Source organism: Eumetopias jubatus, unplaced genomic scaffold (genome assembly GCF_037043125.1).
Source record: "Eumetopias jubatus isolate StellerSeaLion01/CBP00866 unplaced genomic scaffold, mEumJub1_p1.0 scaffold_10, whole genome shotgun sequence".
NCBI classification, from domain to species: domain Eukaryota; kingdom Metazoa; phylum Chordata; class Mammalia; order Carnivora; family Otariidae; genus Eumetopias; species Eumetopias jubatus.
In genome coordinates, this window is record NW_028274816.1 from 105,029,746 (window position 1) to 105,165,536 (window position 135,791).

General features: G+C 39.7%; 1 protein-coding gene and 2 pseudogenes across 1 annotated transcript; all 3 read left to right on the forward strand.

The window, feature by feature from the left end:
* The first annotated feature begins 6,534 nt into the window (after window positions 1–6,534).
* NPEPPS (aminopeptidase puromycin sensitive) lies at window positions 6,535–104,320 on the forward strand. Its single transcript, XM_028089828.2, has 23 exons — window positions 6,535–6,831; window positions 16,208–16,292; window positions 57,426–57,503; window positions 67,372–67,493; window positions 71,998–72,105; window positions 73,288–73,488; window positions 73,938–74,034; window positions 74,146–74,179; window positions 75,025–75,139; window positions 77,255–77,419; window positions 78,257–78,361; window positions 78,795–78,855; window positions 81,468–81,577; window positions 84,616–84,679; window positions 86,799–86,938; window positions 88,847–88,981; window positions 90,362–90,581; window positions 94,757–94,899; window positions 95,349–95,405; window positions 98,764–98,871; window positions 99,376–99,531; window positions 99,847–99,894; window positions 102,707–104,320. The coding sequence occupies exons 1-23, from the start codon at window positions 6,568–6,570 to the stop codon at window positions 102,857–102,859; spliced, it is 2,769 nt and encodes a 922-aa protein (XP_027945629.1). The 5' UTR covers window positions 6,535–6,567; the 3' UTR covers window positions 102,860–104,320.
* On the forward strand, window positions 46,545–48,990 carry LOC114198381 (ubiquitin-conjugating enzyme E2 variant 1-like; annotated as a pseudogene).
* Window positions 104,321–114,523: 10,203 nt separating the features above from the next.
* LOC114198416 (NADH dehydrogenase [ubiquinone] 1 beta subcomplex subunit 9 pseudogene) lies at window positions 114,524–115,203 on the forward strand (annotated as a pseudogene).
* Window positions 115,204–135,791: the final 20,588 nt, after the last annotated feature.

Here is a 135,791-nt window from a genome sequence, read left to right on the forward strand (position 1 = left end):
ACCAATCCTGATGTACACTCTTTTTGTCAGGGATTTGAAAAGCAAACAGAAATAGAGCCAAGGGTGGAGAAACTGAGGCTGACTGATGCCAAGCTGCTGAGACTTCTAATCTCCTTGGCTACTCCACCGGTCTCATTCAACCTGAGCCCTCACTTATTTTTCTAGATGTGAAGTCAAGACAACAACATTGCTAAGTCAATTCTGGCATGCCAGCTCCAGAACACTGTAGCCTTTAAAGACTTGCGATTCCATGAGAAATGTTGTTGTAGCATTCCAGAGACCCACGCATCAGACACAGACATATGCATTCTTGCCTGCAGGAGAGGGTGTTGGTTTTACTCCCTAACTCATATTCCTGCAGGATTGGTGGCTTAGCCTTCCTAAGAGGACACAGCCAAAGAGGCTCATCTCAATATGAAGACCGCCAACAAAGGGCCTGGGTTTAGTCATGTAGTTGTCAGTCACTCGGGATTGGTAATTAATCCTAGAGTTGTGCTTGGAGAAAAGGAAGTAGAAGTACTGAAAAAAAGCTGAGAGGAGCTAGGAAAGAAGTAAGGTAGGTGGAAATGTATGACTATTTCAACTTCCTGATGGAAAGATACCAAGAGAAATAAAACTCTTTCAGACTCTGAGGACCTTTTTTTTTTTGGCCATATTTGGATGGACATAATGTCATATTGTCACCTGCAAATATATATACAGTTGACCCTTGAACAACACAGGTTTGAACCATATGGGTCCACTTATACATGGATTTTTTTTCAATAAATACCATACTGTAAGTGTATTTTCTCTTCCTCATGATTTTCTTTTTTTAAAATATTTTATTTATTTACTTGAGAGAGAGAGAGAGAGTGAGCGCACAAGAGAGCAGAGAGGAGGGGCAGAGGGGCAGGGAGAGAATTTCAAACAGACTCCACACAGAGAATGGTGCCCAATGTGGGGCTCAATCTCACGACCCTGAGATCATGACCTGAGCTTGACATCAAGAGTTGGACGCCTAACTGACTGAGCCACCCAGGTGCCCCTCCTTAAGAATTTCTTTCTATCTTTTTTTTTTTAAGATTTTATTTATTTATTTGACAGAGAGATAGAGCCAGAGAGCACAAGTGGAGGGAAAGGCAGAGGAGAGGGAGAAGCAGGCTCCTCACTGAGCAGTGAGCCCCCAGCTCCCTGGGATCATGACCTGAGCCAAAGACAGATGCTTAACCATCTGAGCCACCCAGGCACCCCTGATTTTCTTAACATTTTCTTTTCTCTAGCTTTACTGCAAGACTACAGTATGTAATACACACAACATGCAAAATACGTGTTAATCCACTATTTGATATCAGTAAGGCTTCCAGTCAACAATAGGCTATTAGTAGTTAAGTTTGGGGGGAGTCAAAAGTTACATGCGGACTTGCAACTCACAGGGGTCTGTGCCTCAAACCCTGCATTGTTCAAGGATCAGCTGTATTTAGATACATAGGCAGACACATACACATCACCTGTTATATACAGTATCCATCAGTATAGCATACATTTTTTTTAGTATAGTATACATTTTTTAAAAAGATTTTATTTATTTATTTGTCAGGGAGAGAGAAAGAGAGAGAGAGCACAAGCAGGGGGAGTGGCAGGCAGAGGGAGAAGCAGGATCCCCGCTGAGCAGGGAGCCCAATGCGGGGCTCGATCCCGGAACCCCGGGATCATGACCTGAGCCAAAGGCAGATGCTTAACGACTGAGCCACCCAGGCGTCCCTAGTATAGTATACATTTTAAAGCATATGGAATTAATCTGCTTTCCTTTCATGAAAAACACAGGATGGGTAGGCAACATTCCATCTACTCCCCACTTTTCCAATAGTCATTCCAACAGCCATTTTAAGTTACAAAGAGTCAAAGCTGGGATCTCATGGCATCAGCCTTCTATGAATTGCTTTCTAGCTTTTTGTGTCCCTGGTTTTTGGAACCCCCTCACTATCATCTGCAGGTAAGACTCACATTAATGAAATTACAGTTATAATTTCCATGCTTGAAATTGACACTGAAGGCCGTATTTTCTAAGTCAGGGAGGCTATATATTAATAGTTATGCTTAGTTTTGATCTAATATGGTGGGTTTTGTAATGGTCTCCCAAATTCTTCCACCTCTTTCTCTTCCCCTTTCAATGTTCCACAGCCAGGATGTGTTTCCCTCCTCCCTGAATATTTTGGCTTCCTGTCCCAACTCCTTTATATTCTCTTTGCTTCAAAACATCTCTTTCAACGATTTACCTTTTTTCTACATATCTTTTACTCCAACTCTTTATCTAGCACTGCTGCTAGGAAGCCCATTCTGACACTAAGAACATGATAAACTTCTTTTAGAAATTCCTAAACCACAAGTCACACAATTTTTTTCTTTGAGGAAAGCATGCATTATGCATTTAACTGCTTTACAAATGGGGAGAGTGCAGCAGGGAAATTGTAAGACTTGCTCTAGGCCATAGATAAAGTCAGTGGTAGGATGGGGACTGTGTCCTCGGACTCTCAGACTAGTTAGTGCCTAAAAACTAAAGACAAAAGTGCCTAAGTTAGAACGATTTTATTTATCTTTAAAGATTTATTCATTTAAGTAATCTCTACACCCAATGTGGGGCTCCACCTCATGACCCTGAGATCAAGAGTCACATGCTCTACCGACTGAGCCAGGCAGGTGCCCCTAGAATGACTTTAATTAGTTTTTTCTTAACTTTTTATTGAAGTATGTAATTTGCATAGGATTTTTAATTTAGATTTTCAAGGGCTTCGTTAAACAGAGAAACCTAGAAATCTATTAGAAATAAGGCTAGGGGCGCCTGGATGGCTCAGTCGTTAGGCGTCTGCCTTCGGCTCAGGTCATGATCCCAGGGTCCTGGAATCAGGCCCCGCATCGGGCTCCCTGCTCAGCGGGAAGCCTGCTTCTCCCTCTCCCACTCCCCCTGCTTGTGTTCCCTCTCTCACTGTGTCTCTCTGTCAAATAAATAAATAAAATCTTGGAAAAAAAAAAAAGAAATAAGGCTAATGACCTTGAAACATTACTCACTCCGCCCCCGCCCCCGCTCCTTTTTTAAAGACTTACTTGAGAGAATGTGTGCTTGCGCATACGGGGGAGGGGCAGAGGGAGAGACGCTCAAGTAAACTCCAAGCCAAGTTGGGGCTCAATCTCCTGACCCTGCGATAATGACCTGAGCCAGTCCTTAAACTGAGCCACCCAGCCACGCACCGCCCACCCCCTCTCAACTCCTTTTGAAGCATCATGGAGGGAAATGAATTTCCAAGAACCCTTGTGTTCTTCATTTCAATTATTCCAGAGAAGACTGCCTGGAGCATATTTGATTGTTAGCCAGTCTTCTTTATGAGAACTGTATGTACAACCTTCCATTCCCCAATCCCAAGTTGTAGGTAGTAGGACTGGGTTCATTCCTGACTTGCTGCATTGGAACGTCCTGGGCCATGGGACTAGGGATAGGGCCAAGTAAGCTTCTTCCTTTTTTCCTCGGCAGGGTGACATCTACTGCTGTTATGAAGCCTATGCCTTCGGTGATTGTTTTTGTTTTTTTTAAGTAGGCTCCACGACCAATGCAGGGCTTGAACTCACAAGCCCCAGACTGAGAGTCGCATGCTCTACCGACTGAGTCAGGCAGGGCCCCTAGGTTTAATTTTTGTTTTTTAAATCGTTTCTGTGATTTTATTTAAAAAAAAAAAAAAGTTACCTCTAGTCTTAGGTTCACATAATTTCTCTGTGGGACACACATCTTGTACATAAAGTAAAGGCTACATACAGACTGGGTAAAATATTCTCTTGATCAGTTGGTCAGTTGGGTCAATAACAATTGAGATGTACTTTGTTCAGGGCTCAGTTCTGACAGTTATAAAGGAATTAGAAGTACATCTTGAAAAGATATCCATATAAAACAAATTAAAAGTATAATTACAGTGGGGCGCCTGGATGGCTCAGTTGGTTAAGCGTCTGCCTTCGGGTCAGGTCATGATCCCAGGGTCCTGGGGTCGAGCCCCACATTGGGCTCCCTGCTCAGCCGGGAGCCTGCTTCTCCCTCTCCCTCTGCCTGCCACTTCCCCTGCTTGTGCTCGCGCGCGCTCTCTCTCTCTCTATGTCAAATAAATAAAGTTTTTAAAAAGTATAATTACAGAACAAGTACAAATAATCAGCAAAAGCCAGGACTTGAGAGCTGACAGGAAAGGGGTTAGAGGTGAGCAGAGTTAGTCAATGAGGGCTTTCTGGAAAAGGTGAGTTTTGAAGGAAGGGGCATGGGTTTGGCCAAGAGGATAAGGTCTTTCCAGCAATAATGCATGACAATGGTAGAGAAGAGAGAATGAGCAAACTGTAAGGGCCAAATGGTAAACAGGTTAGCCTGCTAAGACTGGAGAATCTATGTTAAAGGGGTAAGAAAAACAAGTCTTAAGTGGTTATAAATCAAATATGCTTTAACAGACAAGAGGGAGCCTTATGGGTGCTTGCATAATGAGAATAACTTTGTAAGAAACTGAGATACAGATGGACTGGAATAAAACAAAACTAGAAAGTTAGAAAAATAGGGAAGATGCTGCAGAATTTTTCAGGAGAGAAAAAAAAAAGGCTGGGTCCTGAGGCCAGCTCTGCCATTTATTAGCTGTATGGCCTTGGGCAAGTCACTTAACCTATGTGTGCCTGTTTTCTCATCTGTAAAATGGGAATAATGGTGTCTGCCTAAAAGAGCTGTTGAAAGGATTAGATGAATTAAAATATGAAAAGTGTCTAGTAAGCCCTCAATACCTTATTATTCAATTAATTAATTCGATTAACATATTATTAAAACTATTCTTAATTATTATTTCTATGACCTAGAAGTGGTCATAGAGATGCCTGCATGTAACAAAAGGCCCATCTCACACCTTAGTTTGAAAGGATTGCAGTTGTTCAGTGTGTCCTAAAAGGTATGCAGGATTCAGAGGGCTAGAGGGGAGGCCCAGTGTCCAAGACAATGACCACTGTTCTCACAGGGCAACTGAGCACTAGAAATGTGGCTAGTCAGAATTGAGATGTGTTATGAATATAAAATACACACTGGAGGGCGCCTGGGTGGCTCAGTTGGTTGGGCGACTGCCTTCGGCTCAGGTCATGATCCTGGAGTCCCTGGATCGAGTCCCGCATCGGGCTCTCTGCTCGGCGGGGAGTCTGCTTCTCCCTCTGACCCTCCCCCCATCTCATGTGCTCTCTCTCTCTCTCTCATTCTCTCTCTCTCAAATAAATAAATAAAAATATTTAAAAAAATAAAAAAATAAAATACACACTGGATTTCAGAGCCTCAGTACGGGAAAAAAACCTCATTTTTTATTTGATTGCATGTTGAAATGATAGTTTGGATATGTTGTATTAAATGAGATGTATCAATTTCACTTGTTTCCTTTTTTTTGACGTTTTACTAGAAAATTTAAAGTTACTTAGTTGGCTTGATTATATTTCTATTGTACAGTGCTGGTCCAGTGTATCATTCAGCATTGAGTTTTGGAAATTCCGGGGTTCTACATGAAAAGGTTCTATAAAGGAATATGGGGATTATGGATAAATCTCTCACCCTCGACACTTTAAAAAATATAAATATGTAACACATATTTATATATAATTCGTATACATTTATGTTAAAATATATATAACCCCAACTTGTGACATATCTGCCGAACTGACTGAACCATGGATAGTTTAAAGAGGCCATAATTGGTAAAGGGTCTTTTAGTTTAAAAAAAGCAGAAATAAAGAGGAAACGGGGAAAAGTTGAAACATACCTTATTTTGAGCATTAAATTATGGAAACAAAAATCTTCCTAACTTCTGAGATCACTCTCAAAGGTCCAGATCGCATTGGTTTAAGTAACCTGGATTATTAAAGGTTTTCTGACAAATTTTTTCATAACCATCTCTCGAAGTTGCTACTTAAAACAGGAATAATTACTGCCAAAGAGCCTCCAGTCAGGGCTCTCTGCTGATCTGGAGCTGAAAATCCAGTTTGGGATTTTGCTCTGAATTGATGTTTTAACATTTTACCCTGACTTGTACCGGCCAATTGCACAGGCTTCAACTTCCAAATACAGCTGGGGGTGGGAGGGGGTCCTCAGACGCCTTCCCTCCGCTTCTCAAACCCTTCTGGGTTCTTTCCGGCTGTCCAGCAGTCTGCTCTCCCCAGTGGCGCCGACAGGTGCAGCGCGGGGAGCCGCCTCCCGCCCCCAGCACGCGCCCGCGACCCCGCACCCTCTCGGCCGGACGGCCGCGCCCTCGCCGCTCCGCCCCCTGTCCCGGCGCGCGCGCGCACACGCCGGCGGGGACGCGCCCGGCCGGCGGGGCCGCGCACGCAGCTGCCGCCGCCACCGCCTCCTTCCCTCCCCGCAGGCCCTCCTCTCCTGCCCTCCCCTCCGCCCCCTTCCCCGTAGGCAGCTAGCCCGCCCGCCCGCCCGCCCGCACCGCCTCCCTCCCGGCCCCGAGCGCTCCGGCTGGGTCTCTCCCCCGCCCCCGCCCCCCCCCAAGGCTCCCCGGTCGTTCTCCTCAGGCGGTCGCCCGCGCTCGGTGGATGTGGCTGGCAGCCGCCGCCCCCTCCCTCGCTCGCCGCCTGCTCTTCCTCGGCCCTCCGCCTCCTCCCCTCCTCCTTCGCCTCCTCAGCCGCTCCTCTCGCCGCCGCCGCCGCCGCCTCCACAGCCTGGGCCTCGCCGCGATGCCGGAGAAGAGGCCCTTCGAGCGGCTGCCTGCCGATGTCTCCCCCATCAACTACAGCCTTTGCCTCAAGCCCGACTTACTGGACTTCACCTTCGAGGGCAAGCTGGAGGCCGCCGCCCAGGTACGGCGACCCTCGGGCGCCGGGGGCGAGCTGCGGGGCTAGCAGTTAGGCCGCGGGCTGGGCTGGGGGCCCGGCCGAGAGGACGGGCGGGCCGGCGGGCCTGGGCGCTGCGGGCCTGGGGTTAGCGAGGCCGGCTCGGGGACCGGCGCGCCCCTCTGGGGCGGCCGTGGGGCGCTCGGGCCGACGTGCTCTGCCCTGCTGGGCTGGGGCCCCGGGCCGCGCTGCGGGGAGCGCCGAGGGAGCTGGCGGGCCCTTCCCGAGCGCCCCCCCAACCCCCCCCCCCAGTCCGGGCGAGCACACCTGTGCGGGGCTTCCCTTCCCCGACCCCCGGCCCTTCCGGGCTTGGTAGTAATCTGGGCGAGGCTGGAGGCTGTTGGGGGAGGCCAGAGGGGTCATCGGAGTCCACACTCTGTCTCAACCTCCTGACTCAGTTCTTTTCTCTGGTTCTCCTTACGCCCCCACGGAGGACACATTGGAAGGGGGCGGTCATCTGGGACTCCGGCCGCCGCGCGTTAGCGAAGAGGGGAGATTCTTGAAGGGGGGAGAGGGTGAGAAGGAGAATGCTAATCCCAGGCAGCCTTGCTGAGTTCTCCCCGCCTGCTCCGGCCCAGGGGCTGGGTTTCCAAGATGATCCGCCCCCTCCCCCTTCCCCTTCCCCTCAAGTGACAGTGCAGCAGTGACTTTGTTCTCTAACCTCTAGAGAAGCTGAAGGAGGACCCCATCTCCGCTTTTCCTCCCATCTTCCTAGGTTTGCAGCCTGTGAAGCAGGTGGATTTATTGTTACAGCGATGGTTGCTTAGCAGTACTCTCCAGAAGCTGCTAGTTTTAGCATACTACTGTTGAAAATATTCCATTACTCTTCATTGCAGTTTTTGGTGAATCATGCTACCCCCCCCAACATTATCTGAAGTATTGTTTGATTTTGGAGACAGTAGTACTGATGCCCTAGGAAGGTCCCGAACAATAGACATTTGTGACATACCATGTATATGATGTATTATGTGGAGTCTGTGATGAAAAATGGGAACTATTTAGTAGTTATTTTTAAAAAAAATGATGGCAAATACATTGTTTCATTTCTTTTTCTGCTGCAGTCAGAGAGGAAAAACCAGTAGGCCTCAACCTTAAAGAACAGGGTGTATATAGCAGTGAAATGAAAGAAATGTATAGTGTTGGAATGAATTGAAAGTTTGAAGTTGTCTTTGAAAGCTGAGTACTCAGATTGAAAATACGTCTGAAAGTGTAGAATTAAAAAGTATACTGTCATATATGGAGTGCTTGTGTGAAAACAGGAGGGCCCTAGGGTCTGGCTGCATCAAAATGCAAAATTTACCCCTTGGAAAGTCAAGTGATTTAAAAAATTTCCATTAAGAATATGAATCAGAATGAGTGTATCTTCGATCTAAATTAGGATTTGAGAGGGTTATTTGGGAGACTGTTTGTTTAAGCCAAGTGACTAGAGTGTTTGATATATATTGGCAGAGGGCAGATGGGAGGGATTGTAAACAGTAGTGTGTCTTGTGACTTGGCAAACGTTCGGGAAGAAGGACCTATGATGAATGAGTTCGCATTATGTGAAAAGACCAAGATGTAAAAAAATCATTTATTTCTTTACCTCATTAGTTGGTGTCACCGGTTCATAATTTTGAGAGAGATCTATTTAGGGAAAACTTTCAGAAAAAAAAATTGTCAATAAAGATTTTTAAGTGATTATTAGGAAGTGATGATTTTACTTAAGTGTTAGGACAGAACAAGATGCAGTGCCATGCTTCTCCTTACCCCTTTTCTCCTTGTTTTTCCAAAGTGATGAGAAATATGTGGAAGGCTGCTTTGGGCCATTGAGGGAGCACGTGGTAATGTACTAGATATTAACAAGGAATTGTTAATTTGGTATAAAGAATTAAATCTTTTTTAGTAACAGGAGCTTTTGAAAGCAGTTCTTTTCAGAAAGTCTTTTCAGGCTAGGTGGCAACACAAATGAAATATGGTAGGATAGTAAATTCTAACAGGTTTTATTAAAGAATGATTGGACTTTTTTAATTGTACACATTGCCATCTTTGTAAGAGTAAAGGAGTTCGTGTTGGTGAAAAGTTAACATTAATAGTAAAAAGCATATATTCGTGTTTTTGAGATCCCTGGATTGGAGCAGTAAGTCTAAATTGTGGCATTAGATGGTATCTTACTGTAGAAATCTAAAAATGTGGACAGGATTGTATCTCTAGAAATCTAGATTTATAATGGTATTGGGTCAGTTTCCTAAGAGTTGGAATCATATTACACAAAGTATACAAGTTGTTTGGTTGCTTTAGTTGCAAAATTTTATGATAAGCCCAGAGTATTTGTACAGGTTACATATTAGAAACTTAGTGGATTTTTAACCTGGTCTGGGGTGTGGACTCCTGGGGAAGGTGAAGAAATTAGTCAGTGTGCACTGACTTTATAAGTAGTTGTCTTTTACGTAAGTATGTGGTCTAGGTCAGCAGGTTTTGCAAAAGTGTTACCATGGGCCTAGAGGAATGGGACGTTGTCACCCCTCCCCTATACCCCCTTTACTTCAGGATATTTGAGAGCAGTGGATTTTTTGCTATTTTGAATTCTGACTAGTAGCTATTTTGAATTCCGACTCTCTTGCTTTGTGGATAATTAATTAAAAAATAGATAAGATGTTTTTGTGAGTGGCTACAGTTCCTTGTTATGAATGTATTGTGGTTTATACAGTAATTGGGCTTTCTCTTATGGAAATATTTAACCTGTGCCAAAGAAATTAACTTCATCCTTCAAGGCCAGAAGTCAGGATATAGTAGACAGTCCCTGGCCTTTGCCAACAAAATATTCACGTTGGTGATGACTAAATTGGCACTTAGAGGAGAGTTACAGATATAGTAGTTTGGCAGGCTAAAACTTGGCACCTAAATGGATGTTATTGTCAACCCTGTGTTATGGTATTTTCTGCCCAAATGCTGCATATTTTCTTCTTTTTTTTTAAAAGATTTATTTATTTATTGGAGAGGGGAGAGTGTAAGTGTGCAGGCGGGGAGGGTTAGAGGGAGAGGGAGAGAGAAACTTGAGCAGATCATCTACACTGAGCATATAGCCCCACATGGGGTCGATCCCATGACCCTGAGATCACAACCTGAGCCAAAACCAAGAGTTGGTGCTTAACTGAATGAGCCACCCAGGTGCCCCTTTCATATTTTCTGTGCGGTCATTTTGGTTGTTTTTTTATTACTTAAAGAAGTGATAATAATTTGTCAGCTTTGTACTAGATCACTAAATGGTCTTAAGAAATTAAATTTGAGAGATTGGTGATAAGAAATTGAACTTGTTCAGATCTTCTATTGTTTCTTGAAAAGTGTGTATGAAGAAACACCTCAATATGAGAAACTTTCATATGTTAAGCTTTATCTACTATCATCTGGCAGTGAATTTTGCAGTGAATTTTCCAGATAAATGAAGCTTACCCTTTGAGGTACTTAGACTTTAAAAAATATTTACTGATTTGGATGGAAATATTCCAAAAATGTATTACTTTTTTAAACTCTAGTTCCTTATAATCTAGGCTTGTTTCTTTCCTTTTTTAAAATATTGGACATCATTTTGGACATCTGTCATTGATACTTAAAACCACAGATTACCCAAAACTATGCACTATAATTTATTAGTTTCATATCTGTTCTTTAAAGTTTTTTGTTTTTCTTACTGTTAGGTTATTACTTCTTGCTGCTTACTGTGCCTTGTTCCTGCCTCTTGTGCAATTTATTCCGTCTTCTATCTTATTGAACTTGATCTGTAGAGGTCTGAGTACCAGAAAAAAGCTTGTGTGATCTTAAAAAAATTTCTAAGTGAGGGTTTGTTGGACTCTTCTGAGTGAAGGGAATGAGCTTTATTGTATGGACTTTGTATCATCTATTCTGGCTTTTGTACAGGCTCTTTTTTTTTTTTTACTTCCTGGTTCTGGATAATTGATATTGTCCAATACAACCTGGACAAATGTGATCTTGAATAGTAAATTATCTATGAAACTTCTCTGAACTTTGCTACATAAGTGAGCCTGTTCTTATTTTAAGGTAGATCCTATTCTAATCTGTATGTGAGTCAGTGGCAAAGGACTGAGTCTTCTGATAGCTCTTTTGTTGTTAACTGAGATTAGTTCTCCAGATCTTGGAGATTCAGTTTTGAACATCATTTAAATATGTAGCTCTTAGTTTGGCCACTTGTAATCACTTTAAAATTTTACTTTAAATTAGGAAATCTTTTAGAAATACAGAAAAGTAACCCACCACCCAGATTTAGCAGATACTAATGTTTTCCCCCATTTGCTTCAGACTGTGCCTGATGTTTTTTGGGAAATAAAATGTCACAGATACCACTAAAGTCCATTTCCATCTCTTTCCACCCCCACTCCCAGAGGTAACTTCTCTCTGGGTAGGTATTATTCCTATATATAGTTTTAAAGTTTTATTGCATATGTAAGTAGCCACAATATTCTGTATGTTTAAAATTTTTACATTAGTGGTACTACGTTTGACTTTCTGCAACTTGCTCTTTTCGATGTCTCTTTTGTTAGAAAACTTGGCTCAATTTGTGTTTACTAATTATTTGCTCCTTGTTGTCTCTAGAAATTACAGCCCTAGTCCACAAAGGCAATGATTATTACAAAATTTTAACGATGAAATTCCTTGTAAGGCAAAATGACTCAGATTCAAATTGATATTTGGAGTTGTCATAATGGAGATTTCCTTTTACTAAAATCTGGGGGCTTTGGCAGTCAGAGAAAAGCCTCTTGGGTCTTCTAGTACCTGTAAGATGTATTCCTAAGTGATCATAATAAAGACTCATTCAGGAAAAAAAAAATCTCATATAGCTGCCTTCCTAACTCATGGGAAACTTCCATTGTAAAATTGTTACAAGTGGTCAAGCTGCCTCTTCCCTAGAGCCATTACTTAGTGTTTGGTTCAGTTGAAGTGCAGTCTGTATGGGGCTCCAAGAAGACTTAACCCTGGGTTTGAAACAAGGAAAGGAAACACTGTTGTTCCATTCTTTAATAGCATCAAAAGGAGAAGTTGAAAATTAGCTTGTTACCACACAATATATATGCCAACTTTAACATTTTGCTTCTATTTTAAGCTTGCATACTGTGAAGATCTTAATGCTGAAATTCCTTTGAATTATTACCTGTATTTTTGGTTGTGGAACACATCACTAACATGATGTTAATATGTGAGAAATCATGTATTGAATCATCAGGTCAGTGCTATTGTGGGGAAAACATCAAAAAGAGCAGTGTTACTGTGTGGTAGTGAAGCGCTTAACTCCATGTAGATATTTTAAATCTGTACATGTATGCTGATATCCAAAGTACTATATAATATAGCACATAGTTTTTAAATTTTGTATCATTCTGATAGACACTTTATAAACTGTTAGGTGAATGCTGTTAGATGATATTCAGAGGAACATCTTTATGATTACAGCACAGTTAATCTTGGTCTCTGTGTATATCTTTTTTTTTTTTTTAAGTAAACTCTATGCCAACTCACAGCCCTGAAATGTAAGAGTTGCTGAGGCAGCCACATTCCCGTGTGTGTGTGTGTCTTAATAACAAAAATCTATTAACTGATTACAGTGAATCACGCACTAAGGACTAAAACAAGCACTTTATATCCTGTTTAAAATGCATGTCTAATCTGAGGCAGAGTATACTGTCAGATTTTTAAAATTTGAGTAGCATTCTATTACTGAGATAAGTATTTTTGTTCCTTTGGTTCCTCCCTCCCACCCTTCCAGAAATGGCAGAATCTTGGGGAAAAAAAAAAGATTAGTAGCTATTCAACAAGCAGCTTAATTCAGTAGTATAAACAGGTGGGTTTTCCCTAAACACAGGAGGTTAGAATGTACTTGTAAATGGATGTTGTAGACTGTGCCTTTCCAGGGTATGCAAACACTTTCACTTAGAATGTTACAATAGTAGTGAGGTGAGTGTCATTTGGCATATGTAGTGTTGTACAGGTATCTTTACATTGGCAGATAAACTGCTTGGCTACCATTAAACTCACTGTAGATGTTGATGGATGAAAATATGATTGCCTAGCTAAAGATGAAGATGTTTAACTAAACTACTGTTATTATCCTGTTGACACAAACTTCAGACTCTGGAAGGTTTTATTCATTTTACTTTTTGGAGACACCTCCCTGCAGTCCACCCCATCCTCATTAAGTGCTTCATTTCTCTCTGTTGCTGAATTTTCTGAAAGTGAATTTATAAATAGGCAAAGGGGTCTTTCTTGATTGTTTGTTCATTCAAATGTAGTGCTATAAATGGCCAGTTGGTACAGAAAAGTTTTAGTGCTGCTTAGGAATGTTCCTGATGAAGTAAACAGTGTGAAGGAATATTACCACTCACAAAATTATTTATTTAAAGATTTTATTTTTAAGTAATCTCTTACCTAACATGGGGCTGGAACTCACAATCCCAAGATCAAGAGTTGCCTGCTCTACCGACTGAGCCAGCCAGGTGCTCCTACCACTTAAAAATTAAAAAAAAAAAAAAAGTTTATTAAATCACATTTTTGTTTAGAAACAGAGAAATTTATGGAAAGGATTTTTTTTTTAAACTAAGCTCTACACCCAGTGTGGGGCTTAAACTAATGTCCCCAAGATCAGGATTCTCACATTCTACCAACTGACCTAGCCAAGTCGCTGAAAAAGATTTTTTTTTTAATGAGCCAAAATAGTTTCATGTTATGGGTTAGTGATTTTAACAGTCTGTTACAGGCTTACTAACATACTATCTGTAATTTAGGTCAGGTAATTTTAGTTTGAGATTAATCATGTTTATTTATTGGTTATTAATAAAATGATTACTCTTTGGTATAGCTTTTTCATATAGATATTATATTACTCCTGTGTCCTTACCTAGTTCTGAGGTCTGTTAGTGATTCAAGGCCCTATTGACCTACATGTGGGTTTTGTTTGGACTGCACAGTGTTTTTGCAGATTTATATTAGTTGCCATCAGTTACAGTTTGGGAGATTGCACATGAAATCTGAAATTTGTGGCGCTTTTTTTTTTTTTTTTTTTAAGTAATCTCTCTGTCCAATGTGGGGCTCGAATTCAGACCCAGAGATCAAGAATGGCATGCACTACCAACTGAGCCAGCCAGGAGCCCTGTGGCTTTTTTTTTTTTTTTTCTTTTTGTAATTGGAAGATCTGTCAATACTAAGTCTGCTTTTCAGTATAGCAATAATTGGTTGGCTCCAAGAAATGGCTACCTCCCCCTTCCTTTATGCATAGCCTTCACCTGGCCTACTCTACTCACCTGCTTGGCTGGCCTCTGTAGACATTTGTGATTTAGGGCATCTGTACTTTTGTTAGTTTATTTATTTCATTTTTAGATTTTATTTATTTATTTGAGAGAGAGAGGGAAAGAGAGAGCTCTTGCATGTCAGCAAGGAGGGGCTGAAAGGGAAGGAGGGGGGAGGGAGAGAGAGAAAGATCTGAAGCCCACTCCACCTTGAGTAGGGAGCCCCATGCAGGGCTCCATTTCACAACCATGAGATCATGACCTGAGCCGAAACCAATAACTGACTGAGCCACCCAGGAGCCCCAGTATTTTTGTTATTTTAAATTTAGACCATTCAAATGAATGGTCTGAAAATGAATTTGAGGTTCTGTTTAAATTCAACAACTATATAAAAGCAGGTCTACAACCAAATTGAAAAGTGGGCAAGGGTTATGAATAAATAATTTACAGAGAAAAAGAATGGCAAAAAAAAAAGAAGAAGAAAGAAACTAAAAAGAGAAGATGCTTAATCAGTGTTACTAGTAATCAGGAAAGTTCTATTTAAAGCAATGGTAGAATACCATTTAATACCCATAAGATTGTCAAAAAATTTTAAGTTTTTTGGAGGATGATGAACATGGGATTTCTTTATTCTTTGCTCACGGGAGTGTTAATTGAAACTACTCTAGAGCATAATTGGGATATTCTTGGTAAAGAAAAATGTGCATAAGAAAACATGGACCAAGATATTTATTATAGTACTATTTTAAATAACAAAATAGTGGAAATAATCTAACTTCCTTTAGAAAGGAAATGGATAAATAACCGTAGTTTATTTATAGAATGGAATACTTCTCTGTAGGAGTTAAAAGTAAATGAATTAGATCTACATCTGTCTGCATTTACCCATCTCAGAAACAATGTTAAAAAAGCAGATGCAAAGGTTATATACACTTTGATACTGTTTGTATAAAATTAAAAACACTGTTTGCTGGGACGCCTGGGTGGTTCACTTGTTTAAGCATCTGCCTTCGGCTCAGGTCATGACCCCAGGGTCCTGGGATCGAGTCCCACATCGGGCTCCTTGCTCAGTGAGGAGCTTGCTTCTCCCTCTCCCTCTGCTGCTCCCCCTGCTTGTGCTCTCTCTCTCTGACAAATAAATAAAAATCGTTAAAAAAAAAAAACATTGTTTGCTGATCTTTTTATAGGTAGCAGAAGTACTATACATATGTGAGAAAGAGCTACATTAGCCTTAGGAGAGTGGTTATCTCCATGTAATGAGGAAGAGGGGATGGGGTTTTCTTTCATTATATCTGTATTTTATTTTGGGGCATCTGAAGCAAGTAAGACAAAATCTTAAAAAGTTTATTTAGTCATTACTGTCTGTTATATCCAAAATGTTACTTTGGTAAGAGAAAAAATTTAGAGTGTCTTACAAAATTTTGACATGGTTTATGATATCACTTTTCTTTCTCTATCCTTAAAGAAGGTCTTATGATGGGTTTGATGTATAGGTTGAAATACATAATTAATTGCAAAATGAGAAGTGTCTCCTAATTAATTTTTTTAAAAGATTTTATTTATTTATTTGAGAGAGAGAATGAGAGATAGAGAGCACGAGAGGGAAGAGGGTCAGAGGGAGAAGCAGACTCCCTGCCGAGTAGGGAGTCCGATGTGGGACTCGATCCCAGGACTCCAGGATCATGACCTGAGCCGGAGGCAGTTGCTTAACCAACTAAGCCACCCAGGCGCCCTCTCCTAATTAATTTTTAATTTGAAAAGTTTTAATTGTTTTAAATAAAAGTTTAAGTGGGAAAAATGCTTTTATTTAGCTCATTGGTCAGATATTTAAATTCTGTAAAATACTTAAGTGTTTATTGTTGCTCTTAATAAAATTTGAAAAATGTGAATTGCCTTGGATTACTTAAAACTACTCATTTATTTTTGCCATTGATGTATAAATACTCAGTCTAGGTTTTAGTGATGCCTGGGTTTAAAAAAATTCCTGGTGACACACATTAGGCCAAGATGAAGATGTACATGTTACTAATCTTGGCTATTTCTGACACTTCTGGTTTTTCTTTTCCCTCTAGGTGAGGCAGGCAACCAATCAGATTGTGATGAATTGTGCTGATATTGACATTATTACAGCTTCATATGCACCAGAGGGAGATGAAGGTAAGAGCTCTTTTCCATTTAATTTGCTGTCTCCCTGTGTGTATGATGTGTGTGTGGTGATATATACATTTTCAGATTAAGATATCAGTGTTTGTTACTTTAGAAATAGGAAACATTTTTAGATATTCATGGGAAATATTTTAATAATCTGTAGTATGAGATAAAGGAAATGCCACATTCTAATTCTACTTCAAACATTAACATATTTTGTAACCCTAGGCAGATTATATTTTCATAAATATAAAATGAATATAATACCATGCCTATAAAGCTGAAGAGTTTTTTTTTTAACATTTATTTATTTATTTGAGAGAGAGCACGCATGAGTGGGAGGGGCAGAGAGAATCCCAAGCAGACTCTGTGCTGACCGTAGAGCCAGACATAGGGCTTGATCCCATCACCCCAAAATCACAACCCGAGCTGAGATCAAGAGTCAGTCGCCCAATCGACCACGCCACCCAGGCGCCCCAAGCTGAAGAGTTATTTTTAAAATAAGTGCTTTGAACATGAAAGATTGGTTCATCAAGGTGGCTTACTTCATATGTGGTTTTCTTAAAGGTTTTTTTTTCCCCCTTTTGGACAATAAATTAAAATTGGGATAATGAATGTTACTCATAATTGAGAGAAAAATACTTGCCTTATGAGATGGAATGTGGAGGTTAGAATCTAGATGACCAAGTTAGTTACAGAGTAAGAATATGTTAAAAAGAAACATTATATAGAATGTGTGGGAACTCAGGGCGCCTGGGTGGCTCAGTGGTTAAGTGTCTGCCTTCGGCTCATGTCATGATCCCAGAGTCCTGGGATCGAGCCCCACATCGGGCTCCCCGCTCTGCGGGAAGCCTGCTTCTCCCTCTCCCGCTCCCCCTGCTTGTGTTCCCTCTCTCCCTGTGTCTCTCTCTGTCAAATAAATAAATAAAATCTTAAAAAAAAAAAAAGAATATGTGGGAACTCAGTTAGCATCTTTAAAATGGGAACTGTTTTAGACCTTGTAATTACAACAAGGATTAAATTGAGTAGTCAATTTTGGCCTGAAATCTTATTCCCACATAAGTTACATTTTAAGAAGTTGTCATGTTTGGCATGAACTCACAAGTGTACTAATACTGGAACTGAGGTGCTCTTTACTTTTGACAGAATGATTTTTTGATTGGTCTCCACTACTCTGAAACTTCCTCTTAGAAAATTTTTTCATTTGATATCAGGGCACCTGGCTGGCTTAGCTAGTAGAGCATACAACTCTTGATGTCAGGGTCGTGAGTTCAAGCCCCACATTATGTGTAGAGCTTACTTAAAAAAAAAAAAAGGAAAGAAAAGAAAAATTTTTTCATTTGATATCAAATAAGTTAGAAATTTGACCTTTTAGTTTACATTTTGTATTGCTCTTTCCTCTCTCCTTTACACTGGAAAGAAGCATAAAGTAACATTTTAAGGCCAGGCAATATTTATTTTATTTCATGAATTTTTCTTATATTATCTTGTCCATAGAAAGACAAAAAAAAAAAGGTAGCAGTTGAGCAGATTATTTCCAAGAAGTACTTATGTTCGATTGTTTATAAATGAGATCAAATTGCTGTGATTTTAAGTTAGAGGAATAGATCCTTCAAATGGACTTTGAGTGCCAACATTAAAAAAAATTGTTTGGTAAATGAAAGAGGGATTATTTAATTTCTTTACCTGTGAAGAAAAATATAAGCACCTTAGCCAAGCCTATCGAGACAAGCTTGCTTTGTTGTAGGCAGGGAACATTTAAATTTGATATAGAGTTTTAAAATGGGGCAGAGTATAGATAGGAAGAGATAGTAAAATACATGTGCATCCTCCAGGTGGCACGGTTTCAGCTCAGGTTTGTTTTTATCTTCCTCTACTAAAATGCCAGGAAAGAATTCAGAGAACTCAAATGCTTTGAGTATGCATAACTGAATGGTGCCAAGCTCATAATAGTCAGAATAGCATTGTTTGTGTTCTGATTAAGAGGGTCAGAAGAGAAATGAAAGCTTAAAGAAGTGAAGGGGATTTGGAGAGAGATTCAGATAAAACATTACTCTTTTTTAGGTACATAAAATATTTTCTTCAAAACTAGCTAAGGGATATTTTTCAATTCATTTCTCCTGCAGCAATGGGAAAAACCTAGAGTCATGTGTAAGCTCCTGTAATTTTAGAGTATAAGAGAATGGGAAATTGTATTAATTGGAATTTTAAGGTTTCAGTCAGAAACAGATTTGGCCTTCCAGACACATACACAGTGTAATTCTATCCTTGGGCATAGTAGCATTTCTTGATTTTTACCTTATAGAAGAGTACAACATGTTGTTTCTTTAGAAATTTCCAGGGCAGTATGGTTTGGCAGGGGAATAATTGAGTTACTAGGAAAGGTACCATTTTTAACTCAGCTAATCTCATCTAGTACAGTACCTATTAATATTTAATTCTGCAAGACCGAGTTACATATGTGTAGCCACTAAATCTTGGTACTTTAAGGTAAAATCAGAAAATCACTCGAAGGCACAAAATTGTTGCATCTTTGTGTAAGTTTTTAATTAATAGAAGAAAAAAAAGCCATCTTGTGGTTTGTGCAGTGACCCAGAAAGACCTATTGGCATGTGTCTCTTTAAACTAAGGCCCTGTCTTTTCAACAGAAATAACTTATTTTAAAACCTAATTGAGATCTTTGTAATATTTTAAAAATGAGAACTCAGTAAGAAAAACGGCTGAAAACTGTTTTTTTACTGTTCTGCACTTCAAGGGTTGGTGAAATCACTAACATTTAAGCCCCAATGCAAGGAGTGCATCTCCCTACACAGTGCAGGGGTTAGTATTGTCTCCAGCTTCCGCAAGAGTGCCTGAACTCAGGTCATGACAGGTAAAGAGACTTTTTAATTTATCATTAAGAAATGGCTTGGGCATAACCACACGGAGAATGATCACTTGACAGTTTCGTACCAACTTTTCCCTTAGTATACTCTGTCAGGTATGTCGGTAGTGTTAGCTGTGTAAGGAAAGAGTTTTCCCTGTTCCATACAGAGTTCTGATACATAGCTTCAGATCCACCACATAACCTTGGCTTATCCATACAAGGCATTGAAATCTTAACACGTTTATTCTTGAAGTAGAGTTACATTTTTCCGAATATGCAGATGAGCGCATGTGTGTTTAATGAGGATGAAACAGCTAGGCAGAAATACTGCCAAATATTAACAATTTTGAGCAAAACTATTAACTTGAGAAAAAGGAATGGTTCCTCACACTTGATCAGAGGCCTTTATCATAAGCTTCAATAAGCCTTTATAAGCCTAGCAGTGATATATATTGTTATGCAGTTAAATGTGGATTAGGAATAACATTAATAAACCACCATCTCTTTGCAAGAATTTTCTGAATTAAATGGTGATTTTAGGGGCGCCTGGGTGGCTCAGTTGTTAAGCGTCTGCCTTCAGCTCGGGTCATGATCCCAGGGTCCTGGGATCGAGTCCCACATGGGGCTCCCTGCTCTGCGGGAAGCCTGCTTCTCCCTCTCCCACTCCCCCTGCTTGTGTTCCCTCTCTTGCTGTGTCTCTCTCTGTCAAATAAATAAAATCTTTAAAAAAATGGTGATTTTAGGGGCACCAGGGTGGCTCAGTCAGTTAAGTGTCTGTCTTCAGCTCAGGTTATGATCCCAGGGTCTTGGTATCGAGCCTCACGTCAGGCTCCTTGCTCAGTGGGGAGCCTCCTTCTCCCTCTGCCTGCTCCCCCTGCTTGTTTGCACACACGCTCTCTCTCTCTGTCAAATAAATAAGTAAAAATCTTTTTAAAAAATGGTGATTCTAGTGCGCCTGTGTGGCTCAGTTGGTTGGGCGACTGCCTTCAGCTCAGATCATGATCCTGGAGTCCCTGGATTGAGTCCCACATCCGGCTCCCTCCTCGGCGGGGAGTCTGTTTCTCCCTCTAACCCTCCCCCCCTCATGTGCTCTCTATCTCTCAAATAAATAAATAAAATCTTAAAAAAAATGGTGATTCTATTTTTCGTACTAATAAACTTTATTTTTCAGAGCAGTTTGGAGTAAAAAGTACAGAGATTTCCCATGTATTCCTTGTCCCACCCACCCCCCTCTTCCCTCATTATCAACATCCTGAACCAGAGTGGTGCGTTTGTTACAGTCAATGAACCTACCTCAGCACCTCATTAAAACTCAAAAGTCCATAGTCTACATTAGGGTTCATTCTTGGTGTTCTACATTCTATGGGTTTTAACAAATATAAAATGACATGTATTCGCCATTACAGTATCACACACAATTGTTTTACTGCTCTAAAAATCCTGTGTTTAGGGGTGCCTGGGTGGCTCAGATGGTTAAGCGTCTGCCTTCAGCTCAGGTCATGATCCCAGGGTTCTGGGATCAAACCCCGCATCTTTCTGTCAAATAAATAAATAAAATCTTAAAAAAAAAATCCTGGAGGCTCCTGGGTGGCTCAGTTGGTTAAGCGGCTGCCTTCGGCTCAGGTCATGATCCCAGGGTCCTGGGATCGAGCCCCACATTGGGCTTCCTGCTCAGTGGGGAGCCTGCTTCTCCCTCTCCTCCCCGCTCAGTGTTCTCACTCGCTATCTCTGTCTCTCGCTTTCAAATAAATAAAATCTTTAAAAAAAAAAAAAATCCTGTGTTTATCCAGCCCTCCTTCCTAACCCCTGGCAACAACTAATCTTTTTCCTGTCTCCATAGTGTTGCCTTTTCTAGAATGTCCTATAGTTGTAGTCAGAGTGCAGTATGTTGCCTTTTCAGGTTGGCTTCTTTCACTTAGCAATGATGCATTCAAGTTTCTTCCATGTCTTTTCATCATTGCTTAGGAGCTCATTTCTTTTTAGCTCTGAATAATATTCCATTTTCCGTATATACCAGTTTATCCATTTACCCACTGAAGGACTCCTTGTTTACTTCCAGGTTTTGGCAGTTATGAGTAAAGGTGCTGTAAATACCCATGTGCAGGTTTTTGTGAGGACATGTTTTCAGCTCCTTTTGGTACATACCAAGGAGCATGGTTGCTGGATGCTATGGTAAGAATGTGTTTAAGGGTGCCTGGCTGGCTCAGTCAGTAGGGCGTCCAACTCTTGATCTTGAGTTCAAGCCCCACATTGGGTATAGAGATTACTTAAAAAAGAGTGTTTAGTTTTGTAAGAAACTGCCAAATTGTCTTCCAAAATAACTATCATTTTGCATTCCTACCAGCAATGAGTGAGGTTCTTGTTGCTTTGTATGCTCCCAAGCATTTGTTAGTGTTTTATTTTGGCTATTTTAATAGGTATCTAGGGGTATGTCATTATTGTTTTAATTTGCAGGTCTCTAATGACATGATGTTGAAACCCTTTCATATGCTTTCTTGTCATCTGCATATCACCTTCAGTGAGATGTCTGTTCAGGTCTTTGACACAATGTTAATTGTTCTTTTTCTTATTGTTGAGTTTTAAGAATTCTTCGTATGTTTTGGATAACAGTCCTTTATCAGATGTATCTTTTTTTTAAAGATTTATTTATTATTTGAGCACAAGCAGGGGGAGAGGCAGAGGGAATCTTCAGGGAGACTCCCTGCTGAGCGCAGAGCCTGACATGGAGCTCAGTTTCTCCACCCATGAGATCATGACCTGAGCCGAAACCAAGAGTCAGACGTTTAATCTAGTGAGCCACCCAGGCACCCCCAGATGTGTCTTTTGCAGATATTTTCTCCCAGTCTGTGACTTGTCTTCTCATCCTTTTGACATTGTCTTTCTCAGAGCAGAATTTTTAAATTTTAATTAAGTCCAGGTTATCATTTATTTCTTTCCTGGATTATACCTTTGGTGTTTTATCTGAAAAGTCATCACCCATACTCAAGGTCAACTAGGTTTTCTCCTGTGTTATCTTCCAGGAGTTTCATTTTACATTTAGGTCTATAATCCATTTTGAGTTAATTTTTGTAAAAGATATAAGGTCTATGTCTGCATTAGTCATTTTTGTATATGGATGTCCAGTTTTTCCAGCATCATATGTTGAAAAGATAGCTCCATTGTATTTCTTTTCCTCCTGTCAAAAATCAGTTGACTATATTTATGTGGGTCTATTTCTATTTCTGTTTTCTGTATCTGTTCCATTGATCATCTTGTCTCGTTTCTCCAATACCACGCTATCTTTTTTTTTTTTTAAGATTTTATTTATTTATTTGACAGAGAGAGACACAGCGAGAGAGGGAACACAAGCAGGGGGAGTGGGAGAGGGAGAAGCAGGCTTCCCGTGGAGCAGGGAGCCCGATGCGGGACTCGATCCCAGGACCCTGGGATCATGACCTGAGCCGAAGGCAGACGCTTAACGACCGAGCCACCCAGGCGCCCCTTCACACTATCTTGATTACTGTAGACTTTATGGTAAGTTTTGAAGTTAGGTAGTGTCAGTCCTCTGACTTTGTTCTTCGTTATTGTGTTGGGTATTCTGGGTTGTTTGCCTCTGCATATAAACTTTATTTTTTTAAAGATTTTTTTTTATTTATTTGACAGACAGCACAAGTAGGCAGAGCAGCAGGCAGAGGGAGAGGGAGAAGCAGGCTCCCCCTGAGTAGGGAGCCCGATGCAGAACTCAGTCCCAGGACCCCAAGATCATGACCTGAGCCAAAGGTAGCCACTTAACCGACTGACCCACCCAGGTGCCCCTGCATATAAACCTTAGAATCAGTTTTTCAGTATCCACAAAATAACTTTATGGGATTTTTATTGGGATTGGGATTAAATCTATAGATCAAGTTGGGAGGAACTGACATCTTGACAATATGGAGTCTGACCGTGAACATGGAACATCTCTCCATTTATTTAGTTCTTTAATATCTATTATGAGTTTTATAGTTTTTCTCATATATATCTTGTATATACAAATACAACATTTGTTGTATTTATACCTAAGTATTTCATTTTTGAATGTGATAATGTAAATGATAAAGTTTTTAATTTTTCTTTTAAGATTTTATTTATTTATTTGACAGGGATACACAGTGAGAGAGGGAACACAAGCAGGGGAATGGGAGAGGGAGAAGCAGGCCTCCCACTGAGCGGGGATCCTGATGCAGGACTCGATTCTAGGACCCTGGGATCATGACCTGAGCTGAAGGCAGATGCTTAATGACTGAGCCACCCAGGCACCCCGTGTTTTTAATTTCAAATACCACTTATTCATGGCTGGTATATAGAAAAGTGATTGACTTATGTATATTAATCTTGTATCCTGCAACCTTACTATAACTGCTTATTACTTCCAGGAATTTTTTGCTGATTCTTTCGAATTTTCTACATGAGCACGTCATCCATGAACAAGGACAGTTTTATTTCTACCATCCCAATATGTATTTCATTTTCTTGTCTTAACTGCATTAGCTAGGGCTTTTCAGTATATTGTTGAAAAGCAGTGGTGAGACATCTTTGCTTTTTCCTCATCTTAGCTAGAAAGCTTGGAATTTCTCACCATTAAGTATGGTATTAGCTGTAGGGTTTTTGTAGATGTTCTGTATCAACTTGAAGAAATTCATCTTTATTCCTACTTTGCTGAGAGATTTTATCATGAATGGGTATTGGATTTTGTCAAATGCTTTTTCTGCATCTTCTGATGATTGTGTGATATTTCTTCTTTAGACTGTTGATGTGATGGAGTACACTGATTGATTTTTGTATTTGAAATTGCCTTGCATACTAGAATAAATCCCACTTCGTCATGGCATATAATTCTTTTTATATATTGTTGGATTCGATTTGCTAATATTGTTGAGGATTTTTGCTTTTATGTTCATCAGAGATATTGGTCTATAGTTTTTTATATGTCTTCTGTTTTGATATTAGGGTAATGCAGGCTTCATAAAATGAGTTAGTGTTCTTTCTGCTTCTGTGCTCTGGAACAGATTTATTTATTTATTTATTTTTAATTTTTTTTTTCTAAAGATTTTATTTATTTATTTGACAGAGAGACAGTGAGAGCAGGAACACAAGCAGGGGGAGTGGGAGAGGGAGAAGCAGGCTTCCCGCTGAGCAGGGAGCCCGATGTGGGACTCCATCCCAGGACCCTGGGATCATGACCTGAGCCAAAGGCAGATAGATGCTTAATGACTGAGCCACCCAGGCGCCCTCTGGAACAGGTTTTAGAGAATGCATATCATTTCTTACTTAAATGTTTGGTAGAATTCACTAGTGAACCTATCTGAACCTGTGCTTTCTGTTTTGGAAGATTATTATTTCAATTTCTTTTTTTTTTAATTTTTATTATTTATTTATTTTTTAAAAAGATTTTGTTTATTTGACAGAGAGGTACATAGTGAGAGGGGAACACAAGCAGGGAGCCCAATGTGGGGCTCGGTCCCAGGACCCTGGGATCATGAGCTGAGCCGAAGGCAGTCACCCAATGACTGACCCACCGAGGCGCCCCTTTTTTTTTTCATTATTTTTAAAGATTTATTTATTTATTTTAGAGAGTGTGCTTGTGAGTCGGTGGGGGAGGGGCCGAGAGAGAATCTAAAGCATACTCTGCACTGAGTGTGGAGCCCAACACAAGGCTTTATCTCACGACTCTGAAATCGTGACCTGAACAAAAACCAGAAGTTGGACACTCAACCAACTGAGGCACCCAGGTGCCCCTGGTTCAATTTCTTTAATAGATATATAGCTATTCAGATTATCTGTTTCTTCTTGTGTGCGTTTTAGTAGATTATGTGTTTCAAGGAATTGGTCCATTTCATTGAGGTTTTTAAATTTGTGGGCAGAGATTAGTTTATAATATTCCTATATTATTTTAAAATGTAATTTAATTTATTCATGGGGGGAGGGGCAGAGGGAGAGGGAGAGAGAGAATCTTTTTTTTTTTTTTAAAGATTTATTTATTTGAGAGAGAGAGAATGAGAGATAGAGAGCACGAGAGGGAAGAGGGTCAGAGGGAGAAGCAGACCCCCCACTGAGCAGGGAGCCCGATGTGGGACTTGATCCCGGGACTCCAGGATCATGACCTGAGCCGAAGGCAGTCGCTTAACCAACTGAGCCACCCAGGTGCCTGAGAGAGAGAATCTTAAGCAGGCTCCATGCCCAGTGCAGAGCACAATGCAGGGTTCATATCATGACCCTGAGATCATGACCTGAGCCAAAATCAAGAATCGGTCGCTTAACTGACTGAGCCACCCAGGCACCCCTCCTGTATTATTTTTCTTAATGTCTATGGGGTCTGTAGTGATGTTCCCTCTTTCAATTCTCTTCTTTTTTTAAGAAAAGATTTATTTATTTTAGCGAGAGAGTGGGGGTGGGAGGGGCGGAGGGGGAGAGAGAGAGACTTCCCAAGCCGACTCCTTGCTGAGCATGGAGCCTAATGTGGGGCTTGATCCCATGACCTGAGCCAAAACCAAGAGGTGCTTAACTGAGCCACCCAGATGCCCCCACTGGTTCAATTCTGATTTTAGTAATTTGTATTTTCTCTCTTTTTCTCTTAACCTGGCTTTTGAGACTTACTGATTTTGTTGATTTTTTTTTTTCAAAGAATCAGCTTTTGGTTTTGTTGATTTTTCTCTACTGATTTTCTATTTTAATACTTTTTTTTAAAAAAGATTTTATTTATTTATTTGACAGAGAGAAAGACAGCAAGAGCAGGAACACAAGCAGGGGGAGTGGGGAAGGGAGAAGCAGGCCTCCCGTGGAGCAGGGAGCCCGGTGCGGGACTCGATCCCAGGACCCTGGGATCATGACCCAAGCCGAAGGCAGATGCTTAACGACTGAGCCACCCAGGCGCCCGCTGATTTTCTGCTTTAAATTTCATTGATTTCTGTTCTATTTTTTTTTAAAGATTTTATTTTTTGAGAGAGAGAGCATGAGTAAGGGAAAGGCTGATGGAGAGGGAGAGGCAGACTTCCCCACTGAGCAGGGAGCCTGATGAGGGGCTCGATCCCAGGACCCTGGGATCATGACCTGAGCCCAAAGCAGCCCCTTAATGGACTGAGCCACCCAGGTGCCCCTCCTCTAATTTTTACTATTTTTCTCCTGCTGCTTATTTTGGATTTAATTTGTTCTTCTTTTTCTGGTTTCCTAAGATGGAAGCTTAGATGGTTTATTTGATTTATTTTTAATTTTTTTTTTTTTTAAGTAAGCTCTATGCCCAGTATGGGGCTAGAACTCAAGCTCTACTGACTGAGCCAGCCAGGCACCCCTAGATGATTGGTTTTAGATCTTCTTTTGTGATACATGGTTTCAGTACTGTAAATTTCCCTCTAAGCACTGCTCTCACTGACTCTCACAAACTTTGTTAAGTTGCATTTTCATTTTCGTTTAGTTAAAAATATTTAAAGATTTCTCTTGAGGTTTCCTCTTTGACCTATGTGCTATTTAGAAGTATTACAATTATGTAATTTCCAAGTATTTGAGGATTTTTCTAGCTATTTTGCTGTTATTGATTTCTAGTTTAATTCCTTTGTGGTCAGAGAACAGACATTTTATGATTTCTATTTTTTTAAATTAGTTAAAGTGTGTCTGTGTCCAAGAATATGGTCTCTCTTGGTGAATGGTCCAAATGAGCTTGAGTAAAATGTGTAACACAAGCTGTTCTTTGATGAAATCGTCTACAGATGTCAATTATATGCAGTTGATTAGTGGTGCTATTGAGTTCAACTATATCCTTGCAGATTTTCTGCTGCTGAATCTGTTTATTTCTGAGAGAAGAGTGTAAAGTCTCCAACTCTAATAGTAGATTCATCTGTTTCTCTTTGCCATTCTATCAGTTTTTGCCTCATGTATTTTGATGCTTTATTGTTAGTTGGATACGCATTAAGAATTGTTATGTCTTGGGTGCCTGGGTGGCTCAGTTGGTTAAGTGACTGCCTTCGACTCAGGTCATGATCCCGGAGTCCCGGGATCGAGTCCCGCATCGGGCTCCCTGCTCAGTGGGGAGTCTGCTTCTCCCTCTGACCCTCTTCCCTCTCGTGGTCTCTATCTCTCATTCTCTCTCTCTCAAATAAATAATCTTTAAAAAAAAAAAAAAGAATTGTTATGTCTTGCTGGAGTATTGCCCCCCTTCTCATTATGTAATGTTCCTTTTAACTTTTCTTGCTTTCAAGTCTGCTCTGTCTGAAATTAATACGGCTCCTCCCACTTTCTTTTGATTAGTTTTAGTATATCTTTTTCTATCCCTTTACTTTTAATCTGAAAAGTTTTTTAGTGGCTGCCCTAGAGTTTAAAATATATATTTATTATTAATCCAGTCACTTTCAAATAATGCCATAGTGCTTCCCAAGTAGTGCAAGTACCTTATAATAACAAAGTATTCCCAGTTCCTTCCTGCCATCCCTTGTTTCATTGCTGTCATTCATTTCACTTATGCATAAGCATGCCCACACATACACAGAAGCCAACATAATTAAAATACATTGTTACTATTCATATTTTGAACAGTTATCTTTTAGATCAATTAAAAATAAAACATTTTTAAATTTTACTTACATTTATTCATTCTCAGATGCTCTTTCTTTATGTAGATCCTAGTTTCTGACCTGTATCATTTTCCTTTTCTCTAAAGAACTTCTTTTAACGTATCTTGCAAAGCATATCTACTTGCAACAAGTTCCCTCAATTTTTGTTTGTCTGACAGAAGTTATTTCTCCCCCCCCTTTTTAAAGATTTTATTTATTTATTAGAGAGAGAGAGAACCTGAGCAGGGGGAGGAGCAGAGGGGGAGGGAGCGGAAAGAATCTTAAACAGATTCTGAGTTGAGCACGGAGCCCCATGCTGGGCTCCATCTTACCTGAGATCATGACCTGAGCTGAAATTGAGAGTTGGACACTTAACAACTGAGCCACCCACGTGCCCCTCTCCCCACTTTTTTTTAAAGACTTAATTTTTTTCAGAGCAGTTTAGGTTCACAGCAAGATTGAGAGGAGAATTCTTTCACTTTTGAAGGATCATTTTGAAGGATACAGAATTCTAGTTAGTTTTTCTTTCTCAGCCCTTTAAATATTTCATTCCATTGTCTTCTTGCTAGCATGGTTTCTGAGAAGTTGAATGTAATCCTTATCTTGCTCTTTGATAGATAAAGTGTTTTTTCCCTCTGGCTTCTTTCAAGACTTTTTCTTTATGTTTGATTTTCTAAAGTTTGAATATGATATGCCTAGGTTTAGGGGTTTTTGGCATTTATCCTGCTTGGTCTTCTCTGAGCTTCCTGGATCTGTGGTTTGGTGTCTGACATTAATTTGGGGAAATTCTCAGCCATCATTGCTCCAAATATTGCTTCTGTTCCTTTCTTTTTCTTGTCCTTCTGATTTCCCATCATGTATATGTTACACTTTTTGTAGTTTTCCCACAGTTCTTGGATATTTTGTTCTGTTTTTTATTTTTTTCAGTTTTGGAGGTTTCTTTTGTCATGTCTGCAAGCTCAGAGATTGTTTCCTCAGCCTTGAGCAGTCTAACAATCAGCCCACGAAAGGCATTCTTCATTTCTGTTATTATGCTTTCAATTTCTATAATTAAAAAAAATTTTTTTTAGAATCTCTCTCTCTACTTACATTATCAATCCATTTTTTTTTTAAGATTTTATTTATTTATTTGACAGAGAGAGAAACAGCGAGAGAGGGAACACAAGCAGGGGGAGTGGGAGAGGGAGAAGTAGGCCTCCCGCCGAGCAGGGAGTCCAGTGCGGGGGCTCGATCCCAGGACCCTGGGATCATGAGCTGAAGGCAGACACTTAACGATGGAGCCACCCAGGCGCCCCTATCAATCCATTCTTGATGTGTCTACTTTTTTCATTTAAACTCTTAGCAAAAAAAAAAAAAGCTCTTAGCATATTAATCATAGTTTAAAAAAAAATCTAGTCTGAGAATTCCAACATTCCTGCCGTTAACTGACTCTGGTTTTGATGCTTGTTTAGTGTCTTCAAATTGCATTTTCTGCCTTTTAATATGCTTTCAGTATTCTTTTGAGAGGCAGACATGAGGTACTGGGTAAAAGGAACTATACTAAAATAAGCCTTTAATAACGCTATGGTAAGGTGAAGGGATAGGGAAAGTATGTATAATTCTCGAAGTCTCAGTCTTTCAGTGTCTCTGGTCTGTGGACTTCACCAGCACTTTCCCGTTTCTCCCTGACTGGTGGGACAGGATGGCTGGTGGAGCTGGAGTTCATTCTTTCCTTTACCCCAAGTAGGTTAGGCTCTGATAAAACCCAGCAGGTTAAGCTCTGGGTTTTATCTTGAACTATTTTTCAAGAAAAATAGTTTCTCTTGAAGGCAGGTTTTGTTAAGAACAGAATGCCCGGGCGCCTGGGTGGCTCAGTTGGTTAAGCGACTGCCTTCTGCTCAGGTCATGATCCTGGAGTTCCGGGATCGAGTCCCGCATCGGGCTCCCTGCTCAGCAGTGAGTCTGCTTCTCCCTCTGACCCTTCCCTCTCTCATGCTCTCTCTATCTCATTCTCTCTCATAAATAAATAAAATCTTTAAAAAAAAAAAAAAAAAGAACAGAATGCCCCAGCATATTTCCAAATACCTCCTTTTCCTCTCCTCCTGCCAGAAGCATGAGGGGATTTTTCTCTGATACTCACTGTTAGGACCTGGTAACTCTCAGAGGTAAAACTCACGAGAGAGAGAGAGAGAGAGAGAGAGAGTGTGTGTGTGTGGCTTGGGGGGGGTCCCCCCATGGCCAGATTCTCCTGGAATTTTTTATTTATTTTTGTAAAAGATTTTTTTTTTTTAAGATTTTATTTATTTGAGAGAGAGAATGAGAGATAGAAAGCACGAGAGGGAAGAGGGTCAGAGGGAGAAGCTGACTCTCTGCTGAGCAGGAAGCCCGATGTGGTACTCGATCCCGGGACTCCAGGATCATGACCTGAGCCGAAGGCAGTCGCTTAACCAACTGAGCCACCCAGGTGCCCTAAAAGATTTTTATTTGACAGAGAGCACATGTGCACACTCACAAGCAGGGGGAAAGGCAGGCAGAGGGAGAAGGAGGAAGACAGAGGGAGAGAGAGAAGCAGACTCCCCGCTGAGCAGGGAGCCCGATGTGGGGACTCGATCCCAGGACCCTAAGATCATGACCTGAGCCAAAGGCAGACGCTTAACTGACTGAGCCACTCAGGTGCCCCAACTCCTGGAATTTTTAACTCTCAGACTTGTGCACACCTGAGCCTCCTACACTTCACCAGTTACAGCACAGATCTTCCTACCCCAGCATTGGTTGCTAGAGGTGGTTTCTGCTTGTGGGATTTTGCTTAAGTTTAAGTTGTGATTCTTTGTATCTGCCAGTCACCAATCCTTTTGGCAGTGGTTTATCCCGTGACCTCCCTCTCTGGCAGATCTAAGGAGAGTTGTTGATTTTTCAGTTTGTTTAGCTTTTTACTTGTTGTTAGGATGGAGTGGCAACTTCTGAGCTTATAATGTGCAAGACCAGAAATTCTCCTGGTGATTTTCTTTTTATTTCCAATATAAAAGGTTGTGTTTTAAAAATATACAAGCCAGGGGCGCCTGGGTGGCTCAGATAGTGAAGCGTCTGCCTTCGGGTCCTGGGATCGAACCCCGCATCGGGCTTCTTGCTCGGCGGGAAGCCTGCTTCCCCCTCTCCTTCTGCTGCTCACCCTGCTTGTGCTCTTTTGCTCTCTCTGTCAAATGAATAAATAAACTCTTTTAAAATATATATATACAAGCCATCTGTGCCTTTTTGTGGGCATATGCTTTCATTTCTTTGGGTAGATACCTGGGAATACAATGGCTGCATCATATGGTAAATGGAGAATTTTTAAAGAAACTGCCAGTTTTCCAAAGTGGTTGTACTATTTTATAGTCTCATTAACTGTGTATGAGAGTTCCAAGTGCTTCATAGTCTTGTTATTTTTAAGTGCTAACACTTTTTAATTTTAACTATTTAAGTGATTATGTAGTGGTATCTTCTTATGGTTTTAATTTACATTTCCCTAATAGCTAATGATGTCAAACATCTTTTTATGCCCTTATTTACCATCCTTATATCTTCTTTGGTGAACTATCTATCAGACCTTTGCCTTTTGTCTGGGGGGTTTGTTTATCTTCTTACTGAATTTTAAGAGTTCTATATATATTCCAAAATACAAGCCTTTGTTGGACAGATGTTTTGCAAATACTCTCTCCCAGTCTTGTGGCTTGCCTTTTCATTTTTGTTAGTGTTTTTTGATGAGTATCAGTTTATAATTTCAGTGAGTTCCAATTTATGCACATCTGTATATATGTATGTAAACTCTGCTCTGAATGTGGGGCTCAAACACAACCCTGAGATCAAAAGTCACATGTTCTACTGACTGAGCCAGCCAGGCACCTTGATGAATTCTATTTGATTGAATTTTTCTTTTATAGACATATATTTTTTAAAGATTTTATTTATTTGTCAGAGAGAGAGAGAGAGAGTACAAGCAGGGGGAGGCGCAGGCAGAGGGAGAAGCAGGCTCCCTGCTGAGCAAGGAGCCTGATGAGGGACTCAGTCCCAGGACTCTGGGATCATGATCTGAGCCAAAGGCAGACACTTAACCAACTGAGCCGCCCAGGCATCCCTAGTCATATTTTTTTGTGACCTGTTTAAGATGTTAAAAAATTTAAGAACACTAGGTTGTTTTCTGCGTTTTCTTCTAGAAGTTTTATAATTTAAATTTTTATAGTTAGGTCTTTGATCCATTTTGAGTTAAATTTTGTATATGGTATGAGATATAATGGTAGAGGTTCTGTCTGTTTCTTAATTTATTTACTGGTATACAGCTGTTCACTTTTTCTAGCACCATGTGTTAGAAAGATTACTCTTTCCCTATTGAATTTCTGCACTCTCTGTTCTGTTCCATTTTAAGTCTTGAAATTAGGTAATATAAGTCCTCTATCTGTTCTTTTTAAAGATGATTTTGGCTATAATAGGTCCCTTTAATTTTCATACGAATTTTAGAATCAGCTTGTCAAGTCCTACAATAAAACCTGTGGGTACTGTTATAGGTATTGCATTGACTACATTGGGGAGAGCAATATTGAACCTTTTCATTCATAAAGAATATATATTTTTCCACTTATTCAAATCTTTCTTAATTTCTCTCAGATTGTAGGAGTTTTTACTTTAAGTCATTCTAGAGAAGAATTAATTCTGTGCTTTTTTAGGGGGAGAGGACAGACAGAATACAGCCAGATCAGTTTTTTTTTAAATTGTGGTAAAATGCACATAACATATAATTTACCATCTTAACCATTTATAATTGTACAGTTCATTGGTACACATTCACATTATTGATCAACTGTCACTACCATCCATCTCCAGAACTCTTTATCTTGCAAAACAAAACTCTGTACCCATTAAAAATAAATAATTCTCCCCATCCCTCTGCCCCTGGTAACCACCATTGTCCTTTTTGTTTCTATGAATTTGACTATTCTAGGTACCTCATTTAAGTGGAGTCATACAGTATTTGCCATTTTATAATTGATTTGTTTCATTTAGCATAATGTTCAAGACCATCCATGTTATAGCATATTTTAGAATTTCTTTCTCTTTTAAGGCTGGATAATATTCCACTCTATGTATATACCACATTTTATTTTTCCATTTATATGTCAGTGAACACGTGGGTTACTTCCACCTTTTTTTTTAAAGAAGAGAGCACAGTGGGCAGGGGCAGAGGGAGAAAGAGAGACAGAGAGAGAGAATTTCAAGCAGACTCTGCTGAGCACGGAGCCCGACACAGGGCTCAATCTCACGACCCTGAGATCACAACTGAAATGAAACCAAGAGTTGGACACTTAACCAGTTGCACCACAGTGCACCAAGGCACTCCCGGTTGCTTCCACCTTTTAACTGTTGTGAATAATGCTGCCATCAACATGGGTGTACAAATATCTCCTTGAGACTATTTCAGTTCATTTGGATATATACCCAAAATGGAATGGCTGGATCACATGGTAATTTTATTTTTAATTTTTTGAAGAATCAACATACTGTTTTCTGTAGCAGCTGCACCATTTTACATTCCCACCAATTGTACAGAAGGGTTCCAGTTTCTCCACATCTTTGCTATAACTTACTTTCTTCTTCTGATAGTGGCTATCCTAATAGGTATCAAGTGGTATCTCATTGTGGTTTTGATTTGTATTTCTCTATTGATTAGTGATTTTTTTCATGGGCTTATTGGCCATTTGTATATCTTAGGAGAAATGTCTAAGTCCTTTGTCCATTTTTTATAAAGATTTATTTATTTTAGAGAGAGCGAGAGCACACACCTGTGTGCACGCAGGGGTGGGGAGAGGGAGAGAGAGGAGAGAAACAGACTCCCTCCTGAGCATGGAGCTTAATGTGGGGCTTGATCCTAGGACCCTGAAATCATGACCTGGCTGAAATCAAGAGGCAGACATTTAACTGACTGAGCCACCCACGTGCCCCATGGTCCGTATTTTAATTGAGTTTTTTACTTTTTTATTGTTGAGTGTAGGAGTTCTCAATATATTCTGGATATTAACCCCTTATCAGATATATTATGCAGGTATTTTCTTCCATTCTGTAGGTTGCCTTTTTACTCCGTTGATTGTGTCTTAATGTGCAAGTTTTTAATTTTGATGTTCAGTTTGTCCATTTTTTCTTTTGTTGCCTGTGCTTTTGATATAATATTCAAGGAATCATTGCCAAATCCAATGTCATAAAACTTTTGCATTGTCTTCTAAGAGTTTTGTAGTGGTAGTTCTCATATTTAGGTCTTTGATACATTTTGAGTTCATTTTTTTAATTAAGTTTTTATTTTTAATTCCAGGATAGTTAACATACAGTGTTATAGGGAGCCTGGCTGGCTCAGTCCAAAGAGCATGCAACTCTTGATCTCAGAGTTGTGAGTTCGAGCCCCATGTTGGGTGTAGAGATTCAAAAAAAAAACAAGTAGGGGAGGGGGAACCTCCTTACAGTGTTATATTAGTTTCAGATATACAATATAGTAATTCAACAAGTCCAACTTTATTCCTTTGCATGTGGATATCCAGTTTTCCCAGCACTGTCTCTTTTTTAAAGATTGCCCTTTCTCTATGGAACAATCTTATTAGCACCTTTGTTGAAAATCATTTGACCATTTATGCAAGAGTTTATTTCTGGGTTCTCCGTTTTATTCCATTGGTCTGTATGTCTGTCTTTATGCCAGTACCACACTTTTTTTTGATTATTGTACCTTTGTAACCAGGAAATGTGAAACTTCTAACTTTGTTCTTTTTTTCAAGATTGTTTTGGCTCTTAAGGGACTTTTGAGATTCTATATGAACTTTTGGTGGACTTCTAAGTTTCTGCAAAAAGCATTGTTGGGCTTTTGAGAGGCACTGTACTGAATCTATAGATTGCTTGAATATTATGAACTTTTTTAAGTTTTTAAATTTTTGTAAAGATTTTATTTATTTATTAGAGAGCATGAGTGGGGTGAGGGGCAGAGGGAGAGAATGTCAAGCAGACTCCTCGCTGGGCATGAAGCCTGACTCAGGGCTCAGTCTCACAACCCATGAGATCATGACCTGAGCTGAAACCAAGAGTCAGATGCTCAACTGACTGAGCCACCCAGAAGCCCCAAGTTTTAAAATTTTTTTAGTAATCTCTGCATGCAACATAGGACTCAAACCCACAACCCTGAGATCAGGAGTTGCATGTTCTACTGACTAAGCCAGGCGACCCATGGATATTATGAACATCTTTCTCTTTTTTTTTAAAAGATTTTATTTATTTATTTGAGAGAGAGAATGAGAGATAGAAAGCACAAGAGGGAAGAGGGTCAGAGAGAGAAACAGACTCCCTGCTGAGCAGGGAGCCCGATGTGAGACCCGATCCCGGGACTCCAGGATCATGACCTGAGCCGAAGGCAGTCGCTTAACCAACTGAGCCACCCAGGCGCCCATGAACATCTTAATATTGACTTCTAACCCATAAACAAGGGATGTCTTTCCATTTGTTTCTACTTTAACTTTTTTCAGCAACATTTTTTAGTTTTCAGTGTACAAGTCTTTCACTTTATTGGTTAAATTTGTTCCTGAGTATATTATTTTTGATGTTATTGCAAATGGAATGGTCTTGTTAATTTCCTCTTTAAATTGTTCATTGTTGGCGCGCCTGGGTGGCTCAGTTGTTAAGCATCTGCCTTCGGCTCAGGTCATGATCCCGGGGTCCGGGAATCGAGCCCCACGTTGGGCTCCCTGCTCAGCGGGAAGCCTGCTTCTCCCTCTCCCACTCCCCCTGCTTGTGTTCCCTCTCTCGCTGTTGCTGTCTCTCTCTCTGTCAAATAAATAAAATCTTTAAAAAAAAAAATGTTCATTGTTAGTGTATAGAAATGCAACTGATTTCTGTATGTTGATTTTGTATCCTACAACTTTGCTAAATTCATTTATTAGTTCTAACAGTTTTTTTGTGGAACCTTGAGGTTTTCCTGCATATAAGATCATTTTGTCTGTGAACAGAGATAATTTATTTCTTCCTTTCCAATTTGAATGCTTTTATTACTCTTTCTTGTCTAATTACTCTGGCTAGAACCTCTAGTACTGTGTGATTAGAAGTGGCAAAAGCAGGCATCCTATTTTATTCCTGATCTGAAGGGGAAAGCTTTCATTCTTTCACTAAGTGAGATCATATTGATCCACTTGAATCTGTTTGTTTTTTCCAAGTTGTTCTTATTCCTGGTTTGTAGTTTGGTCAAGGGTGTTTACTAAGGTTTTCCCTTCCCTTCTGGGCCCTGAAATCCAGTATTTAGTTCCCTCCCATCATAAAACTGCTGAAATCTAGGAGTCAGCAAATGTCTTGAAGGAAAATTAAATGAAGAATGTTAGACTTTATCTGTTACTCAGTTTTTCTGGGATGTTGGCCATTTGAATCCTGGCAGCTTTGGTAGCCTGAATTCCAATATTTGTGTCTTCAGCCCCACAAGAGTACTGCAAGCTTTATGACTCTTCTTTCTTCATTGGCCTGTGTGTTCTGGTTAAAGTCAGAAAATGCAGCAAGGGAGTAGAGAACCCATGAATATAGAGCTGAACTTTTTGTGATTACCATTCAAACACTTAAAATTTTTTTAATCTGGTTTTTATAATTGTTCCGATACCACCAGCCAGAAGCAGAAGTCTAGATGCATCATTTAAAAATGTGAAACATAATTGGGGCCTGGCTGGCTCAGTCTATTGAGCATGCAACTCTTGATCTTGGGGTCATGAGTTCAAGTCCCACGTTGGGCATAGAGCTTACTTTAAAAAACAGAAGAAGGTGAAACATAATTCATTATGAGATCTGTAGTAGAAAATGGTATTTCATTCAACTATTTGTAGGTGTGGAGGTTACTGGCCTTAACCCAGATGCACATTATCGTTAGCAAGTATTAAGGTGATGGTTTAATGATCTGAAGATTGTTAATAAAGCTTAAAATGCTTTTGTAAACATTTCATAGGAATGCTCTTTAAAAAGTGAATAATTATAAAACAATTATAGGTTTTCTTCATTACATGGTATTTAATATATTGTTTTATTTTATTTTTTTTAAAGATTTTATTTATTTATTTGACAGAGAGAGACACAGCAAGAGAGGGAACACAAGCAGGGGGAGTGGGAGAGGGAAAGCAGGCTTCCCGCAGAGCAGGGAGCCTGATGGGGGGCTCGATCCCAGGACCCTGGGACCATGACCTGAGCTCAAGGCAGATGCTAAACGACTGAGCCACCCAGGCGCCCCTGTTTTGTTTATTTTTTTTTAATTACAAAAGAAATACATGTTTGTTGTCATAAAATCAAACAATATAGAACATAAGATAAGAAATCCTCTTTTTCCCCTCCCTTCATGGTACCACCTACCCCTGCAGTCCTAGAAGTAGCCTCTGTTAATAATCTGATATGAATTCTTTCATACATGCTAATTTTTCCCTTTAATTGCAGAAGTGAGATTGTGATATACAGTGTTTCGCAACTTCTTTAACCTCATGTGGTATTCACTTTTTTAGACAGTATACACAGATCTGTCTCATAAAGACCTAGTATAAATCTGTCATTATTCAAAGCCATTTCTTTTTCTTTTTCTTTTTTTTTAAGTAAGCTCTACGCCTAGGGTAGGTCTCGAATTCATGACCCTAAGATCAGGAGTCACATGCTGTCCTGACTGAGCCAGCCAGGCACGCCTAAAGCCCGCCCTTCCTCCCTTCTTCCTTTCTTTCAAACATTTAAGTTTATTTATTTTTTTAGTAATCTCTACCCCTAACTTGGGACTCGAACTTATGACCCTGAGACCAAGAGTTGCATGCTCTTCCACTGAGCTAGCCAGGTGTTCCCCTAAAGCCATTTCACATTATCCTTCCTTTTTTTGACTGTTGTGAACAGTAGTGCAAAGGACATCTTTTATGCACCACTGAGAGTGTAGTTATAAATTGCACCAAAAATAAGAGTACTGTTTTAAATTTTTAACATATTAAAATATCTGTTATAGATATTATCAAATACCCTTCCTAAAAAGTTGCATCATTTTACATGTCTTTGCATTAGAAGGAACAAGTGATACTGTTAGTCAACCCTTTTATTCCATTTTAGTACAAGTCAGAGATAAAAAAAAACATGAAGTTTATGGGCGCCTCGGTGGCTTAGTTGGTTAAGCAACTGCCTTTGGCTTGGGTCATGATCCCGGGGTCCTGGGATCGAGTCCCGCATCGGGCTCCCCCTGCCCTGCGGGGAGCCTGCTTCTCCCTCTGCCTCTGCCTGCCACTCTCCCTACTTAATGCGCTCTCTCTCTCTGTCAAATAAATAAATACAATATTTTTTAAAAAATGAAGTTTGTAATTATACATGCATTCTTTCACTTTAGTTGGATTTGAATAATGAAAGATTCTGATAAGGAATAGTCAAGTTTCCATAAGGTTATATACAAATATAAAAGTATATGAGTGTATAATGGTTTTAAAATTTATCTTATTTATATTTAGTAAGTTTTTTTTAAAGGATTTATTTGAGAGAGAATGAGAGAGAATGGGGGAGGGGCAGAGGGAGAGGGAGAGAGAATCCTAGACTGGACTCCTCACTGAGCATGGAGCCTGACTTGGGCTCGAAAGTCTGATGGTTAACCGACTGAGCCATCCAGGCACCCCTGTATTTAGTGAGTTTTTAAACACTAAACAGCTGTAAGGTGATACGGATTGCTTTAGTGACTGTTTTTTTACAAATTTAGATGACTTATCATTTGATTATAGAAGTACATTGGTCTTGGGCGCCTGGGTGGCTCAGTTGGTTAAGCGACTGCCTTCGGCTCAGGTCATGATCCCGGAGTCCTGGGATCGAGTCCCACATCGGGCTCCCCCTTCTCTGTGGGGAGCCTGCTTCTCCCTCTGCCTCTGCCTGCCACTCCCCCTGCTTGTGCTCACTCTTTCTCTGTCTCTCTCTCCCTGTCAAATAAATAAGTAAAATATTAAAAAAAAAAAGTACATTGGTCTTCCTAAGTTAGGTTCCCTAACCTTCAGACCAGGGCCCAATCCTGTGTATCATTTTTCATAATAATAATAATAATAATGTTTAGTAGTAAGGATAAAAATAATGAAGAATTCACTGCCAGGAACTAAGTGCATTACATATCCGTATAGACAACAACCTTAGGTACAGAGAGGTTATGTAACCTACTATAGGTCATAAGACTGGTAATTGATGCAAATTCAGATAGTTTAACTTCTAGGGTCCATTTGCTAATCATCATAGTCTATTCCTTGTTATTAATTTAACCACACCATATTGTAATTACTTGTTTGTACCTATAGTTCTTATTAGAATCTAAGTTCCTTAAGGACCAAGAGCCATGATTCATTCTTTTTCACCTGTGGTGTTTGATGGTATCTGATGTAGAGTAGGTGTTCAGTAAATATTTATTTAGTAAAATAAAGTAAAATCTAAAGAGATGGAGTAAGTTTGTTGTATTTGTTAGGCCTGAATTTCTTCATATGCCTATCCTATTGACTTATGGGTAACAAAGAAAATTACATTATATTTGGATTATTTTGTCATTAATTTGTATTTTATTCTCTTTGAGGACCACAATCAAGGTATTTATTAATTGTAAAGATTCTGTGCAGTGTTTTAAACATTAAGAAAATAAAAATTGTATAAATTATGTAATCTTTAAGTTAAATGGAAAAGAAAAACGGATTCCATAATGTATTATAATATTGTATTGTGCCAGGTTTTTCCCCCCAGTTTTAGTGAGGTATAATTAACAAATAAAAATTATATATATATATTTAAGATAAACAATTTGATGTTTTACTATACCTATACATTGTGAAATAATCATAACAGGCTAGTTAACATATCTATTACCTCACAGTTAATTTTCTTCTTTTTTGCTTTTTTTTTGTGGTGAGAACACTTAAGACTTCTTAGCAAATTTCAAATATACAATACAGTATTGTTAAGGATAGTCACATTGCTATATATTAGATCTCCAAAAGTAATCATCTTGCATAACTGAAACTTTGTATCCTTTGACTAATGTCTCCCTATTTCCCCATCCCCCTACCTCTTGGCAACCACCATTCTGTGAGTGGATATTGTACTTTGGTTATTTTAGATTCCACATACAAGTGATAATTGTGCAGTACTTGTCTTTCTGTGTCTGGCCTATTTCACTTAGCATAATGTCTGCCAGGTTCATCCGTGTTGTCACAAATGGCAGGATTTCCTTTTTTTAAGGCTGAATAATATTCCATTGTGTATATACACATGCATGCAATCCCCCACCCCATTTTCTTATCCACTCATCCAGCAGCAGTTATTTATGGTTGTTTATGTATCTTGGCTATTTTGAATAATGCTGCGGTGAAATGTGGGAGATACTGATTTCATTTCCTTTGTGTTTATATCTAGAAATGAGATTCTGGATCATAAGATAGCTCTATTTTTAATTTTTTGAAGAACCTTCATAACTCTTTTCCATAATGGCTGTACCAGTTACGTTCCTACCAGCTTTATACAAGAGTTCTCTTTTCTCTACATCCTCACCACCACCTGTTTATTATCTTTTGTCTTTTTAATAATATATATGCTGTTCTTTTTTTTTAGAAAGATTTTATTTATTTATTTGACAGAGACAGCGAGAAAGGGAACACAAGCAGGGAGACTGGGAGAGGGAGAAGCAGGCTTCCAACTGAGCAGAGAGCCCGATGTGGGGCTCGATCCCAGGACCCCAGCCAGGATCATGATCTGAGCCGAAAGCAGATGCATAAAGACTGAGCCACCCAGGCGCCCCATATATGCTGTTCTTAAATGCAAAGGTGGTAGTTATTCTCCACATCAGTGCTTCTTAATTTTCTTCCCAAGACATTCATAGAAAATGATTATGTTTTCTTGGTACAATGGAAAGAAGAGGCTCACATGAGGAAGGTGACAGAAGTATCTCATTGTTGAAGTGGTATCTGGCTGACCCAAGGGCCAAGAAAATCAGCATCTTGGTAGACCTGTAATTCATATTTGGAGCTGCCAGAGAACACTGGGAAAACTGCTGTGAATAGTTTCAGTGTATTCGTATTACAAAGGATCTTAGCTACCACATCTCTTTATATCATTTTACTTATTTTTACTTTATATATTTTTTACATAAATAATAATTTTATAAATTTATTACATTTATATATAGTTGACCCTTGAACAATGCAGGGGTTAGGGGCACTGACCTCCTGTGCAGTCGGAAGTCTACATACAACTTGACTCACCCAAAACTTAACTACCAGTAGTATACTGTTTACTGGAAGCCTTACTGATAACATAAAGAGTTGGTTAACACCTATTTTGTACGTTATATGTATTATATACTATATTCCTATAATAAAGTAATCTAGAGAAAAAATGTTATTAAGAAAACCATAAGGTGGGAATGCAGTGTGGTGCAGCCACTGTGAAAAACAGTATGGACATTACTCAAAAAATTAAAAGTAGAGGGGCATCTGGGTGGCTCAGTCGTTAAGCATCTGCCTTCGGCTCAGGTCATGATCCCAGGGTCCTGGGATTGAGTCCTGCTTCAGGGTCCTGGGGTTGAGCCCTGCATCAGGCTCCCTGCTCCCTTCTCCCACTCCTCCTGCTTGTGTTCCCTCTCTCGCTGTGTCTCTCTCTGTCAAATAAATAAATAAAATCTTTTAAAAAATAGAAATAAATAAATCTCTTAAAAAAATTAAAAATAGAGGGGCGCCTGGGTGGCTCAGTTGGCTCAGCATCAGACTCTTGATTTTGGCTCAGCTCATGAGCACTCAGCAGGGAGCCTGCTTGCAATTCTCTTCCTCTCCCTCCCCCTCTGCCCTTCCCCCTGTTGTATACTCTCTCTAAAATAAATAAATAAATCTTTTAAAAATTAAAAATTGAATTACCATATGATCCAGTCATTTCACTACTGGGTATTTACCTAAAGAATATGAAAACACTAATTCAAAAGGATATATGCACCCCTATGTTTATTGCAGCATTATTTACAACAGCCAAATTGTGGAAGCAGCAAAAGTGTCCATCAATAGATGAGTGGATAAAGAAGGTGTTGGTATATATCTACAGTGGAAAATTAGCCATAAGAAAAAAAAAGAATGAATTCTTGCCAATTGCAACATGGATGGAGCTAGAGAGTATAATGCTAAGCAAAATAAGTCAGTCAGAGAAAGACAAATAACATATGATTGTACTCTTACGTAGAACTAAAGAAACAAAATGAACAAAAAGGGAAAAAAAGACAACCAAGAAACAGAGTCTTAACTGTAGAGAACAAACAGATGGTTACCAGAGGGGAGGTGGATGGGGGATGGGGGAAATAGGTAAAGGGGATCAAGAGTACACCTCTCTTGACGAGCACTGGGTAACATATGGCACTGCTGAGTCACTGTATTGTACACCTGAAGCTAATAGAACGCTGTGTGTTAACTGTACTGGAATTAAAATAAAATTGAAAAAGTTAAATTAAAAAAAGAGGGGTGCCTGGGTGGCTCAGTCAGTTAAGCATCTGCCTTCGGCTCAGGTCATGATCCCAGGGTCCTGGGATCAAGCCCCGCATTGGGCTCCTTGCTCAGTGGGAAGCCTGCTTCTCCCTCTGCCACTCCCCCTGCTTGTGTTCCCTCTCTCGCTGTGTCTCTCTGTCAAATAAATAAATAAAATCTTTAAAAAAAATAAAAATTAAAAAAGAAAACCATAAGATGGGATGCCTGGGTGGCTCAGTCGGTTAAGTGTCTGCCTTCAGCTCAGGTCATGATCCCAGGGTCCTGGGATCGAGTCCCGCATTGGGCTCCCTGCTCCACAGGGAGTCTGCTTCTCCCTCTGCCTCTGCATCTCTCTCTCTGTCTCTCATGAAAGGATAAATAAAATCTTTTTTTTTTTTTAAAGATTTTCTTTATTTGAGAGAGAGAGAATGAGAGATAGAGAGCACGAGAGGGAAGAGGGTCAGAGGGAGAAGCAGACTCCCTGCTGAGCAGGGAGCCCGATGTGGGACTCGATCCCGGGACTCCAGGATCATGACCTGAGTCGAAGGCAGTCGCTTAACCAACTGAGCCACCCAGGCAGCCTGGATAAATAAAATCTTAAAAAAGAAAAAGAAAAGGAAGAGAAAATACATTTAGAATACTGTACTGTATTTATAAAAGAAAAAATCCCTGTAGAAATCAACCTGTACAGTTCAAACCTGTGTTGTTCAGGGTCAACTGTATTTTATTTATTTGTGCCTTCTCTTTTTCCCCCCTCAATCCCCAAATCATTGTCAATTTTATTGGTCTTTTCAAAGAACCTACTTTTGATTTTAAGTCCTTAATTGAATGTTTATTTTCTGTTTCCTTAACTTCTGCTCTTTATTATTTCCTTCTATTTTCTTTGAGTTTGTTTTTACTTTTAGTAAAAAAGCAGTTACTAACTTTTTGAGGTGAATAATTGGCTTATTAATTGCTTTTATAGTATATTCATTTAAAAAAATTTTTTTAAATATTTGAGAGAGCATGAGAGAGAGAGAGAGAGAGAGCACAAGCGGGGGGGTGGGAGAGGGAGAAGCAGACTCCCAGCTGAGCAGGGAGCCCAATGTGGGACTTGATCCCAGGACCCCAGGATCATGACCTGAGCTGAAGGTAGACGCTTAATCAACTGAGCCACCCAGGCGCCCCTAGTATATTCATTTAAACCTATAAATTTTCCTCCAAAAAAAAACCACTTTTAGCTCACCCCACACTTTTTCTGGTTTGTTTTGGGGGAAAAACTCCAGGCAGCAACTGTGACTGCTGCTGCTACAGCTCCTCTACCTCCTCTTCTTTTTTTGTATAGCTTTATGAGGGTTTATATAATATTTCACATGTAATAAACTGCATATATTAAAATGTATGATTTGATACTTTTTGACCTGTGAATACAACCAAGATAATGAACATATCCATCACTCCCACAGTGTTTTCTCATGCCCCTTTGGGATCCTCTCTTCCTGTTCTCCCCTGTTTCCAGGCAACCACTGATCTGTTTCCACATTTTTTGATATATAATATCTTTATCATTCAGTTCAAAATATTTTCTGACTTCTGATCCAGGGAATATTTAGATATACCTGGAGCTTTTCTAGTTTAAAGATTTTATTTATTTTATTTGGAGAGAGAGAAAGCAAGCAGGGGGTGAGGCAGAGGGAGAAGAGGAGAGAGAATCTCAGGCAGACTCCACACTGAGCACGAAGCCTGATGTGGGGCATAATCTTAAAACCCTGAAATCATGACCTGATCCAAAATAAGAGTTGGACCCTTAACCGACTGAGCCACCCAGGCGCTCCAGCTGTTGTATTTTCTTAAAATAAGAGAACAGTGAAGTTTGTTGCATTGATTGACTCTTCCTTTCATGAATACTTTATTTATAGCTTGTGATACTGTTTGATAGCATTTTACCCACAGTAGAACTTCTTTCACAATTGGAGTCAGTCCTCTCAAATCCTTTTGTTGCTTTATTAGTGAAGTTTATGTAATATTCTAAATCTCTGTTGTTATTTCAACAGTCTTCAAAGTATCTTCACCAGGAGTAGATTCCATCTCAAGAAACCTCTTTCTTGGCTTACCTGTAAGAAGCAGCTTCTCAACTGTTCACATTTCATCATGAGATTATAGTAGTTCAGTCATATCTTCAGGATCCTCTTCTAGTTCTTTTGCTTTTTCCATCACATCTGCATCCAGAACATACACAACTTTTATTAAGTTTGTGGTCTTATATGGGCACAGTTCATGGTACCCCAAAACAATTACCATGGTAACATCAGAGATCACTGTAACAAATATAATGATAATGAAAAAGTTCAAACTATTTTGGGAACTATCAAAATGTGACACAGAAACATGAATTGAGCAAATGCCTTGGAAAAATAGCACCAATAGACTTGTTTGACACAGGGTTGCCACAAACCTTCAATTTATAAAGAAAAAACATTATCTGTGAAGCACAATAAAATGAGTTACACCTGTATATGATTTCAGTCATTTGGAATTTAAGATTTGCTTTTGCTTTATGGCCCAAGATTTGGTCATTTTTAAAATGCTTGTATGTGCTTGAAAAGAGTGTGCTTTTATACAATTGTTGGATGTAATGTTTTATATATGTCTTACTAAATCAAGTTTGTTAATTCTGTTTAAATCTTCATTTTTACTGATTTTTTTCTGCTTGTTTTATGAATTATTGGTTAATGTTTGCATGTCACATATTTTCAAATTCTTTATCTTTAATTTCTCTGAATTATTATGTTTTAGGTGTATCTCATGTAAACAGCTCATTGTACTCTTTTTACTTTTAGTTCCAGTCTGAAAATCTTTGTCTTCTAAATAAAGCATCTAATCCATTTACATTTAATGTAATTGCTGTTATTTGTCTTTAAGTCTATATTTTATATGTTTTCTCATAGTCTTTTAATTATAAAGGATTTTTGTTTTTTTATTTTTTTAGAGAGGGGGAGAAAGTGTGGGGCAGAGGGAGAGGGAGAGAATCTTAAGCAGGTTCAACACCCAGCGCAGAGCCTGATGCAGGGCTCAGTTTCACAACCCTAAGATCATGACCTGAGCCAAAATCAAGAGTCTGATGTTTAACCAAGTGAGCCACCCAGGCGCCTCTTAATTAGAAGTGCTTTAAGCAATTTTTTTGTTTGTTTGTTTGTTTGGATATATGTCAGTACCCCAGGAATTACAATAGCCATCTCTGACTTCAGAAAATCCAGTGTTAATCAATCATTTTACCATTCTCCTGGATACTACAAAGATCTTAGGAGCACGTACTTTCCATGTATCTCCTTCTGATTTACATGCTGTCATTCTGGTATAGTTTAATTTTGTTCTATACATTTTTTATTTTTATTTTTAATTTAATTTAATTTATTTTTATTTTTTAAAGATTTCATTTATTTGGGGGGACAGATGCAAAGGGAGAAGAAGAAGTAGACTCCCCACTGAGCAAGGAGCCCGACTTGGGTCTTGATCCCAGGACCCCCGGGATCATGATCTGAGCTAAAGGCAGATACTTAACCAACTGAGCCACCCAGGCCCCCCCCCCTTTTTTTAAAGTCATAAGACATTATTATTGTGTTATATAGTATAATGTTTATTTAGTTTTACCCAAATATTTGCTATTTTTGTTGTTGTTCATTCCAGCAATCCTTCTAGAATCATTCTCTGTTTGAAGAATACCCTTTGTACTGTTTTTTTGACAGCAAAGTCTGTTTTTGTTTCTTAGAGTATATCTTTGCTTTACCTTATTTTTTGGCCTTCATTTTAAATTCCTAGTTTATTGAAGTATATTTCACATACAATATATATTAGTTTTTGAAGTGCATCTTGCAGTTCAATGAGTTTTGACAGATGTGTATACCAGTGTTATAACATCCATTTAAAAAAATTTAAGTACAGTCTACTCCCCAACATGGCACTTGAATTCATGACTCCAAGATCAAGAGTCTCATGCTGTACCAACTGAGTCGGCCAGGTGCCCCATAACATTCATTTTTGAAGATTATTCTTCCTTGTTATAAAATTCTAGATTGGCAATTATTTTCTTCCATTAAACTGGCTATTTTATTCCACCATCATCCTCCTTCCATTGTTACCCTTACAAAGTCAGCTCTAGGCTATTATTTCTTGAACAACAGTCCTCCCCTCAAACTCTCTGAGCTTTTGGTTCCATGTTCTCTGTAGGCTCCGCTGTAATTCCTCCAGAATGGTTTTTTCTTTACCACTGCAAAACTATTTTAGTTTTTATGAAGAAACAAAATATGTTCCAGGTAGCAGGTGGCTATTGCAGGCCTTTGTTGAACTTTGAATTCTTTTTCATTGCACCATGAACTGCCATCTAAAACCACAGAAACTATGGTAGGTAGGTTGCCATCTGAATAAATGAAACAAAATAAAACTTAATCACATATTTGATTTAGTATTGAACTATACAGGCGTATGTGGGTTATCTAGAGTTATGTGGGCTAGATTGCCTGCTACATACAGCTGTGGCTTGGAAAAAATGACATTCTGAGTTCTAAATAGACCTTTTTTCCTTTTTTTAAAATTTTTCTTTTTTTAAGTTTTTATTTAAATTCCAGTTAGTTAACATATAGTGTAATATTAGTCTCGGCTGTAGAATTTAGTGATTCTACACTTACATACACTACCTAGTGCTCATCAGAACAAGTGTCCTCCTTAATTCCCAGCACCTACTTAGCCCATACCCACACCTAACTCTCCTCTGGTAACCAGCGGTTTGTTCTTTATAGTTAAGAATCTAGGGGGCATGTAGGTGGCTCAACTGATTAAGCATCTGCCTTCGGCTCAAGTCATGATCTCAGGGTCCTGGAATTGAGCCTGGCATTGGGCTCCTGCTCAGTGTGGGAGCCAGCTTCTGCCTCTCCTGCTCCCCCTGCTTGTGCTTTCTCTCTCTGTCAAATAAATAAATAAAATCTTAAAAAAAAAAAAGTCTGTTTCTTTGTTTTCCTCTCCCCCTCCATGTTCGTTTGTTTTGTTATTTATTTATTTATTTATTTTTAAAGATTTTATTTCTTTATTAGAGAGAGAGACACAGCGAGAGAGGGAACACAAGCAGGGTGAGTGGGAGAGGGAGAAGCAGTCTTCCCGCGGAGCAGGGAGCCTGATGCGGGCTCGATCCCAGGACCCTGGGATCATGACCTGAGCCACCCAGGCACCCCTGTTTTGTTTTTTAAATTCCACATGAGTATTGTCTTTCTCTGGTTGACTTATGTCACTTAGCATAATACTCTAGCTCCACCTACATCGTTGCAGATAGCAAGATTTCATCATGACAAGTGTATTCTTTAATCCCCATCACCTATTTCACCGCACCCTTCTGGTAACCATCACTTTGTTCTCTGTAGTTAAGAGTCAGTTTCTTGGTTTTCTCTCTCTCTTTTTTTCCTCTGCTCATTTGTTTCTTAAATTCCACAGATGAGTGAAATCATATGGTATTTGTTTTTCTCTGACTGACTACTTTGCTTAACATTATACTCTTTAGCACCATCCATGTTGTTGCAAATGGCAAGATTTCATTCTTTTTTTATGGCTGAATAATGTCTTCTTTATCCATTCATCTATTGATGAATACTTGAGCTACTTTCATAATTTGGCTACTGTAATAATGCTTCAATAAATACAGGGGGGTGTGTATCCCTTTAAATTTGTGTTTTTGTATTTTGGGGATAAATACTCAGTAGTGCAATTACTAGATCATATGGTAATTCTATTTTTAACTTGTTGAGGAACCTCCATACTGTCTTCAGCAGTGGCTATACCACTTTGCATTCCCACCAACAGTACACGAGGGTTCCTTTTTCTCTACATCCTCAGCAACGCTCGTTTCTTGTGTTTTTGATTTTAGCCATTCTGACTGGTTTTGGGTGATGTCTCATTATACATTTGATTTGTATTTCCCTGATGATGAGTGACATTAAGCATCTTTTCATGTGTCTGTTGGCCATTTGTATGTCTTCTTTGGAGAAATGTCTATTCATGTCTTCTGCCCATTATTGAATTAGATTGTTTTTTGGGTGTTGAGTTAAAATAGATTTGATTTTTATGACTACTAATATTATTTAAAATGAAGAAAAATACGAGATCCTTCAGTATGTAAATAATGTTTTATGCTCACTTTGTGAATGTAGTAGATTAATCAGAGAATCAGTGAGACCTACGGGAGACCTGTGGTTCACAGGAAGGAAATAACGTTTTATTCTTTATTTTTTATAATTATTGCTATATGTAGCATAGTACTGATTGAATAAAAAATTGAGATGTTAGGATTGTTAGCATATACAAACATATTTAGCAAATTTTCATTTAGGAAAATCTGAGCTAGATTTTATTAAGGAAAGCAGGAGTTACCTTATAATTACCAATTGTGTCATTCATTGATAATACAGATTGGCTTTCATAACAGAAGCTCCTTCATAGAGGTATGTGCTTATTAAAGAAAAGGTATTAGCTACATAAGTTGACAGCCACCACGGGCTCAAACAAGTTATGAAAACTGAATATACAGCCTTAAAATAAAATGTGGATCCAAATACCCAGAAGCATCCCCATTTGTAAGATTTGTAACAAAAATTCATATGAATGGAGTTAAGAGTTCTAATGGAGAGGTGGACAGAAGAGCTGTATCAGTGCTAGGAAAATGGTAGAGTTCATATAGCATCAAAGTTGTCCTGCAAGGGTTTCGACACCTCACGTCTAAAGAAAACCAGAAACTCCCTCAGCTGCTGGAAGGACAATGTTATAGCGGTTAATCAAAAAGAAGAACCATAGCCTTAAAATTTGATTTAAGCAGTCTTCATTTTCCACAGTAGTAAATTTTCTAGATACATTTTGTAGACCTCAAAGTATTGGAAAGAAAGCTCCCATTCAAAGGCAATTTATGTTAAAGTACTGTAAATGATACTAATTTTTTTTCCATTTGAAATATATAGTTGTGCTGTAACAACAAAAAAAAGTATTATATCCCTCTTGAGGCCTGTCTTGGCAGAAGAGAAGAACCACAATTAACATATAAAGTGACAAACTAGGAAAGGTCATCAGAGATGGGCATAATGACAGTGAGTAAGGCAGATGCCTGTGGGGCCAGGGAAGCTGAGGCATTTGTTGCCTGAGGACCCAGACATTCTTTGTGGAAGGGAGTAGGGTAATTTAAAAGAAATCTACTGGACCAAATAGCATGCTTGCACAAATCTTGAACAGAAAACAAACTATAGTCTGGAAGAATGCATGTGAGAGAGGTTCCTAAATTTGGATGGGGCCTAAATGGTACAATGATTAAGAGTGCTTGTCTTCTTTTTGTTATCGTTAGAACATTTTGCACATCAAGGACTGTTACCTTTCTGGAAAGACTGGCCAATTTTACCAAAGATGAGCCACCTCACCTTCTGTGTTCTCTAAGGAAGAGTATGTTTTTTAATTATGGCTAGTCCAAATCTTAGAGACATAGGCAAGAGTGCCTCCTTGTCAATAAACCACACTCAGAAGACCCAGAATTGGAATACATATTCATTCGATTTATTTGATAAATAGGCTTACTATAACAATTTGGCCAGAATCTCAAAAGAAGTATCTTTAAAAAGGTTTTTTAACATTTAAAAAGTTTTCAAAAAAAATAAAAAGTTTTCATAGTTAATATATACACAAGGTCCAATTCAAAGGGTATCGGTGGTATACAGAACAAATTAAGCCTCCTTTCTTCCCTGCATAGAGGAGATAAAGTTACCAGTTTCATATGTATCCTTCCTCAGATGTTATATGCATTCACAGACATGTATATATTTATGTATGTACATATGTATAGTGTATGTGTGTGTGCCCACCAATGATGGCATGCTGTATACATAGGACATAGTTTTATTTACTTATAGTCAAAATTATATCTTTATTACTTTTTAAAAACAAGACATTTAAAACTCAATTTATAAGTCTATCTTGTTATGAAATTTGTAGGTCTGTATTGTCATGAGTAAACTTATTATTAATACAAAGTGAATTTGTGGTAGCTTTGAGTGTAAGATTTTTCTTGTCACAAATTTGTACATACTTTGGTTACATTCAAATTTTGCTTCTGTTTGGTGTACTACTAACATACACACTCATGCTTATACCCAAACATGTATTTATAAAAGAATTTTTTCTGAAATGTAGCACTCCATAAATAATTTCAGCAAGAGTCCTTATTTATACATATATAATGAATTAGTTGCAGTTGAATTAATAAGAATTGTGATACATTATCTAGAAAAAAGTATTATTTTATAATAGTCATGACCAGACACTGTGCTAAGCATTTTACATAGAGAATGTTGTATAATCTTCAAATGACTAAGAAGTAGGTAATGATTTTAATTTTATAGCTGTGAAAACAGAGACTCAGATTGTTGAATAACCATATATTCTCTCCTATTATCTCATTTAAAAAATACATTTTTTAAAGATTTTATTTACTTATTTGTCAGAGAGAGAGAGAGCACAAGCAGGGGGAGCCGCAGTCAGAGGGAGAAGCACGTGCCTCGTTGAGCAAGAAGCCCTATGTGGGACTTGATCCCAGGACCCTGAGATCATGACGTGAGCCAAAGGCAGATGCTTAACCAGCTGAGCTACCCAGGCATTCCCTAAATACATGTATTTTAAGGATTTTACTTATTTATTTATTAAAGATTTTATTTATTTATTTGAGAGAAAGAATGAGAGAGAGAGAGCACATAAGAGGGGGGAGGGTCAGAGGGAGAAGCAGACTCCCTGCTGAGCAGGGAGCCTGATGCGGGACTTGATCCCGGGACTCCAGGATTATGACCTGAGCAGAAGGCAGTCACTTAACCAACTGAGCCACCCAGGCACCCAAAGATTTTATTTATTTATTTGAGAGAGAGAGAGAGTGAGCATGTGTGGGGGGAGGGGCAGAGGAAGAAACAGACTCCCCACTGAGCAGGGATCCTGATGCAGGGCTCCGTCCTGGGACTTCGGGATTATGACTTGAGCTGAGGGCAGACGCTTACCCAACTGAGCCACCCAGGTGCTCCTCCCTAAAATACACACACACACACACACACACACACACACACACGTATATATATTTTTTAAAGATTTTATTTATTTATTTATTTGACAGAGACACAGTGAGAGAGGGAACACAAGCAGGGGGAGTGGGAGAGGGAGAAGCAGGCTTCCTGCTGAGCAGGGAGCCCGATGCAGGGTTCGATCCCAGGACCCCGGGATCATGACCTGAGCCGAAGGCAGACGCTTAATGACTGAGCCATCCAGGCTCAGTATTTATATATATGTATGTATTTTTTTTTAAGATTTTATTTATTAATTTGGCTGAGAGAGAGCACAAGCAAGGGGAGCGGCAGACAGGGAGAGGGAGAAGCAGGCTCCCTGCTGAGCAGGGAGCCCAATGCAGGGCTTGGTCCCAGGACTCTGGGATCCCATGACCTGAGCTGAAGGCAGATGCTTAACTGACTGAGTCATGCAGGCACACCAATATTTTAAAATATTTTTATTAATATTTTTAAAAATAAAAATATTTTTTAAAGTTTATTTTACAGAGAGACTGTGGGGGGAGGGGGAGGGGAGAGGGAGAGAGAATCCTCAAGCAGACTCCCAGCTGAGTGCAAAGCCCAACACGAGGCTCCATTCCAGGACCCTGAAAGCCACCCAGGCACCCCAAAAATAAATATTTTTAAAAGTTTTTTGGTCAAGCTGCCTGGCTGGCTCAGTTGGTAAAGCATGTGATTCTTGATCTTGGGGTTGTGGGTTTGAGCACCACATTGCACGTAGACATTTTTTTAAAAAGGTTTTTTGGTCAAGGTTAAGTTTGGTCAAGTTTAATTTTATCATTTCTTAGTGATATAGTAAAGTGTCTACTTATAATGCTTAATTTACATATATGCATTTTAAATAATGTTATATAAAATATTGATATGTTAGTATTAGACTAATGTAAACAGTTTGGAAGTATAGCTTTTTCTTTTCTACTTCAATGAAGCATATTTATTCAGACTTTTCATGTATCTTTACCATATAAATGGCTTTCCACTCTTTGAACAATCTAATAGTTCCAACAGCAAATAGTATCTTCTGAAGTATTTGAGATAGATCCATTTTTGACTCTATGTACTCTGTTGTAGCTGGAAATTTTATCCCTAGCCGTAAGTCCCTATTTATATAACATTAGTAAAAGTGTTATTTTGTTAATACTTCTAATATGGGTAGTATTGATGCTCTCCATGACACAGTCACTTAGTGTATTGCTTTTTGAAGTGATTCATTTATTCTGCTAATATTTGACTGAACATATTATGTGCCAGAAACCATTCTAGCATTGGAGGTAGAGGACAAAACCAAGAATCAACATTCCAGATACATATATTTGATTTGGAAAGACATAATAGCAAATATGTAAAGTTGTGATAAGTGCTCAGAAATCACAGTAAGAGGATGTGGAGTTAGGATTGTTCTTTAAGGTGATGAAACAGATCTCTAAATAAGTGATTGACATAAAATATGTAGATATTTGAGGAAAGAAACTTCTAAGCGGCTGTAGAAACCCTGAGGTTGGAGAATGCCTGCAGAGTTTGAGGAACAATGAAGGCACTGGCAGCAGAATGAGTTGTAGTTATTCTATATCCTCAATAACATTTTTGTTTTTAGTCCTTTTAGATTTATCCATTCTTGTGGGTATGTGGCAGTATGTCATTGTGGTTTTAATTTGCATTTCCCTGATGACAAATGATGTTGGGCATTTTTTTGTTTGTTTTTTGGCCATTGATGTATTTTTCCTTTGTGAAATTGTTTGAGTATTCTGCCCGTATTTTAATAGTTTTTAGGTATATCCTCTGTAAAATATTTTCTCTTAGTCTGTGGTTTCCCTATTCATTTTCTTCACAATGTCTTTTAATAATCACAAGTTTTAAATATTAATGAAATTTGATCTATCAAATTTTTTTTCTTTTATGGCTAGTGCTTTTTTGGTCTTCTCTCAGAAATATTTAGCAACTTCAAGCAGAATTTCATTCTGAACGTTATGGGACTCCATTAAAGGCTTTGATCTCACTGATTACCCTGGCTGCTGTGTGAAGAATACATTATAAAGCAGCAAGAGTGGAAACAGACTAGTTAAGAGGCTACTATGGTAGTCTAGGAGAGAAATAATTGTACATTGGACTGGGGTTGTAGTGATGGGGGCATTGAAAAATCTGGAGTTAAAGATACAGGCTACTGAATTTGCTTATTTGGAATGTGTTATGAGAGAGTCGTGGAGGGAGGCAGTTCGGATGATTCTGTATTTCTGGTTTGAGCCACTGGATAAATAGTGGTGCCATTTACAGAATATCCAAAGCTACAATTGAGCAACGTTATTTTAAAGTCTAATGTATGTTTGTCAAGTAGTATGTTGTTCAATATAAAGTAATTGGAAGAATGTCCCATAATACAAGAGACTTTTTAAGAAATTCAAATATATGATTATGGGGCACCTGAGTGGCTCAGTCGGTTAAGTGTCTGACTCTTGGTTTGGGCTCAGATCATGATCTCCTGGTCATGGGATCAAGCCCCAAGTTGGGCTCTGTGCTCAGCACAGAATCTGCTTGATCCTCTTCCTCCACCTCTGTCCCTCTCCCTGCTCAGGTGAGCACACGTGTGCTCTCTCTCTCTCAAATAAATAAATTTAAAAAAAAATTCAAATGTATGATTACTACCCTCTTTTCTAAGAAAGAATTTTAGAGGAAATTTTACTGTTGTTTTTTTTTTTGTATACATGTAATAGAGTTGGTATGCATATTTGGAAGCACGTGCTAGAATGGAATCTAGCAATACAATACTTGATTGTTTCAACTTAAAAACTGCTATTCTTGGAGCACCTGGCTCACTCGGTGGAGCATGTGACTCTTTTATTTTTTTTAAGATTTTATTTATTTATTTAGAGAGCGTGCATGTGTGCGCGAGCAGGGGGAGAGGGGAGAGAGAATTCCAGGTAGAGTCTGTGCTGAACGTGGAGCCCGATGCAGGGCTTGAGGCAGGGCTCGATCTCACAACCCCGACATCATGACCTGAGCCAAAATCAAGAGTCAGATGCTTAACACACTGAGCCACCCAGGCACACCACATGTGACTCTTGATCTCAGGGTTGTGAGTTCAAGCCCTACGCTGGGCATGGAGCCTACTTAAAAAAAATAAAATAAAATAAAAATAGGGGCACCTGGATGGCTCAATTGGTTAAGCGTCTGCCTTTGGCTCAGGTCACAATCTCAGGGTCCTGGGATTGAGTCCCACATTGGGCTCTCTGCTCAGCGGGGCGTCTCCTTCTCCCCCTCACTCTCCCTCTGTGCTCTCTCTCTCTCAAATAAATAAAATCTTAAAAAAAAAAATTAAAAAACCCCTGCTATTCTTTTGGTTTTTTATCTTCATTACCAATTTGAAGCTTTTTTGTGCATTTATAAAAACAAGTTAGTTTTAATAATCCTTTATGGAGATGGTTTTTGATCATAGACGATAATGCTGTTTTATATTTTTGTCAGAAAAGTACATTCTTAAGCATTAAGGTGATTCTTGGTTTCCCTGTAGACTTAAGTATGATTCTATATGTGGGAATCAAGTTTGAGCAAATCTTGAGTTATTACCAGCAAAAGTCATTGTTTCAGTAGTGATTTCATTGTATTGTATATATGCCAAGTTGTAAGTTTCTTTTCAAATTTATAGGAATTAGTTTATGATAGTAGAAAGAATTTTGGAATAGAAAAGGAACTGAATTCTAGTCCAGCTATGTGAACTTAGGCAAATCATTAACTTTATATATTTCATTTTCTTCATCTGTAAAATGAGGAATAATTGATTAAAGTTCTTTTAAAATCTGAGATTATAGCTTCTTACTGGTTTTGTAAAGATCTAGCTTTATAAAGATGTTTGAACCATAATGATATTAGAAACATTGAAAATTCAATCTTAGGGTGATTCATAAAAAGAAATGAATTGTGGGCATCTTGCCTGGCTCATAGAATGTTATTAAATCTGAATCACTGTTACCTATATCAAATTTAAATCCATGACTAATAAAGCTACTTTTCTCTCTTAATAACAGTTTCATTGAGATACAATTCATATACCATACAATTCACTCATTTAAAATGTACAATTCAGGGGGCGCCTGGGTGGCTCAGTTGTTTAAAGTGTCTGCCTTTGGCTCAGGTCATGATCTCAGGGTCTTGGGATCGAGTCCTCGCGTTGGGCTCCCTACTCCGGGGAGTCTGCTTTCCCCTCTGCCCCTCCCCCCCCACTCATGCTCACACTCTCTCAAATAAAATCTTTTTTTTTAAAGATTTTATTTATTTGAGAGAGAGAATGAGATGGAGAGAGAGCATGAGAGGGGGGAGGGTCAGAGGGAGAAGCAGACTCCCTGCTGAGCAGGAATCCTGATGCGGAACTTGATCCCAGGACTCTAGGATCATGACCTGAGCCAAAGGCAGTCGCTTAACCAACTGAGCCACCCAGGCGCCCACAAATAAAATCTTTTTTAAAAAATGTACAGTTTGAGGCACCTGGATGGCTTGGTTGGTTAGCATCCAATACTTGGTGGTTTTGGCTCAGGTCATGATCTCAGGGTCGTGAGATCGAGCCCCAAGCTGGGCTCCATGCTTAGCCCAGAGTCTGCTTGAGATTCTCTCCCTCTCCCACTGAGTGCATACACATGCACATATGCTCTTTGTCTCTCTGTCTCTCTCAAATAAATCTTTAAAAAAAATTAAAATGTACAATTCAGTGGTTTCTAGTATGTTCACAGAGTTGTGTAGCCATCATCAGAATCAGTTTTAAATGTTTTCATTAGCCCATAAAGAAAGTACCTTTCACCTCAAACTTACAGCCCTAGGCAACCACTAATCTTTCCGTCTCTCTAGATTTGCCTATTCTGAACATTTCTTATAAATATATGGCCTTTTGTGTCTGGTTTCACTCACTTAATATAATATTTTCAAGGTTTATCCATATTGTAGTATATATCAACACTTTATTTCTTTTTGTTGTCAAACAGTATTCCATTATATACCACATTTTATCTGTTCATCATTTGATGGACATTTGGGTTTCCACTTTTTGGCTCTTATGAATAATGCTCCTATGAACATTTGTGTTAAGTTTTTGTGTGGGTATACATTTTTTTTTCTCTTGGATATATATATATCCCCACTAGGAGTGGGATTTCTGGGTCCTCTTTTAAGTCTACTTAATAATCATTTGAGGAACTTCCCCGGGCTGTTTTCCTAAGTGGCTGCACCATTCACCATTCCTACCAGCCTCTACATTCCTTCCAGCCATGTATGAGGGTTCCAATTTCTTTACATCCTCCCTGACACGTAGCATTAGCTGTCTTTCTGGTTATAGTCATCTTAGGTGTGAAATGGTGTCTCATTGTGGTTTGATTTGCATTTCCCTGATGGTTAAGGATATTGAGCATCTATTCATGTGCTTATTAAGGCTAGCTCTTTCCCTAAAGAGTCAGCTGAGCATTCTGAAGTATCAAATAAGCAATGTCTTCTCACTCCTGCTAGAGAGTAAATCAAAGCCTAATTTAATCCACACATCTGTTTTCACCTTTATTTCTGTAAAATGTAACAATGAAGAATTTTATTGGAAGTAAGTATGACCTGTATTTTAGTTAGAATTGTTACCTGTCTTTGGTTGGGGGACAGAACTTTCATTGATATATCTTTAACACTGAGATCTCGGCAATTTGCGCAATCTTTCAAATGTTCATGAGTAAAACTGCAACGTAGAAAGTATCTTAGTCACACGAAGATGGCAATGAAGCGTGTCTGGGAATCTGGCAGAAATCCTTTTCACATTTATAGAAGCTGTATTTCCCTTCTATCATAAAAGTTTTGTGAAAGGGGCGCCTGGGTGGCTCAGTCGTTAAACATCTGCCTTCGGCTCGGGTCATGATCCCAGGGTCCTGGGATCGAGCCCGGCATCAGGCTCCCTGCTCAGCGGAGAGCCTCTTCTCTCTGTCCCTCTGCTGCTCCCCCTGCTTGTGCTCTCTCCCTCTCTCTCTCTGTCAAATAAATAAAATCTTAAGAAAAAAAAGAATATTTAGTTTTAGTAGAGATTTTGCTCTTAAAAATGTTAATTGCTGCAGCCTGGATTTTGTCTTAGTCCAGTTAGATTTGTGAAGTAATGTTTTTAATTTCCATTCCAGAAATACATGCTACAGGATTTAACTATCAGAATGAAGATGAAAAAGTCACCCTGTCTTTTCCTAGTACTCTCCAAACAGGTAAGAGTCGTTGCTTTTGTAAAATCCCATGATGAATAGTGACATCTTATTTCTTCCAAAGAAATTTGTTGTATGCCATTTTTTTTCTTGTTTTAAGCAGATTAAATGTTAAGACAGAACTTTTGAAAGAGCTTCATTGCAGCTTTTGGGCCACCAGGACAAAAGGAGACCAAAACTAATGATCATTCTACCCTAGAACTTAATGCATTGTTTTTCACCTTTTCAGTCTCAGCGTTTTAAAAATACAGTTTCCCAGCTCCATCTTCCAGTAAATGAGTCCACATCTCGGAGGTGAATATCCCACAGTTGATTTTGATGTATAAAAGTATAGTGTGGGCATGGAAGGAAAGGTTTGTTGATATAATATTATTATTAGGTAGGGGCGCCTAAGTTGGCTCAGTAATGGTTAAGTGTCCACTCTTGATCTCAGCTCAGGTCTTAATCTCAGGGTTGTGAGTTTTCAAGCCCGGCCCTGGGCTCCATGCTGGGTGTGGCACCTACTTAAAAAAATAATAATAATGGGGTATCTGGGTGGCTCAGTCGTTAAGCCTCTGCCTTCAGCTCAGGTCATGATCTCAGGGTCCTGGGATCCAACCCTGCATTGGGCTCCCTGCTCTGCGGGAAGCCTGCTTCTCCCTCTCTCGCTCCCCTTGCTTGTGTTCCCTCTCTGGCTGTCTCTCTGTCAAATAAAAAAAAAAAAAATCTTAAAAAAAATGATAATAATCCAGATTGTATCATCAGGTATAAAAGCACAAAGAAAAAAGACTTTCTGAGCTTAATGTAGTGTAAGAAATTGTATACAAATCACTTGGTAAAGCACTAAGACTTCGATTAATGATCAGTTGAAAAGCAACAAGTGGAGTGCACTTGTCATGATGAGCACCAGGTGATGTACGAAAGTGTTGAATCGATATATTGTACACCTGAAACTAATATAACACTGTTAACTAACTGGAATTAAAATAAAAAGTTTTAAAAAAAGTAAGAGGTAATTTGTATGAAAGAAAATGCAATGACTAAAACATGTGAAAAGATATTTGGCTTCCTAGTAATGAGAAATATGAAAACAGCAGTTACTGATAATACCAGTTTTTGCCTGTTTTGTGAGCTAAAGTTAAATAAATTCTCAGTGATTACCTTGATATTACTGGTGGGAGTGTAAATCCATGCAGTGTATTTGGAAGGCAGTCTGGCAGTATGTATCAAAAGCCTAAAGATGTTCATGTCTTTTGACCCAGCAATTCTGGTAAGAGGAATATATCCTAAAGAAAAATCATAAATGCAGGGAATGTTTTATGCCTAGAAATGTCTATTGAGACATTACTTAAGGTAGTAAAAAATTAGAATGAATGTATTTGTCCAACACTAAAGGAGTAATTATGACATCAGTATGGTAGAATATATATAACAATTAAAAGTGAGCTTTATGAATTCTTAACACTCTGAAGTGCTTATTATAAGGTAAAATTTGAAAAGCAGAATACAAAATTACATAGACAGGGTGATGAATCATATCTCTAAAATGATACAAATAAAATGGTATGTCTGGTTTTTTACATAATTGATTATTCTTATTTATACCTTTTTTTAGTTCCTGTAATTTCTATACTGATAATATATTGCCTTAATATAATAGTATTTTTAGAAAAATTTTAAATTGGAGTTTTATTTTTTATTTCAGTGCTCTTTCATTTTGCCTTTTTCTAACGAGAATGTCTTATATGAAATTATTATAAAAATAAATGTTTTGCCATGAACATGTATTAAAAGATACCAAAGAATATAACATAAAAATTGAGATTTCTGTTTTTCTCACCCCTTCCACTTTCATTGTCTTGTGAATCCTTCCAGAAATATTTTGTGTATCTATAAGTATATGCATACATTTTAATCCACAAATGGGATCACTAATCTCAGTGGGCTTACAACAAATATTTCCTGCTCACACCTGGTCCCGAGGACTCCTGTAGACATATCTTTGTCTTTGCTTAAGAGCTCTGCTCAGCTCACAACTCTTCTCATTCCAGGACCTGTAGTGGGCCGCTACTGTCAGCAGCATGCTGTTCTCTCCCATGGCAGAGGGCAGAAGCTCAGGGATGGGGGCAGAGACAAACTACAAATATACATTTCAGGTTTCTGCATGGATAGTGGTATACTTGATGTCCATTGACATTTCATTGGCCAAAGCAAATAGCATGGTCAAGCCCAAAGTCACTGGGGCAACAATTACCAAAGATTTGATTAAACTTCTACTATGAAAGATAGAGTAAAAAGCCAAGTAGTAATAGAAATATAGGAACTTGTTAAAAGCAAACACGAATGAAAAGAAAGTCTCAAAAAAAAACCCCCACAAAACAAATTAATACCCTTAGAAATATTGTTAATATCACATTCATTAAACAAGAACAGAACAGGGGAGCCTAGGTGGCTCAGTTGGTTAAGTGTCTGACTCTTGATTTCTGCTCAGGTCATGATCTCAGGGTCATGAGATGGAGCCCAGCCTGGGCTCCACGCTTAAGATTCTTCCTCGCCCTCTGCCCCTCCCCCTACCGCTTGTACGCTCTCTGTCTCTTAAACAAAAACAAGAACAGGACAGAACATTATCAAACAAAGAATTAGAGCAAGAAAACTTTTGGAAATTATAATACAATAGAAATAAAAAACTATTCTAATAGGACTTTTGGAAGATGAAATAGAGAAATCTCACACATGGTATGAAAATTTGAGTACCAATCTAGCAGAACCACCATTCATCTAGTAAAAGAGAGGACAGAGAAAATTATTAAAGTTACAAAAGAAGAACATTTCTTTGAACGGAGGTGATTGGAACCTTCAATTTGAAAAGGTACACCACTAAAAGAAAGAAAGAAAAGGTACACTATTAAGAGGGGCTAACTCAATAAATGTAAAAAATCCCATACCAAAGCAAATTTTAGAACTTTGGGGGATAAAAGTGAGGCTCTTGAAAGGCTGGGTGGCTCAGTCAGTTAAGCATCTGACTTAATTTCATTTCAGGTCATGATCTCAGGGTCGTGGGATTGAGCCCGTAGTCGGGCTCCACACTCAGTGTAGAGTCTGCTTGGGATTCTCTCTCTCCTTCTCCCTCTGCCCCTACCTCTGTTGGCATTTGGTCTCGAATGAACGAATAAAGTGAGGCTTTCAAAGAGTTTCTTCCCAAGGGCAGGGGGTTGGGAGGAAGGAGGGAAGACTAGCAGATTACCTTCAAAGTTCAGGGATCAAAATAGCAGTAGTGGTAGACTGGGGGTGGGGGATGGGCAAAATGGGTGAAAGTGAGTGGGAGTTATAAGCTTCCAGGTATGGAATGAGTAAATCGGGGATTAGAGGTACAGCATAAGGAACATAGTGGTTTTGTAATAGTGTTGTATGGTGACAGGTGGTAGCTACACTTACGGTGAGCATAGCAAAGAGTATAAAGTTGTCAAATCACTATGTTGTACACCTGAAACTAATGTAACACTGTCTATCCACAATACTTGAATGAATTTTAAAAAAGGAATAGCAGTAGACTAACCATCAGGAACAATGGAAACTAGACTCTAATGAAGCCATTCCTCAAAATTCTGAGTGTATCTGATTTTCAGCCTAGAATTAATTCAGTGCTTAGCTAAATTGTGAATTTAGAGAGGGTAAAAAAGGATATTTTCAGACTTGCAAGGTCACAGAAAATTTAATTCCTTTCTGTAAAAGATGTAGGAGTGGGAGATGTGGTTTGGCTAAAACTTCACTTTCTATAGTAAGAAGAAAATAATGTATAAAATTGAAAAATGAAGAAATAGCTATGTAAGCAAGGTATTTAGAAATCACAGAGTTGCTACTGGGGGCAGTGTAGGGAGTAAGATAGCATTGGGCAGGGACCTGCAGCTTATATATAAGCCTATACTACTTTATGAGTTTTAAAGTAGGAACCATTACTTTGATAGAAATAAGATAAAAAAATTTTTTTAAGATTTATTTATTTGACAGAGAAAGACACAGCGAGGGAGGGAACATGACCTGAGCCGAAGGCAGACGCTTAACGACTGAGCCACCCAGGCGCCCCAATAAGATAAAATTTTTTAAAAAAATTTAAAATCTGTGGGGCGCCTGGGTGGCTCAGTCGTTAAGCGTCTGCCTTTGGCTCATAACCCTTCGGCTCAAGTCAGGATCCCGGGGTCCTGGGATGGAGCTCCGCATCGGGCTCCCTGCTCCGCGGGAAGCCTGCTTCTCCCTCCCCCGCTCCCCCTGCTTGTGTTCCCTCTCACTGTCTCTGTCAAATAAATAAAATCTAAAAAAAAAAAATTTTAAATCTGTATCATTACAGGCTACATTCTATGATCACACTGTGAGATTAAAATCAGTTGCAAAAGAGAAAAAAAAATCCCTTCTCATATATTTGGAAAAATTGTACCTCTGAAAATTAATATCAAAGAAGATTTGTTATGGAAATTAGAGAATATTTAGAACTGAATAATGAAGTTACATAATATGTAGGATGCAAGTAAAACATTACTCAGCATATTTAGTTAAGACTGAAAATTAATCAGCTAAGTATCAAGATCAAAGTTAGATAAGAATGGGTAACTTTAAAAAAGCAGAAGAGAGAAAGATTTAAGAGCAGAAATTAAAAAATGGAGAGGAGCAAAAATATTTTAAGATTTTATTTATTTATTTGTCAGAGAGAGAACAGGAGCAGGGGGAGAAGCAGGCTCCCCGCTGAGCAAGGAGTCCAATGCGTGACTCCCATCCCAGGACCCTGGGATCATGACCTGAGCTGAAGGCAGACACTTAACCGACTGAGTCACCCAAGCGTCCCAGGAGCAAAGATATTTTAAAACAAGTTTTTAAAATCATTCCAGAAGATAAATCTGGCACGCACGTGTGTGTGTGTGTGTGTGTGTGTGTGTGTGTGTGTGTGTAAAGATAGCAGATTCAGTTGTTCAGCATTAGGAAATATGACATTATTAAGTCAAAAATTTCAAGATACTAGATTTATCAAAAGAAGCTAGAATGTATTTGCCAGAATTGAGCAGGTAAGAATAGGCAGAAACTCCTAGAAGGAGATTGTGTGTTATATGTATACATACAGGTATAATACATGCATGTTTCTATTGAATGCTTAATCTGTGCCAGGTACTGTTTTATGTGCATCATAAATACTAATTTATTTAATCCTTTTTGAGATAGTTTCTGTTACCTGCACTTTATATATAAACTAAGGCACAAAGATGGTTTAATTAAATAACTTGCCCAATGTTAATAGGTGTTAGGTGACGGGGCCTGGATTTCAAACTCATGCAGTTTAATCCAAAATTCTATACTTCTAACCACCATATTGTGCTTTTTATTTTTTAATTAAATATTATAAAAATATAATACATGGTTTAAAATTCAGATGATATATAGTGGAAATATGTTTGCCATCCTAGCCCTTTCTTCTTCTCTCAGCTCTTCTCAGAAGCAACCAGTTTCCTGTGTATCCTTTTAAAACCATTCAGTGGTTTTGTAAGCATTTCTGCATATACTGTTTAAGAACACAGAAACTAACATGCTATATCATATTCTGCACGCTTCTTTTCCCTTACGTGTCTGTGTGTGTCTGTGTGTGCGTGTGTGTGTGTGTGTGTGTGTGTGTCTGTCTGTCTGTCTGTGGAAATAAAAGAGGTCGGGGGCAGCTGAGTGGCTCAGTTGGTTGAGCTTCTGACTCTTGGTTTTGGCTCAGGTCATGATCTCAGGGTTGTGGGATTGAGCCCCATCTTGGGCTCCGTGCTCAGTGGGGAGTCTGGGATTCTCTCCCTGTGTCCCTCCCTCCATTCTCTCTCAATCTCTCTAAAATAAATAAATAAATCTTTTAAAAAAATGGGTCAGTTATCAGTATATAAGAGCTTTGTCATTCTTGATGAGAACTATTTACAGCAGATACGGTGAATTGTGAAGTCATTTCTAAGGTCAGAGAAGGTTATGACCTTTTGTATACTATAATTTGACAGAGTTTGGGAGATTTTTAGTTAATACAACAGTATAAATAAGTAACTGATATAAATATTAAAATTAGAAATTATCTTATTTGAGGGGCACCTGGATGGCTCAGTCTGTTGGGCTCTTGATTTCCGCTCAGGTCATGATCTTGGGGTCATGAAATGGAGCCCTCAGTTGGGCTCCATGCTCAGTATGGAGTCTTCTTGTCCCTCTCCCTCTACTCCTCCCCTTTCTTGTGCTCACCCGCTCACTTGCTCTCTCTCAAATAAATAAAATCTTTTTTAAAAAAAGAAATTATTCTATTTGAGATGAGATTAATATTGATTATTGAGCATCTGTAAATATCTGTTTGAAAATCATTGGCTTCCACATTTTCCCGAGATTCTCTGGAACACAATTACCCATTCTTTGCTTTAAAAATGACATCCTTATTTTTTCAAGTTTTAGTAGGCTCTACAAGCATTCTATCTTCTGGTAAGGGAATAGGGAGCATATATTGAAAGGACATTAGTAACCTTTGTGTTTAGCCTCACCAGTCTTAACAGTCATGCCAACTATTTCATAGCTAAGCAACACATTTTCTTTTCTGAAGCTGGCACATTCTAGAGTGATGGTTAAATTACCATAATCATTGTAAGCCGACAACAACTTCAGAATCATTTGTTAAGGATCCTACAGAGTGGTGTTTATTTAGAGAAACACTAGGTGATATTGACATTTCTAAGAGTGAAAAACAGGGTCACAGGAAATGGTGACACAAAGGCAGAAACCTTTACTCCCTTTTTATACAAATTAATCTGTCTTTAAGTTTTTGGCATTTAGTAGGCTCATTAAATTTTTATTGAAGTATTTCAAGATCTATTTCAGGTTTTACAGCAATTATACTCTCCTAAGCTTTAAAGAAATAAGGTGTTTTTTGTTTGCTTTAAAGAATTTTATTTATTTATTTGACAGAGAGGGAGATCACAAGTAGGCAGACAGGCAGGTAGAGGGAGAGGGAGAAGCAGGCTCCCTGCTCAGCTGGATGTGGGGCTCGATCCCAGGACCCTGGGATCATAACGTAAGCCGAAGGCAGACGCTTAACCGACTGAGCCACCCAGGCACCCCAAGAAATAAGGTTTTTGGTAGAAGTTGCAATTTTCTGGTTGTTTAATTTATAAATGGGCTTATTGTATGTTTTAAAAGGTTTCATCCCAAGCAGATAAATATTGCATACAATGGATATTGAAATAAGGTGTCTAATGTGAGGAAGCAATGTCAATTATGTGGGCAAACAGGTATAAAATTAGACAATCTGGCAATCAGTTCTTCAGTATGGTGTAAATTTGATAAGTTGACATTTATTAAGTCTTTTTTCTCCTGTTTTTGCCCTATAATTCTATGTTAATAGTAAATATTTTGTAATTCATATTGTATAATATAACACTAGTTAAATTTATTAGTGATTTTTTTAAAAACTTTAACTTGTGTTTTGTTTGAATTTCAGGTAATAACCTTTTCCAATACTTTGTATTTTGTTTAGTATGCCACTTTTTTGGAAGTGGCCACTATCAGTATCTTGTTATGGTTTGATGGCCTTGGAGATTTAAAACCGAGTAAAAGTGTAAGCAGCCTTTCTTATTTAGTTATGAGTTTTAAATCATTTTATTCCAAATAGGAAAAGGCAAAAGTAGATTTCCCATGGAATATGAGTTATATAAAAGAAATCTTAACATGTTAGTTGACTAGTGAAAACAGACTGGCCAGTTCCATTTATGGAATTGCAATATAAAATTCCATTAAACACTTCTTTTTAGTGTTTAGTGGGTTTTTGCAATCTACTAGATAAGTCCTTGTAAACTTTATTAATGTGAATATATCTGCTTTTTTAAAGATTAGTGAATTCCTAATAGGGAGAAATTGTATATTATAGTTAAATTCTTTAGTATCAATCATTTAGAATTCTTTCACATTCTTTTATTGTATTCTTATTTACTGTTCCAGTAATCTATCATTCTCTTTAAGAAAGTATTCATTGTCCCCTTCAGACAGAATGTCTGATTTTTAAAAAATGATTCACAAACATTTATTCAAATGAGCTTCAATCCCCGCCCCCCAGCATGATTACATTAAGAATATGGCACTTTTGGGTGTCTGGCTGGCTCAGTCAGTAGAGTATGGGACTCTTGATAGGGTTGTGAGTTCGGGCCCTACATTGGGCACATTAAAAAAAAAAAAGTGGCACTTTGTTTAGTGATGATGACTTCGCTTCAGAGGTCTGAAATTTTCTCTTGAAATTACTTTCAGAACGAGTTTGAAGCACATATGAAAATCAATTTGATTACGTAATTGACATACTTAATAGACAACAGCATTTTGTCTAGAAACAATATGCAGTTTGTCATTCACTTTTTCTGTAGATTTGGACTTTAAATGACTTTTGGACCTTTTCAAAAAAGTCAATTCAATTTTGGAAGGTGAAGATCTGACTGAGAGCATCCAAAAGGATATGTCAGAAAGAGAGAGAGTTAACATTTTGAACAATGTCAGTGTCATTGCTCTATGGCATTCCAAAATGACAGTTTAAAACATTAGGATATAGGGCGCCTGGGTGGCTCAGTTGGTTAAGCGACTGCCTTCGGCTCAGGTCATGATCCTGGAGTCCCGGGATCGGGTCCTGCATCGGGCTCCCTGCTCGGCAGGGAGTCTGCTTCTCCCTCTGACCCTCTCCCCTCTCCCCTCTCATGCTCTCTATCTCATTCTCTCTCTCAAATAAATAAATAAAATCTTAAAAAAAAAAAGAAATAGAACATATTAAAACATTAGGATATAAAAGTTTTGGAATGATTGCCTAATTATTTTATAGTCATACTATGTCTTTGATTTGTTAGCTTCCCAAGTTCCTGATCCTGTTATAAATAGGCACTTTAAAAGGATCAATTAAAAAGTCAACATTTTTCTGGTTGGTTTTTTGGGGGGATTTAATTTGTAAAATGTAGAATGGGATTATTGTTTTGTCATGCATGTGAATTTAGTAGATGACTAATAGATATTAATTATAATCTTTTTTCTGTTATGAAAGAAGGTATATATACTCACAAAACTCCCATTTTGTCTAATTTGGTTTTGCCCCCATACAACAATAGAATATATATTCATACTGCATTTTTATTTGCATTTAGTAATTATTGAGTAAATGTATTTCTTTAATATTATCATTTCAAATGATTGAGGTGACTGTAAGAGTTTTTAATGCCCTTTTGCCAGCCAAATCATTGATCTTCCCTATATAGTTCCTTTCAAAAGTATGGAATCAGTGTTCCATTTGGATTGAACAGACAGGGTTTTGTCTTGATAGAGTAATTGGCATGAAGTTCTCTAAATTCACCAATTTATATGGCATCATTGGCAGAGAACATGAATTTTGGATTAAACAGGTCTAAATTTTTTATCTCATTCTTGCTACTTACTAATCGTGCGCCCTCAAGCAAGTTATTTAACTTTTCAGCCTCAGTTTTCTCATCTGAAAAAATGGAGACTATACCTACTTCCAAGTTTCTAAATATTTTTAAAGCACCATGCACAGTAGCATGTCATACATTTAATAATAAATGTTGATTTCCTTTCCTGTTTTTATCTTTATGTATTGGTGATTAGAGATTAAGTTAATGAAGTTAAAAAACTTTCTAAACAGTCATCCTAAACGTGATGTTAAGGTTTACTTTAGGATTAGTTTGCCATTTATTTTAGTAAATACTATATTCTCTCCATTGCCCAGGAGAAGTGTTTGAGAAAGGAAAGAGTGATTTGAACATTATAAATAGTCAACTAAATTAGTGTCTTAAGGACATATTTTTGATAACTTGTACTTAATATCTATATTAAAGTGGTTTTCATTCATCTTCAATCACAGGTACAGGAACCTTAAAGATAGATTTTGTTGGAGAGCTGAATGACAAAATGAAAGGTTTCTACAGAAGTAAATATACTACCCCTTCTGGAGAGGTGCGCTATGCTGCTGTCACACAGTTTGAGGTATGGTATTCTTCTCTAAAATGTTATGATCTTAAAGTCGACATTCTGACAAAGTTCTGTTCCATTATTTGCACGATTATTTCAGGCTAGGTGCCTTTGGCCATAATTATGTTCATGATTTTGGAATTTTTATTTTATATTGAGCCAGTTATCTCCATTATAGAGGGAGAGAACTTTAGAGATGTGGGCTGGAAAATGGATACACACACACACACACACACACACACACACACACACACACACACACACACACCCCAGCTGGAAAATGGATACACACACACACACACACACACACACACACACACACACACACACACACACACACACACACACACACACACACACACACACCCCAGCATTACTATTTCGTAGGAAAAGCCACAGGAATCAAATACTAAGAAGACAATTTTAATTAAAAAAGGTACATAGTATAAAAGCAATTCAGGTATTGAAATTCTGTTACATATGTTTGTATAAATGTGTATGTATATATGTAACAAAATATATATGTAACAACATATGCATGTATGTGTATATACATATACATCTGCATACATGCATATATGTAACAAAATTGCAATACCTGAATTGCTTTTATACTATGTACCTTTCTTTTTGTTTTTTAATTTTAAAGATTTTTATTTGACAGAGACACAGTGAGAGAGAGAACACAAGCAAGTGCCCCACTATGTACCTTTCTTAATTAAAATTATACTCTTAGTATTTGACACCTGTGGCTTTTCCTACCAAACTAATAGTAATGTTGTATAGCATGCCTTTTCTTCTTTGACATGTCCTTGCTATATGTTTACCTTACTACATTATCTGTTCTTTGATTTTTATTTATCAAGTATATGCAAGTTACATAGCTTGTTTTGAATTTGCTAGTGGTACTTTTAAGTATTAAGTCTAATTAAATTTATTCCTGTACATATCAATATGGATAATGAAACAATTGATCCTATCTATTTTTATGTTTCTGCCTATATCTCTGTATTGTTTGTTTTGCATCCCTAAAGTTTCGGATTGGGGCACCTGGGTGGCTCAGTTGGTTAAGTGTCTGCCTTTGGCTCAGGTCATGATCCTGGGGTCAGGGAGCTCCCTTCTCCCTCTGCCGGCAGCTCCCCCTGCTTGTGCTCTCTCTCTCACTATTTCTATCTCTCTCTCTCAAATAAGTAAATAATCTTTTAAAAAAATAAAGTTTTGGATCTAGTTCACTACTAATTTGTCTAACCTCGTGTATCTTCTCTTTCAAGAATTTTATGTTGCCTTCTGTTTTAAAACAACATTTGCAGGAGCACCTGGGTGGCTCAGTCAGTTTGACATCCGACTCTTGATTTCGGCTCAGGTCATAATCTCGGGGTTGTGGGATCGAGCCCTGCATCAGGCTCCATGCTGAGCGTGGAATCTGCTTGTTCCTCCCCCTCTGCTCCTCCCCTCTCTTTCTCTCTCTCTCTCAAACAAATGAATAAAATCTTTAAAAAAATTTGCTATAGCTATTTTGGCCTAATTCTGTGTTTCCGTTATTTCAGTGCTTATCTTTAGCCTTTTGAGTGCTTCTGCATCCTGGAATGGTTGCCTGGAGTATGTCTCCAAATAAAAAAAAATTTTTAAAGATTTTATTTATTTATTTTGACAGAGAGAGACAGTGAGACAGGGAACACAAGCAGGGGGAGTGAGAGAGGGAGAAGCAGGCTTCCCGCTGAGTGAGGAGCCCCACGCAGGGCTCGATCCCAGGACCCTGGGATCACAACCTGAGCCAAAGGCAGCCACTTAACGACTGAGCCACCCAGATGCCCCCAAATAAAATTTTTTTAAGGGAGGGTATGTGGGTAGTATACTTCCAGAGTCTCTGCACAACTGAAAGGCTTTCATTTGCCTTATTACATGACCAGTTTTACTGGGTGTATAATAGATTTGTTGGGGAAAAAAGAAAAAGAAGGAGCAGCAGCCCCTGACATTCAGAAGTTGCACCAACACTCCCAGCTAGTCCATGCTGTTCTTTTTGATGTAAACAGCATCATAGAGCACCAACCTCAGACAAGGTTACTCTGAGACCATGATAAAGTGAAACAAAACAAGGGTGCTTCATAATTTCATCTAAGGACCCACAAAAGCAAGGTCACTGTGCTACCCATGAAATAAGGAACAACTCCCTCTCTTAGTTAAAATGAACGACATCTTTATCAATTATGGTTTTAGTCTTGCTCTAGTCTGCCCTCTCTACAGGTAAGATTTGTTGAGATGCACACCCACAGAATTGCCTCCACTTTTTGACCCCACCCAATTTAGAGTGAATCTAAATCCTCCCCCCAGTTCACCCTGCCAAATCCAGAATGTACACATATAATAGCTTCTTTCTGACACACCCCAGGGTTCCCCTTACTGTGAGTTTTCCCTTGCTACGATGAATAACCCAACTTTTCAACTATAAGAGTAATATATACAGTTGGCTTACAATTTTTCTCTTTCAAAGGTATATAAATGTTGTTACACAGTCTTTCATATCTCATTTTGTCAAGGGAAAGAATCAGACTGGAATATTTTTTTTCCCTTGTAGAGTAACATATTGTTTTGTTTTGCTTTGTTTTCTTCTTGATTGCTTGTTAAATTATTTCTTTGTACTTAAAAATTAAAAATTTTTACCAGGTGTTGACTTTTCATTAACTTTTACATAGTAATTGGTGAACCCTATTGATGTTCAGATTCAGATCTTCAGTGTAGCCAAGTTTTCTATTACATACTACATTTTCACTGTGGTTTGTGCTCTGCTCTCTCATAATAGGTTTATATCTAATCTCTGTCCCTCAGATGAAGTTTTGATGGCTTTCATCACTCTGTCCTTTTGATATTTTAGAAACTTTTTTTTTTTAAAGAGATTTTATTTATTTATTTGACAGACAGAGAGAGGGAGAGCACAAGCAGGGGGAGTGGCAGGCAGAGGCAGAAGGAGAAGCAGACTCTCCACAGAGCAGGGGGAGCCCGATGTGGGACTCGATCCCAGGACCCCGGGATCACGACCCAAGCTGAAGGCAGTCGCTTAACCAACTGAGCCACCCAGGCGCCCTAGAAACTTTTTTTAAGAAACTTTTAAACCTTGGGGTGCCTGGGTGGGCTCAGTTGGTTAGGTGACTGCCTTTGGCTCAGGTCACGATCCCGGAGTTCTGGGATTGAGTCCCGCATCAGGCTCTCTGCTCGGCGGGAAGCCTGCTTCTCCCTCTCCCACTCCCCCTGCTTGTGTTCCCTCTCTCGCTGTCTCTCTCTCTGTCAATTAAATAAATAAAATCTTAAAAAAAAAAGAAACTTTTAAACCTTGTTATCCATGTTACTCATTTAATTTCCTCTAGTATAAATTCATTTCTCTACCGCTGCTGCTCCTAATTTCAATTTTTCTGTGCTATCTTTTCTTTCCTTATACTCTACTTACTTTTCAGATGTCTTATTTATTCTTTGAATGAATTCGTCATTTATTTAACTTCTTTGAGAGTGCACCTAGCCATCTGACATTTTCCTTGGAGAAACTTTTTTCCAGAAGTATGTGCTTCCTCTACCTCTCTATAATTTATTCCTTCTTTTCATGATATGGAATCTTGTAATTGGTTCTATTTTTTTTTACTTCATTCTGTTTTATTAAAGTTTCTTTTTTTTTTTAAAAGATTTTATTTATTTATTTGAGAGAGAGAGAATGAGAGACAGAGAGCACGAGAGGGAAGAGGGTCAGAGGGAGAAGCAGACTCCCTGTGGAGCAGGGAGCCCGATGCGGGACTCGATCCCAGGACTCCAGGATCATGACCTGAGCCGAAGGCAGTTGCTTAACCAACTGAGCCACCCAGGCACCCTAAAGTTTCTTTTATAACTGGTATTCTACTGAACCACTAAACTTTATTTTGCTTTAACAAGTTTGCTCTTTCTTAAAAAACAGACAAGTTTACTCTTTATTTTTAAAGAAAAAAATGAGGTCTCGTTAAGTAAGTCAAGGATGACAGTTTTATGTGCAGTATATGGAAATGCCATTAAATGGATGACCTGGGACGCCTGGGTGGCTCAGTCGATTAGGCATCTGCCTTCAGCTCAGATCATGATCCCAGGGTCCTGGGATTGAGCCTCGCATCCGGCTCCCTGCCCAGTGGAGACACTGCTTCTCCCTCTCCCTCTGCTCTTCCTGCTTGTGCTCACTCTCTCTCTCTAATAAATAAAAGTCTTTAAAAATATATGTATCATTCTAAATTATTCTAATACTGTATATCGTTAAGATCTATAGCTGACCTAATTCCTGGATTATTGCTTGTTTTTGTTTGTTTTTGCATTGTTGATGTGGCAGGGATAATAAGTCCCCATGTTTTCTCTGTAGTCACTCCCTAGTGTGTTGCCTGGCATGGAGTAGAAAGTAAATATTTAAACAAGTGAAGGAATGGATGACAGAAAGAAGATGATGAAGGTTACTTCATGAAATAGTCAGTTAGGTTAATTCAGTAATATTTATATTTCATATTCTTTTTTTAAGGCTACTGATGCCCGGAGGGCTTTTCCTTGCTGGGATGAGCCTGCCATCAAAGCAACTTTTGATATCTCATTGGTCGTTCCTAAAGACAGAGTAGCTTTATCAAACATGGTATGTATGTGTTTGTAAGTATATTTAAAATTTGAATAAGCGTTTATAATATTTAGTTTTCTGGTTAGATGCAATAGCATGAAACCACTTAGCACAGTGCTTGATACATAACAGGAGCACAGATGTTCATTTTCTTTATTTCCAGTAAGCCCTCTTTTTTTTAAATTTCCTTATTTGGAGTTTCCTTCCTCATGGAAGAAATTTCTTATAAACTTTAATTTGGAAAAATGAAAAAATGATGAGTTTAATAAATATTGCCTGGGGGGGGGAAATCTGACTTTCTTATTAAATGCCAAAAGATATAGCCATGTAATGAAGTGTATTTAGGTTTCTGGTTGATTGTATTCTTAGAATATGCTCTCTTCACTGATGTCATTATCTCTTTCATAAATAGAGTAAACATTTACCACTTGAAATATATTGTTTAAGACAGAAGTACCCGATAGCCCGTAATATGAATCTGAGGAACTTGGAAAAGCCTACTGTACCTGCAAATAACTGACTTTTGCCTCCTTTATGGTGCAGAGAATGCCGTTCTCTTCTCAAATATTCCTAAAAAGGAGGCTAATATATTAAACCGAAATATTATTTTACAGTTTAGTATGAATGAATTTATCAGGTCTGTTCTTAAATAAGTCTTCCTTGGAAGAAAGAATAGAGAGATCTTGAGAAAGTAGAGCTCCTGAATAGGAAAAAAAGGAGGGGGGGTAACAACAAAGAGAAATTAGGAACTCTCTAGGTAAAGTAGAAATTCCTCCACGAATTTGCTTAGAGCCAGCCTTGGTATGGAGAATGCTCTAAATTTAGATATCCGTACCCTTTGAAATGCAGATTTCACAATTACCCTTCATTAATAATTATTGCTTTCTATCCTTATTTCACTTGAAAAGTATTGAGGTCTTACTTAAAACATCCCAGTGCCTGGCATATAATAGGTATTCAAGAAAAGTTGCTTCTTTTCTTTCATAGATCCTTGGTAGTTTTAACTCTTTAGCCCCCAACTTAGTGTTTCCTTCTTAATAGGAAAGATTTTGACATCATAAAAGCAGTGGATGAATTGGGATAGATAAGTAAGTAGTGCTGGAAGGGGGAAGGAGAAGCAGCAGTTTTTGGCTAGTATTTGCTTTAAGGTATTTAATGTAAATCTGTTTAAATTTTATCTCTCTCTTTTTTTTTTTAAAGAATGTAATTGATCGGAAACCATACCCTGATGATGAAAATGTAGTGGAAGTGAAGTTTGCCCGCACACCTGTCATGTCTACATATCTGGTGGCATTTGTTGTGGGTGAATATGACTTTGTAGAAACAAGGTCAAAAGATGGTGTGTGTGTCCGTGTTTACACCCCTGTTGGCAAAGCAGAGCAAGGAAAATTTGCGTTAGAGGTAAATGTACTTGAAGAGGATTGTTCCAACAGTCCATAACTCCAGGTTGGGGAATTTACATTTCTGATCAATTATTAGTACAATTATTTATAATTTAGTCTGAAATTTGTGTACTTTAGTTTTATTTTTAATAGAATTTTGAAACTACCAACCTTGGTGTTACATTAGCATTTTACAAGACAATGATTAAGAGAATATTAGAGTGGAATTTATTTATCCACAGAATGGGTGGGAAAAGATGTAATATATTTTTCATACCAATATATTATAGATGGATTAAAGTTTGGCCAACATTAACAAAAGCCAAAGACTTTTGGAGGTAGGGTTCCCCCGGGGTTGGTTTCTAGTAACTTGAGATGCTTTGGCTTGCAACAGGATTCCTTTGTGGATTTCTGTATGAATTACAATAAAATATTTATCAGATGGTTCTTTTGTTTATACTTTTGTAGGTTGCTGCTAAAACCCTGCCTTTTTATAAGGACTACTTCAATGTTCCTTATCCTCTACCTAAAATTGATCTCATTGCTATTGCAGACTTTGCAGCTGGTAAAGTAAATTTCATTTTATTGCTGAATTGTAATAACTTTTTTGAATTTTGTGATTTTGAGGAAGAAGTATGTACATATATCAATAAGTGTTTATGTTTATTTTATGAAGGTGCCATGGAGAACTGGGGCCTTGTTACTTATAGGTATGTTAATGATGCATTACCCTGCCTTATCTTTTCAGTCACTGATTTCATAAGAGCTTCACTCCTAATCACAGTTGAGTAGCTTCTGCTTTATGATCTGCTGTAAATTTTCCTACCTCCCCCACTTCTGTGCACATTTTAAGAATGCAGATGAACACCCTCTGGTGCTACTATCTGAGATTGTAAGATTTTAAAGTGAGCATCTGGCATTAGTAACATTTTTAGATCTATTTTTGGCTGAGTTTCTCATTTTGGTGCCTTCTCTTCCTCCCAGGAGTTTCATAGTTATTTTTCCAGCTTGAAGAACCATCTCTGCTTTAATGTTTTCTAGCCAAGTTTTTACATATCTGTCACCACAATACAAACATGTGGGTTGTATAATTTTTAAAGCAGGGTCTGTAAACAAGTTTTTGCTCCTCCTTCTTTGATGAGTTAAGTTTCGGACAGCCTGCTCAGTGTTCTTTTTGGGACTGTGGAATGCATGTTCCCCCCACTTACCACTCCCCTTCTTTTAATGGGAGGACTGTTTACTCTCTCTGTCTAGCACAATAATCCTTAATCCCTTAGACAAAGTTTTTTTAAAACTTTGGGCAGCTGTCCTATTTGCAAACTGATGATTAAACTTGTGTCACACCTTTGATCTTCTGTTGTATGAATTCTGTTGGAATAGTCTTTAATCTACCCAGAACTTTTTCTGTTCTGTACCTCTGAGGAAATGTTTTCTTGACATCTCTAAAGCCTAACTTGACCATCTTATTTACTGTTTGAATCTCCCTCCCCCATTTGTGCATGCCTTTTATTGCAATACTTACATTGTTTAAAAAAAGTTTTTTTTTTAAACACAGGGAGACTGCATTGCTTATTGATCCAAAAAACTCCTGTTCTTCATCACGCCAGTGGGTTGCTCTGGTTGTGGGACATGAACTCGCCCATCAATGGTTTGGAAATCTTGTTACTATGGTATTTAATATTTTTAAGTGCTCAAATATATTTATCTTCATCCTGCTGCACATTATTTTGGCTACATAGTATTTCAGGTTTGACTGGAACATAGTACTAAAAAATAAATGAATGATAGAAAATCTTTATTTTAGAACATCCACGTTGAACAGTGTTTATCAGAATCTCTGTCAATCAAGAGTATGTGGATAGAGTTTATTCAACACAAAATACTTCCTAAACTGTTGTAGAATTTGCCTGCAAATGGCAAAGTCATAATACTAATTTGGGTGAGAGAAAGAAATTCCTCTTAGGTACAGAGATTCCAGGCTAACTATAGTTTCTTGAGCATATTTATTATGTAGTTCAGTAGCTGAAAAGTAACCTGATAAATAACAACATGATCAATTATGTTGAAATGTTTTTAGGAGTCAGTTTTCTCATTGCCTAAAATGTTAAGTTGAAATTTGATAGAAATGAAACTAGGGAATAACTGTATATTAAAATTTCCAGCTGTCCCATTGAAATTATTGTTTATTATGTTTGCAGTAAATTTTGCAGCATTTGCAGTGAATGATCTCTGTTCTTAAGTCTTGACCTTTCCCTCTTACTCCAAATAAGTACTGTCTATGTCGGCTAGCTGTGTTAGAGCTTGGGAGCAGAGAGTTTAATGAGTGAACTAAAAGTACCTCTGCAAAGAAAGAACTGGAGATTCTGGAGCCAGCCAAATTCCCTGATAGCATTTTAGGCTGCCAAAGAGCAGAACCTGACTTGGATGTTAGTTCAGTCCATATGTCATAGGAATAAGCAAGAAAGTAAGACATTTAGCAACTATTACATGTCTGAGACAGCTTTTAAAGAAAGCCAGCCCTTGAAATTAAACCATTTCCTTTTGCTTTCAGTGTTTAAAATTTTACTTAGGGGTGAAAAAAGTTTTGAAATATAATTTCATGTGGAATTAAGTATGCTGGTACCTGTGTTCAAGTATGTACAGAAATATTTTCTTCTAATGTAGCAAGTTTGTTGCTACCAAACAATTTTTTGTTAGCTTTGAGCAGTCTTCATTTTTTATGATTTTATTTTTAAACTACCAGCAATAAATTTTAGTAGGGGAAATGTGCACATTCTCATATAGCTTTTAAACAACTTTTTACTGGATTTGAGTAACTGTTCTAGTTATTAGGTGTCAGTTGTTTCTTTAACTGAAATTTAAGGGCTCATGATAGGTTGGTGAATAACTAGCTTTGTACCAGCTTATCTTTGTGGAAGCTACTAGTTTAGTAAGTGCACAAAGCACTTAGATAGCCTTTCATCACTTAATATTGAAAATATTTTATCTTTTCAGAATTTTAAATGCCTTTTTGCTTTTCACCATTGCATTAGTCCTTTAGCATTTATCTTGGATTCTTATATTGCTTTCTTTTTGTAAGAGATTTAACCAACTTTAATGAAACAGATTAAAATCTCTTTCTAAAAAATTGACTTTTTTTAAAAGTTGGTTTTATCTGTGACTCATTTGTATTCTTTGTCCATTCTACTGTTAATTCTTATTAGCAGGTGAGAATTTTATATTCCATAAGTACTTAAACACCATTTATTACTGAACTACTTACTGCCATGATACTTCTGTTAATTTTACCTAATCTTTATATGAGCAGTACTGATTTTCTGTTTATCTAGAAAGTTTATCGCGTCAATCAGTCATTATGGAAATCCTTCCCAGTTTTCCTTATTTGGTCCTGGTAGCTTTCTGGTTTATTAAACTAAATTTTACCTGACAATATAGGCTCTTGCCTACATTTATCTGCCCTCTTCCCCTTTTCCGTATGAGGGCTTTCTCCCCTCCCTCCCTCCCTTTTTCCTTCCATTTTTTTCTAGCTTTGGTAATAAAAAGTTACTTATCTATGTTTTGAAATGTCCCTCAGGCCTAATGCCAAAATCACCAGTTGGCCTTTTTTACCATCTCTTTTAAGCATCTTTTTTGTTTAGAGACGTGAGTTATTTACTGAATGTTTTTCACTGAATTTTGGCTTATTGTAAGTTGTAGAGTATAGTGGAAGGGACATGCGAGTTTTTCAAATTAGTGGAATGATAAATATTTTGTTTTCTTTACACATTTCTTTCTTTTGTTTTTAGGAATGGTGGACTCATCTTTGGTTAAATGAAGGCTTTGCATCATGGATTGAATATTTGTGTGTAGACCACTGCTTCCCAGAGTATGATATCTGGACTCAGTTTGTATCTGCTGATTACACTCGTGCCCAGGAACTTGATGCTTTAGATAACAGCCATCCTATTGAAGTGAGCCATACTTTTCAACCATTGGCCTTTGCTCTCATTTCTAATGAAATAAGTAATTTGTTATAGAGATACTTAGGAGCCTGAAAAGAAAAGAAAATTGCACGGGCAATTCACTTGTTTCTATAGCTCATATTTTCAGTCTTGAAAATCTCACAAGACTAAGTACTAATTATGTTTCTTTTTAAGGTAGACAGTATAAGAATTTTATCTTTGTAGAGGCAAGTGCTATATATCCATAAGCATTCACTAAATACATTTTTTTTTTAATAGTATGGGAGAACCATGCCTGTTGGGCAGTATGCGCAAGGGAACATTATGATTCCGTTGTTTCAAAGAAAGTTCTGAACATACTCTTTTATTGTTGTCATTGTCTAAAATATATATAAAATTTTATTTCTCTTGACTTAGCCTGTCCTTATTTTGGCTAGTTTATATGAATAGATTTTGCCTCCAAAGAACTTACAGTCTACTTTGACATATTTAACCAAAGTCCTATGTAATTATAAGCCGTTACAGTTAGTTGCAAGAGATCAAATGTTTCTCATCTCTCCCTTCCTCCCTCTCCCAATTCCCCAATAAAATGATCCATGGTGATTTGCCTCCCAGCAAAGCTGAGCCAAGACCCACAGAGATGGTGGGGATCATGTTATATGCTCCACTTTATTAGTGTTAGTTACTACAATCTTTTTAAGGATCATCAATATGCATTTATGAGTGAACTAAAGGCAGAAAAGTATCTTAATGAGTTAGGAGGGTTTTCCTAGAAAGCTTTTTATGTAATTTAGTATTACAGGCTGTCTGCTTCCTGTCATAACCCTGAATCACACTGTCTGCCAGGTCAGTGTGGGCCATCCTGCTGAAGTTGATGAGATATTTGATGCTATATCATATAGCAAAGGTGCATCTGTCATCCGAATGCTCCATGACTACATTGGGGATAAGGTAAAAAAGCAATTAAAAAGAAAAATCTTCCATCCTTTTATGGTGAAATCATAGTGTTTTGCATGGAAAAAAAGTGTCTACTTTTATTTAGATTAAGTTCCTAGGTAATTTTTCTAGATTCTAGAAGGATATTACCCTGATCTGGCTTATCTTCTTTTCTTTTTATATTGACTCTTGTGGTCTCTTAGATGAATGATGTGTAAATGTGTTTGGGGGATGTGTGGGAGGCTGGTATAAAACTTAAAAGCAAATGTAGAAGGCAAAGAGTATGCATTCTTAAATAAAAGACAGTAGACATTAGAGGGGTAGATGTTTTTCAGTAAGTCTGACACTCAGCTAATTTGAGTAAATTAGCTTTTGAGTACTAATATGCAAATACATTATAAATTCAAAGGTCTTAATCTCCTGGATTTTAAAAATTGTGTTTTCTCAGGACTTTAAGAAAGGAATGAACATGTATTTAACCAAGTTCCAACAAAAGAATGCTGCCACAGGTAATCTTTTAATAGCTTGAGATAGCAGTGAAGAGAAGGTGTTGGCACTCTATCCAGAGCGGGACATTTACTTTTTTCCAAATGCTTAACCTTCCATGTGATAGATAGGAAATAAAGTTGACCTGTTTGGTGCCATGTGTTAAGTCATAGATCCACCTGAATCAGAACCCGTTACCCTTCTTGTCCCCTCCAGAAACTCTGCCCTCCGTAGCTCAGTGTCCTGCCACCCCAGAGTCTGAAGAGTTTGGTTTACCTTACCGGAACTTGGTCTTTTTGGTGACTCATTGGTTTTATTGCCCTAAATTGACCATTGGCCATTAAAATTGCTACAAATTAACCATCTTTTAGTGAACTTGTGGAACTAGTTCAGTGAGTTTCAGTGAAGGTTTAAGAGTTTTTAGTGGTTTAAGAGTGTATAGTGGTCTATGATTTATTGTGTATGGGAGTCAAAAGAAAGAATAAAGGTAGGAGTTGATTGAAGATGTAAAAGAGCCAGAGTTGGAGTTTTGAGTTCTTCAGTGAACAAAAATAGTTTAAAAGCAAGATTTGTGGGGGCACCTGGGTGGCTCAGTTGGTTGGGCATCTACGTTCGGCTCAGGTCATGGTCCCGGGGTCCTGGGATCGAGCCCCGCATCAGGCTCCCTGCTCAGCAAGAAGCCTGCTTCTCCCTCTCCCACTCCCCCTGCTTGTGTTCCCTCTCTCGCTGTGTCTCTGTCTGTCAAATAAATAGATAAAATCTTAAAAAAAAAAAAGGTAAGATTTGTATAATGTCACTAGTATCTAATAGAATGACAAAAGTTCAGAGAGGCCTGGCATGTGCTGTTCCTGAGGTTTGTGACCTGTGAATTAAAAATACAGAGTATATCTGCCTCTCTGTTCAGGACATGATGTAACCTTGACACTCTCCCCTCCCACACTACCCCCACCCCCTGCCGTAAATTTCCACCTCAGTTTATAAGAGAGAGAGGCATTCTGTTCCTTAAAGCAGAGCTACAGAGAAATGTGCTCCTGTAAGTTTTCTGAGTCTTTAGCATGCATACGTACAATACATGAGGAAAGACCCTTATAGTTCTTTTTTTTTTTTAAAGGTTTTATTCATTTATTTGACAGAGACACAGCGAGAGGGGGAACAGAAGCAGGGGGAGTGGGAGAGGGAGAAGCAGGCTTCCCGCCGAGCTGGGAGCCCGATATGGGGCTCGATCCCAGGACCCTGGGTTCATGACCTGAGCTGAAGGCAAACGCTTAACAACTGAGCCACCCAGGTGCCCCAGAACCTTAATAGTTCTTAAACTATAATGTACACACAGTGACCCAGGGTCTATGGAAATGTTTCTAATTCAGTAGGTCTGGGGTGAGACCTTAGGATCTGCCCAAGAAGCTCCCAGTGAAGCCAGTGGCACTGGTTTATAGGTCACCTTTTGCACAGCGAGGCTTACCATGGACCTTTTGCTTGGTTTGCTTATGTTATGAAAGATAATTGGTAGTTCAGACACAGTGCAGTCACCATCTATGGTTTTGATCCTCTGTCTCTCCTCACTCCCCTTTCCTTAATTCATGCCTTCATGATCTCTCCTGAACTCTGCAGTTGCCTACCAGCTTAGTACTCTCTTTGGTTTTCTCTCTCACTCTGAGGCTGGCCAGGGTTATCTTTCTAAAGCGAATCTCTGATTGCATCACCTACTAATTAAAAACACTCGAGATACTTCACTCCCCCCCCACAGTAGAGCCCCACAGTCTTAGCAGCTCAGCCCCAGCCTGCTATCTCCGCCTCAGTGCTCCCACACCTGGGCCTCTGTCTTCAGCCTATTGAAAATTTGCTGTTACTGATATTTTCTGTCTTTTCTTACACTTTCTTCTTTGTACATAGACCATTTACTCTGTCTACCTGGATTGCCCTTTTCCCTTTGTCAGCCTAATGAACACCCTCTTCAAGATGCAGACCAAAAGCTAACTCTTGTGAAGCCTTTATTTTTCTTGGATTTTTCTTGAAGGGCTTTTCCTCTGTTCATGTCCCAATTCTAGTGTGTATCACATTGTATTGCTCTTTTGTTTACTCGACCACCAGTGCTGTTTGACCCTGTGAGTTTTACTTCAACCTCAGAGCATTGAATATTTTGTAACCTCTGTTAATCAAATGGGTATAATGGTTTTAAGTTTGTAGATGATTATTTAGGGATGATCTTGAATATGTTTCTATTTGTTTCTATTTCTTCTTGTTTGAACTCACCTGTTTATCTTTTGGTTATTATAATCTGTGATTTTCTTTCTAAGTAAACTCTAGGCCCAATGTGGGGCTCGAACTCACGACTCCGAGATCAAGAGTCGCATGCTCCACCGACTGAGCCAGCCAGGCACCCCTATAATTTGTGATTTTTTTAGTAAATTGGAACAATTAAGGACATCTTAGACTATAAGACCAGTTTTTGTAATAGAGTTTATTTAATGGGGAGGTGAGGGGACATTAATTTGACCCCCTGTTTGTCTCCTGAACCTGAAAGAACCAAAAAATTGGTTAGCAATGTAGTGTCAGGAGTTATGTAAAATTTCTGGTTTGTTTAGGAAAACAAAAATGTAAACATTTTAGATTTTCATTGTTTGTGTTTATCTTCTAGAGGATCTCTGGGAAAGTTTAGAAAATGCCAGTGGTAAACCTATAGCAGCGGTGATGAATACCTGGACCAAACAAATGGGATTCCCCCTCATTTATGTGGAAGCAGAACAGGTAACCTTATAAAAAGTCCTCCAGTTCATCTACTACTGTATTAAATGAAATTCAGTATTTTCAAATTTGCTTTTCTGTACTTTAAGTATTCTAGGTAACATTTAAGCCAGCTCTTGCATTGTTTTCTCAGTGATTTATTATCTCTATACTGAATAGTTTGTCCCCCACATCATTAAAATCATACATACTTACAGCAGAAAACAAAATGTTGTCTACTTTTACTGTCCCCAAGGAAAACTTTGTAAATTTGATATGTTCTTTTTTTTTTTAAGTTTATTTATTTATTTATTTGCTTATTTAAGTAATCTCTATACCCCATGTGGGGCTTGAACTCACGATCCTGAGATCAAGAGTTGCTTGCTCTTCTGACTGAGCCAGCCAGGCACCCCTTGATATAAATCTAAAATGAACAAGTGGGATTTATTCCAGGAATGCAAAGTTGGTTTAACAGTTAAAAAAACAGGGGCACCTGTGTGGCTCAGTTGGTGAGGTGGCTCTCTTCGGCTCAGGTCATGATCCCAGGGTCCTGGGATTGAGCCCCACATCGGGCTCCCTGCTCTACGGGAAGCCTGCTTCTCCCTCTCCTGCTCCCCCGTTTGTGTTTCCTCTCTGGCTGGCTGGCTGTCTGTCAAATAAATAAAATCTTAAACAAAACAAAACAAAATAAAACAGTATATTGATTCATAGTCACTACATTAACAGAATACAGGTGAAGAACCATATAATCACTTCAATAGATGCAGAAATAGCATTTGTTAAAATTCTACACAAATTTATAATATTCTTTAAAATTAGTTGGGGTTTTTTTTTAAGATTTTATTTTTAAGTAATCTCTATACTCAACTTAGGTCTTGAAGCCACGACCCTGAGACCAAGAGTCATATGCTCTACCAGCTGAAACAGCCAGGTGTCCCTAAAATTAGTTTTAATGTTGGTTGGGTGGCAATGTGATTTTGATTAGAATTGCACTATTATTAGTTGAACTGTTAGCTGCATTCAGAGAGGTGTAGTTCAAAATGAGTTGTCCCCCCAACAGGACTGAGAGTTACACATCAGCCTTCAATGCATACCAGGAAGTTTATCTTAACTTAGTTTAATTATATGAAATTATGAAATTGTTCTCTTATATTTCTTTTCCATGGTTTTTTGACCTGCACAGAGAATTAATTACTATTCATTTTTAGGGAGGAAGATTCATAGCTCTTTTTTGGTATATGTTTGCTCTTGTGGTTCTGCACTGTCCATAAAACTAGGTATGTTTTGCAAAGATTTTCTCAATATGGCATTCTAAGTTAAGTTAGTAAATTTGGTTTTTTGTATGGTAAGAATTCTAGGTGACACTTAAACTAGCCCTTGTACTCTCAAAATGCACCCCAATTTACATGATTTGTTACAGTGCTTGCAGGTTAACCTTTTGGAGCCACATCTTACCCTTAAACATGATTGTGTTTTATTATAAAGTATATACACATTTGAAGACCTCAGTTAGATTGAGCATTTGAAAAGGTAGTTTAGGGAATGCAATCAATCATTTCTTATGGGTGGGAAAAGATATCTAGAAGTTTAGTGACCTACTATTAGGCCATTATGACCATTTTGTTTCTTTCTACTCTTCCTCCTCCACTTTGAACTGGTCTGTTAATAGGAGATGCCTGATCAAACTTGACATTGACATTCTATATTGACTAACAACTAGTTTTCATTTTATCTGTTTTTAAGAATAATGACATGCTACAAAGATGATCTTTTCACCCCTGGGGATTTCATTCCCTCAAAAACTGTCAACACTTCAAAACTATTTAGTGATTACATGTAAAGCAGACTATTAGGCCATATTTTTTTCTTCAAGCAGAACACATTTTTAAGGTATCAGTTAGGATACTAATACCTGACTTCCTCTCTGTTACTGAGACTAAATTAACTTTTCCATCAAGCTACTTTCAAAGTCTTACTTTCTTTGCTTTGTTGTTTTTTGTCCACAAACACAGCCAGTCATCCTCCATTTCACTCTATAATAAAAATAAAAAGCCTATCTATGACTCTTAATTCCTTTAAAAATAGGAGAGCACTCCAACATATAATATCTTGATTATGATTTATTTCTCACTTTATATTCCCTAAATGTAAACATTTTTGCTTTATTTCTGAATCAATTTAAAAGTCACCTTTCAACTTTCTCGAGGACCTCTCTGTGACAAATAACTAATCAGTGATGCAGTGTTTAAGTTCATTAGCAAGTTCTTTGTGGCATCAAAGTGGTCATTGCTTCTTTACTCAGATCTTTTAGCTTTTCAGTTCTGTCTTGTGTAGTCAGTTTATCCATAAAGATCATGGCCTAATTTTACATTTGATGTGGGTGATGCTAAATCTGTTATATCTTAACATTATTTAAAATGTTCCAGGACATATTAACAAATGATAAGTAAAACAAATGAACGCATACTATTGAAGTATTTTTTAAAAATATGTACTTGCCTTTGTTGCTTCTGGCTTTTTAGTGTGTTGCAGTTTTTCCTCCACCACTTTTTTTTGTGTTTCATTGCAAAGCTCAGCCTTTGAAGCAAGGTGTGTGCCCCTTTCATGTTAATTGGTCTTTTTCATGTTTATTTGTCATTCTAAAAATTTGAATTCCTAACATGCTAATCTGAGGTTACCACTTTTTAGAAGTGGAAGAGTCTGGAGATACAACCTCCCTCTATAAAGATTAAAACAGCTTGCTGCGGTATTATTTATCGTTATGTATCCTTGAGAAAATGGTAACACTTTAAACTTCTTGTCTGCATGTATATCCCTTCATTACATAGAACATGACCTTTTATTTATCACCCACTTTTATTTAAAGTATTGTTATTTTGAGGTCTAAATGAGAAGCAGTGCCTTTTCTCCCATTCTGTCTATCATCATCTTCATCACTGTTGCACTTTGGGTTCTGAGACATTTGGCTATACTGGTTTCACCTTCTACTTTGTCACAGAAGTGTTGCCCCCTCCAAAAAAAGTGTGAATACTACTATTTTAGCTTTTGTTTTCCTTCTTTAGGTAGAAGATGACAGATTATTGAGGTTGTCCCAAAGGAAGTTCTGTGCCAGTGGACCATATGTTGGTAAGCAAGTGGCTATATGTGGGAGCTGATAAATGAATTTGGATACCATATGAGTAGTGTTCCAATTAATAGGAAATAATTATCCATTCTGTAATATTTTTAATAGAATTAAATAAAAACAAGGAAATGGTAATAAAATACAAATCTAGGAAATCAAAAAAGGAGATTCATGAGGTATTTGTAGTGTTTTGATATTCTTTGATTTTTGAAATTCCATGTCTCTGTGTGTTATTGGAAGCTATAAGGAATGAATTAGGATAGGAACAACCCAAGAAGTAATGCTTTAGCCTTCATCCCTAAAAGAAGCCTTGGTGCACATTTGTGTGGGTAGCTAATTTTTTTTTTTTAATTATTGGGCATACTAAGTAAGTAAACAAATAAATAAATAAAGCCCAGTGATTATTTAGCATTATTATGTACCAGTTACCATGCTAATCAGTATAACGGATCCTTGTTTTATAGCCTCAGCAGTCCCATTAGGTAGATAGTATTTCCTTTTACAAATGAGGGAGCTGGGTTAGTTAAGTTGCCCAAGGTCACCTATCTAGTGAGTTAAAGAGTAGGAATTCAAACAAAATGGTTGGATTACATGAATTTATACCTTTAACCACCACTCAACTATGGTTTTTCAAATATTTCTACAGGTCATTGATTCTTTTGCTCAGGAAATTAAAAGTGTTTCTCTGCACCTTTCTCGCTTCATTTTTTTTTAAGATTTTATTTATTTATTAGAGAGAGAGAGATTCTTATTAATTGCAACTTCAAACTGCACTGTCATTGTAATGAGGTGTTAACTTGAATGATGTGTTGTTGTAAACATACAGCTATAATCAAGTGAGATCAGACATATAATAATAAGTGTGTCACTGAAATGTGAAATTCCTATAACTGGTGTTGGAAAACCATTTCACAAAAAATAACAGTTGGTAAAGATTATCCTGTACTCTGTACCATTCATAAGTAGGCAGACAGGCAGGCAGAGGGAGGAGAGGCAGGCTCCCTGCTGAACAGGGAGCCCAGTGTGGGGCTCGATCCCAGGACCCTGGGATCATGACCTGAGCGGAAGGCAGACGCTTAACCAACTGTGCCACCCAGGCCCCCCTCTCACCTCCTTTAAAACAATAATTCTTAATAAGGGAAGGTATATATCAGAATCACCAATACCTTTTCATGCTCTGCCCTCCAAAATACGGTACACCTACTAGGGTTAAGAGGTACAGCCTTCCATCCTTAACCTTCCTTAGCATTTAGAATTACTCTTTAGATAACTATGGCTGACAAGTCAGATGACAGGTTTATTATCCAAAATAAATCCCAAAGCGTTACAGTTTCTGTTTGCTGCCTCATACCAGTCTGCATGGTAGGACTGACAGGTTTTGCAGTTTTTTCAAATACTCTGTGACCAGTATAGGCAGTATTAAAACCTGAACTGTCCCAACATTAGGAGAAAATTCTAATTTGTGCTTTAGCCTAATAGCATAAAGCTATATAACTTATTAATAGTTAGAATAATGCATTGGGCAGTGACTCTCTTCTGTTTGGTATCTTAATTCAAAGTCTGTTTTGCTATCTGATACCTAAAAGACAGTATGTTATCTGCCTTACAAAAGTTTGGACTTTTAGCTATAACTTTTTAGTGATGGAATCTATCAGCTCCGGGGAGTATCATGTCTATCACAGAAATAAAAATCAACCCTTCAGTGTTTTAGTAGTATATATACCTGTTGAGGACTGCACCTTAGAATGTTTTTAAATGCTATGTGAGAGCTTTCACCTACTTGAAATTTCTTTTAACAGTAAAATCATTACTGTGTCTGTTGCTCTGTAAAGGGAAAATGACAAATTAAAATCACTATATTTGTGATACTACAACTGAATAAACTGTTCTCCTTTTTTAAGCTATTGTGATTTTGTTAAAAAAAAAAATCCTCTCTTCCTTTGTACTAGTATTATTCAGATTATGGAAGAATTTATGTACCACTGAAAATGAGCTATTGGCTTTAAGTTAGACTCAAGCTCATGTGTAGGACACCTGTCCCCTCTCTCTCTGCCTTACCCTCTGTTTCTTCCAGTGACAAATTATTTTTCAAGTTTCCTATTCGTTCTTCTCTTGCCTAAGGAGAAGACTGTCCCCAGTGGATGGTTCCTATCACAGTCTCTACGAGCGAAGATCCCAACCATGCCAAACTGAAAATTCTGATGGACAAGCCAGAGATGAATGTGGTTTTGAAAAATGTCAAACCAGACCAGTGGGTAAAGGTAAGTCTAGAAATGGCCTGGCCATTTTTATCTGACCAAAATTAATTGATTTCTCTCACTCCCTTTATGCACTTTATGGCTGGCTCTAAATTCTGCCTTAGTTTAGACTAGGACTTGCACAGACAAAAGCATTACTAAACTTTCCTGTGTGAAGTTTAGGACCAGTTTTTCAAATAATATGGTCTAGATATCTTCCCTTACGTCAATTAAGGAAGTGGTATAAGCAGATATTAAAGGATAGGATCAAAGGGGAAAAAATAGTAGATTGTGTGTAAAGTCACATTAACCAAAAGATTTGTAGTCTTGCAACTTCAAACTGCACTGTCATTGTAATGAGATGTTAACTTGGATGATGTGTTTTCGTTGTAAATATACAGCTATAATCAAGTGAGATCGGACGTATAATAATAAGTGTGTCATTGAAATGTGAAATTCCTATAACTGGTGTTGGAAAACCATTTCACAAAAAATAACAGTTGGTAAAGATGATTTTTCATTATCCTGTATTCTGTACCATTCATAATGAAAGTATCTACTACACTTTTCTCCCAGTTATAGGTTCCTAATAGGAATTACATGTTGTCTCAGACTTCTGTGCTTTTCTGAAAAAAACCATTTCTCCCTTTGTTTTAACATATATTTTTAAAATATACTTAGTGGAATACTATATTACCATTTGAAATTACATCTGGGAGATTATGTAGCCATATGAAATTTTTATTATAAATGAGAAAAAACATGTACGCAGTGTTTGTAATTGAGTAAATAAAGGTATTATTACTGCAGTAAAAGTTAAAGGGACCAATAAAACAGCAGTTGTATTATTGTGAAGTGATTTTAAAAAATACTTATATATAAATAGTAAAATATATCTTATGCTATTATTTTAGCTTTAAAACATTTTATATATAAGTATTATCAAAAATATTTTTGGGGCACCTGGGTGGCTCAGTCGGTTGGGTGTCTGCCTTTGGCTCAGGTCGTGATCCCGGGGTCCTGCGCTCGAGCCCCGCATCGGGTTCCCTGCTCGGCGGGGAGTCTGCTTCTCCCTCTCCCTGCCGCTCTGCCTATCTGTGCTCTCTATCTCTCTGTCAAATAAATAAGTAAAATCTTTAAAAAAAAAAAAATTTTTTTTTTGCCTGTTGGTAAATAGCCTATAGAGAATAATGACAGTCTGTGATTACCTCACTCCACAAATCACATGAAATTACCTTTTAAGTCCACATAATTCTTTAAAATCTAGGATCTGAGCATTGTTGTTCTGTTGAGACTCTGGCTGAAAAGATAAATGTAAAGGCTTAGTCTTCCTCAGAGATTCCACTGTCCATGCGCTCTTACATATAGTAAATATTTTCTGTAAACTTAAAACTGTCCACTGAGAGTAGATACAAACTGGCCCCTGTGACTCTCTGCCTCCCTACCATCAAGCTCAGTTTGGAGCCTGACATGGGGCTCGATCTCCCAACCCTGAGATCATAACCTGAGCTGAAATCAAGAATCAGACGCTTCATCGACTGAGCCACCCAGGCACCCCGACAACCAATTTCTGTCTTTATGTGTTGTTTCATTTTCATCCCTGCCTGTATATGTGAGCTTTGTTGTTTTCGCTCAGATAAATGAAAACCAGAACAACTTTCACACCTGCTCAAGATGCTTTTTTTTTAAAGATTTTATTTATTTATTTGAGAGAGAGAGAGAGCACATGAGAGTGGGGAGGGTCAGAGGGAGAAGCAGACTCCCCGCTGAGCAGGGAGCCTGATGTGGGACTCGATCCAGTGACTCCAGGATCATGACCAGAGCCGAAGGCAGTCGCTTAACCAACTGAGCCACCAGGCGCCCCTGCTCAAGATGCTTTAAAAAAACAAAGGCAACTGTTTAATTAATAATACCCATTGGGTGTCTTTTCAGTTAAACCTGGGAACAGTTGGATTTTATCGGACGCAGTACAGCTCAGCCATGCTGGAAAGTTTATTACCAGGCATTCGTGACCTCTCTCTGCCCCCTGTGGATCGACTTGGATTACAGAATGACCTCTTCTCCTTGGTGAGCCTCTCTCAAGTAGTATGATGGATTTTGTTGATTAAAGGATTTTGTTTTTTCTGGAGTGTCCTCCTGAAACATAATTAGAAGAATATGGTTCTTCCTGAAGGTTGAACACCTTTTGGGACTAGAGCAAATGAATAATTATTAATTAACAGGACAAGATCGAACCTTTTTAATTTATCAGAAACAAATCCCATCCCACTACTCCTAAGCCAGGTTTTGCAACTAAAACTGTCCTTTGTAAGGCAGAAATTCTTTTCAGTAGAAATAGGATAGGTATGAGCCTTGAAGAAACTTCCCTACTGATGTGTTTTTTAAAATAATTAATTCAGAGTGATTCATCTTTTTCTAAAATAGTGATTATACTTTGCTGGAAACATCTAGAATTTTTTAACATTCCATTGGTACTCAAATAATAATAGTCCATTAGCTTTAGAATTATGTTATATTTGGCTTTGTTCCAGGAAGGATTTAAATCAGCAATTAGTAGTATTATCTTTATGACTCCAACAGAGGTTAGATAATTTCCAGATGTCTGTGATAAATTGTCAGATTCCTCCTAGTGTTCCTTTAAATTGGACTTGAAATTTTCCCTCCCCTCTGCAGTAACTGGTTTTGGATTCCTCCTCTGTATAAACACAGATTAGCACTGATGCACAAAACCTCACATCTGCTGATCTCATTGCTGAGAGAGACCTGTCCCAGGAGAGTGGTGTGTTTGTGCAGTTGGCTGCTGTAACAGAAGTTCTTTTTCCTAGCTCTATTAGTTAATTCTGAAAGGACTCTGAATTTGTAGTGCCTTCCAGTTTGCCTTCTTTTAGAAATGAGTAAAGGACAGGCTGAAGTTGACACAGTTTGCAGGTCCAGTTTTGAAACAGCCTCTGTCAAAAACCAAAGCCCTAACTATTTTTGCATCTTTTCTGAAAGTATGAGAATTTTTAAGATAAAAACAAAGCCAAGGCCCCAGACACTGGATAGAAATAGGAAGTTATTTTCTTTCTTGCTTTCTTTTTCTTTCTTGCTTTCTTTCTTTCTTTTCCATTGAAGTATAGTTGACACACAATGTTACATTAGTTTCAGGTGTGCAACACAGTGATTCCACACGTCTCCACATCATGCTGTGCTCACCACAAGTGTAGCCACCTTCTGTCACCAAATAGTGCTTTTTTACTTGGCTCTTTTATAAATAGCAAAAAAGTAAATAAGGAATGTTGTCATGTTAGGATTTTTATTCTAATAATCTCCTGAATTTATATAGTCTCATTTCCTTTAAACCAGAGACATGACTAACTAGCAGTAGATAATGCTGAAAATGCATGCTTATGTTTTTTTGTTTTAGTTTTTGAAGACTAGATTAATTTATGTTTTTTCCTATCCCAGGCTCGAGCTGGAATCATTAGCACTGTAGAGGTTCTAAAAGTCATGGAGGCTTTTGTGAATGAGCCCAATTATACTGTATGGAGCGACCTGAGCTGTAACCTGGGGATTCTCTCAACTCTCTTGTCCCACACAGACTTCTATGAGGAAATCCAGGAGTTTGTGAAAGATGTCTTTTCACCTATAGGGGAGAGACTGGGCTGGGACCCCAAACCTGGAGAAGGTAATGGACGTACTGAATGGGGAAGGAATTGATGAGAAATTGATCCTTTTTTACTCAGCTGTGGTTAACAGTTATCAGTAGTGTCTTTGTATCTGCTGGATGTTACTATGTATTCAGCTCGCCAGAAATGAAATCTTGGGTCTTTTAAGTTTACTGGTGAAATTACATGGGTCTCAACATAAAAACAGTGGTGGTTATGTGTATTCACTGCTAAATATGATTTGTAAACAAAGCAAATGGTGGAAATAGAAATCTTTTACAGAGTTCTAAAGGCCCATCTATAATCAAGAATAGCTGGGGGGGGGCACCTGGGTGGCTCAGTCCTTAAGCGTCTGCCTTCGGCTCAGGTCACATGATCTCAGGGTTCTGGGATCGAGCCCCACATCGGGCTCCCTGCTCGGCGGGAGGCCCTGCTTCTCCCCCTCCCACCCCCCCTGCTTGGGTTCCCTCTCTTGCTGTGTCTTTCTCTGTCAAATAAATAAATAAAATCTTTAAAAAAAATAGCTAAAGGGAATTTTAGATTATTTTATTTATTATTACCCTAAATACCAGGCACCTTGTATGTACAACTTGTAAAGATACTGAGAGACAGTACCTGAATTAAGGAAGTTATTTACTTTCTCCATGTGTTCTCTCTGATTATTTCTGTAATCATATATTTACTCTTTTGCTGTCCTGTAAATGTTGGGGATGGTGATCTTAAGGCTTTATATATAATTATTTTCTACCATCTGCAAATAACTAAAGATGGTATTTCCTCCCGAGCAGTCTTGATCTGGGATGGGGTCTTTTGCAATAAGAACAACAGTAACAATTACCTAGAGTTCTGTGTTTTCCCTTCATTGATTCAACAAATATTTATGCACCTAGTAAATACCAGGTTCTATTCTGGGAGCTTTCACAGCAGTGAAGAAAGCATTGCCCTGTGTGACTTACATTCTAGTGGGAGACACAGCAAACCATTAAATGTGTGGTATTTTAGGTGGCAATGGGCATCATGAAGAAAAATACAGTTAGGTGAGGTAGACAAAGAGGAGGAAGCCGGTAGCTCATAGAGAGTGGCCAGAGCAGCCGTCCCTCATGATGAGGTGATATGTGAGCATGAGCAGAGAGCTGGGAGGCTGTCTAGAGGGAAATGGTCCAGAGAGGGAGCAACCAGTACAGAAGGCCTGCGTCAGGAGCAGGCTTCGGTTGTTGTAATAACAGGACAGAGTATGGAGGGAGACAGGGCGTAGGAAGCAATTCAGCTCCTGTTGGACCTGTGGGAGCTAGTACATTTTGGACTTTCACCGTTAGTGGTATGAGAAACGAACCTGAGAGTTGAAGCAGAAGAACATGACTGGATGTATTCAGCTGTGTGAAAACCAGACTGGAGTCGGGAGGCAAGAGAAAGGAGCAGGGAGACAAGTTACAAAGCTGTTTCAGTAGTCCAGTTGAGGCACTGGCTACAGCTCACACTTGAAGGTGGTAAATTCTGTGGATGTTTTGAAGGTAGACCTGAACCTATTTGGTGGTGGACTGGCTGCAGTGGAGTAAAAGGAGCCCCCACATTCGGGCCTGAAGGAGTGAAGTTGCCATCTACAGGAGTGGGGAAATTGCCATAGAAGCATGCTGGGGGCAGAGGCAGTCAGGAGTTGGGTTTCGGACTTGGGAAATGGGAGGTCCTTTTAGACACCCTGGTGGAGAGTATCATGCCTAGCGGTCTAGGCGGAATAAATCCATTTAGTGTGTAGATGGTATTTATAGCCATGAGACTGGATGAAATCATGCAGGGCTTGAATGTAGGTGCAGAGAAGAAAGGTCTGAGGACTAGGTCCTAGGTGAGGCTAGGATTTGGAGATTGGGTGGAAGAGGAGCAATCAGCTGGGGAGACTGACTGACCAGTGAGTGAGTTGGGAGAGTCAGGAGGGAGGAGATGTCCCGGAAGGAGAGTTATCCACATGACACATGCAGCTCTGAGTCAGGCAAGATAAAGAAGAATTGAGGATTACATTGGCAGATTTTGTGGAGTGGTGGAGACCAGTTTTGTGTTCTCCGGACTAGGAGTAGGGGAAAAGGAGACAGCACACTGAGACAACTTTTTAAAGGAGTTTTGCTGAAAGGGGGTAGTCTGGAGTGGAGGCATTTTTTTAATCAAGTGGGAGATTTTATAACATGTTTTTGTGCTGATAACAGTGATGCATGAGTAACAGAAAAATTCGTGATGTGAAAGAGTGGGGAGTAGTAGCTGAGCAATGGCCAGTGATGGAAAGGAGTCGGGGTCCAGGGGAGGAGGTGGCTTTAGACAGGAGCACAGATCCCAGAAACAAGACAGGAGAGGTATGTGAAGACAGATACAGGCAAATTAGTGGATGTTGTCCTTCATTTTCATGGTGAAAATATGTAAAACTTTTGGGCTCAAACACAGCTTTATGAAATAGGGAGAATGTCTTTAGCTTTCTAGTTTTATAGATGGAAGAGTCAAACGGCAAAATAACAGAACGTTGTCTTGAATCACATAGCAAGTCAGTACCAGAGCCGGAATTATAAATTGGTTCTTCACTAATGTCCTCTTGTCCTATCTATTGATCTCCTGTGGTTTTCTTAAACTTACTTTTTACTGAGTTATGATTTAAATGTAGCAAGGTGCACATAAATTTAAATGTTACAGTTCAGTGACTTTTGACAGATGCATACACCTAAGGAGGTTACCTTGGAGCCCCGTCCCAGTCAGTCCCTGCCACTCAGGTGCCCCCTACCCGTCCCATGCAGGCAAACACTGTTCTGCCTTCTTTCACCCTAGATTAATATTACCTCTTATAGAACTTTATGTAAATGGAATCCTAATATATATTCTGTTCTTCTCTCTGGCTTCTCTCGCTCAGTATAATGCTTAAGATACATCCAGTGTGTTCATTCCTTTTTATTGCTTAGTAGTATTCATTGTATGAATATACCATGACTTATCTGTCCATTTTGGTATTGCAGTCGATCGTTGCTAGTGTTAACTTTTTTTTTTTTGAGATATAATCAGTATATCATAAAATGGACCTTTTTAAAGTGTACAACTCAGTCTTTTTTAGTTTGTTCACAAGGTTGCACAACTATCACCACTATCTAATTCCAGAACAGTTTCTTTAGCCTCAAAAGAAACTGCATACTCATTGGCAGTCACTCCCCATTCCCTGGCAACCACTAATCTGCTTCCTGTCTCTATGGATTTGCCTACTCTGGGCATTTCATATCAATGGGCTCATACCCCATGTAGCCTGTCATGTCTCGCATTTTTCACTTAGCAGAATATTTCCAAGGTATATCCATTTTGCATTGTATATCAATACTGCATTCCTTTTACAGCTGAGTAATATTCTACTGTATGGGCATACCACATTTTGTATATTCATCACTTTATGGATGTTTGGATGGTTTCTGCTTGACAGTTGTGAATACTGCTATGAACATGTGTGTACAAGTTTTTGTGTGGACAAAATGCTTTCATTTCCCTTGGGTATATACCTAAGAGTAGAATTGCTGGATCATATGGTAACTCTGTGTTTAACCTCTTTAGGAATTGCCAGGTTGTTTTTCAAAGTGGCCACATTTTATACTCCCACCAGCAATGTATGAGGGTTCTAATTTCTCCATGCTTGTTATTATCTTTTTCAGTCATCCTAGTGGGTGTAAAGTGGCATCTCATTGTGGTTTTGATTTGCATTTCCCTAATGACCAGTGTTGAACATCTCTTTATGTGCTTATTGCCCATTTACACATCTTTGGAGTAAATAGATCCATCAGAGGTTGATTTTTAAATCTAAGGTTTCAATTTATTATACACAGCATACTGGTTCTGTATGTGACCTTTCTCTGAATCTTGGGTCAAAACTGCAAGACCTAAGCCTGTTCCTTTCACATATAATCCTTAGCAGTATAATTACCTAGATGGAGTGAACATTTAATAAATTCAGATCAATGGCATTTGTAGACAAAGTCAATGAATTTATTTATCTAGTCTGTTTAGCACTTCATTTCACTCTTATGATTTGAATAATGTAAATCAGGTGTTCTCTCAGATACTAAGGTAATTGATTGTTCAAGATGGTAGACATAATATGACACAATTTATAAGATAGCCAGGTGGCATATTTGTGAAAACAGGATTTTTAAGCAGTTTCATGTCTCTTTTACTTCTTAATCAGGTCATCTAGATGCACTCCTGAGGGGCTTGGTTCTGGGCAAACTAGGAAAAGCGGGACATAAGGCAACGTTAGAAGAAGCCCGTCGTCGGTTTAAAGACCACGTAGAAGGGAAACAGATTCTCTCCGCTGATCTCAGGAGTCCTGTAGGTTTTCATGAAAATAACCTTGATTTCTAAGCGACTGCATCATTATGTATATAGTATGGAATGTATTTAATGGTAACCAAAAATGACCTAAGTACTGACCCACAAACCATATCTGACTGATTTAATAGGTGCCATTTAGGTGGTTTGTAGCCAACTTCTCCTTTGTTTAAAGTTTCTTAGACCACACTCTGGTGCTGAAAGGTGATCATCAGTGCACATTTCCCTGAGAGAGCTGGTGTGAGCTGCTGTTACTTACTACATGCTGTCTACCTTGCTGGTTTTCAATGTGGGCTCTAAGCTCTTTGCCACAATTTGTAATGTAACATCCACACACAGCTGTTTATAAGTTTTTTGACTCACTTTATGTCTTTTCTTAACATTGGACTATTTGGAACAAGATACATTTAATCATATGCCTTCTTTTTTGTTCCTGTATTCTCTTGTAGGTCTATCTGACTGTTTTGAAGCATGGTGATGGCACTACATTAGACATTATGCTAAAAGTGAGTAAATTTGGAAAGGGCTCCCATTTTCTGCTGTTGAACTTGAATCGACACAGAGATTATAAGCTTTAGGTGGTTAAAAGTCTGGGCAAAAGAAATACATGCAGATATGCATATTGCAGACAGGCAAATACTAAGAAACTATGGGAGGGGCGCCTCGGTGGCTCAGTCCGTTAAGCGTCTGACTCTTGATTTCAGCTCAGGTCACGATCTCAGGGTCATTAGATGGAGCTCCATGTTGGACTCTGCACTCGGCAGGGAGTCTGCTTAGGATTCTCTCTCTCCCTCAGCGCCACCCCCCCCCCCCGAATTCTTTCTCTCTCTCAAAAAGAAAAGAAACTATGGGAGAAATATATAATGTCTTCTTCATGTATACTACCAGTACGATGCCAAAAGTCATCTAATTTCTTCACTTTTTTATTTGTAAGTTTATGCATCTTAAATCTAAAAATTGAAATGTTCATTTTAATATGTCAAGTTCTTAAAATTTTTTCCTTCAATGTAAACTTACTAGGGTACTTCCCATTTTAAAGAAAACGTTTGTGTCTGTGCTTAGAAAGAGGATAGATGGGGGCGCCTGGGTGGCTCAGTCGTTAAGCGTCTGCCTTCGGCTCAGGTCATGATCCCAGGGTCCTGGGATCGAGTCCCGCGTTGGGTTCCCTGCTCTGCGGGAAGCCTGCTTCTCCCTCTCCCTCTGCCTGCCGCTCTGCCTGCTTGTGTTCCCTCTCTCTGTCAAGTAAATAGATAGATAGATGATAGATGATAGATAGATAGATAGATAGATAGATAGATAGATAGATGATAGAACTTTAAAAAACGGGGGGGCGGATAGATGATCAGGTGTCTCAAGGGTTTGAGCTTCCAGTGCCTTTTATGAATGGACAGGAAATGATGTGACCTGCCTGCATCGCCTCCATAGTTTTCCCAGGGTAGTTGGCATGTAATTAAACTCTAATACTAACACTGTGGGATAAGCGCTGTCTCCAGTCCCTGTCCATGTGGTTATCATCAATCTAAGAAATAACTTGACTATTCTGGTTGCACTGGAGATGGAGGGAGCTGAATCTATTACCATCAAATAAAATGTGCAAAATGTGCCTAAATCAAACCTGTAAAGCCCATTCATTTAAAAACCTGCACTTAGGGGGCAATAAACAAAACAGGAATGGGATGTACTTTATTACTTCCATCTTTAATGGATTAAGAACACTTTCCTGATCTCAAGTGGATCAGAATTACAGATCTAATTTCTAGTATTTTGTTTTTGTTTTTGTTTTTTTAAAGATTTTATTTATTTATTTGACAGAGACAGCGAGAGAGGGAACACAAGCAGGGGGAGTGGCAGAGGGAGAAGCAGGCTTCCTGCTGAGCAGGGAGCCCTATGCGGGGCTCAATCCCAGGACCCTGGGATCATGACCTGAGCCAAATGCAGACACTTAAGAACTGAGCCACCCAGGTGCCTCTCTAGTATTTAGTTTTAAACAAATCCTGTTTAAATGATTAGAATAGTTTGAAAAATATAAACTTTAAGAAACTCAAAATGTGCCATTTTAACTACTGATCTTGTACAAGAGTTTCCTTCTAATGATATAAAAATTATACTTTGGGTTTACCTTTCAATTAAATGACATTGAGGTCCCTTCTCATTCTTAGTATTCTGTGAACCTGTGCACTATAAATCATGTATTTCTTTGCAGATGAAATCAAGTATTTGTGGATTTTGTCTTTTCCATAAAAGTATGGAACAAAATAGGGGTTCTAGAATTCTCGTGACAGATAGCTTTGACATTTTCATGTCCTGTCATACTTCAAAGAACTTACACTAGTACTAGTATGTATATTTAATAAGTGTTTGCATCTGTTAATGCAAGGGAGCTGACTGTAATTCTGCTTTACTATAGGAAGAGCTCTAATGAAGGCCAAATTAGGTTTCTTCAAGAAACCAGTTGATGGGAGATGAGGAGGATTGTTTTCTGTTGGTAATTTAGGAATAATGAGACAGGATAAAAAAATATGTATATTTTATTTCAAAGTGTATTTGGAATGTGGTGTTATGGTGCCATCTAGTGGTCTTGTATAACAGGTTCTCCTTGGGGAAAACAAATGCTTCCTGAAAGCCAGTGTTCAGTCAGGCCTTGAGTATTGGAGCTGAAAAGGACCAAAGAAATTATCTGTCCACCCCACTCATTTTACAGATGGGAAACTATGATCCAGAGAGGTTAAGGACTTAGTCAAGATCACACAGCTAGTTAGAGGCAAAACTGAGACTAGAACCCAGGTCTCCTGACTTCCTATTTATTTCACCACACTGCTCGTCAAGAGTCCAAAGGAAAGGAAGAGGAAACTGGGACCTGTGATGGGGTCTACAGACACTGGTCAGTATGGAATCTTCAGTGGGAGAGAAGATCAACAGTCTATAGATTAAGTTGTCTTGGAGAGGCATCTCATATGCCCTTGTAATTCTAATTTTTTACATGTATAATAATGTTTTGCTTCTGATGATTAAAAAAAGACTGGTATATTCACTATGGAAGATTTAGAGACTATAAAAGTATAAAGAAAATAAAACTTACCTATAATTTAAAAAATTTTTAAAGGTCACAAAATAGGTATAAGATGATCTTATTTCCAATTTGGTAATGTGTACATATCATAATAATTTAATTTTTTTCTTTTTTTTCCTAAAGATTTGATTCATTTATTTGAGAGAGAGAGAGAGAGAGAACATGAGTGGGGGTGAGGGGCAGAGGGAAAGACAGAAGCAGACTTCCCACAGAGTAGGGAGCCTGACGCAAGGCTTGATCGCAGGACCCTGAGATCATGACCTGAGCTGAAGGCAGACACTCAACCAGCTGAGCCACCCAGGCCCCCCAATAATTTAATTTTTTCTTTATGCTTCTCTATTTTCCTAATTTTCTACATTCGGCATGTGCTGATTTTGTAGTTGAAAAATGTGATGGTACAGAATCCCACTGATCAGAGACTCATGAATTAATATTAACATTTATTTTTTACTGTTAGAAATAAATTGACGACCTTCAATGGTATTAGTGATGATTAGTTTGTTCATCTAACATAGAACATTAGTCAGACATCATACTCCTCAGATCTTGATGTTAAACTGCTCAGAACTGATGACAAGCCATTCACGTAGTACACACTTACATTTAATGACTTACTGTAATGGCGTATGATAAATGTAGTGCCTGAACATCTTGAAAAGTATTATCTTCTGTTAATTTCATACCCTGCAATCTCAGCCAACGAGAATATAGAGCAAAAGTTTGGGAAAGAAGCTCATACAAGCATATGCATAACTTCTAGGAGAGTTAACTATCTCTTTATTTTTTCATTGTAGCTTCACAAACAAGCAGATATGCAGGAAGAGAAAAACCGTATTGAAAGGGTCCTTGGGGCTACTCTTTCACCTGAATTGATTCAAAAAGTCCTCACGTTTGCACTTTCAGTAAGTTACAACAAAAACTGCTTATAGAGGGAATTGTAACCCACTGATCTGTGGCAAGTGTCTTTGATTCAGTATCCTCTAGATCTGCTTTAACCCTAAACTAAGTCTTCCTCTTAGTCTGGGGAAAATGAGTGGACTTTTGCTACTGACCTATATATCTCCTTCTAATGGTGAGAATCAGAATAGTTGGAAGCAGAAATAAACTGGAAAGCCTATTTATCCCTGTACCTATCTTCTGTCTCTTCCTTTCTTTACCCTGGAGGAACCCAAGCAAATATCTGTCGAGTAGCCTGTTTGTACCTGTCTCAATGCTTCATTCTCAATTTGGCTCATCTTTAGGTTAAACAGTCTCCTCTTTGGTGGAAGCTTCTGGTGCCAGTTATTCCTAAAACAAGGAATGAGGGTCTTCATTGTGATTACTTGGGTACCTCAAAAGCATTTGCCATTCCTGCCCCAGAAGATGTTTTGAATACAGTAGATTTTTTGTTCTTTTTCTCTTTTTAGGAAGAGGTACGTCCACAGGACACTGTATCAGTAATTGGTGGAGTGGCTGGAGGCAGCAAGCATGGAAGGAAGGCTGCTTGGAAGTTTATAAAAGACAACTGGGAAGAACTTTATAATCGATACCAGGGAGGATTCTTAATATCCAGACTAATAAAGGTATGTGAAGATTTTTATTTTGAGTACCTCGTTTATCATGGATGTTATTTAGAGACATCCATGGTTCACTAGGCCTATAGACTATGGTCTTTGCTCTTCAAGAGTTTCTAAAGAAGAAGAGAGGGAGGGAGGGAGGAAGAGTTTCTTTAAATAGTTATTAGCTTTATTAAAGGGCTTATCCATCACCCATCCTGCACCCTCTAGAATATTCTGAAGTTGGGAGAGAATGGAATGATTCATTTTTAGGAAAAATGGAATTTTGTTCCTAGCCTCTTTTAGGTGCATTTACTGTTTAAACTGTTGTGTTTTTTTCAGCTATCAGTTGAGGGATTTGCAGTTGATAAAATGGCTGGAGAGGTTAAGGTAAGCAAAGTGCTATTTACTTTTTACTTTTCAAGGTAGTAAGTAAAAACACTAATGAGCCAAATTGTAATCATACAGTGTTGGGGTCATGCTGTATTTATCCTTGTTTTTGCTTGGAAAAAGACAGCTTGGGTTGTATCTTTAATGCTTGAAGGATTTGGGGTTGGAATCATCTTTGAGGGCATTGAAATATGGCTGAAAGAACCTGGAACTTGGAATCAGTCAATCTGAGTAGAAATCCGTGCCCTGCCCTATTAGCTATGTGACTTCAAGCAAGTTTTTTTTTTTTTTTAAAGATTGGTCTTTTTTTTTTTAAAGATTTTATTTATTTATTTTAGAGAGAGAGAGAATGAGAGCGAGAATGAGAGATAGAGAGCACGAGAGGGAAGAGGGTCAGAGGGAGAAGCAGACTCCCTGCCGAGCAGGGAGCCCAACGCGGGACTCGATCCCGGGACTCCAGGATCATGACCTGAGCCGAAGGCAGTCGCTTAACCAACTGAGCCACCCAGGCGCCCTTCAAGCAAATTTTTAACCCCTATGAGCTCCCTACGTCTCCTCATCCATAAAATGGGATGATAATAAGATTGTTATTTAGAGTAACTAACATAGTGGGACGGAAGGGAGTAGTAGGTCCTTTATAATTTTTTCCTTTCTAATAACCTTCCTAGACCTGCCATATGCAGAGGGAGACAAGATGGCTATGTAGGGCTCTCCTCTTAGCCTTTACAAAGGTCAATAGTCAGCTAAGTGGTAAAGTTCAGCATTTGAGGAACAAATCTGCACTGATTAGGAAAATCTTAACTTCAGGGGCGCCTGGGTGCCTCAGTAGTTGGGCATCTGCCTTCGGCTCAGGTCATGGTCCCAGGGTGCTGGGATCGAGCCCCACATCCAGCTCCCTGCTCCATGGGAAGCCTGCTTCTCCCTCTCCCACTCCCCCTGCTTGTGTTCCCTCTCTCGCTGTGTCTCTCTCTGTCAAATAAATAAATAAAATCTTAAAAATAAATAAAGAGATACTTGATTCTGGAGAATATTTTTTTAAAAAATCTTAACTTTAAGCCTTCCATTGCATTTAATTGTGAAGTACCTTTGAAATGTCATTTTCACCTTCATCTTCTTGAGGGCAGTGGGGTTATGAGGCATAAATTTGGAAGTTCGGAGAGCTATAGTGTTGTCTCATTCACTCTGCAAACCATTTTAGGAATAGGATTTTAAGAATTCAGATCTTGAGAAAACAGTGAAAGACTTGATCTCTGCCTTCATTTAGTTTACATAGTATATTGTGCAAACAGTTCCTTTATTGTAAAGCATATAAGTACTCTGAAGGAGAAGTACATATACAGGTTTTGGAGGGGAAGGGCAGTGAGTGGCCGAGCTGAGGTTGGTTAAGATAGGCAGCGGCCAGACCATGGAGGGCCTTGTAGGCCGTATAAACATTTTCCTAAGAGTAAAAAGCCCTTGAAGTGCTTATAAACAGTGAGTTGATGTGATTTTTGTGATAAAAATTTCAGTCTGGCTGCAGTGTGGAGAATAGTGTGGAATAGGGAAGAGAAGATGTTGGGATGCTAACTCTCCAAGCAAGAATGATAAAGTAGCTTGGGGGAGAGGGAGTAATGAAATTCACGGGGCCTGATTTTGTTAATCTTTAGTTCAACAAATATTTACTGAGTGGCTTCTCTGTGTTGTGAACATACCTTGGCAGAGGAAGAAGGAAGAGTCGAGGAGGATTCCCAGGTTTCTTTTATGTAAATGGTAGTGCTATTTGTTGAGATGGAGTGAGGGGAAGTCCTGTATCTTACTCAGGCCCTGAGGAGCCTTGGAGCAGGGGCCATTGTCATCTGTGTAAACAAAATAAAGTTATTGATTTCTAAAAGTTCTAGACTTAATCTGATGAATTAGTCATTCTCTCTTTTACGCCTGTGATGACTAGTTCAAAGACCCCCATCCTTTTGCTGGTTGGTATTTAAGAGAGAGAGAGAGAGACAGAGTGAGAGAGAGTGGGGGAGGGGCAGAGGGAGAGAGAGAATCTCAAGCAGAGTCCCCACTGAGCCTGGAGCCTGACTTGGGGCTTGGTCCCAGGACCCCGAAATCATGAGCTGAGCTGAAATCAAGAGTGGGACGCTTAACTGACTGAGCCACCCAGGCGCCGCAAGAGTTGCTTTGTTTTCTGTGAAACTTGGCATACTTCATTAGAAACTAGTTTATTGCATCTTTAATCAATAAGCTTTGTGGTAAATTATAATAAACTCAGAAATAGTCTTGTATGAAAAATGTGAGTCTATGGAGCAGTAATCAAAGCTTTGTGGTTTTGTCATCCTTCACAATTTAATCTCTTTTAGAAGCAGTCAGAATGTGTTTGAGTCCTTAAGGACTCTGCCTGCCAACTATTATGTTAACAGTTTATATGGGTTTCTCTTTAATCGTCTGGAGTAAATATTTTCTCATGAATGAGAAAACAGAAGAGTTAATTTAACTAAAAGTCATAGGCTAATACATGACCAAGCCTAGATTTCAGTCCCAAGCCTAATTCCAAAACCTACACTAACCACTAGATGATGAGTCTAAAAGAAAGGCTGTAGGTTCTCTTTATTAACTTTTGATTCAATTTTAAGCATATATTTGGAGAAGAATTCCTATATGCAAGTCCAAGAAGCTGCTTGTTTTCTTTTAGCCTGGGAGTGGCAATGGTAAAATTTTCATGATTGAAGCTTTTGAATCCTTTACAGAACAGTGGGTGTTTTTTCATGACCTGCGATATTAGTACCTTCTTACTATTGCTAGTAATGATCCTGTGTTCTGCGTTGTTTTATACCAGGCTTTCTTCGAGAGTCATCCGGCTCCTTCAGCTGAGCGCACCATCCAGCAGTGTTGTGAAAATATCCTGCTGAATGCTGCTTGGCTAAAGCGAGATGCTGAGAGCATTCACCAGTACCTCCTTCAGCGAAAAGCCTCACCACCTACAGCGTGAGCCCTGAGCACACCACTGCTGCGGTCCTGCCGCTTGGCTGCTGGGGGGATAAGGTGGGGCTACCGAACAGCTGATTCACATGCCAAGAATTTGGAGTCTTCTTTCAAACCAGTGGGGGTTGGACAATGAATGTAGTTAACTGGTTCCTGCTCACACTCCAGAATTAAATCCTATTGAAAAAGGAAAATCAGCAATTCAGCAAAAAAATAAAAATAAAAAGTAAAAATGTAAATATGATAGTAATAAAATAGAGCATAACGAAACTGTGAAACTTCCTGAAGCCTTGTCAGTGGTTAAAAGTATTTAACACTCTCCTGTTAATGACAGATGTTCTGTTTTTATAACCTACCAAAAGGAAACTAGAGGCTTCTGGGTGAAGAAGATTTTTTGTGAAGTAGGTTCTGCAAGCAGCCTACAAGCCAAGGGTAGTGTCCATTGCTGGGAATGGTTAAACGTGAAAGGCTGATAGCTGGTATAACATAGAGTCTGTGCATAATTCCAAGTGTTTTTTGGTTCTTTTTGGGTTTTTGGTTTTTGGGGGGGTTTTTTGGTGGTTTTTTTTTTTTTTTGGTTTTTTTTTTTTTTTTGGCATGGGGAGTGATCGGGAAGATATATTTTCCGCATAACTCATTCTGAACCAAGGATCATAATTTTCCTCCATGCCTTCCCTCCTGTGTGACCACCCAGCCAAAAGGAAAAAAAAAAGTGAAAAAAAAAAAAAAAACCAAACCTCTCCTGGTCTGGGTTTATTCTTCCTCTTAGTTCCACCCCCAACCTCCACCCCCGGTGTCCTTCTTAGAGATCAAGAAATAATAAGGAAACATCTTTTATAGCCACATTAAATAAGAGAAACTGATATACATTATTTTTTCTTTCTTTTTTAAGATAACTTTTAAGAGCCCTGAGATGCATATAGGTGAGACATAGAAATTAAAGGGTTTTCAGCCAGGCCGTCCTGAAGGAGTTATTCTGCTAAAAAACAAACAAAATGGTCGTAGTTGTCCGACAGGCCAACGGTTAAACCTCTTCATGATAGTATCAACACTGGCTTCTCCCGGTTCACCGTGGACGTAGAAGAAGTCAGTGGCCCCCGCTGCAGGGGCCGTGTATTAGTGGTGACTGGATAGAACAGCAAAGACCATAAGCCTGTGTGTGCCACTCTTTGCTTTAACAGTGTATCCTACTAACAAGCCTCACCTACCTGACCCAGTGAGTTTTAACTCTACACTTCATTGCTTTCCTCTGCCCCTACCTTTTTTCCTTTTTTTCTTTTTCCTCTTATTTTTCCTTTTTAAAAATATTTGTTTTGTGTTATTAACAGGAATTTCATATTTGGTGTGGCTTAACTATATTTCAGAAGGTCATCAGATTGTGAGACTGCTTCCTTGAAACATTTTTGTGCTATTGTTTTAAAAAAATAATAATTAAAAAGTTGGCGTTAATAAAAATGTCAATGTGAAATTGATGTCCTGATTTCTTTTATTCTCTTTCATAAGAAACTATAAACTTTCCTGTCACTCACTAGGATTATAAGAAGTTTTAACGACCAAAGGATTTTTTGAGTCTAAGAAAATCCAATTTCTGAATTCCTTAATGAGTAATACCTAAACAGAAAAATCCTAAGATTCTTTCTAAATTCGTTCTGGATGCTCAGAAATCTCTTAGAGATCCTTAGAGTTAGCATTCGGGAGTTAACTAGGACTTACCAGTTGACGTTTATCAAGGCTTTTCTGTCCAGGGGCCACACTCATGGCCGCGCTAGAGGCCATCTAGGCATGTGCTTAAGGCATCAGCAAAGCAGGGACACCAGAAAGTCTGAGAAAAGAAATCTGCTTTTAATAATAAGAACTCAAGGGGCCCCTGGCTGGCTCAGTCAGTAGATTGTGTAGACTCTTGATCTCTGGGTTGTGAGTTCAATCCCTATGTTGGGTGTGGAGGCTACTTAAAATTAAAAAAACAAAAAAACTCGGAAGTTTATAATTAAAAGTTCTAGAAAGAAGGTACTTCAGTTTCAGCATACATGCAGGTTTTGTGTTTAATAGTTTAGTAGTTTGAATTTTGCTGGGGCAGAAGTGGTGCAGGAGATCTTCCGTGTCCCCTTCAGAGCTGCTGTCCATCCTGTTCTGTGCCCCAGGAGGGGTTGGCCCCAATGGACTGCATTAACAGGCTCCTTTGCCCTCTGACTTCAGGCTGTGTTGATCCAATTAGTAATACCTTCAAGATCAAAAGGCATGAGGAAAGGATGGTGAGGGTATTTATTCCCCAGGCTTCCTCATACCCAGGTCACCGGGGTTGTCTGTGTTGCTCTACCAAAGACCATGACTCCTAATTAAGCAGCCCTCTCGAGCTTCTAGCTCCTTCACTTTGCCCCTTCAAATCTAGGAATAGAAAGAACTATTCCCCTTCTAGCTCTGGATTACTCCATTATTCCTTGTTGGTTCTCCTGAACTTTCCCATGTCTTTGTAAATAGTCCCCTTATTAAACCTTCAAGTTACCCAGTTCGAGTGTGTTCTTGTTTTCTACTAATATCTTGACTGATTCTGGCACTGGAGTCCTGATGATTTGGGTCTCTAAAGATCTTAATTCAGCCTTTTCGGTGTCAGATGTTTTACTTTATTGTTTGTCTTCCAAGTAGCTCCCTATCAGGTAATAGACTCATTTTACAGGTGAGAAAGCAGGCTCAAAAAAATTAGGTAAAGTAGTTATACAATGAATAACTTAGAACCAATGGTCAGCCCAAGCTCACTGGTCTCTAAATCCTGTGTTCTTGCTGATTGTCATGTCTCCACGATTAGAAGATCATGCAGTCAGACTGGATCTTAGAGCAACAGTGTTAAACATATTGAATGGTTTTCCTTTAACCCTAAGACTTCTTGGTTAAAGCTTTTAGTAGAAATCAGAAAGTTGAAAAAGAGAAATGTGGGGCACCTGGCTGGTTCAGTCAGTAGACCATGTGACTCTTGATCTCAGGGTCTTGAGTTTAAGCTCCTCATAGAGCTTGCTTAAAAAAAATAATTATTATTTTAAAAAAAGGGATGAATGGGTTGATACTTCCTATAGAGAATTTTATATTATTTTTTATTAATGGGAAACAATAAAGCTTTTTGGAATACTACATGGTGGTGGATGAATTCTTAAACTTCCAGTTTCTAAGGATGGGTTTCAGGATGCAAGGAACCCCTTGAAATTATCTGTAAAGAACATATCTCTGTAGTGTGCAATTTAGAGTGTATGAAAGGAGTTCTGTAGCTTTAAAAGAGTTCTTTCAGTTCTATTACCCAAACAGGTCCTAGAATGTTATCAGAAAGATTGGAGCCACATCTGTAGGGTTAGTGATTCTTTTTCTTGGCAGGGCAGAAAAAAAAAAAAAAAAAGCTTCTGATCATCTATTTATAGCCTGTACTTATAGACAGCCTCAGTTTTGACTGAATAATCAATTACTTGGTGAGAAATGAATCTCCTCTGGGGCGCCTGGGTGGCTCAGTTGTTAGGCATCTGCCTTCGGCTCTGGTAATGATTCCAGGGTCCTGGGATCGAGCCCCACATCGGGCTCCCCACAAAGTGGGGAGCCTGCTTCTCCCTCTCCCACTCCCCCTGCTTGTGTTCCCTCTCTCACTGTGTCTCTGTCAAATAAATAAAATCTTGAAAAAAAAAACGAGTCTCCTCTTACTACACACTGGTTTTAGGCTCTCAGCGTTGTTTAATTTTCTTTTATAAGACTGTCTTCTCTTTTGTGATGGTACAAAAACTCACCCAAGATGGACAGTGCCTTCTTGTACCACCCCTGGTCGACACAGACTGGCCAAGGTGTTTGGTTTCAAACACAAGTATAAGCGATAGGAGACCCCGGTGTTCGTAAACATGAGGCCAAACAGCTGCTTTCCCTCAGAAACCACATCAGAGGATTGGTGGTTCCATCAGCACATGCGATGGCAACCGTGATCGGTGGCAGGGCCAAAGGAAGGAGAGTCGACGCGTTGTTAGTAGCACTTGTAAAAAGGTCTGGTTGCCCCTGTAGTCCTGTTGCTGGCATCCGGTGGCTGTAGCTTTCCCCATTGAACTTCTGGTTCCAATACTGAGCTAGAATTGGCAACAGAGGAGAAACATAGCTTACTATTAATCTATGCTTTCTCAGGGAAGTTGCCAGCCGCTGACAGCAGACATGCTGCACACCAATTAAAAGATGACTACCAGGAAGAAAAAAAAGTAAATCTTGTCATAGTTTGACCATACCAGTCTGGTCCTCTGAGACACCTGCCTCCCCCTCCACCCCCAACCAAATTTAACCTTTGTCATCTATTTGACAAATTGTGCGGGTATATTAACATTATACTGCAATTTCAGCCCACTCTATTAGGGGGCTGATTATCTACTCTGTGTTATATATGCTAATCTCATGGATATTCTCTTCTTAGTGTTCTCTACTATTTAGACTTCTACTAAGGAAGTTAAGAAAACTAAATATTGAATGGCTAATGATTCAATAGAAGTCTCAAGAACACAGAATGCAAGATAATGAAGGCGAGATGGAGAAACAGTTTATAAGAAAAAGTACAAAACATTTAAAATAGTTGACATGAATGAGGATGGATGAGATGATTGTTGCTTTCTTAAGATTTTTTTTTAAGATTTCATTTATTGATTTGAGAGAGAGGGAGAAGGAGAAGCAGTCTCCCTGGGGCACAATCCCAGGACCCTGGGATCATGACCTGAGCCAAAGGCAGATGCTTAACCAACTGAGCCACCCAGGCGCCCCGTAAGACTTATTTTAGAGACAGAGAAAGCATGAGTGGGAGGGGCAGAGGGAGAAGGCGAGAGTTTCTCAAGCAGACTCCATGCTGAGTGCAGAGCCTGATGCACCTTGAATCTCAGGACTCTGAGATGAAGTCCTGAGTCAAAGAGTTGGATGCTTAACTGACTGAGCCACCCAGGTGCCCAACTATTGCTTTCTTTTTTTTTTTTAAGATTATTTATTTATTTATATGAGAGAGAGAGAATGAGAGAGAGAACACGAGACGGGGGAGGGTCAGAGGGAGAAGCAGACTCCCTGCTGAGCAGGGAGCCCGATGCGGGCCTCGATCCTGGGACTCCAGGACCATGACCCGAGCAGTCGCCTAACCAACTGAGCCACCCAGGCGCCCCCAACTATTGCTTTCTTAATAGGTCAGTTCCCTCCTCTAGGAACAGAGCACTTGAAAGGGGAATGTAAAGGGGTATGGTAGGATGAAGTTAATGCTGTGGCCTTTAAGAGTGTAAAGAAGTACCTTCTCTTACTTTGTTCTTTTTCTTTTTTCCCACCCCCTTCACCACCACCCTTTGGGGCTTCTGGCAACCACCAATCTGTTCTCTGTATCAATGAGCTTGGTTTTTTTGTTTTTATTTTTTTAAGATTTCACATTTAAGAGAAATCACTCAGTATTTGTCTTTCTCAATCTGACTTATTTCACTTAGCATAATGCCCTTAAGGTCCATCCATGTTGTTGCAAATGGCAAGATTTCATTCTTTTTTATGGCTGAGTAATATTCTAGCGTGTGTGTCTGTGTGTGTCTGTGTCTGTGTGATTGTACATGCTACAATTTCCTTATTCATCCATCCATTGGTGGACACAGGTTGTTTCCATATTTTGGTTATTGTAAATAATGCTGCAGTGAACATGGGGTGCATATATCTTTTTGAGTTAGTATTTTCATTTTCTTCAGATAAATACCCAAAAGAGGAATTGCTAGATTGTATGGTAGTTTTGTTTCTAATTTTTTAAAGAACCTCCATACTGTTTTCCATAGTGGCTGCGCCAATTTACATTCCCACCAGTAGTGCACAAGAGTTCAATTTTCTCCTCACCGTCACCAACACTTGTTATTTCTTGTCTTTTTGATACTAGCCATCCTGACAGGTGTAAAGTGAAAGCTAATTGTGGTTTTGATATGTATTTCACTGATGATTAATGATGTTGAACATCATTTCATGTGCCTGTTGGTCATCTGCATATCTTTGAAAAAAATGTCTATTCAGATCTTACGTCCATTTTTAATTGGATTATTTGTGAAGTGTTTTTTGCTATTGAGTTGTATGAGCTCTTTATATATTTTGGATATTAGCCCCTTATAAATACATGATTTGCAAATATTTTCTCCCATTCAGTAAAGTTTGCCTTTTTGTTTTGTTGGTTTCCTTTGCTGTGTAGAAGCTTTTTAATATGAAGTCTCATTTATTTTTGCTTTTATTGCTTTTGCTTTTGGTGTCAGGTTAAAAAAAACATTGCCAGGACCTATGCCAACTATGTTTTCTTCTAGGAGTTTTATGGTTTCAGGTGCTATATTCAAGTCTTTAATCCACCTTGAGTTAATCTTGGTGTATGGTGAAAGATAGTGGGCAAGTTTCATTCTTTTGCATGTGGCTTACCATTTTCCCAACACAGCTTATTGAACAGACTGTCCTTTCCCTGTCGTATATTCTTAACTCCTGTGTCATAAATTAATTGGCCATACATAAATGTGTTTTTTTCTGGGCTCTCTATCTTGTTTCATTGATCTGTGTATCTGTTTTTATGCCAATACCATATTGTTTTAATTATCATAGCCTTTGTAATATAGTTTGAAATCAGGGAGTATGATGCCTCCAGCTTTCTTCTTTCTCAAGATTGCTTTGGCCATTCAGGGTTTCTCACTTCATTCCTCGAACAGTAATAGAATATACAGATGATCTCTGTGTAGACAACAAAACAGTACATGACTTATGTAAGACAACATGGCTACCAAATCTGGTCTGCTCTCCCTGCCCTTGCTGACACTCTTCTTCCCAGAAAATGGAAGGTTCTAGAGCTGTGTGTCCAAGTACAGTAGCCTCTGACCATATGTAGCTATTTAAGTTTAAATTCAAATAAATTAAAAATTAAGTTCCACATTTCAAGTGTTCATTAGCCACATACAGCTAGTGGCCACTATATTGGGCAATACCAGATACACATCATATTCCATCACTGAAGAAAGTTCTGTTGGACCACCCGGTTCTACATCAAGTGTTTGCAAGTGTATTTTTTGTTTATGGTAGAAAATAGTTACATAATGTATGTTCTTCTTTAGCAGCCTCATTGTAACACTGCTCTTCGTCTAAGAACATTGTATCACTAACCCCTATGGACTTAAAATTTTATTTCTGTTTACAAATGTAATACAGGGGAGCCTGGGTGGCTCAGTTGGTCAAGAGTCTGCCTTCCGCTCAGGTCATGATTCCAGGGTCCTGGGATTGAGTCCTGTGTTGGGCCTCCCTGCTCAGCGGGGAGTCTGCTCCTCCCTCTTCCACTGCCCCTCCACTCACTCATTCCCTCCCTCTCTCTCTCAATTGAATACATAAGAATCTTTTAAAAAAATTTAAGAATTAGGGGCGCCTGGGTGGCTCAGTCATTAAGCATCTGCCTTCGGCTCAGGTCATGGTCCCAGGGTCCTGGGATCGAGCCCCGCATCGGGCTCCCTGCTCGGCGGGAAGCCTGCTTCTCCCCCTCTCCCACTCCCTCTGCTTGTGTTCCCTCTTTTGCTGTGTCTCACTCTGTCAAATAAATAAAATCTTAAAAAAAAAAAGCATCAAGTCTTTTAAAAAAAATTTTTTTTAATTAAAAAAATACACGGGGCACCTGGGTGGGTCAGTCGGTTAAGAGTCTACCTTCGGCTCAGGTCACGATCCCAGGGTCCTGGCTGGGATCGAGTCCCGCATCTGGCTCTCTGCTCAGCAGAGAGTCTGCTTCTCCCTCTGCCTCCTGCTTGTGCTCTCTCTCTCTCTGTGTCAAATAAATAAAATCTTTAAAAAAATACAAATGTTATACATACTCTTTTAAATTTTGAAAGGGAAAAAAAAGTGACTATCTCTTCTTATAAACCTGCCTCCCAAAGACAATCCTGATTACAGATGAGTTTGGGAAATATTCCTCCAGCTATGTTTTTACACTCTAGTTTATGCATTTAATTCTTTTTAGTAATGAAGATGGGTTGTGCCCCTTTTGCTTGTTCCTCTTTGTAACAGATGCCACGCATTTTCAGTCTTTGCCTCAGGAAGCTAAGTGTGCTAGGCTCTGACCTGTGACCCCTGATGTCATGCTCTCAGTCCTGAGGATATGACTTGAGAACAAATAAACAGTTGGCAAATGCACACCTTGAGGAGCATTTCTTTCTTTCTTTCTTTCTTTTTTTTTTTTAAGATTTTGTTTATTTGACAGAGAGAGACACAGCGAGAGAGGGAACCCAAGCAGGGGGAGTGGGAGAGGGAGAAGCAGGCTTCCTGCCGAGCAGGGAGCCCGATGTGGGGCTCGATCCCAGGACCCTGGGATCATGACCTGAGCCGAAGGCAGACGCTTAACGACTGAGCCACCCAGGCGCCCCAAGGAGCATTTCTTCCTTGTTTAGATGCACTGATTCACGCGTGTTTTCCAGCCTGACTGCCTGATGTGAAACGCCCATTTTGTGGCGGGCACACATTTGAGGAATGCGGCTTTCAGCTCCTCGCTCAATTAGTTTAAGTGGTTCGTGTAATGAATTCACTCAGTGTTCTTTCCTCACCGGAGATGTGAACAGCACTGTATTTGGAACTAACATTGCAACCCTATACACCGCCGCCTGTGTGTTTAGTTACAGATTGTGGTGGTTATCGCCATGAACTAGACTTCGGAAGTGCTACAGTGATGGATATCACAAAGACTTTGGTGAGGACACGCAGCTGGCTTGGGGGGCGGGGAAGGAAAAGAAGAAAAAAGTGCCCTTTCTCACAGATTGCAACCCGCAGGGACTTCAGCTTGCTGCAGTTGTTGAAATGAGGCCACGGGTTCCTCCCACCGGTCAGGCTTACCTGTCGGACACCTGCCGCGGGAGCCCCACCTGCTCAGCAGGGAGTCTGCTTCTCCCTCTCCCTCTGTCGCTCCCCCTGCTTGTGCTCTCTCGCTCTGTCAAATAAATAAATACAATCTTAGGAAAAGAAGAAAAGAAAGAGAAATAGTGAATGAGTACTTCTAAGTGTGATGAGTCTTTGGAATAGGAAGGGCAGAGTGGTATAAGAGGCCATTACTGGGGAATCCGATGTTGCCTGGATGTTCAGGAAAGGCTCCCATGAAGAAATGATGTTAAACAGAGGCCTGCAAGATGAGTTGTTGCTAACCAGGCAAAGAAGAAAGGGAAAAGTGTTCTAGGCAGAAGAAATAGCATGTACAATGGCCTGTGGCTGAAAAGAACCTGACCTATTTAAGGAACCAAAGGAAATCCAGACTAGAGGGAACAAAGGGAACTCTTGGAAAAGTGGTGGAAGAGAAATCTGGAGATGCAGGCCAGGGCCAGACTAGGGAGGGACTCAGGCCACATTAAAGATTCCACACTGGGATGCCTGGCTGCCTCCGTCACTCCGTCGGTGGAATGTGAGTTCTTGATCTCGGAGTCGTGAGTTCGAGCCCCATGTTGTGCATAGAGATTACTTAAAAAAAGAGAGAGAAAGAGAGAAAGAGAGAAAGAAAGAAAGAAAGAGAGAGAGAGAGAGAGAGAGAGAGAGAGAGAGAGAGAGAAAGAAAGAAAGAAAGAAAGAAAGAAAGAAAGAAAGAAAGAAAGAAAAAGAAAGAAAGAAAGAAAAAAAGAAAGGAAGGAAGGAAGAAAGAGAGGTGCCTGGGTGGCTCAGTGTTAAGCATCTGCTTTTGGCTCAGGTCATGATCCCAGGGTCCTAGGATGGAGCCCGGCAACAGGCTCCCTGCTCAGCAGAAGCCTGCTTCTCCCTCTCCCACTCCCCCTGCTTGGGTTCCCTCTCTCACTGTGTCTCTCTCTGTCAAATAAATAAATAAATAAAATCTTTATAAAAAAAAGAAAGAAAAAAGATTCTATACTTTAGGTAAAGGACAATGGGAAACCATGAGTTTCTGCATCTGTGCAATGAGAATAATACTCCCAGAGTCACCAGGGAACAAAATGAGAAGAATACAAGTGAAAGGTCTTTAGTGCTTTAGGAAAACTACTGATATAATATCATTAGTGGTAATACTATACTGTGCTGCCTTCTTAAGTAATAGAAGTAATAGTTCAAATCCCCTCCTAAGTGGGAATAGGAAATAGTCCATAAAACCCTGACTTACTCAAGGGAACTGATGGAAAGGTCAGAAGTTCATTTCAGTCGAAATTTCCAGCATGAGGTTCCTGAAGCCCAGGGATGAGCTCAGTTGTTTGGAGCAGGAGCACACCATTTATGGCCATGTGTATTTCCCAACTCCATCCCAACTCCCCAACACCACTTCCGGAAAAGATCAGCATGCTGCCTCCTCAAACCTACCAGAGCAGAACCACTCGGACACCCTTTCCTCTTGATTTCTTCCAGTCAGATCTTGTGCCCAGCATCTCCTTAAGTCAGCTTTTGTAGAAACCACCATCGTTTAAAAACATGACACTCCTCTGAGCTGTTCATGGCAAAATAATGATCCCACTTAGCACCTGCATTACATTTTAGGAAAATTTCAACACCTTTCCAAATCTGTGATGTTTTATTCCTACCATGCTTCTGCCAAAGTAGGTACAACAAAACCTCGGGACGGATGCAAAACCTGGGGTTCACCTCTCCAATGTGACCAGCACTGATATACTACCATGGAGGACTTAACGGTTCATTTTGGGCCATTTCCTCTCTGCCTGAAACGTATTAACTATTATCCAGGTACAGAAGGGCAACATATTAACTATTACCCCAGTGTGGAAGGACAGAGCTTCCGCAGGTGACTGAGGCCCCATTACCAGAACTCGCTTCCCAGTTCTGGTTGAACAAACCAGACACAATTCTTCCCCAGAGGTAACTGACTACCATAAATGCTCCACAGTACTACACACCAGAGGTTGCAAACTTGTATTTTCCCTTTGACCGACATAATGCTTTTTAAAGATTTCTGAAAATGTAAATGCCAGTTTTTTAAAAATCACATTTGGGGTGCTTGGGTGGCTCAGTTGGTTGGGTGTCTGCCTTCGGCTCAGGTCATGATCTCAGGGTCCTGGGATGAGCCCTGCGTGGGGCTCCCTGCTCTGCCAGGAGTCCGCTTGTCCCTCTCTCTTTGCTACCCTCCCACCCCCCCTCAAGTAAATAAAATCTTTAAAAATAAGTAAATATCACAACATTTTACATAAAAATCCAGATTTCCACCCAGGCGCCCCTCCATCTTATGTTGAATAATCAGAGGATCTGGCAAATTGTCGGGGGCTGAGTACTGACTTATGACCAGCCTATTATGCCACAGTCCCCAGTCTGCCTCCATCCTTCATGAAGAGGGAGTGACAGACCCAGAATATCTGAATTTGTGCACCCACTCCCATAGGGACCAAGTATTGTGAGTATCATATCCCTCCTTTGTGACCCCTCTTTACATATGAAACAAGCTTTGGCCCCTCCGGTCCATCTCTGATGGATCTTAGGTTAGTTAGTTGCAGCTACTTCCGGAGGGTAAGGATGAAAAGCTTTAATTTATTCCATCAAAGACTTATGTTAGGTTACTCTATTGGCTCCCCTTTTCCATTCTGGATCCTCCGATCGTTCCTTCCTTCCTTCCTTCCTTCATTTAAGATTCAGAACCTTTTTTTTTTTTTTTTTTTGGTAATACTTATGAAGGTACTAGGGCAGTGTCCTCAAATCATTTTTGGGTGGAGAATTTTTAAAAAATAAAATGCATTACTGGGAGTCCCCGCGGCGGCTGGAGGAGGCAGGCGGTCACGGCCCTCTGCACCCAGGTCCCTACCGGCCCCACCAGCAGAAGGTGCTGCCGCTGTATGAGCCACCTGGAGTCGGATTGTGTCCACAGGGACAAATACTGGGACTTAGCTTGTTTGAGGAGAGCCCGGCGTGAAGAACAGAAGAATGAAAAGATATGGTGAAGGCCACCCAACTGCTGAGGGAGGCGGAGGAAGAATCCTGGCGCAGTCGGCATCCTCAGCCACACACCTTCCCCGAGTCTCCAGGAGGGACCTCCTCCGAGAGAGCAAGTGCTACGAGGTTCCTGAGTGGTGCTTAGGGGACCGGCAGCCCTCGGAGAAGGCGCGGTGTCCCGACTGCTCTGCCGAGGGAGAGCAGTGGAAGAAGCTGCGGAGGGAAAGCTGGGCGCGGGAGGTGAGGTGGCCGCAGGAGGAAACGGCGCTCGGCGGTACTAACCCTGCGGCTGTGCCCCCCCGCCCCGCCCCCGCCCGGAGGGAAGGGGATTTGCCGCACCTGCGGTGGCACACTGAGCCCCGGGGCCCTGTGCGCAGAGGGGAGGACACCTCAGCAGTCAGCCACGCTGGCAAGGGAAATCAGATACACAACGAATACACGCTTGCCCTAATAAAAATCACTCAGCTTGGGAAGGATTAATTAATTAGTTAATTAGTTAATTAGATAACTAAAAATGCGTTACTGGAATCCCACTTTTGGGTATATACCCAAAAGAATTGAAAGAGATATGTGCACACCCACATTCATTCATGGCAGCATTATTCACAGTAGCCAAAAGGGGAAAGCAACCCAAGTGTCTATTGAGGGATGAGTGGATAAACACAATGCGATGTATACATCACAATGGAATATTATTCAGCTTTATTTTTTAATTTTTTATTGTTATGTTAATCACCATACATTACATCATTGGTTTTTAATGTAGTGTTCCATGAATCATTGTTTGTGCATAACACCCAGTGCTCCACGCAGAACGTGCCCTCTTTAATACCCATCACCAGGCTAACCCATCCCCCCACCCCCCTCCCCTCTAGAACCCTAAGTTTGTTTCTCAGAGTCCATCGTCTCTCATGGTTTGTCTCCCCCTCCGATTTCCCCCCCTTCATTCTTCCCCTCCTGCTATCTTCTTTTTTTTCTTAACATATATTGCATTATTTGTTTCAGAAGTACAGATCTGTGATTCAACAGTCTTGCACAATTCACAGCGCTCACCATAGCACATGCCCTCCCCAATGTCCATCACCCAGCCACCCCATCCCTCCCACCCCCCACCACTCCAGCAACCCTCCGTTTGTTTCCTGAGATTAAGAATTCCTCATATCAGTGAGGTCATATGATACGTGTCTTTCTCTGATTGATTTATTTCACTCAGCATAACACCCTCCAGTTCCATCCACGTCATTGCAAATGGCAAGATCTCATTCCTTTTGATGGCTGCATAATATTCCATTGTGTATATATACCACCTCTTCTTTATCCATTCATCTGTCGATGGACATCTTGGCTCTTTCCACAGTTTGGCTATTGTGGACATTGCTGCTATAAACATTGGGGTGCACGTACCCCTTCAGATCCCTACATTTGTATCTTTAGGGTAAATACCCAGTAGTGCAATTGCTGGATCGTATGGTACCTCTATTTTCAACTTTTTGAGGAACCTCCATACTGTTTTCCAGAGTGGCTGCACCAGCTTGCATTCCCACCAACAGTGTAGGAGGGTTCCGCTTTCTCCACATCCCCGCCAACATCTGTCGTTTCCTGACTTGTTAATTTTAGCCATTCTGACTGGTGTGAGGTGGTATCTCATTGAGGTTTTGATTTGGATTTCCCTGACGCCGAGCGATGTTGAGCACTTTTTCATGTGTCTGTTGGCCATTTGGATGTCTTCTTTGGAAAAACGTCTGCTCATGTCTTCTGCCCATTTCTTGATTGGATTATTTGTTCTTTGGGTGTTGAGTTTGATAAGTTCTTTATAGATTTTGGATACTAGCCCTTTATCTGATATGTCATTTGCAAATATTTTCTCCCATTCTGTCAGTTGTCTTTTGGTTTTGTGGACTGTTTCTTTTGCTGTGCAAAAGCTTTTTATCTCGATGAAATCCCAATAGTTCATTTTTGCCCTGGCTTCCCTTGCCTTTGGTGATGTTTCTAGGAAGAAGTTGCTGCGGCTGAGGTTGAAGAGGTCGCTGCCCGTGTTCTCCTTTAGGATTTTGATGGACTCCTGTCTCACATCTAGGTCTTTCAACCATTTGGAGTCTATTTTTGTGTGTGGTGTAAGGAAATGGTCCGGTTTCATTCTTCTGCATGTGGCTGTCCAATTTTCCCAACACCATTTGTTGAAGAGACTGTCTTTTTTCCATTGGGCATTCTTTCCTGCTTTGTCAAAGATTAGTTGACCATAGGGTTGAGGGTCCATTTCTGGGCTCTCTATTCTGTTCCATTGATCTATGTGACTGTTTCTGTGCCAGTACCATACTGTCTTGATGATGACAGCTTTGTAATAGAGCTGGAAGTCTGGAATTGTGATGCCGCCAGCTTTGCTTTTCTTTTTCAACAGTCCTCTGGCTATTCGGGGTCTTTTCTGGTTCCATACAAATTTTAGGATTATTTGTTCCATTTCTTTGAAAAAAGTGGATGGTATTTTGATGGGGATTGCACTGAATGTGTAGATTGCTCTAGGTAGCGTTGACATCTTCACAATGTTTGTTTTTCCAATCCAAGAGCATGGAACGTTTTTCCATTTCTTTGTGTCTTCCTCAGTTTCTTTCATGAGTATTTTATAGTTTTCTGAGTTCAGATCCTTTGCCTCTTTGGTTAGATTTATTCCTAGGTATCTTATGGTTTTGGGTGCAATTATAAATGGGATCGACTCCTTAATTTCTCTCTCTTCTGTCTTGTTGTTGGTGTATAGGAATGCCACTGATTTCTGTGCATTGATTTTATATCCTGCCACTTTACTGAATTCCTGTATGAGTTTTAGCAGTTTTGGGGTGGAGTCTTTTGGATTTTCCACATAAAGTAACATATCATCTGCAAAGGGTGAGAGTTTGACTTCCTCCTTGCCGATTTGGATGCCTTTGATTTCTTTTTGTTGTCTGATTGCTGTGGCTACGACTTCTAATACTATGTTGAATAGCAGTGGTGAGAGTGGACATCCCTGCCGCGTTCCTGACCTTAGGGGAAAAGCTCTCAGTTTTTCCCCATTGAGAATGATATTCGCTGTAGGTTTTTCATAGATGGCTTTTATGATATTGAGGTAGGTACCCTCTATCCCTATACTCTGAAGAGTTTTGATCAATAAAGGATGCTGTACTTTGTCAAATGCTTTCTCTGCATCTATTGAGAGGATCACAAGATTCTTGTTCTTTCTTTTGTTAATATATTGTATCACGTTGATTGATTTGCGGATGTTGAACCAACCTTGCGGCCCAGGGATAAATCCCACTTGGTCATGGTGAATAATCCTTTTAGTGTACTGTTGGATCCTATTGGCTAGTATTTTGGTGAGAATTTTTGCCTCCATGTTCATCAAGGATATTGGTCTGTAATTCTCCTTTTTGATGGGGTCTTTGTCTGGTTTGGGGATCAAGGTAATGGTGGCCTCATAAAATGAGTTTGGAAGTTCTCCCTCCATTTCTATTTTTTGGAACAGTTTCAGGAGAATAGGTATTAATTCTTCTTGAAATGTTTGGTAGAATTCCCCTGGAAAGCCATCTGGCCCTGGGCTTTTGTTTGTTGGGAGATTTTTGATGACTGCTTCAATTTCCTTAGTGGTTATAGGTTTGTTCAGGTTTTCTATTTCTTCCTGGTTCAATTTTGGTAGTTGATACATCTCTAGGAATGCATCCATTTCTTCCAGGTTATCTAATTTGCTGGCATAGAGTTGCTCATAATATGTTCTTATAATTGTTTGTATTTCTTCGGTGTTGGTTGTGATCTCTCCTCTTTCATTCATGATTTTGTTGATTTGGGTCATTTCTCTTTTCTTTTTGATAAGTCTGGCCAGGGGTTTATCAATCTTGTTAATTCTTTCAAAGAACCAGCTCCTAGTTTCGTTGATCTGTTCTACTGTTCTTTTGGTTTCTATTTCATTGATTTCTGCTCTGATCTTTATTATTTCTCTTCTCCTGCTGGGTTTAGGCTTTATTTGCTGTTCTTTCTCTAGCTCCTTTAGGTGTAGGGTTAGGTTGTGTATTTGAGACCTTTCTTGTTTCTTGAGAAAGGCTTGTATTGCTATATACTTTCCTCTCAGGACTGCCTTTGCTGCATCCCAAAGATTTTGAACAGTTGTGTTTTCATTTTCATTGGTTTCCATGAACTTTTTAAATTCTTCTTTAATTTCCTGGTTGACCCATTCATTCTTTAGTAGGATGCTCTTTAGCCTCCATGTATTTGAGTTCTGACTTTCCTCTTGTGATTGAGTTCTAGTTTCAAAGCATTGTGGTCTGAAAATATGCAGGGAATGATCCCAGTCTTTTGGTGCCGGTTGAGACTTGATTTGTGACCTAGGATGTGATCTATTCTGGAGAATGTTCCATGGGCACTAGAGAAGAATGTGTATTCCGTTGCTTTGGGATGGAATGTTCTGAATATGTCTGTGAAGTCCATTTGGTCCAGTGTGTCATTTAATATTATTCAGCTTTAAAAATGAAGGAAATTCTGACACAGGCTACAACACAGATGAACCTTGAGGACATTATGCTAAGTGAAATAAGCCAATCGCAAAACAAAAACAAAAAACAAAACCACACATATACTGTATAATTCGGTGCACATCAGGAATCTAGAGACAGAAAGTGGAATGGTGGTTGCCAGGGGCTGGGGGCTGAGGGAAACATGGGGGGTTGTTGTTTAGCACACACAGAGTTCCAGTTTTGCAAGATTAAAAAGTTCTGGAGGAAAAAAAAGTTCTGAAAAGCTGTTGCACACCAGTGTGAATATTTTTAATACTATTGAGCTATGTTCTTGAAAATGGCTAAGATGATAATTTTTTTAACCATGATAAAATTTTTAAAAGTGCATCCCTGGAGGGGGCGCCTGGGTGGCTCAGTGGGTTAAGTCTCTGACTCTAGATTTCAGCTCAGGGTCATGAGGTTGAGCCCCACATGGGGCTCCGTGCTGGGGGGTGGGAGTCCGCCTGGGATTCTCTCTCTCCCTCTCCCTTGGCCCCTCCCTCCTGCTCTCTCCAATAAGTAAAATCTGCGGGGGAAATGCATCCCCGGGGGGACAGGCAAAATGGGTGACACGGAGTGGGAGATACAGGCTTCCCCTTACGGAATAAGTCATGGCAGGGACTGAAAGGCACAGCACAGGGAGCACAGGCGGCAGCTGCTCCCGTGGCCACAGCGCAGCCCAACGCGCAGACCTGTGGCATCGCTATACTTGTTACACCGGAAATGAATGCAACATTGTGTGTCAATTACATTTTTTTTTAAATTACATAAAACGATAAAAAATAAAAATCAATCTATTTTAATTCATTAATTAATATTTAAAGTGCATCACTGGGTGTCAGGAGACCTAGGTTCCACTAGAAGCTTCAACGCTGACTTCTATGACCTTGAGCAAGGCACTCTCTGGAACTCAGATCCTTTTTTGCAAACCGGGAGGGTGAAGAAGTGATAATAAAAACACCAACCTCAGTGCTGGGCAGGCTGATGTGGACAGCGCTGTGTGAGTAATAGAACGTTCTGGATATAAATGGTCACCATCTCAAACTGTGCTTTCAGTTTGACTCAATAAATCTTAGAAGGTTTAAAAAAAAGCAAGCAAGCAAGCAAGCAAGCCAGTCCAGGTCTGCATTAGGTGCCAGAACCTTGCAGAGGAAAGAACAAGAGGCTGCCCTCAAATCACTCACAGTCTAGTGGAAAAATAAAAATGAAACTAGAAAACATTTTGCAATATAATGTGTTAAGGGTCAGTCTAACATATGCTGAATGCAAATATATATGATTTATCTTCCCTATAATAGGATGAACGTTGGGTATAAACAATGATATGTTGTTAGGGGCACCTGGCTGGCTCCGTTGGTAGAGCAGGAGACGCTCCATCTCGGGATGGTGTGTTCAAGCCCCATGCTCGGCATAGAGCTTACTTTAAAAAAAAACCAAAAAAACAGTTCTCAAATGAGTTAGCAAAACAAACATTTAAAGCTTCAGACAATCTTTTCCAAGTGTCTAGTTTTAAAAAAGAAAAAATGTGTGTGTATACTTTTGTCCACAGCCTTTTGCTTAGACCCAATTTTCTTTTTTTTTTTTTTTAAGATTTTATTTATTTATTTGACAGAGAGAGACAGCACACAAGCAGGGGGAGTGGGAGAGGGAGAAGCAGGCTCCCCGCGGAGCAGGGAGCCCGATGCGGGGCTCGATCCCAGGACCCTGGGATCATGACCCAAGCCTAAGGCAGACGCTTAACGACTGAGCCACCCGGGCGTCCCTAGACCCAATTTTCTGATAGTCATTTTGATTCAACAATTTAATTTGTGAATGTATTCATTTGCTAATTGGATTTAACTAACTCAATTCCTGTTTAACCAAAAGAAACCTCGGGATACCTGCGACAGAGAGAGTTCCTGATGGCCGGCAGGCAGTCCCCAAGGATGAGAGCCACGCCGTGCTGGGGTTGGTGGAGATCAATACACTCTGTTTACACAATTATGTCACCACAAATATTATTCACAGCCAAGCTCGTTAGTCTACTGTGATTAAGCTTTGTTTCGTTTTCAGGCTTTTTTTTTTTTTTTAACTTTGTTGGAGTTAATTATTAATAAAAACAAATTCATTTTTATTTGCTCAGTGTTCCAAATTCCTGTAATGAATTCATCATCCACCATCACTAAAAGTGTAAATTTTTCTTCTATTCATTTCATCTTATTTCTCGGAGACATCCTTTCCAGGGCCTTCTGTCTCCCTGTCCCAATCTTAACTGATTACTCACTAGGCCTGCTGCCAAGCCGTCTGTCACCCTGGGATGTCCCTTCATCATCATCTTGGGGGTTCTCTTCATGTCTCACCTATGTTGAATATTCTGTTTCCAGGATCACATGTCTTCCTGTTTCTTGGGGTTTTTTTCTCTCATTTTGGTGTACCACATCCTCCAAGAGGTTTCCTGAGAAAGTGTCCATGGGTAGGAAGTAAAGTTTTTAAGATTTCACATGTCTGAAAATGTGCTTACTTTCCTGAATTCAGAATGTGACTAATTTGTAAAACTACAGGTCATAAATAATGTGAAAGTGTTCTTCCACTGTCTTCGAGCATGCTGAGGAGAAGCATGGCGCCATTCTGATGGTTGTTCCTTTGAACATGACCTGCTTTTTATCTCTGGGAGGTTTTGGTAACCTTCCTTTATTTACTCACTGATCTGAAATGTCATGATTTCTTTTTCATCCATTATGTTGGGCACTCAGTGGGCCTCTCATTCTGGAGATCTAGGCCATTCAGTTCTGCAATGATTTCTTGAATTATTCCTTCCATGCTTTCCCTCCATTGTTCTCCGTAACTCTTCTGAGTTGCATATTGGTCCTCCTGGGCTACCTCTAGCTTTTAAAAATCGTTTCATGCCTATTTTCTTTTCTTTTCTTTTCTTTTTTTAAGTAGGCTCCGAGCCCAGCATGGAGCCCAACACGGGGCTTGAACCCATGACTCTGATGTCAAGACCTGAGCTGAGATCAAGAGAGGGATGCTTAACTGACTGAGCCACCCAGGCGCCACTCATGCCTATTTTCTGACTTTTTTTTTTTTTAGGTTATTTCCTCAGTTTTATTTTCCAACAGTTTGATTGAAGTTATTGGTTTTCATATTTTTAGATGTTTTACTCCCTAATGTTCTTTTTTAATTTTAATTTAATTTTTATTTTTTAAAGATTTTATTTATTTATTTGACAGAGAGAGAGACAGCAAGAGAGGGAACACAAGCAGGGGGAGTGGGAGAGGGAGAAGCAGGCTTCCCTCCGAGCAGGGAGCCCGATGCAGGGCTTGATCCCAGCACCCTGGAATCATGACCTGAGCTGAAGGCAAACGACTGAGCCACCCAGGCGCCACCCCCCATGTTCTTTTTAAATAACCTTCTGTTCTTGTTTCATGGATGCAACATCTCCTTATCTGAGAATATTTTTTTTTAAAGATTTTATTTATTTATTTATTTGACAGAGAGAGACACAGCAAGAGAGGGAACAAAAGCAGGGGGAGTGGTTTGAGGGAGAAGCAGGCTCCCCAGGGAGCCTGACCTGGGACTCGATCCCAGGACTCTGGGATCATGACCTGAGCTGAAGGCAGATGCTTAACTGACTGAGCCACCCAGATGTCCCTGTTTTCAAACTTCTGACCTCCAGAACTGTGGAAAAAATAAATTTCTTTTGTTTTAAGCCACCAAGTTTTGCTGTAATTTGCTACAGCAGCCCTAGGAAACAAATACAGTATAGTATCCATGGGTATTTTCTCCAGGGTTTGTCAGTTTTCCCAAAGAAAAATCCTCCAATCTACTGGTTGTAGGTTATTAGCTCGTCTGGGAGAATCTTAGGGCCATGGTGAAAAGGGGGCCAGGAGGTCTCACTGTTTGGTATTATGTTGTCTTTACCTAATTCCTTGCTTTTCAGTACTCTCCAAGGCTTTGTCTAAGCTATGTTTAGCATCCGGAGTTCAGAGATTTTCTAGATTAACCTTTCAAGAAGGTGTATTAATCATGTTTTTTTTTTTTAACTTTATGTATTTCCTGGAGTGCCTGGGTGGCTCAGTCATTAAGTGTCTGCGTTCGGCTCAGGTCATGATCCCAGGGTCCTGGGATCGAGTCCCGCATCGGGCTCCCTGCTCAGCGGGAAGCCTGCTTCTCCCTCTCCCACTCCCCCTGCTTGTGTTCCCTCTCTTGCTGTGTCTCTCTCTGTCAAATAAATAAAATCTTAAAAAAAACAAAACAAAACAACTTTATGTATTTCCTGACGCTTTGACATCTTGAGACCTTGCAGATTCTGGAAAGACTGCCCCTCCCACGCTAGCCAATTCTTAGAGATAGTAAATTATTCTCCCTTCAGTGCCCCTTTTAGCCACAAACCTACAATCCAAAGCCCTTCCCTCAACAACCTACTTCACCTTGCTCCCACAAGGGTCACTATCCTTTGCCCTCATCACTCCAAAGCCAGGTAGCAGACAATTAGAGACAGTCCCTATGACCCCTGGTCCACTGAAGTTGTTAAACTAGCCAATCCTAAACCTGTTTACCCTACCTCACCTGTTCCTTCCTGGGTTAACCACAATACACGCTCTTGCTGGGATGTGTATCCGTACTGATGGGATACAATGAAAAGGAACGAACTATTGATATGCACAACATTGATGACTCTCAAAAATATGCTGAGCTAAGAAGCTAGCCACAGGAGAGTATGTGCTGCATGATTTTATTTATATAGAGTTCTAAAAAAAACCACAAGATAAAAATGTCAGAAAGACTGTGGCTGCAGGATGGAAGGTTGACTGCCAAGGAGAGAAGGAGTGGCACTGGCAAACTGATTCTCAAAAAAGAAAAAAGCAAACTCGGTTTGTGGCACTTTACAGGTTTCTTTGGCAGAAACACTTCCACCATCGCCAATTTTGAGCTACTTATGTGATGTCACCAAACCTGTAGTTTTGAAAAGAGATGTACATAATGTGGCTCTCCCAAGCAGATACCTGGGTATTAGCCAGCTTTGACACACCACACAGAAAGGAACAAAGGTGATGAAAATGTTCTGTATCGGGACGCCTGAGTGGCTCAGTCAGTTAAGTGTCTGCTCTTGGCTCAGGTCATAATCCTGATGCAGTTTTGGAATATAGGTGAGGTTCAGTGGGGTGGAGTCCAGAGCCAACAACAAAGAAAGAATTCTTGAGCATCTTTGGTGCAAAATGGTGGTTTATTAAAGCACGGGGACAGAACCCATGGGCAGAAAGAGCTGCTGCCCTGTGGTCTTGGGAGTGGTGATTATATAGTCAGGAGTTGGGGAGGTGAGGACAAAAGGGGTGTCCAGAAGGACTGTCATATACTAAAGACTCTCAGGATACTGGAGGCCTGGTTATTGTCAAGCCAAGGCTATTTCCCCCTCTAATGAGGCACTAACATGAAGATAATTGGGAGTTTCCTGGAGGAATGTTACATTCCTCCTATCACAGGGATGTGTCAATGGGCTTCAGGTTCAAAAGAAATCCAATTTCATTTACATTTCCTTCCGCCTCAGCCTCCCTCAATTTTATGGAGGGGAGGGTGATGTTAGGGCTTCAGGAAACTGAGTTATGGGTCTCTTGGAAGTTAGGCTATTGATGAGAAAGCTTCTTCCTTGTAAATCACTAAGACATTTGTAAACTGAGACAGACTAATGTCTTGCAAGACTGTGATCTCTATCAGTTAACCATTTGTTTTTCCTTTAGGGCAGCCAGGAGTGCCTGAGGAATGTCACACGTACCAAATGCAGGGGGGCGGGGATGGGGTGTTGTAGGGTGCCAGCTTCTGCTTTGTCCTCAGCGAGCCTTCTGCTCCCTCATCAATCCTACGGTCCTGGGGTCGAGCCCCGCATTGGGTGTAGAGATTAGTTAAAATCTTTTTAAAAAGGAAAGAAAAATGTGGGCGCCTGGGTGGCTCAGTTGTTGGGCATCTGCCTTCGGCTCAGGTCATGATCCCGGGGTCCTGGGATCAAGCCCCGCATTGGGCTCCCTGCTCAGTGGGAAGCCTGCTTCTCCCTCTCCCACTCCCCCTGCTTGTGTTCCCTCTCTCACTGTGTCTCCCTCTGTCAAATAAATAAAATCTTAAAAAAACACAACCAAACAATAAAATCTTAGGGGAAAAAAATGGATGAATGAAAGAAATGAATGTAGTGTTCTGAATAGCATATGTTCTATTATACTGAATGTTCTAAATAGTATATCCAAAAGGTTGGAAATGTCATTGCTAGGGATAATAAATAGTACAACTACTCTTCTTAACAGAAATAACAGAGAGTAACTCCCCAGTTTACAAGTAAGATGGAAAAGGATTCTTTGGGCAGTCCAGAAACCAAAGGTGCTTGTGTGAATCTACAAAAGAGCCTGTTATTTATTTATTTTTTTTAAGAGCCTTAAAATAAGATTTTCCTGGGGCGCCTCGCTGGCTCAGTTGGTGGAGCATGTGACTCTTTGATCTCAGGGTTGTGAGTTTGAGCCCCACATTGGGTGCGGAGATTACTTAAAAATAAAATCTTAAGGGCGCCTGGGTGGCTCAGTCAGTTAAGTGGGCTGCCTTGGGCTCAGGTCATGATCCCAGGGTCCTGGGATTGAGCCCCACGTCGGGCTCCCTGCTCGGCAGGAAGCCTGCTTCTCCCTCTCCCACTCCCCCTGCTTGTGTTCCCTCTCTCGCTGTGTCTCTATCAAATAAAAAAATAAAATCTTTAAAAAAATAAAATAAGTATTAATAAATCTTAAAAAAAAAAAAAAGGAAAAGAAAATGGCCTGTATCTTGGGGTGCCTGGCTGGCTCAGTTGGTGGAGCATGTGACTCTTGATCTCAGGGTGGCGAGTTCAAGCCCTACATTGGGTGTACAGATTACTTAAAAATAAAATCTTAAGGGCACCTGGGTGGCTCAGTTGGTTAAGCGTCTGCCTTCGGCTCAGGTCATGATCCTGAAGTCCCAGGATCGAGCCCCGCATCGGGCTCCCTGCTCAGCGGGGAGTCTGCCTCTCCCTCTGACCCTCCCCTTTCTCGTGCTCATTCTCTCTCAAACAAATAAATAAAATCTTAAAAAAAAAAACTTTAAAAAAATGTTCCGTATCATGATTGTATTGGTGGGAGCATGGGTTTATCCACTTGTTAAAATGTATCAGACCATGGGACACCTGGGTGGCTCAGTTGGTTAAGTGGCTGCCTTCAGCTCAGGTCATGATCCCAGGGTCCTGGCATCGAGTTTTGCATCGGGCTTTCTGCTCAGCAGGGAGCCTGCTTCTCCCTCTCCCTCTGCCTGCCGCTGCCCCGCTTGTGCGTGCTCTCTCTCTGACAAATAAATAAAATCTTAAAAAAAAAAAGTATCCGACTGTACCCTTAGAATGGGTGCACTTCATTGCATGTAAAGTATGCTTTAAAAATTGATTACAACGTTTCAAATAAAATATTAACAACAACCAAAATGCCCACAAAAAGGGACTGGTTAGGATGCAGCCCTTCAAACAACTTAGAAGATTTTAGCAACATGACAAAATGCTTTGCTGTATCATGTTTTGTGAAAAAGGCAGAACAGGAAATGTTATTTTTTCATGTGTTTGCCTATGCAAATTCTGTAGGCAGATGGATAATGTCCGGCGCCTTTTTTTTTTTAATAAGTTGATTTTTGTGTGTATTTAAAAGCAGTAGATAGAAAAATGTTTGAGAACCTAGAATCCCCACTGGACTGCCTGGGTTAGGGTTCAAATTCTAGGTGTCACTTCCCTGGGTGACCTCTTGGAGCCTTAATTTCTTTTTTCTTTTTTTTAAGATTTTATTTTTTTATTTTTGAGAGAGAGAGGGAGAGAAAGAGAGCACGAATTGGGGGAGGGGGAGGAGCAGAGGGAGAGAGAGAATCCTAAACAGCCTCCATGCTCAACGCGGAGCCTGATGCAGAGCTCAATCTCAGGACCCTGAGATCATGACCTGAGCAGAAATCAAAAGTCCAACACTTAACTGACTGAGCCACCCAGACACCTCTTGGAGCCTTAGTTTCTTGACTGTAGAAAGGGTGTAATAATAGTACTTATTTCAAAGGGTTGTCATGAGGATTAAATTAGTTAATGTAGGTGAAGAGCTTAGAACAAGAAAAATAGTAAGGGCTTTATAAATATTAGCTGTCATTTTCATGAGGCAATGATACTGTCTGGACAATAAAAATGCTATGTGCTGTGCATTTTAGGGAGTACAGGAATTTATAAGACACAATTTATCTGGCCTCAGGGAGATCTAGCAGTGTTCTGAACTGCAGGGGGTCGGGGGGCAATTTTTGCCATCAGCAGACATCAAGCAAGGTCTGGAGATATTTGTGATTGTCATGATGCAAGAAGGGAGTGCTACTGGCATCTAGTGGGTAGAAGCCAGGGATGCTACTACAAAATCCTGCAAGGCACAGGACAGCTCCCCCCTACCCAACAAAGAAGTCTTTGCCTCAAAATATCAATAGTGCCAAGTGTGAGAAACCCTAGGGGAAAAAGATAGATGTGTGCATACAAAATGCACAAATGTGGGATAATATAAATATATATATTGGTCTCTGCCCCTGGTTCTTGGCACAGAGCTCCTAAAACTCTTGTAAATTCCTAAGTGATAGGAGCACTAGGAGCATCTTTTGTTCTAATGGGGTACCTCTGGGCTCATCGGTGGAAGCTCGTCATCAGAAAGACCAAGCCATCTTAAGCTTAGAGTTTTCAGCCCTGCCCTCCTCCCTCCTTCTCCAGAGGGGAGAGAGGCTGGATATGGAGCTAATAATTCATCATGCCTACATGAGGAAACCTCTATAGAAGTCCCAATAGTAGGGGGTTTGGGGAGCTTCCAGGTGGGCAAACACATCCATGAACCACGGGGACAGAAGCTCCTGCAGTCGGCAATGTCCACAATAGCCAAACTCTGGAAAGAGCCAAGATGTCCATCAACAGATGAATGGCTAAAGAAGAGGTGGTACATATACACAATGGAATATTACGCAGCCATCAAAAGGAATGAGATCTTGCCATTTGCAACAACATGGATGGAACTAGAGGGTGTTATGCTGAGTGAAATAAGTCAATCAGAGAAAGACATGTATCATATGACCTCACTGATACGAGGAATTCTTAATCTCAGGAAACAAACGGAGGGTTGCTGGAGTGGTGGGGGGTGGGAAGGATTGGGTGGCTGGGTGATAGACATTGGGGAGGGTATGTGCTATGGTGAGCACTGTGAATTGTACAAGACTGTTGAATCACAGATCTGTACTTCTGAAACAAATAATGCAATATATGTTAAGAAAAAAAAAGAAGATAGCAGGAGCGGAAGAATGAAGGGGAGTAAGTCGGAGGGGGAGACGAACCATTAGAGACGATGGACTCTGAGAAACAAACTGAGGGTTCTAGAGGGGAGGGGGGTGGGGGGATGGGTTAGCCTGGTGATGGGTATTAAAGAGGGCACATTCTGCGTGGAGCACTGGGTGTTATGCACAAACAATGAATCATGGAACACTACATCAAGAACTAATGATGTAATGTATGGTGATTAACATAACAATAAAAATTATTTAAAAAAAAGAAGCTCCTGCAGTCGGGACCCTCCCTGTGTACTTCTTCATCTGGCTGTTTATCTGTATCCTTTGCCATATCCTTTGAGAAACTGGCTAATGTATGCCTTTCCCTGAGTTCTGTGAGCTGCTCTAGCAAAGTAACTGAACCCTAGGACGGGTTGTGGGTACCTCTGATTTGTATCCAAGTAGAACAGAAGTTATGGAGGACCTGGAGACCTATCACTTGCAGTTGGCATCTGAAGTGGGGTGGGGACAGTCTCATGGGACTGAGCCCTTACCCTGTGGGATCTGACGCTGTCTGCAAGTAGACAGTGTCAGAATTGAGTTAAATTGTCGGACAGCCAGCTGGTGTCAGAGCATTGCTGGGGGTGGGGGCGGAGTACGACGCACATGGTTGGGGGCGTACGACCCACATCTGGAATCAGAAGTCTGTGTGTGGCAGTCATGTGAGAATAAAGGAGACAACACAGGAAGAGAAGAGCTGGGTTTTCCCCCAACAACAAAGCAGATCATCAAGATTGAGGATGTACTCAAAGAAAAGAAGAACAGAAAGATGAGAAGAGTCTGGGCCCAGAATACAGGACTCCCCGTAGCACCTGGCCAGGAAGAGAAGCCTCCGTGAGCTCCGGGGTTGGTGGGCATACTTCAGTGATCTTCATTTTTTTTCGCTTATCCTCTTGGCATTTTAACAGCTTAAGTCAGAGTTAAAAGGCCTCCTTGACTTCTGCATTACACCACCCGTGTCAAAACCCATTCAGAGCCAGTTCAAATACATTTGAGTTCCTACTATTTTTTAATGCAACCCGATAGAGTTGAACCAAATTAAAAATCTTAGAAGTCCATTTTTAGGTGGTGACAAAAAAAATGTTACATAGTAATGTTTTGGTTCTCAATTGAAATGGAAAAATATGCCAGTATTTTCATGGTGGATATAATTCGGGATTACAGGTGATTTTTGCTTATCTCTTGATGCGTTTCAACATTTCCCCAGTGAGGACCATGTGTTACTTTGGTAATCAAAAAAAGAACAAAGGAAGGGAACAAAGGAGGACGGAAGAAATGAAAGGAGAAAGTGGCTGAGGGTCCCTGGTGTGCCCACAAACACGGGAGGGGGCGGGGGAAGGAGAAAGTGGCTGGGGGCCCCTGGTGTGCCCACAAACATGGGAGGGGCGGGGGAAGGAGAAAGTGGCTGGGGGCCCCTGGTGTGCCCACAAACACGGGAGGGGGTGGGGGAAGGAGAAAGTGGCTGGGGGCCCCTGGTGTGCCCACAAACACGGGAGGGGCGGGGGGAGGCTGATTAAGTAATTTGCTGCACTTTCCACACTTCTCTCAGAGGCCCTCCTGACTCAAGGTTCACAAAGCTTTTATCTCTACATTCATGCCTTTCTCCTTCTCCTTCTTCCTCCCATGTCCCCAGTACTTAGTCCCCTTCTGCTTCTGGGGCGGGGGCCAAAGAATACAAAAAAAATCATCACCTAGGCACACCGGGGGGCTCAGTCAGTTAAGCATCTGGCTCTTGATTTCAGCTCAGGTCACCATCTCAGAGTCCTGAGATGGAGCCCTGACTTGGGCTCTGTGCTCAGCGCAGAGTCTGCCTGAGATTCTCTCTCTCCCTCCGCCCCTCCCCCAGCTTGCACTCACGCTCGCTCGCTCTCTCTAAAATAAATAAATCTTAAAAAAAAAAAACAAACACCTATTTTCAGAAACTGTTTATAGCAGCTTGGTTGGCCCAGATGCCACAGGGGCCTTTCCCGTGGGCTTGCACATACTTCTTCAAACTTTCTCCCTACCCTTGGGGCACCTGGGTGGCTCCGTCGGTTAAGCATCCAACTCTTGATTTCAGTTCAGGTCATGATCAGGTTATTAACATTTGGTTTAGACACCCCCAGTCTTTTTCCTACTCAGGGAATATACAGATATAACACATGCTTCGCTTCTTTGAATAAAACAGGACATCTATATTCAACGTGCAAAACTTATTGACGTATGTCATACCTATAGTCAAGTGCATAAAATGCATGAATCTTAAGTGTACAGCTTGATGAATTTTTAATATAAATACCTAAAATATTATAACCTGCTGTCTGTACTTGGCAATCTATTGGGAACATTTCCTACGTGATTAGATGACCTTCTAGCTTAATTTTTAATGGCTAACTACCATTGTAACAGCCACTATACCAATGTATCATGACTTGTTTAACCCATCTATTATTGGTAGAGATTTAGGTCGTTTCTAATTGTTATTCTTGCACTCGTTTCCTATTGCTGGTCTAACAAATTACTGTAAGCAGTGCCTTAAAGCAACACAAATTATCCTCTTATGGTTCTGGAAGAAGCATATGTTTTCTAGATGCTGTAGGAGAAAAGGTGCCCCTTGCCTTTTGCAGCTTCTCGAGGTTGCCCACATTCTTTGGCTCCCGGCCCATCACTCCGGCCTCTGCTGTCATCGATTCACCTTCCCTGACATCCTCCTGCCTCCCTCTTATAAAGACTGTTGTGATTACATTGGGTCCACCCAGATAATCCAGGAAAATCTCCCCATCTCAAACACTTTTAATTTATTCACCTCTGCAGGGTCCCTTTTGCCACATAAAGTAACACGTTCTCAGGTCCCAGGGATTAGCACGTGGACATTATTCAGACTCCTACAACCATAAACAGTCCACTCACCCATTTCTTTTCCTACCTCTGGTGTTCCTTCACTGCTCCCTCTTACTTTATTGCCTGCTAGTTTGGAACCCCACTTCCATCCCCCAAATCTTTCGCTTTTGTCTTTACACAATGTCCTTCAAGTCATAATCTCAATGATTGTTTCCGATTTGTTGCCCTTTAGCTTCTTTTTTGCTGTTGTTGACTTCTAACCTCTTACCCCAGAAACACCAGCCTTTCCCTAGTCCCAATCAAGGGTATCTAGTTTCCCTTGGATGTCTCCTTGTGACCTTAAAAATGAAATGTTTTTAAAACTGGATTCACAACCCCTCCCCCGCAACCTCTACCCCACCGTGCTGCACCAACTCAGCTTCCATATCTGACCTTGTTTTTAAAATGACCCACTCTCTTGGGGCACCTGGGTGGCTCAGTCATTAAGTGTCTGCCTTCGGCTCAGGTCGTGGTCCCGGGGTCGTGGTCCCGGGGTCCTGGGATCGAGCCCCGCATCGGGCTGCTTGCTCGGCGGGAAGCCTGCTTTTCCCTCTCCCACTCCCCCTGCTTGTGTCTCCCCTCTCACTGTCTCTGTGTCAAATAAATAAATACAATAAATAAATTAAATAAAAATCTTTAAAAAATAAAAACAAAATAAAATGACCCACTCTCACTCAAACTGGAGACCGAGGCCTCACCTTCCAGCTTTCCTCTCCTCCATATCTAATCAGCCACCAACTCCCATCAATTATTTTGCGGTTTAGCATTCTTCTAATGGGGCCACCTAGTATCTTGACTGTTCCTGGACTGTGTAATCAGAAGCCTTTCTCCCATCTAAACATACTACTTGTAGGGGTGAATTATCTTCTCCAGGAAGCCCTCTGTGACTGACCCTTCCTAGGAGACCATCTTCCTCTCCAGAGGAAATAATCCATAATTAAGTATCCACTATGTGCTCAGCTTTTCCAAGCATTGAAAAATTTATTTATTTATTTTTTTAAAGATTTTATTTATTTATTTGAGAGAGAGAGAACATGAGAGGGGGAGGGTCAGAGAGAGAAGGAGACTCCCCGCTGAGCGGGGAGCCTGATGTGGGACTCGATCCCGGAACGCCAGGATCACGACCTGAGCCGAAGGCAGCCACCCAACCAACTGAGCCACCCAGGCGCCCGCACTGAAAAATTTAATCTTTATAATTTTTATTTTTATATTTTTTAGAGAGAGAGAGCACACGAGCATATGCACATGAGTGGGGGAGGGTGGTGGTGGGTGGGGAGGGGCAGAGGGAGAGGGAGAGAATCCCAAGCAAGGTCCACACCCAGCGCGGAGCCCAACACAGGGCTCAATCTCATGACCCTGAGAACATGACTTGAGCCAAAATCAAGAGTCAGATGCTTACCCAACTGAGCCACCCAGGCGCCCCAAAATTTAATCTTTAAAGTATGGTTTTAGGGTGCCTGGGTGGCTCAGTCAGTTAAGTGTCTGCCTTTAGCTCAGGTCATGATCTCAGGGTCCTGGGATCGAGCCCCACATCGGGCTCCCTGCTCAGTGGCGAGTCTGTTCCTCCCTCTTCTTCTGTGATCTCTCTTGCTCTCATTCTCTCTCAAATAAATAAAAATCTTTTAAAAAAATGTGTGGGTTGTTCAAATGCTAACCTGGGGTGCGCTGTGAGCTGTACCATTAAGAGAGTTCCGAGAATACCAATACCAATAATGACAGCTACCAAACCCTCATTAAATGCCAGGCCCTCACTGTTCTAAAAAATGTTCATGTATTAACTTCCTAGGACTTTTCAGTAACCCTTTGAAGCACAGTCAGAACACAATTTGCAGGGCCCCTTGTTCAAAAATTAAGAACCTGGCATGGTGACAACAGAGCATTAAACCAAGGGAAGGGCCAGCCCTTCTAAGCACCTGTATGACTGTACAGGTCTTGTACCCATAAGCCAACCCTGGCTAGGACTCTCATCCCCATCTTGCAGATGAGGAGGCTGAGACACAGAGGCCTCAAATAAACCTTCCCAAGTGAACATTATTAGTAAGCAGAAATATCAGCCTTGGTTGGAGAAGGCTTCCTCACAATCTTTAATCCTCTCCAATCCTCCAAGGTTCACCTCAAACCCTCCCTTTTCTACTAAGTGTTCTCATAACTACGCCAGGAACCACATCTCTTCCTCCTCTGAGATTTTAGCTCCATGACAGCATTTGGCTCACACCTTTCTTGCGGCCATTATCATAGGCCCATGTTATACTTGAGATGCCCGGGGAGAGGGAAGCCCCAAAATGAATGTAGTCAAATGAACAAATTAACAAGAGTACCACCTTGAAGACAGGGAGGGACAAAGAGGGAATTCCAGGTGGCGGACAGGCCTAGGACAGTGACAACCTACTTCTGCAGGATACAGTGACATGGCTGGCTTGATTGGACCAAGGGCACACGTGGGAGCCAGCATGGATAACACTGGAAGAGAGGGTGAGGTAAATTATGAAGCACCTTTAACACAACTAGACAGTCACTTCTCATCGGCTATAAGGACCTGTTACATGCTTATTTACTGCTTCATCCATTTTATAAATATTTGAGCACCTACTATGGTGTGAGGCACGATTTTAAGCAGCAAACAAGGCGGGCAAGGTCTTGCTTTTGTGGACCATCGTTCTAGCACGGGTGGGGACACACAGAGCCAACAGATCATTTCAGGTATTGAGGAGTTCTGATGATCATCAAATCACAATGAGCGCCTGTGGAAACCGCCTTTGATGGGTTGATCAGGGAATGCCTCTCTGAAGAAGTGACATCTGAACTAAGACAGGAATGGGAAGGAACAGTTGGGGGAAGAGTGATCCGGGTGGAAGGGACAGCAAATACCAAGGTCCCGAGACTCAAAAATCGAGAGGTGTGTTCAAGGAACAACAAGGGTAGAGCCTAGTGAGCAAAGGGAAGGGCTGTGGGGAGGCAAGAGGATTATTTTATGATAGCATTTCTGCCCTGGGGATTGAAGAGGAAAGAACAGTAAGTCTCAGCTGCTTTTCTGCAAATGATCTTTCTTCTTTTTTTAAAGATTTTATTTATTTTAAAGAGAGAGAGAGAGAGCGTGTGTGCACATGCGCAAGCAGGGAGAGGGAGAAGCCTCAAGCGGACTCCCTGCTGAGCGCAGAGCCCAACACGGGGCCCCATCTCAGTGCCCTGAGATCACGACCTGAGCCAAAATCAAGTTGGACGCTTAACTGAGCCATTCAGGAGCCCCTCAAATGATCTCTTTTCTAAATTACTTGGAAGGAGTGTGGTGTGGAAAGTCAGGAAAAAGCCAATAAAGTTTGCCCCATTACTAAGCAGGGGGGCACTCAGGTCTCCAGATGTGGTATTCACCTCCATTCTTCCTCAGTACTGAGGAGGCCAAGGTCTGACCCCTCTTGGGTCTGTTAGCTTTGCTCAGGAAGAAAGAGCATCAGGTCACAGCCTGACTGCTTCTCCCTTGGCAGCGGGTCTTTTCACTCATGTGCCCTGTGGGATGGGTGACTGGGTGGGTAGACGCCAGCAGGTGTTGTCCCTTCACAAACACACTGGTTTCAAAGACGCCAGTGAGCGTTTCCCAGCAAAAGATGCTTGCACTGAGCACTCCACGGAGAGGCTCCCATTTGTGCTCAGATCACCCAGTGGTGGGACAGATTCTCCCATTTCACAGATCCAAAAGGTTAAGTAACTTGTTCCAGATCATACAGCAGGAAGGGGCAGAGTAAAATGAAACCCAGTTTTCCTCTTTAATTTCAGAATTTGTCCATTGAACATGAATATTCTTGATATTCAAAAAGTTACAGAGAATAGCATGTTGAAACCCATGGGTGCCATCCACAGCTCAAGGAAGAGAACCTGAAGCCCCTGTGTGCCTGTGCATTCTACCAAACCATGTGGCCTCCAATTCCTCCTACTTGGGAAACACTGCAAGGGCATCACATCACCCTCCATTGCATAGTGCCAGACAGAAATCTAGTAGGCTGAGTGCCACCTTCCTTCTTCTTCAATTACCAGGTTCAATTAATTTTGATCCCTACTCCTATTTCCACTATTACTTCTACCTCTCTCCTCTCTACATGTATCCTCTCTTACCTAGAATACTGCAATGGCCTCCTAACTAGTTTCCCTGAATCTCCTCCTCCCCGTTTCCAGTCTAATCTCCACATTATAGCCACTAATCTTCTTAAGACCTTTGAATAGCTGCCTTTAATCTTATCATATAGACAAAATCATATGCATGGCATGCAAAGTCCCATATGCTCTTTCCCCTACTCAACATTCCAACTTTATCTCAATCCCTTGTTCTCTGTGCTTTGGGGCTATTGGGCCTCTTGCAGTTCCTTA

What these genes read in the sequence shown, in the direction of transcription:
- NPEPPS (XM_028089828.2), top strand. Translation starts at nt 6,568, where the DNA reads ATGTGGCTGGCAGCCGCCGCCCCCTCCCTCGCTCGCCGCCTGCTCTTC. An exon ending in ACAAAAGAATGCTGCCACAG is followed by an intron (nt 78,856 to 81,467) that starts GTAATCTTTTAA and finishes TTTATCTTCTAG; the next exon opens with AGGATCTCTGGGAAAGTTTA. An exon ending in TGCCAGTGGACCATATGTTG is followed by an intron (nt 84,680 to 86,798) that starts GTAAGCAAGTGG and finishes CTCTTGCCTAAG; the next exon opens with GAGAAGACTGTCCCCAGTGG.